Source organism: Halichoerus grypus, chromosome 15 (assembly GCF_964656455.1).
Source record: "Halichoerus grypus chromosome 15, mHalGry1.hap1.1, whole genome shotgun sequence".
NCBI lineage: Eukaryota > Metazoa > Chordata > Mammalia > Carnivora > Phocidae > Halichoerus > Halichoerus grypus.
In genome coordinates, this window is record NC_135726.1 from 4106945 (window position 1) to 4245886 (window position 138942).

General features: G+C 47.4%; 2 protein-coding genes and 1 non-coding gene across 5 annotated transcripts; 1 reads left to right on the forward strand and 2 right to left on the reverse strand.

The window, feature by feature from the left end:
• Positions 1-1105: 1105 nt before the first annotated feature.
• Positions 1106-76252, reverse strand: USP10 (ubiquitin specific peptidase 10). Of its 2 annotated transcripts, XM_036104871.2 has the most exons (15): positions 76082-76252; positions 52187-52279; positions 41445-41513; positions 34427-34487; positions 29020-30060; positions 18410-18501; positions 17767-17876; positions 17295-17350; positions 16960-17063; positions 14462-14561; positions 13110-13287; positions 10323-10488; positions 7270-7414; positions 5413-5478; positions 1106-2135 (listed from the first exon to the last, which is right to left on the reverse strand). In XM_036104871.2, the coding sequence occupies exons 1-15, from the start codon at positions 76100-76102 to the stop codon at positions 1948-1950; spliced, it is 2490 nt and encodes an 829-aa protein (XP_035960764.1). In that variant the 5' UTR covers positions 76103-76252; the 3' UTR covers positions 1106-1947. The 2 variants fall into 2 exon arrangements, with proteins under 2 accessions (XP_035960764.1, XP_035960765.1); XM_036104872.2 differs by lacking the exon at positions 52187-52279.
• Positions 76253-96268: 20016 nt separating this feature from the next.
• On the reverse strand, positions 96269-114465 carry KLHL36 (kelch like family member 36). 2 transcript variants are annotated; one of them, XM_078062952.1, is made up of 6 exons: positions 114303-114465; positions 111579-111657; positions 105777-106850; positions 103832-103989; positions 101315-101628; positions 96269-100196 (listed from the first exon to the last, which is right to left on the reverse strand). In XM_078062952.1, the coding sequence occupies exons 2-6, from the start codon at positions 111639-111641 to the stop codon at positions 100174-100176; spliced, it is 1632 nt and encodes a 543-aa protein (XP_077919078.1). In that variant the 5' UTR covers positions 111642-111657; positions 114303-114465; the 3' UTR covers positions 96269-100173. The 2 variants fall into 2 exon arrangements, with proteins under 2 accessions (XP_077919078.1, XP_035960762.1); XM_036104869.2 differs by having other exon boundaries at positions 96269-101628.
• Positions 107296-107368, forward strand: TRNAR-CCU (transfer RNA arginine (anticodon CCU)). The gene has a single exon. It is a non-coding gene; the product is annotated as a tRNA-Arg (tRNA).
• Positions 114466-138942: the final 24477 nt, after the last annotated feature.

Sequence of the window (138942 nt, forward strand, 5' to 3'; positions counted from 1 at the left end):
TCCGTAGAAACCCATCAATGGTACTTGAGGGGACATTCTCTCATCTAGACACATAGGATGTGTTCTGAGACTTGGAAGCAGGTATCAACAAGGATGTTCTTTCACCTCCTGTTCCAGATTCCTGTGAAAAGGCATTCTCAGATCAGAGGGCCTTGTTCTTGAGAGGGCACCCAGTCTGACTTACAGGGGACAGTCCAGCGACAGAGCCACTGACCCTGCTAGAGGTGAAGGACCAGCACGGGTTAGAGGCTAGGTGTGTACTGGGACAGGTAAGCCATTCGCACAGCGAGGACACGACCTGGATCACAGTATCACCACCCAGAGCTCAACGAAGTGCTCCAAGATAGAGCTCAATGTCATCTTTGGCTGAGTTACTGCTGGTAGGGGGTTGCTTCCCCCAAAGTGAATCTGGACGCCACGCACCATGTGTTCCTAAGAGCCGTACGTTATTTTAATGAGAACCTAACTATAACTTATAAGTCAGCCAAACAGATTAGGGTGACAACAGGTGAGTGGGCTAAGTGGACAGTGTTAGGACTGTGATTTTAAGAGTAAGCTATGAATGCGGGTGGCACAAGGCAATGATTAAGAACACCTGCTGCTGAAAGAGGAGCTTGGGGAAAAGGCTTGTCTGCGGATCCCAGTACATTACCATGAATTGTCTGCATGGGCTGGAAGCGGGGGCCCCCCAGGCCCGAGAGCCACTAGGGGTGGCCTGACCGCACGTGGCCCCTCTCCTCCCCATCTCTTCTGTCTGGAAAGGCTTCCTTTCCACAACCCAAGGGTAGTGCCGAGTCGCTGCGAAGATGCCTGAGCAGCATGATGTCCAGCTGTGATCTGAGGCCACCACTCTGGTGATGCTGACCGCGGTGGGGGCCAGGAACAGCGCAGGGACACTTCACCTCCCCTGTCCTGCTACTGGAAGATTCAAAAACTCCATCTCCCCAAATCACTAGTTACTAACATTGGAGATATTAAGCGAGCACAACCCGAGTCTCGGTTCATCTGGTTGGAGGGCTCGCTGTAATTCTGGGGGTGGCCTCGCGCCCCCCGGAACTCCAGCGACAGAAGAGGCATCTGCAGTCAAAGAAACACCACACACAGCTTTAAACCAACTTTGTGATTTTTATTGATGGGCGACAACTTCTGTACTCCTAGAGATCACTAAACTGTGTACAATTAGAGACGCAGCGTTATAGAAGAGCAGACAGCAGAATTAAACAGAGCGACTTAGGGAAGTATCAATCTTCATTATTTTGCCCATTGTTCATTACGTGTACACAGAAGCATGAATGCAATTTGAAATCTTTTAATAGCAATAAAGTTTACAATCACCCATCTATGTGGACTAACATCTTAACTCCAAATATCTGATCTGCATTGTGTACGTAAGCAGCTTCTCATCGCACAATTATTAAAATGTATTTTTCCCGTTAGGAACCAGCAACTTATTTTTTGTATTTACGTTTCTTTTGAAGTAAGAACTATTTCTTCTCTGATAACTGGCTCATTTTTATCGTTTATCAAAAACTAAAGGGTGGGAAGGAAAGTGTGATGGATTAAAAAATTTATTTTTTTAAGGAAAGATAAAATTCATTTTCACAAATTTACAAGTGTTGCTGGTGCAGGATTTATTCTACTAAGCAATTAGACTGGGAATCAAATGCAAGTCCCCCTTCTTACTCAGGAATCAGCATTATTTCAGAAACATGGGTTTTGTGTATTTTCTTAAATCAAGCGACAGTCTGTCTGAACCGAATGATTTTGATTTGGAAGGTAGACGTCAACGCGAACTCTTGCGCACAAACCCCGAGGCGTCTGCTTTCCATTCTAGCCCATTTCTGCAAAGGAGAAAGAGTTTCTCTCTAGAGAGCCGCTAAAGAGAGGGAGGAAGTCAGAGGGAGTCGGTGTCTGCAAGCGGGCGTCGGGCACACAGCGCGCAGGCGGCTACAGCAGGTCCACACGGCGGTAATACAGGAGGTAGGCTGTGCGCTCCGCAGTGGGCTTCACCACCTGGTACTGGTTGATCACCTTGACCGCCTGGTCATCGATGCGCAGCCAGCCGTTGAGGCCGATCTGGAAGACATCCGTGGTGTAGTGGCCGCCCGTCGCACTGCTGCCGTGGTGGTAGACCACTGCAAGAGAGGCCCGCGGGCGCCCCGGTGAGAGAACCGCACCCCAGCAGCCGAGGGCGCCCGCCTGACCCCCCCCCAAGGCCACTGCATGTGACACCCCTCACCGAGGCAGGCGGGACACAGAGACGTCACTACACAAAGCTATGTCACATAATCAAAAACTCCGCACGATTTACAAGATAAAGTCACACGCGTGTATCTCAATGACGTTTTAAAAATGTTTAATGCCTCACAAACACAAGAGACGCCGGCTTGGTGGGGCTGTCCCACATGCCAGCCCCTCGGGTGAGGACTGCCCACCATTTCGTGTCCACTGCTGATGAGAGCACACAGGGACAGAGCGCGAAAGACCCCCCAGCCCCCACCGAGCCGCCAGCACCACACACCGACCAACCCCCAGAAACGCCACCCAGAGACCCAAAACGCTCGTGCCCTCGATCTAGCCAATCCTACTTCTGGACGGCTCTAAAGAGAGCATCTGAATCTCGGACAAAGAGGTCATAATGGTGAAAAAACAGAAAAACCTAAATACTTGCACTAGAAGGAATAATTAGCAGACTTTATCACAATAAGATGGACAGAGAGAGGGACTGGGGACATAGGAGTATGCCTGTGGAAAAAAACAATGAAAAACCGAGAACCCCAGTATTTCTGTGACTGTCGTCACGGTGAGTGGACCGCACCGTCTCGGGAGGGACAGCAGGGCTGTGACGTGGGCAGCCCCACCGACACGGCACTAGTCATCACCCTTTTTCCTTTTAAAAAACGTTCTAATTTTCTCTGTCTTAACAAATAATGCCAAAATAATAACAAAAAATACCACCTTTTATCTACTTAAAAAAAAATTCTGTAATTCAATCAAGAAGCTTTAGTCAAAGGCCTAACACACAGACAACCACTGGAAGCTGCAGTCGAGTCACCTAAAGACACCAAAGGCTGCATCCTCCCCTCCATGAGGAGGGGCGCCGAGGGGCCCGGGCAGCAGTCAGGAGCCTGGGTGAGGGAAACATCCGGGGGGCCAGCAATGTGGCCGGGCGAGCTGGGTGCCAGCACCAGGGGCAAAAAGGACAGGCATGTGGAGAGGCACAGTACTTAGGTGGTGGGAACATCACTGGGCTCTGGTGGCCGTGGTCACTCCTCAGGAGGACCCAGCCAGCTCCGGGCCTGTGGCCACCGCTGGTGGGAGGACAGCCCCTCTGGCAAAGCAGCCTCTGGGGGCTCAGAGGACGCCACGGCTCTAGCCCTGGGCATCCCCATGACAAACACGACTGGCCACCCGAGGGCGGAAGACCGCAGGCCAACCAGGCAGGAAACCAGCAGCAGGACCAGCACAGGCGCTGCTGGTCACAGTGATCAAACGGCCATCAAGGGCGTGGAGGAGGCTCGAGACGAGCAGTCCCCCTGACCCCAAATCTGCTGTAGGGCTTTCGTTCTGAATTTTCCCAAGACCTACGTGACTTGGGCAAGAGTTATATAAAGTGACCGATCAGTGGAATTTAAAGGACCTGGGGTTTAACTCATCTGTATTTCCTTCCAGACACTTCCATTCGAAAACCTCCAGAGCAGGCACAGCACACGGCTGGAGTCTCGGAAAGGCAGCCCAGTGACCAGGAAGGTGCACCAGGACTGCAGGTGAGCCCCTGACTGAACGGGCCTGGGCAGCACCGCACTCATTTGCTCTCTCGTTCCCGCAATCAAAATCATTTGCACCAAGTGCTTCCTTACCCACATTTTACAGAAAATTCCAACCAATCGAATCCAGTGCCCTTATTTCTGAGATCAGAAGCTGTGAGAGGAGGAATCAGGAATGCAAGTGACAGCCCCAGTTCAGATGGTGGGCCACGGCCGGCAGGCGGAACAGGACCACACTGGGGCTCCTTGAGCAGGAGACGGGGGATTCCTGCACCTCGCCCTGGATCATCAGCCTTCCCTGGCAATGGCCTCGAGGGGTAGAGCAGCAGGGAGGCAGCAAAGCAGCACTTCATTTCCCCCTGGGACCTCGGTGCCAAGCTCCCTGAGTGGGCCAGACCCTAGGGCTCCTCCAGCCCCAGAGGCAGTCTGCAGAGCCTGAGCGCCAGCCAACGTGGCACGGCTTCCATGACAAGGCAGGGCAAGGGAAGGGCTGGAGACACCGCAGTAGTGCGTGGCCACCCTGTCAGGGGAGGACCCATGATCAGCTGCCTTGGCGGAGAAGACAAAGTCAAGGGCAGAGCTGCAGGAAGAAAGACCCGACTGGGCCAAACCCCTCCCAGTGCAGCACAGGCACGTGACCCACTGATCAGAGCCCAAACCAACTTTCTAAACACGCAGGAGGGACCGGCGGTTGCAGGGTGAAGCCCGGCCATGCCACCGTGGATCAGAGTGGAGAGTGTGTCTCTCAGAATTTGGGTTTCTTGTTTTGGAAGATGGGGACACCACCACACATCTCTCAGGATAGCTGCGAGGAATAAATGAGATACTACAAAAAAAGGTACCTAGTAGCAGAAAGGTTCAATAAAAGTGTGAGGGTCAATGAACGGTCATGTTATTTTAAATTACAAACAGGCTCACCAAAGGCAGCACAAAAGGAAGGATAACAAAGCAGTTAGAAAATTCTAATAAAAAAGGCCGGAAAGCACACGCAGTTGTTGCAAACGGTGACTACCAAAAGAGACATAAAGCCTCAAAGGCCCAGAAGACTCAGGCTATAAAAGAGGAAGGAGGGCAGAAGGAAGGACACAAGGTGCCACAGGAAGCACTGGGCCAGAAGGTAAGAGGTGTCAGGGTCCCCAGTTCTGGGGCTGGGGTTACCATCGCCCCCCTCGGAGAGCTCTGCGCCAGTGTGGCAGCCCAGGAGCCCGGGCGAGCCAGCGCAGTGCGGGAGATCATCCGGCGGAGCATCCGTGTGGGACCCGCTCTCCTCACCTAACCAGGCCGCTCCACGGTACCGCCCCGACAGGCAGCACCCCCCACAGGCACCGCGACTGCCGCGGCAAAGGTCACACCCTCAAACTGCCAGCCCGGTGGCCTCACACTTGCCCCTCTGATTCAAAGACAGATACGATGCTAAACGAGGACTGGATTCACTTAGAGCCAAAAGGATATTCTGTCGAATTTCAAGCACCGGATGTCAGGACAAACACACATTTTCAAAAGATGTATGGACTTAGCGAGCCCCATGGGGACAGCAGTAGAGAAGTCTATTCTCTGTGTTAGGTGGTATTATAGCAAAACTGTGCCTGGGCATAAGCCCTTTTATCACTGCTTTAGTAAGGAAATAAGAGACAAATTTACTTACCTGCAAACAGCCTATAGGTTCTGTGGCATTTAAAATTCTTATTTTTAACCCCTGGAGAAAGCAGTTCTGAAAAACAAAATACCAACAGCTGCAGTCTATAAAAGCACTTAAAGAAAGGCTCAGAGTGACAGAAGCAGAGGTGACAACAGTCCCCACTCACATGCATCACCTGGCAGACCAGGAAAACAAAACCCACGGCCTCCCCTCGTGTACGCAGGCCCTGCCCTTGGGGGGCCAGCTGGGCAGTGCAGCCACGCACGTCCCCAGCAACCAGTGGGGAAGAAAGAGAAGAAATACACTGAGCCCACTGAGCTCATGCTAGAAGCCCCTTAGAAGCAGATATTCTCAACTGGAAAAGAAGAACGCTGCCCACTTTGCAACAAAACAAAATAGCCCCAGGAAACCTAAGAACTGAAACATTTTATACGTGAGTCAAACCACAAAACTTCCACTGTGTGAAAGTCAGATGGTCTCTCCAAAGAGGCACTAGTCCACCAGCTGGGCAGGTGGGCAGCCCTGTCCTTGGGGCCCCGGGGCCCCCTGAAGGAGTAGTGCACCTGCAGACAGACCCCTGTCACCGCCGTTACCATCGGCCCCTCTCATCCCCCACCCACAACCCACACCAGGGCCTCTCCTTCTCCCTCAGCTCATTTCTCTTTCTAGAAAGCATTTAAAGTGGCAGCTGATATAAAAACACATATAACCAGCAAGAACAGATCTGTAAGTAAAATCCGTGTAGTCAGTCCAAACAGTTAATCTGGGCATGAGGGAAGATGCAAGAGCGTGGGGCACAGGATGCCCGCTGGGCTGGGTGAGTGCTCCCCATTCCCTGACAGACAAGGCACAACAGCACAGACGACTCAGTGTGTGGCTCTCAGCTGGCATTGCTTCCCCTTCCTGGTTCTCAAATGGGATCAGGAAAACACGCTGCCTATGAACGAAGCAGCTCCACGAGTGAAGGTAGGAGGGACAGTAGCCCGGCCCAGGGGGGTTGGAGCCGCCAGCTGCAGACCGGCTGCGGAAATGCAGCGTCCCTGCCTGGGCTCAGGTGAGGCCTGCTACCCCCAGTTCTAGAGTCACTGGGCCCGGGAAGGAGTGGAGCGTGGTCGTGCTGTGTGGTGGGGATGGGAGGGGTGGGGAAGGCGACAGCTTCGTTCCTCTGCAAAACCCAGGGATGATGTCCCACAACCTCTTTCCCATTTTCCACACCCCTCGCTATTTTGAGATCTGCCTCCAGCTTGTTCCCGATCAAGCCCAGGACTGCACGGCACCTTTTTCACAAATCCCGAAGCTTTCAAGGAAAGTTTTCCTTCAAGCTGCGCTTTTACCAAGACAATCTGAACTTGGTGCTCTGGTCAAAAGGCGTCGAGGCTGCTGAGCCCCGGTTACCTGCAGACTTGTGGCTGACAGAATGCCACAGACCTGACCCCGTGTCACTGCAATGAGAGGTTGGGAGGAACCCCCAGGGGCCTATGGGCAACATTCTCTCACTTCACTGAAAAAGCTGATTTCACCAGGCTTGGCGGGAGGTGTTAACACTTAGTATAAAGAAAATGATTTTGTACCACTAATCCATAAAACGTTTCTAAAAAATGATGCTCATTTTGATGGACAAAATCTCTACTTTTCTAATCTAGTAAGATTATATGGCTTATTCATTTTTGCCTTTATTTTTCAAGAGCTACTTTGGTGCCAATTTTAATACAGAGGTCTGTTATAAACCAAGAAACGTAAAACCAGAAAGCCCTAAAAGAGAACTTCCTTACTCTCGACATTATACAGGAACACTAAGTGCCAAGTTCACGGATTCCCGGGACAACTGTCACCATGAATGCTTTCACCTTGCATGTCTGTTACCTTTACTGATTTCCAAGTCCACAGGATATTCAATATTTTTGATGAGCTTCTGGCATCCACCAGTCTTCTCGTAAACAAACCGTTTGAGGTGCAGCACCAGAACAGGGGGCAGCTTCTCCAGAGTCACTCTGCGACTTATCTCCACCTGAGGCACAAAGCAGAGCAGGACCCACGGTGCCTTACTTCACGCAGCAGCAGACGCATGTCCGTCACACAAGGACCCTCTCTGAGAGCACTGCTCAATCCTTGCTGGGTCGAGGGAGCTCCTGAAAATCTAACATTTTGCTAAGAGGCCTTCTGAGAGCTACTAACATTCCTCTTAGAAAAAGGCAAACATCCCTCTGAACACAACTGCAGATGACCCCATGGATCCCTGAGCCCGTGTGTGAACTCCACATTAAGAAACCTTTGCTCAAAAAAAGAACCTTTACTCTGTGACATTCATGACGAATTGGCACAAAAATTAAAAAGCTAAGTTAGCAGCAGTACTTTACATTATGTATGTATTAACACGCTTTTTAGTAAGTCCCGTAGCATTAATCAAACTGAGGCCAGAGTGTTTCTCAACTTAAGTGTTCTAAATAACCCAAAAGCCATCTCTTCTAACCATTAATTTTACAAGTTTCAGTTTTATCAATTTATATGCTCCTTATATGCTTTCACAGGTCTAACAAATGCTGCTTTTCATTAAAACGCATCCTCACAAACAATTCTTATTCCCTTAATTTACTGTTCTTTGTACTTATAAACCCTTTGATGTTTCCTGTATTTACAGGAAGAATACTTTTGATAGAAATAGTTGTTTGAGTCACAATCCAAAAGATAACAGCATAGATAAGAAACCAAGAAAGCCTTCAGAAAACCACATACCCATCTGGCTGGAGGTGTCTCAATGGGCACCTGGCTTCCCACCCAGACTCTGATCCCAGGTGTGGGACCCAACACGCCTCCAGAGCCCCATCCTGCGTCTGTACCCTGGTGTCTCCACACCCAACAAGAACGTGTGAACGATGGAAACGTGTGGCTACAGCTCAACAGTTAAAAACCAGGATTCTGACAAGTGGACTCCAGCTTCCTCATTTGTGAATCGAGAGTTGGACGAATGTGTCTCTGGGATGCTTCTCAGTGTTGGCAACCCAGGATTCTGACCTCAAGCTTTCAGGCAACTCATTAAGTGGCTAATCTGAAATTCTTCCATGTGTTTTGGGTTTCCAGACAAACTGACACACACTATTCTTCGCCCAACAAAACCAGACCTTTTCTACACAGCAAGTATTTTGTATAATCATATTTTCCCATGGACCTTCATCGTGTGTTCCCACAGCAAAAAATCTTACGACCTTAAAATATAAATATATTAAACTGGGTATTTTAAAAAGTAAATTTAAAGAAATCACATTCCAGAAAATGTGATACTTGCTCTTTCCAGATATCCCCACCCCATACGAACTGTCCAAAATCTTCCTTTCTCAAACATCTGCTTTTCTGAGTGTTCTTGCTCTTGATCTGGTAACACACCACCACCACGGAGCTGGGACAGTCCATTTTCTTCCTCAAGGCTCCACTGAAATGCCTCTTCTTTCCTGCATCCTTCCTCCACCTGCCACCTAGAATAAGCCACCTTTTCCTCACGCTCTCCACCTCTATCTCATCTGCACCCTCCCCGACGTCCACAGCTAACTGCAGCAAGAGTGAGAGGAAAACCGCCACGTGAGGGGGCTTTGCTGGCAGCCCGGGAAAGGCAGAAAGCCGCCTGCGGGAGGAGCGCCCACCGCCCCCCACCCCACCCCCCCCGGGAGTCCACAGGAGAGCAAGCGAGAAGAGAGGCACGGGGGCCAGGACAGCGACACCACCTCTGGGGCCACAGCTGCCACGGAATGAGCCACGTACACAACTCAGCCACATGAACCAACCTCCCTGAAAACAAATACCCACTCTCTCTCTGATTAAGTTCCACCACCAGACTCAGCTTATTCACTTAAGCCAAGTGCCAAGATTCTGTCTCTCGCTCCTACCACTTTTATCTTTTAAACAAAAGCGCCCGTGGGAAGCAAGTCAGAAAACATGGTGGAGGATTAGGCATAACTATGTGTGGATCTCCCAAAAGGCTGGCTTGATCAGTCCAAGCAGGAGGCCCCAGAGGGACCGCAGGGTCTCCACGCCCTCCTCCGCTCTGCTCTCCCAGTGTGAGCCACCCGGCCACGGGAGGCCCACTGAGCTCCGTAAGGTGCTGGCAGCAACCACTCTTCGTGCACCTTCAGCTGCCACACAGTGTCCTTACACCAAGCTCTCTAGGGACACGAGGGACTGTTCACACAAGCGCTGCCCCTAGCTAGCCTGCAGTGCCCTCCCAGTACGTTTTTCTGCATTCACCAGCACCATCTCAGCAGAGAAGACCCCCCCAGACCACAGAGTGGTACATCTGGACCCCAGGAGCCAGTAACCTCTCCAAGAGCAGAATATTCTCCCCGTCTCCTGACTCGGCTGACAAGTACACCCCATGAGGCTATCTGCTTCCCTTGACTGCTGAACACCTTTTAGTGTTTGAGTCTTTTAACTCAGACTTTTATCCTTTTCAGATCAAATGAAAGACTAACAGGCATGAAAACAGCTACTTTCTATTTGTTGATGTCCCTGAAGACCTACCATCAAATGCAAAATAGCTATGTTTGGAATCCCTTTTCTCTCCTAACTAATCTCGGGAAACTGCGCTCTACGACATCAGGGATGTAAAGAAGCTATTTGGCCTCGTTAGAGGTAGTACTGACTTTTTCCACATCATGATTAGACTACCAGAAAATTAAATGTAGCTCAGGATGAATAATCCCAGCGACCACTACCTTGGGTTACATGGTTTAGGGGTAAAGGAGGTCCAAGGAGCATCTCTTTCAACCATTTCACTCTAAAAATGTGTAAACTTTCAGTCCAAAACAGTTAAGCAATGGGGTTAAGAGGCAGAATGCAAAAGCACTTCTCCTCGCTCTTACTTCTGCGCTCTTTCCACCACGCCAGAGTGCCTCAGCACAAACGTTCAACATCAACTATTAGTATACCTCTTGTTTGGTTTTTGTGGTATAACCCTGGACAGATTCTCTCGCGACCAAGCTCTCCAATGCATCCTGGACCGTCCGGATCCTGTCAGACTGGATGTCCAGCTGCAAGGTGAAGAATGGCTGCAAAGTGGCCGACTCCTTTGAACTCTGCTGGTAAACCACAGACCTAAGAGGCAGAGACAAAAACAGAACACTGTTAAGAGACCACTCCTTCCCATTCTCCGTTAAGATGAGCCAGCAGGAGAAGAGGCATTAACTGAAAACGAGATTGCTCAGAATCATTTTCAGAAAACCAGAGAGAACAGAAAAGACAAAAATATACTCAATTTAAAAATAATCCTGCTAAATACCACCTCCTAAGTGTTTCTAGCAACTCTCCACCAGCTGATCATTCTCCCAGCACAAGCACGCTGGAAGAAAACATAGTTCATCTTCCCAATTCCTTCACCTCCACTCCACTTTATTTCACACACCAGTCAGTAAATGCGCCTATCCTGCCGTGGCCTCGAAATGCTGACACACTCCATTTTCTCAAAGTATCATAGCCCGTTCTAATAAAATAGAGGAAACCCCAAGGTAAACAGAGTATTTTTAATGGCACTTTTCCCCTACAAAAATGACTTACAAAAGAAGAGAAGTAGGGTGTGTATAATAAAAAATAAGTTAACATTCCAGGAAACAAGGCTACCTACCACCCTCAAGAAGAAGGGTGCCAATTCAACCTTGTTTTTCTTAGCTGGTTTTTCATTTCACTTTTCTTTTTCTAAGTTTTTCTGAGTAAAACTTGTGTGCTCGGCCCATCTCTCATTTAGCCCCAGCAAGGAAACATTCCAGGAGCTCAACAAGGAATTCCATTTCTGCAGTCTGAGTGACCTAGTTTACGAACAGAATCAAATGGGTGTGCGTGGGTATTGAGGCTTTATGGAGCAGATGCCGTGAAGAGCAAGCTGAAGGGCATCCCGTTCACACGCTGCTCTCCTAAAGCGCGGTGTTAGGATGCACCGTGACGCGCCCTCCCTTCGAGTGTCCGGACGTGGGAGCAACGGCCACTCCGCTGGTTCCAAGAGCAGCAGTGGGAGCAGAAGGCACTAAAACTGGTGAAGGAATCAAGAGGCGGTCCTCTTGACTCCAATGGCCTGGACTTTTATTCTGTGGCTGGGGGAAAGGTGAAGAAAGGTGCTGGTTTTTCTGGGGGAAGTGAAAACCCACCCAAAGAGGGTGAATTTTAAAAGAAAAACCTTCGGCTGTCTGAACAAGGAAGCGCTTCATGATGGCTACTGCACACAGAAGTTTCCTAAATTATAAAAAATAATTCCTACTTTTGCTTTATCGTTTCTCAAAAATATCAACAATCAATTTCAACATAAAAAGACCACTGAGGCTAGAGGCCTGGCAGAGCCATGCAGGCCAAGCTAGAAATTTCTCCAAAGTGGATTCTGGTTTTTCCCACGGGTTATTTTCAAACACGTGTAGGCTCTTCGGGAATGCTGGCCTCAGTGGCCTTGCCATTTTGATACCCTACCTATGCGTGGGTCTGGCGCTGCTATTCTACCCACCAGGCTGTTCCTTCAGCCTCTCTCCCGTCCCTAAGGGACCAGCCCACGAATGCTACCATCAGAGGTCTAACGCAGAGCTAAGGGCACAGGACAGCCTCCTCTCACTGCTGTTGCCTGATCTGGATCCCTGCTTCCCTTCCCAAAACAGCCCAGCCCAAGGAATCGCATCTGGCAAAAGCAAGTTACAGCGGGAGCGGTCAGGGGCTGGGCGTTTCCCCGGAGCACACCTGACCACAAGGCTGACGTGGAGAGTCCAGGACAGAAAGGGGCCCGCAGGCTCTAGCGCACACTGAAGAGCACAGAAATGACTCGTTCAGGGTGACAAGGCGGCATAGCTGGCTTCTGAATCCCGTCCGACACAGCAGCACTGACTGGCCTGTGAAGGAGCCAGTGGACACGCTGAGGTTTTATTAGCCTATTGAAAGGGGCTCAACCTAAGTTGTATCAGAGCAGAGAGAGACCGAACTAACTTTCCATGCCTCGGAAAGGGTGTTACTTCTTTTGGATACAAAGCATTTGGGACAAGCGAAGACTGAGTCTCACTAAAAAACCACCCTTGTAGGATACAATGCGAGGCCTTCCGAGAGGAAATCCTGCCCTAACAAGGCCCTCTGGGACTTGGGATGACTGAACCGCCTTGGAGACGGCCCCCACGCTCCTGAGTCCCACATCACGGTGGTCCTGAACGGCTCTAATGCAATCAAATAAAAGCCTTTTAGAAGGATGTCATGAGAGAGCAAGGAGCAGCTGGTTTACGGGAACTGGGACAGAGGAAGGGCCCAGGCACTCCAGGAGGTCCCATGTGCCCCTTTATGTAGAACTATCTCCCTCCACACTCCCTTACCTTTCTAGCTCCCTTGGTTCTGGCGCCTAATATTCCTCCAGTCAGACACAAAACATGTATTTCAACTTAACAAGTCCTTCTCTTCCTACCTAGCGGTGAGCAGCTGGCCTGAGGGAATGTAGGGCTGACTGAGTGAGGGAGCAGGGGTGACGGCGGCCGCCAAGCCCTGGGGGCCAGCGCCCTGTGCCGAGGTGCCGTGCGGGGTGGGAGCAGGGAAAGCACTAGGCAGGAGAAGCACAGGGAAGTCCAGGGACAGAGCAGGCACGGAGGCGTAAAGGCAAGCCATCGAGTCCAAAATTTCTTAGACACGTCTTATACCTTCCCCCTTCAGTAAACGGCCAAACCCTGAAAAAGGCAAGCACTAAAGTATTCCAGAAAAGCATAAACCTGATGTGTCCACCAAAAATGCCAGTGATTGGGGTCTGAACAAACTCCGCATGGCGAGTGACTGAAGTCTTATTTCTGGGGCCCACTTGCTCCCATTCGTCCTCACTTCCTTCGCCTGGTTCTTCCTGCTCGTCTTCATTCACTAAGTGGCTTTTGGGTCCATTGGAAATGGTGAGTTCTGAAAAGGAGACAGTTCGCTTAAGCTACCATCAGCAACAGTAACAGCAAAAAAACGTTTTTTTTTTTTTTTTTTTTTTTAAAGATTTTTTATTTATTTATTTGAGACAGAGAGAATGAGAGAGAGAGAGCACATGAGAGGGGAGAGGGTCAGAGGGAGAAGCAGGCTCCTTGCTGAGCAGGGAGCCCGATGTGGGACTCGATCCAGGGACTCCAGGATCATGACCTGAGCCGAAGGCAGTCGCTTAACCAACTGAGCCACCCAGGCGCCCCCAGCAAAAAAACGTTTTAAAGAAAGGTCTACATAAACCACCTGCAGAGAGTTGGCTTTGAAAGTGCAATCAGGGTGTGTCCTACATTCAGAACAAACGCAGCACGTACATCCGCTGGACCCCTGGTTGCATGAACCACCAGACAGTGTGCTTAGAACTGAGAAATCTGAAGGTGCACTGGAAAGTAGGCGTTACTGTGTAATCAAAGCCAGTTTTCCTAATTCGGTAAGGGGCTTTGGTCATGCGGGACAGCATCCTCATCCTCAGGAAATGCATGCTTTGGCATTTAGGGGCAAACTGGTATCTGCAACTTAATTTGTGTCACTCAGGAAACTGTGTGTGGTGACAGAGAGACAGACAAAGCACGACATGTCAGCAGACGCAGAACCCAGCGCTCATACAGGTATTCACCAACTATTCTCCCAGCTTTTCTGGATGTTTCATCATTTTCCTAATTAAGAGCTGAAGGGAAAAAAGCAAAGGTTCTGGATATATTTTAATTTATCCAAGCAGAACATTCACGGTGGCCTATAAAGTAAGCAATGTAAAGATACCAGACTTGCCCTAGTGAGAAGGTGACTCAAAGGGTCAATGGCCGGGGTGGGGGGAAAGTAACTACTACATGAGCAGGTGACATCTGTTCAAAAGGAAGTTTTTTTTTTTTTGAAAGATTTTATTTATTTGACAGAGACAGACACAGCGAGAGAGAGAGAACACCAGCAGGGGCAGTGGGAGAGGGAGAAGCAGGCCTCCCGCCGAGCAGGGAGCCTGATCCCAGGAGCCTGGGACCATGACCTGAGCCGAAGGCAGACATCCAACAACTGAGCCACCCAGGCGCCCCCCAAAAGGAATTCTTAAAGAAAGGTCCTCACACAGTTTTGTGGCAAATAGACCACAACCTACTTTCATTATTTGGTGACAGGAGTTTCTTTAGGTTCAGCATTTCCTCATGAAGTCCATTTAGAATGAAGCCTAAGTACTCCTCAGCATCTTCTTGTCGACCCTGAAAAGGCCAGATGTGAGCACGTTAATTTTAACTGATCACCATGCAAGGACTGCAGGGAATATTATACCTGCATATTCAGACTAGGTCTCCTCTTAAATTTTCAACAAGATTTAATGTAAAGTGTTTCCCAAAATCATATGAGCTCTCCTTTGGACCACTGAAATGGGTAGGCTGAGAGGAATGAGGATGGGGGCGGGGGAGGGGGGACAAGTACACCTTTATGTCTGAGTACAGAATGAGTAGGGATTTTTATTGGGGTTTTTTTTGTATTTTTGAAATTTTCTACAATAAATATACATTACCTATCTGATAAAAAAAAGTTATTTAACAGTTGCTCTCTTGTTGATATGAAATAGAAGAACAGGAACTAGAGGTCTAGGGCCACCTCACTGCACAACCCCAGGGGCTAACGGTCACACTAGGAGTTGTGAATAGCAGCCCTGTGTGTCTCCTTCTATTTTTGATGATGGGCAACTATAGGGGAAAGGACCCAAATTATATGTGAAAAGCTCTATTGATTCAAAGATTTAACTAACAGTTGTATACACACACACACACACACACACCAGCAAAATCATTTATAGATGAGTCATGCAACAGTCACATATTTGTCTTATAATCTTGGGATTAGTTCCCATTTCATTCTTTGGAGAATAACCACATGTTCCAAGGATTTTCAAAGTCGTCTTCTTGCGGTCTCCAGGTATATTTGTTTGTTCCACCTAGAACTAAAGCTCTAAACAGACAGCAGATGTTCAGAGTTGAGTACGCCCCGCGTGTGTGGAAAAGGGCAGAAACTGGCTAGCTCAAGAAGCAGAAAGAGTTGACCCAGCAGGCACGAGGCTACGGTTCTCGGAAAGGCCTGCTTGCTGGGCTGGTCCCTGGTTGGCATCTGGGAAGTTGGATTTGGGGAGGGATCCCCCCCCCCCATTCCAAGAAGTGAAAAGGGACTATGCCGAAATGGCACAGTGTGGTTTATGGTGCACACCTGTTTTCCCTCTGCAAGTGTGGAATTTTGGTTTGCGCTGGGCAGAGGATGCCTACGTGACCAGCCCTTGGTAAAACCCCTGGGAGTCTCCCATGCGCTTCCACAGCAGACATTTTCACATGTGCTGTCACACACTGATGCTGAGAAATTAAGTGCATTCTCTTGCTGCACCGGGAGAGGAGTTTCAAGGTTTCCCATGGACATCTGATCTTGCTTTAGTGTCCCTGCGCTAAATCCTGTGAGAACAACAGCTTCTGAGTCCTGTGAGTCCTTCCATCGAAGCACTAAATCGGAGGGTGGTGTGGGGGACCCAAGAGAGCCAATATTCATGTAACTCTGAAAGACACCTCTCTCCATGAACGTAACTTCGGAGCAGGATCTCGGTGGGGCTTGACCACAGGATGCCCCCTAAAATTCACTGCTTTACCTCCGCCTCCACCTGAGCTGGACGGCCCTCCTCTGGCTTCTAAAGCATCGGTGTCTGCATCTATTTTAGTACTTCTCTTGTGGGTCTGTTTTCTTGGATGATAGATCTAATTCCCCTATTGGACAGGTGAGGTCTTTGAGGGCAGAGGGCACAGTTTAATCCATTTCTGCATTGCTAACATTCTGTACCTTTCTCACTACCTGGGAAACGTAAATTTCGAGCTAAGCACCAACAGCTATGACAGGAGCAGTAAAGCATCCCCGGTGGTACCCCGCTGCACTGTCCTGGCCATTCACCCTTCCTCAGAACAAGGAGCTTCAGTATTGCTTTACTCAGCTTTAACGCAATTGTTTTGATGATTTTTCTCTCTGAATAATTTCCCTAGACATCATTTCAAATGCTTATACTGACTCATCACAATCTCTACGCAGACCTCCTTGGCCCTCGGTCCCATGCCTTCAGGAGCAAAGTGTATGACCACAGATGTAGATGAAAGAGGCAAGGAGCTACTAGAAACGTGTGAGTATGATGAAGCCCTAGCTCTCCTGAAGGCTGCCACGATTCCAGGCCCAATGACCAAGCTCTCAGAGGCAGCGCAGTGCTTAAGGAGCTGACTGTAACGCCAGGCTCTGCACTTAGGAGCTGTGTGACCTTGGACAAGGATCTCACTTTCCTCAAATGTAACAAGGAGACAACCATACTTTACTCACAGGGTTAAGTGAGCTAACATATGGAAAGAACTTCCAAGAGTACTTGGTGCACAGTAAATGACGCATGAGCTGGCCCTGATATTTTTAATATTCATTCAAGCAACTGACTCCATGAACAGGCCCAGATTTACCGAGGACCCACCCAACCCCAGCACGGACAGTGCAGAACGAGCACGGACAGTGCAGAACGAGCACTGAACAGGCAACAGCGCGGCACAAACTGAAGCAAGAGGCCGCCTTTCTAGGGGCTACATGAGAGCAATGCCAGACCTTTTCAGACAGGCTCGACTTGATGACTGTCAGAAGTCTGTAAATATACGTAGGTTCGAAAGCAGCTCCCGGGCGGATATCTCTCACGATTTTATCCCCAAGAGCTGCAGTGGAAACAGGACACAGATTTTCATGATGAAAACCAAGTCAAAATGATGAAAAGCAGCATAACCAGAACTGCCCTCCACCGCACGCAGTGCTGAGAAGAGCACAGGTGTAACATCTCGCATTTTAAAGACATTTTCTTTCCAACAAGACCGAACTTAGGACAGTCAGTCATCTGCGCTCCTCACAGTCCACACTAACGGGCACCGGAAGACCTCGTTCTCACTCACCTTGTCTGGGTTTCGGAGGTACCGGCATGTTGGTAAACTCGTTCATGAGCCGAACACTAAACACGGGGGAGACAACAGTTCAGTACCTCTCTTTAAAAAAGACACACTTTTACTAAAGAGCCTCGATGGCTAAGTAGAATATTTTAGCATGAAGATGGCAAATTTTAAGTAACCAATGCTATAACAGCTAGTGAGTTCTTCAACCTTTTCTCTGTAAGGTTTTGGTACATTTTATGTAACATACACACACTAGTAAACACTACACTTATAACTGAATCTAAAGAACACAAACAATGCTGCGATTCCATTTCTGGTTAACTTCCACATAAAAACATCAACAGTACATTTTTAAAAAAATAAAATTATAGGACTCATTTGCAAGAAATTAAGAACCTTGCTAAACCATTTGAATTCAAATTATCAGAGGCGAAAACACCCAGCCCCGTAACACATTTGTAAGCACCTTACTTACAAGCTATCTATCATGGGTGTCGACGTACAAGGCCTTTGCACTTTTGAATAGAGAGGAATGAACTTCATCAGGTGATACATCGGAGGGCAAGCAACCAGTGCTTGCAGTGTCTAAGTATTGGCAGTAAGGAAGTGTAAAGGAAATGAAACAGACACTCCAAATTTCTGAAAGGTACAGTAAACCCAAAGCATATAAAACTAAGTAAGCCAATGACACTGAAAGACTTACATATGTAAACATAAAAAGGAATAAACCAAATAACCATGAGGATAACCGCCCTGTGATTTCCACGTAAGGGTTTACTCTGCAATCAGCATTTACGTACAAAAACTTGATTCGACCTAGATAAATCAATTAAAACAACATTTCCAATTGTAAGTGGACACGCTGCCCCATTCATCAGGGCCAGGCTAATGAAAATAAAAGTCGCCTGATTCTGTCACTCACCAGTCAACAATCATCTTTTTTTGCGGTCAGGAATTAAGTCTGTTTATAAGCAAGGTAGGCAGACTAAGCAAGGAACCAAGTTCTTGGACTCAAACTTGAGGGGAGAGGCCCCTCTGCAGCTGCACGAAGTCAAAGGCACAGGAGGAAGAGAGAAGTGCAGCCAGCCGGCCGTGGGGACAGCACTTGAGAAGGATACAGCGTTAATGTAGCACCAGTTTCCTTTATTGATCAGCCCACGGGGTTGCAATGACACTGGTTTATGTATTAGGGTTACATTCTCCAGTAACTCTGAAAGAGTGAAGAAGCATATTTAAAGAAGTTAATGACATCTAGTGAATAACATGGAAGTAAATTCTTATACTCTGGCGGAGTGATAAAAACCCCTTCGAGAGACCACATATCCAAAGAGGAGGCACACTGTGTGGAAGCTGCGTGCTATCCAACACCACGTACGATACTTAAGGATTAAAAATTTTTAAAAGTATCTCCCCCCCCCCCCAATAAACACCAACATTTATTTATCTTTCTGTGGGAATGTAACTGGGGAACACAACAACTATTTTAACAAGCAGCAGAAAAGGCTGAGATACATGGCTAACAGAGGTGACAGAGATCTAAGAGACACAGGCTTCTCCCGGGCACGATGAGGGCAAGGCGGGCCTTGCTAACAGTGCAGACCCTCAGACACCAGTTACGGAGGAGTCCACGGGCAGAACCCGAGCCTCAGCCGGTGGGAACCCCCAGCACCTACTAGGGCACCCAACGCACCACAGCGGGCGATCAACCACTGTTCAGTGAAGGACAATACTCCTTTTCGGGACAACTGTCTCATACTAAATAAATTGTATTTTTCAATAGAATTCCAATTTATGGAATGTTTTGGATGCCGGAATGCCCTTACTCCATTTAGAAACACACTTATCCTCAGATTCGTCCTCTGACATCCCTCTTTTCTACAGCCTTCAGACAGATGTGAATGCCATGTTCATATAATGCTTTAATACTTTAATTAAATGCTTTAAATATTTTTTTCAGAAATGCTTTAAAACAAGACAAAGTCTCCCCATGTCCCATTATGAATCTTGTACCAGTGACAGCTACAAGTTATGGACACCTTCTACACTCAACAAGTGCTTTACAACTTACGCTTGGTAACTGGCTGCACTTAATCCTTAGTAATCCAGGAGAACCACCACTATCCCCCTTTCCCCAGTAAGGAAACGGGAGTCCCTGAAACGTTAACTAGCTTGCCTATGATCACTCAGGAGCTATGTAGTGCAGCCAGGGCCTAAAATCCATGATCTGTGGCCATTCCACACTGCCTCCGTTTACTTTTAAACTGTGTACCAGAAAAGGAAAAGTAAGTACGTGTACATGGGATGCCAGCATCCATCCAAGGCATCACTCCAACAAAAGTAGCCTTTCCATTCCAAAACACAGTTGGACTGGGAGGTCTCAGACTTAAGCATTAGCAGAAGAAGTTAATTTGCAGAATTCTAATGTCTGCATGCACGCACATATACACCCTCCCTCCCTCCCTCCTCTGAGAGTAAATGCCCTCTTTCCTCTAACTGAGGAAGCACAGAGAATAATTTCCCCATTTATAAAAAGTAAAGCATTACAGGCTCAAAAAAACCCAATGGGATCTATTCAATTAGTCTGGGCTTATAAAGCTCTTCTCATCTCTCTCCTACCATGGGGCACAGTACCGGGCTTCAGTGAGGACCACATCAGTTAGAACTCAACTACAAGCTCCACGTGAGAGCCCCCAGCACAGACAGGACCAGGCATGTGGTGAACACTGTGCCGGGGGCCTCATCCACACTGTTCATAATCATCCTCACGACGCTATCAAGGAGACACAGTTATCCTCCTCGCTTTACAGGTGAGAACACAGAGGTCCAGAGGCTTAGGGAACCGGTAAAGGCTGTGTACCTGAGCAGACACGGGGCCCAGGTCTGCACTCCCTCTCACAAGGTAACGGGCTCCGCTCTACAACCCCTCCACTCAAAGGTTTCCGTACTAACTTGCCTCGCGGGCTTGGGACCTCCCACTTACAACGGAGCTGTCCACTTGTCTCTGACGCGTGTTGCCACGACAGTCCACACTCTCCAGTGTGTGCCAAAGACCGGCAATTATTTAATATAATTACTCCGTAAAAAAAATCTGTGCATTTTCAAATAAGCATCAATCCCAAATGAATACTCTAGCATGGCCCTGTGAATCTTTGCCATAGCACTTTTATATCTACAGTCATATTAAGTTTTTACATAACCATAAGACTCAAAATCAACTGCCCTCCTACCACAAGGACCTCTTGTTAAATGACCTGCTATCATTCGCCGAGCCCGGCCTGGGCACCGGGTCCTGGAAGCACAGAGGTGACTAAAAGGCGGCCCTGCGGCAGGAGAGCTTGTGGCCCAGTGAAGAAGGGAAAACCCAGTGCAGGCTAAGCTGAAGGAGGATCCGTGGAGGGGATGCTCAGCCCAATCCACAGACTGGAGAAACCGTGAGGCGGCCAGGGGCCAATGACAGCAAACAGCAGCTGACACCACAAGGGCCCTGGCTGGGGTGATGGTGCCTTCCACCCGGAAGAGTAGGTTTCTTTTTGTTTTGTACAGTGATGAGATCACAAGTTTAGTTTCAGAGGCGCTGATAAGAGGTACCCAGATTACACCAGTCAACAGTGTACTTACACCCACAGAGCAGCAAGTAACAGATCTACACACACACACACACACACACACACACACAAAGCTTGGGGCTGGCACTGTACATCCTGACGACACATACGTCAAGAGGAGTGATGTGTCAGGAGTGGAGTCCTAAGTACCAGCCATGTCTAAGGGACAGGCCAAGAAGAACCTGTACCATCTAGAAGGACAAGGCAGTTTGAATTCGTAGTGGAGGTGGAAGCAGGTTCTAGGGCTCCAAAGAGGGAAGCGCAGAGTGGAGCCGCCGGAAGCAGGCCCGAGTGAGACAGGATGGGGTCACTAAGAGGCTCACAGGACTGTGGGAGGGAGGGAGCCGGGAAGGGCAGACTCACCACAGTTTATGGTGGGGAAGACAGGAAACAGCAACCTCAATTTCTTCTGATGATAGGGAAAGAGCAACAGCTTCTAGGGTAGGGGTAGGGGCAAAAACGTGGGGAGGGGGTAGTTTAGGGACAGTAATCCCTGTTTAGTACAGACACTGAAGGAAAATGGAAAGAAAATAACCAGGAACTGAAATATAAGGTCTGAAACTTCCCTCCCATGTTAACTGTCTCAACAGATTCAAATACATGTTTATAGCTGGTCAAAAGTACTTTGAATTAGTATCTTATGAAATAATAAAAAAAATAACTTATGACAAGGCCAACACCACTCTCAAGAGGGAAAGAGGTGCAAAAATAGGAAGAACTAACTGCCCTAAGCTCCACAGGAAAACGCATCTCCTCTTAGGTTTGTTCCTGAGCTACATGCCCACAATGACGTGCACACCTGCAGGGTGAAACCCTCAGGCCTATGCAATCAGAGAATATATCCCATTTAAAACTAACCAGTAGCTGACTTCTTTCCATCATTTATCTGGGAAGCAGCGTGTACTGGTTGGACAGAAACCTTTAGTTTCTACATCAACCCTTCCCTTGAAGCAATACCAGCTCCTGGCCATTGTTTTGGGTTCACTTATTTTAAGAAACAGGCAGGAAAAAAGCAGTTTCACTGTTTGGCTTCTACAATCTTAAACTCAAGTCTCTGAGCATCACCTAGTGGTTTGCTCAATAACTGCAAGTAGCAAAACATTCCAAATAGCCATCTATCCACAAAATGAACAAGGTCAAAAGTCAGACACATAATGTGGAGCAAAATGACACTCGGGACATTTATCAGAGAATGTACTGAACTAGCTTCAAGTCTTTAACATTCTTTAAAAGAGCCTCTGGTACAGGGGTGCCTGGTGGGTCAGTTAAGCGTCTGCCTTTGGCTCAGGTCATGATTCTGGAGTCCCAGGACTGAGTCCTGCAGCGGACTCCCCACTCAGAACGGAGTCTGCTTCTCCCTCTGACCCTCCCCCCTCTCATGCTCTCTCACTCTCTCTCAAATAAATATTTTTAAAATAAAATAAAATAAATAAACAAAAGAGCCTCTGGTACAGGGACGCCTGGCGGCTCAGTCGGTTGAGCGGCCAACTCTTGATTTCACTTCTGGTCGTGATCTCGGGGTCCCGGGGATCGAACCCCGCTTTGGGCTCTCTGCGCTCAGTGAGGAGTCTGCTTGAGATTTTCTTTCTCCCTCTGGTCCTCCCCCTGTTCACTCACTCTCTCAGTGCTCTCGCTCTAAAATAAATCTTTTAAAAAAGAGCCTCTGGTGTAATAGTCGTAAGTTTGTAGATTAATATCTTTAAAGACTCAGAACATGCAGAGAAGAAACACTGAACAATCTAGATTTTCCTTAATCATAATGCTGCTATTCTAGAAAAACCTTCTCTACACGGGCAAGTCTTACATAAGCTACAACAGAGTACCACTGTCGGGAGTGTCTTCCAGCTAGCCTAAACACCACTCTCAAAGTAGGACGGACGGACCAGAACGGAAGCAGCCTTCCCTGAAGGCACCTAGAGCTGGACGCGGCCTTCCTCCCCGGCAGCAGGCACCATGCACTCCACCTTGTACCAGAGGTGCGCAGCTCCTTCCAGACAACTCCCTCACACTGCTCATGCTCTGCTGAGTCCTCCCTGGCCAGGTAACAGAACTTCCAGGCCTTCTTTGTCCCAGCCTCATCCTGCCGTCCCAAGGTTCCAGCAGATCTCCTACTGGCCCCTGGACCCCAAAGCCCTCTGCAAAGATTACTGCTCTTTCTGCTACTAAGAGCAGACATCTGTGCCTGCCCTATCTTATTCTTTAGACGACACTCATGACAAGGCCGATTATTACTCACTGACCGAGATAGTGGGTGGCCTACACAAAGTACTTATTAAGAGTGCGGGGGGTGCATTAAACATCTGGAGACTAAAGTTGTTGGTTATGGTAAATGACTCCATTCGAGCTTATTAGAAATGACCCAGTGGACTTTGAAAGTCATTCTATCACATTGTTCACAAAGCCTCCAGGTACCCCATGAAGGAGACAAGAGCCCAGGAAGACAAACCAGACAACCAGAGTTCAAAGCCTGGCTCTGCCACTTCATTTTGCAACCTGGAACGGAAGACCTCTCTCCTCCCTTACAACAGAGCCAGCAAACCACACCATGCCCGGCTGCAGTGAAGACATGAAATAATGTAATAGGTGTGTAGAACACCTAGCAGGACGGCCAGCTCATCACTGGCACTGATAATCCTTATTAGAAAATGAAGAACTGGGGCACGAGGGTGGCTCAGTTGGTTAAGCATCCAGCTCTTGATTTTCAGCTCAGGTCATGATCTCAGGGTCCTGGGATCGAGCCCCATATTGAACCCCACGTCAGGCTCCGCACTCAGGGTGGAGTCAGCTTGAGGATTTCTCCCCTGCTCCCTCTGCCCCTCCCCGCCACTCACTCTCACGGGCTCCCCCCCCCAACAATAAATCAATCAGGGGCGCCTGGGTGGCTCAGTCGTTAAGCATCTGCCTTCGGCTCAGGTCATGATCTCAGGTTCCTGGGATCAAGCCCCGCATCGGGCTCCCTGCTCAGCAGAAAGCCTGCTTCTCCCTCTCCCACTCCCCCTGCTTGTGGAGTTCCCTCTCTCGCTGTGTCTCTGTCTGTCAAATAAATAAAATCTTTAAAAATCAATCAATCAATCAATCTAGGGGAAAAAACCGATGTAGATGGGAAGAGAAAGAGAAAGAAAACTTATGGGAAACTTTAAGTGAACCAACCGTTTTCAGTACTCTAATAAGTTAAATTACTTAAAATTAAGTGTTGAACATTTTGTGAATATATATAGTTCTATTTCAAAAGACATAAAAGCTTGTAAAAAACACCTTGTCTAGGATTTTCTCTTAAGAAACAAATACCGAAACAATGTCAAGTTTTGGTTTTGTAACATAGCGTATATTGGGCCTTTCCCCCTCAAGAATTTCAGTAACCATAAACTGAGCCAGACACCAACGTTTGACAAAGTATGTCAGTGTACTCCCTCCTCTTCTCCCGCCTAGTGAAACACACACGCGCGCACGCGCATGTACTGATAATCCTTATTCTTGTCCACAGTCACCTGTCATTATTACCGAATCCTACTGCTGTAATTCAAGTCAATTACTCTGGACTTGCAGACAAGCCAGTAGGATAACTGCTTTTAATGTTTTGGTGTAACTCTTGGCTCCAGTTCCATTTACTATTGTATTCCTATCCTGAAGTCCAACAAGCACTGTAATTACTGAGGTCAAAAGCATCAAGGCCAGGCAGGGCGCTGCCAAAGGACAGAAGGCAGGGCACTTCCTGAGCTTGAGGCTCGAAGACTGACGGGTGCTGCGAAGTAATCACTGCTGGTTCTCTATCTCACCTTCTTCTGGGACAAAAAATCAGAGGTTGACTGTAATAACAAACTTCTCCAGAGGCCTTTCCAATTCATTACTGTCCATGTAACTTCCTACTTAGATCCACTGAGACGGCAACCTCAGGGAGGACGGCCTCCTGAACCCACCCTCTCACAGGGCTGGTGGGGCTGCCCAAAACAGTATAACCAGAGTGGCACAGAAGGCCAGAACGACTCCATAGCACATGAAAGGTACAAAACTGAAACTGGTGTCTTCACTTCTGTAACAGTTTAAACATTAGATGGCTGGATTAAAATTCAACTTTCTTATGAAATCTGCCGACGGACAGAAGACCTTGAGTGGTTAAACAGCCTTTCTTATAGTTCAAGACATACACAGTAGCTCACGTATGTTGCCACAAATCATTCCCATGAAATGATTTACAAACTCAGTGGCAACACTTGCACTGTGAACTTTTAAGTCAATATAAGGCAGGATTATTTTTACACGTACTTTACGCATCAAATTTTGTTTTCCTAAAATTGGATGTAGAGGTCACATTACCATTTAAGTTCTATGAAAATACAAGGTAAGAACTCTCCTTGATTCTTAAGGCCAAGTAAGTGGCCTGTAGTCAACATCCTGATGCTGCTGACCTGCTTTTCTGTCCCCTTCCTCAACTACCCAGAACACCCTGCAAGTGTTTCTGTTTTCCTCGTTACATCACTTGGGAAGAACACGTGCTAGCTAGCTTGGTTACCTAATCAGGTGGAGGACAGCAAAGTAACCAATAAGTACCGCTGTCTATTGGCTATAAATCAACGTATGCTTTATAAGTGGAGGGGCCTCAATTCAGTTCTAGAAGACAGAGACATCATAAATACCAGCAAGAATATATACACACTGAATCAGATAGGGACTGAACTCTCCACCCACAGGCATGGATTCCTACAAACAGGTCCTATACCTTTTCAGCTTAGGGTATGCTACATTATCACTACTTTTGCTATTTTGGACAATTTGAAAAGGAAATGAAAAATATTTAAGAATACATTTACCAAAGAAGACGTTAAGTATAAATATAAGCCACCAAAGATGATCAATCACAAGGTATGTATTTGTTTACATTTAAAATAAATATGGACACAGGAATTCATTTTTCTGAGCAGATCCAACTTGTAATGATTTTGTTGCTCTCTAGGAACAAATCTTAAGATATAAAACCGTGCAAAATCATATATTAAATAGGTTTTGACTAAAACTCGTAATAAATGGTATGACTAGGTGTTTCAATTTCCTCACAGAAAAGATTTTTTTAGAGCTGTCAAAGACCTCAGTTTACTTCATTCTCTTTCCACTGAAATTGTAACTCGTTTTATGTGGGCCTTCAACCTAGTCCTTCTCCTTGCCCACCATTATTTCCACTCCTTTAAAACAAAATACATGGATGCAAGATTTTAAAAGCAAAACATAAAATACAAAATAGCTCTATTTGTGATTGGAAAGCATTTGATACAATTTAGGTTTGGGATATGACAAATGTTTCTTAGTAAAAACCCAGGAAAAGGTAAACGTTCATCACAAAGACATGTGTGCTTCATCGCAAGGTCACATGCGTTGCCCCGGCTCTGGGCGCCGGCAATCCCTGTGCTACTTGCGTTCGTCACACTTACTCTCGAACATGGACAAATCTAATATTTTGCAACCACTTTCAAATACAAACTACTAAGATTTTCAAGTTTCTTGTTCTCACCTCCTGGTTCAGTTGTTCCTACTGAAAAGTGGAAAATGCTCCCTCTCAGAATGCCAATAACCACTCGCTGAAACAAGGACCCCTCTGCAAGCCCATGCAGGCTTGTGTCGGTTCCCACTTCCTGCGGGGCTGGGGAAGGCACTCAGCACCTCAGGACAAGTGCTCTTCCCTTCCAACTCCTTAAATCAGAGTTTACACTTAAGAAGAAACAGCCAATGGAGCAAAACGGTGACAGTCTAAACCAAGAAAGTAAAAGCAGAACCCGCTAAAGTAATGGATAAACAGTTACAAGTAATCACGAGCTGGCTGTATTTCCGTTCAAAATGCCTTATATGGTGTTCTTATTCTTTGTTTACAGTTGGTGTGTCCTATTTTGTATTTCACTGGTAGTTATACAAAAATTAGTTGGCATTTATGAAGCACAGACTTAATGATAGGGCAGAGAACGCAGAAATGTGGACATCCAAAATAAATGAATGTGGGCTTAAAAAAAAAAATCAACTGTGGATATTGATATTATTCTAAGAATTCAAAAAAAAGTAAACTTGATGTCTGAAATGCTCCCTCCCTCTTTTCCCCATAGTTAATAAATATAATAACAACCATAAAAATTACTCTCTTAATAGAACCAGTTAGATGCTTATGCTAATTCTAGGATAACCAACATCAATCAAGAGATCTTTTAATGGAACTAGCATCTCACACAGTTAAGTGCTGTTTAAAACAAGTGAGTCTACACTTAAAAGCATGCTCATTCAAGGGAAGTTTGTGGTAGTGGATCTTATAACAAACTGAATATAGTTCATCATTTTTATAAAGTAAACCTCTACGTAGGAGAATATGACAAAGGGGAAAACTTCCAAGCAGCACCATTTTACCTAAGCTGTGTGTAATCCCAAGAGTCATTTAGTGTCGGCGCCGCTGCTGCGTGGTTTTATAGGAAGCAGCACTCAAAACCGTCAGCAGCTACGTTCCAGATTTCTAAGGCTCCGTAAAAAGGCTCAAAAGAATGAAGTATTTTAAAAAGAACTACAGTTTTGCTCAGATAAGTAAAACATCTTCTTAACTGGACTAATCACAGGATTAAGGAAATAAACCTGCTGGGGAGGCCCTGCCTCAACTCACAAATACTTGGACTGTGCCCAGCAATGCTCTCCCCCGCCCCCATACAAGTAGCTAAGAGCCTCCACAGCAGGTTACCTGCAAGTTAACAGCAGATGTGAGCAGGTGAGATTTTAACAAACGTACAACACAGCAAACTATGTATCAAACTACATTTAAAGTCATAGGATTAAAATGTTTCGAAACATTTAAAATGAAGTTTTTCTTATTTTAAATAAAGATTGAGAAAATTTCCTAGAAATGGGAGGTTTTTAGGAACAGAAGTATAACGCTTTCATAACTTTGAACTTAGAAAGCACATTTTTAAAAACATCCCACTAATGCATTTCTCATATAGAGTTTAAAAATAAAACTTTTAACATACCGATCTATACGAAGGTTTACACTGTCTTATCCTGACTGTGACAGCTTTCTCTTGCAATGAATACATTCCAGAAGTTATAATAAAGAAACCACCTAACTTTAAAATATATAAATATAAAGCCCAAAATGACTGGCCTACCAATTATCTTCTCATTTCAAGAGAACTCGAGACACCAAGATTATTCAAAAGGATGTGTTGATGGAACTGTGACCATTCATAAAAGGGTGTGTATTGTGCAGCTTGCTACTGGAACTGATCCTCATCCTGGGAACAGATGCTGTCAGGTGCTCCAAATGTTAAATCAGTACGTTTCACATAAAGCCTAAATGAGACAGCTTATTTTAAGTCAGCTAATGAGGCGAGAATCTGAGGAGCTTGCTGCTGAACTTCCTGGTATGGGGAAACCTGAAGAAATACTCTGGTTTCCGAGACATGCATACAGGTACACAGTCCCTGCGTTTCTGACTTCCTAGTTTAACTCAGAAACAACTGCAGATTATGCAGCTGTTTTTACTGAAATCTGCCCTCCTCCTGAGCCTGAGCACTCGAAACAAAGCATAAACTTTGGCTTAAATTGTTGCAGTTTTTCTTTTCCTGTCAACAGCTAACCTTGGTGTTCTACAACTGAGTAAAATCCATTTACTCAATCCAAAACAGGCAATAATAAGAAAAAAACCCAAATGCCTTCTTACATCCTCAGAAATACAGAACAGAAACAGCGCCAAGTGAGTCCAACTCAAGGATTACAAAGCAAAGGTGAACAACAGCTGTGACACGGATAGGACAAGGGCATTCAGCCCCTCGCTGGAGCAGAATTACTGGATCAAAAAGCAAGCACGTGGAAATGCACTCTGTCAACAGAGAAGAACTGGTAATAGACATGGAGTGTTCACTTAACATAAAGGTATGAGCCCCCCAACCCACCCGCATTGTGCGGAAGTATCATTTTACTTCTAGACAGAAAGCATTTAAGGCATAGACGGTCTTGAGAAATCCCTATGAGCACACAGGTCACCTACCACTGCTCTGGGTAACAATCCAGCACACAGTTTTATCAGCCCAGACAGCCTCAAACTTACTCAACAGGAGCAGAGATCTGCTCCCACCTGCACTTTCAACTCTTCTGAACTATACCTGCAATCTTTATGGCTACAGGATCCTCTGAAACTGGAACAAGCCCTTCTTTGACTTCAATCTGCTTTTCAGAGACCAGGGGAGATGTGGCAGGAGGGGAATACTTAGTTTCCACAGAAGCCACGGGCAAGGAGGAAGAGGGCTTAGAATCATGAAAAAGACTGGCCCATGACTTAGGCTGGCTAGCAGGAGCGGTGCCCGCCGCAGAGGCCGGGGCGTCGGCAGCAAGGGAAGCGCTCTCGGCTTTAGCTGGGTCCGAGTCCGTGCTTTCCACAGTGTGCAACTCGACTCCATTGGCAGCTGAGCCCTCACCAGAGGATTCAAGTATTTGTCCATTAGCAACTCCAAGGTTTTCAGTAGTATGAGTTCCCATGTAAGGCTGAGCCACCGCTGTCCTCAACAGGCTGTCCCTGCCAGTCTCTGCAGGGAGGCAGGACTGTTCCAGGTCAGCCCCGTGGCAGCCCTCGGGCTGCCCTGCAGTCCTCGCATCGCCGTCGAGGACTCCGGGGAAACGCCCACCAGGCACAGCGTCACTGACGAAGTCCATGGAATCCTGAAGGCTGTTAAAAGTCCTGCGTGTCCCCGACAGGGGCACATCGCCCACTAACTCTGCATCCTCTGAGCCTACGCTGTTTGGGACTGCTGGATTGGCATGGCCATTGACCAGGGCTTCTGTGGGAATACCACCCTCACCACCATCCTTCAAGTAACTGTAATATCCTGGGGGACGTTTTTTCTTCTTTTTACGCTCCCTTTGTCCAAGACCACCCGCGACACCATCACTTTCTAAAACTTCCACCTCTGCGCTCGAACTGCCATCCAGGGCAAGAGCAGAGCCTGGGTACTGGCAGTCAACAGAGCTGTAGGTCACTTCTTTATCTAGGTCATCAGGGGTCTTTTTGGAAGTTGTGCAACTGAGAATAAATTCAGGGGCCTGAGGATTCAATGTGCTTGAAATACTGTAGTTCGGAGTTCTCGGCAAAGTGTCATTGGGTTCAATTACTTCATTAACGCCAAATTCAATTCTCTGATATTCTTGTCCTGTTTAGAAAGAAAATGATCAGTAAATATGGCATTAGTTAAGAACACAGCTACACAAACTATAAGAGTCTCAATAATTATTTTCTTTTTGAAGCTAAAACCTTAAAGTCTTCTAATTAACACAGCTATGCCATTTCATTTCTGTGACAAATAATTTGCCAAAAATAAGTAATGACTATAAAACCGTATTTAATGTTAGAGCTATGAAAACCAGAAACCGGTATTCATTTTCCACTCTCAGGGTAGCTTAGGGAGACTTTCAGAAGGTAGAAATTTAAATTAAATTATAATAAAAAGCAAATAATATTTTGCCTAAAAACACCCCTCAATGAAATCTGACTTTATTGGCTTACTTTCTGAGACTAGGGTATAGGTATTTTGGACAACTTAAAAAGAAAATCATGACGACTAACTTAGGGATTTAAAGTCACTGCTATATTTATGGCTTCCCTAATTAGTGTAATTTAGTAATTCAGAAAGTATGCACTATGCCAAGAGTTCATCCTCTCTATAAAAGTGCTCTTCAGAGGCATGCTCTCAAATTCTCCATCTCCCGACCTCCTCCACTGACAACCTTATCTGCAGTCTGCAGACAGCCTTGCATGAATGCACGTAAATGTGCCCTAAATGAACTCATAGTGGATCAACTCCAAGGCTGGTGACAATACTTCTAAAAATACCAAAGGACAATTAGGACTGCAAACTTTTAAAAATTTCTTTGGAACCCTCCGATACTTCCTGTCAACTGGCTGGCAGGAGTATAGACCATCTATACATTCTACCCATCCCAAAATGTACATTTTTTTCATAGCTCACATTTCTGAAATTAGGTTAAGTTGTAGAATCAGCTGCATCTTTCAACAGACGTCAAGCATCAGTGTCATCTTATATCTGATGAAACAGTTATAAACTCTGAAGTTAAGGAAAGGACACATGCCTTTTCATTTATCCGTAATGCATAATTGAAGATCTCTCCGAATCTAGCACAAGAGGCCAACTTCTTCTCAAGGCAAGTATTTAAAAAAAAAAAAAAAAAAAAGCGTACTACCACAAGGACTGTGCTCTACTACAAGTAACTTAATATTTTTCACCTTGGAAGTTTTTCAACAAGCAGCCCCTAAGAGAGGCCCGTTATATGCAAGTTAGTTGGGGACAGGGACGCCACCAGTCTCCTAACTCTTCATCTGCTTTGTGATCACACCTGGGAGGCGGGGGGTACACCTTCCCAACAACAAAAAGTTCCTGAAAAAGAAATACTAATGATGGCTATACCTCACAGCACATTTTCGTATAAAGTCACCAATATAAGCATTTGAATCCTTTGGCCTCTGAGCACTGGTCTTTTTTTCCTTATTTTGAAAACAATCACCAAAGAGAAATTAATTTCTCTATTATCACACCTAAGAGTAAACTGTCCACTTTGACTTGAGGCATCGCCTACTCCGTGACACCTCGAGGCTGCAATGCTACTACACGGACTGACACGGATGCACGTGAGGAAATGAACGCTCCACGGGGGGAGGCTCCCCTTCGGAGACTGTAGTGCGCAATGTGAAATCAAAACGGACGTGCGCTGTGGCCTGCAGCCTGTGCAAGAGTTTAATTATTTCCAACAGACACAGTGCCTTCCACATTTCAATCCTTACTCTTATCATATCACAGAATATTCTAGAACGTGATAGGACATTACGGAACCATTTCAATATACTAAGTTTATTACCAAAACATTCACCCCGTAGCGGGTCTGACTGTACCACTGAAGGGCAGAGAGTCCTACCCAGAACAATTCCTCTTCTTATCCACAACACGTCTCACGGACACACGTGCACCCTGCACTGCACAGAGGAGGAGTCAGCACGGAGCCCAGTCTGTGGGCTGAAGGAGTGGTGAAGCCTGCAAACCCAGGCTTGAAACAACACAGTCGATGCATCGAGTGAATGGGGCCTCCGTGCTCAGGCCACGCAGACAGTGGGTTGTTGGGAGAAGGAAAACTAGCTCAAATAAAACAATGCCATCCCAACACAGCACTCTGCCAAGCGTGCTCCTGCAGCGCCCAGGGTGCTGGACAGGCCCCACAGTCTGCAATGCTCGGGGGCCCCCAGAGACTGTCATGCCCTCCATATCTGAGAACTGCTGCTTAAGTGGCCTCCTCAGCTGATTTCTCCAATTAAGAGAGCACCTAGCGCACCTAGCTGTGTGCAAAGTGCTTATTATCACAGAGGGCACAAAGATTAGTATGGCAAAGTCCCTGCCTCACGGAGTGACAGTGACTAGTAGAAAAACACCTCAGACTGAAGCTGACAGTGCAGAGGAAGGGCAAGATAAGGCCTCAACAGCTTTACAGAAAGAATGCTTCCAGATACAGAAAAGAACGACCAATTTCAGTCAGAAGCTACAGAGAAGTCAGTGGAACTGGCAGGACTGCCGGCGGGGGGGAATAGAGGCTATTTCCAGCTCTAGGATCAGACTAAAAAAAAGCAGAGGTACAGAAGGCACGCCATGATGAGGAGCCCCTGCAAAGAGCTTGCTGTAGCTGCCTATGGTGGGAGGTAGAACAAACCATCCTAAATCATTCATCCAGAAACACACTGAAGGTCTACAACATTCCAGATACTATAGTGCACAGCTGCTGAGCACACAGAAATGGATGATTATGATCCCTGCCACCCACAGCCGAACTCTGTCCAAAGAGGGAGGCAGATTCATTACTGGACGGCAGGACAGGCACTGTAAAAGAAAGAAACGTCATAGAAGCACAAGAGAACAGAAAAGGCCCCAGAGAAATGGGCCTTTAAGCTGGCCTGTCACTACCAGTGTGAGCAGGTGGCAAGATCCCAGCTGTGTTTTGGCAGATTAAAAGATGGACTTGAGAGGAGAGACAATGGAGAGAAGGAGCCACAAAGCAGGAACTAAGCAGACAGGACAGCCTAGGAGGAGTGGTGCGGTGTGAGGAAGGGAAGGAGAGGAGCTGGAGGAGCATCCAATCTGCAGCCCGGGCCCCGGGGAGGATGGTGAGGCCATGAACCGAACAAGAAAGAAAGGAGTAACACGAAAGGGGAAAGAACAAAACATTTTAAAGCACTGAGCAGACATCCGTAGCATGCTTACTATGTGCAAAGTACTTGGGAGAGAGAAATCCGACAGACTCAGAACCCAGCTGCTCTGAAGGATGGGCAGCCAGGCAGGGCGTCTGGACCCCTCCAGCTCACTCCATTTCACTCTTGTCCTGAGCCACCATTAGAACTGCTCTTTCTTTTTCTTTTAAAGATTATTTATCTATTTGACAGAGAGAGAGAGTGCGAGCACACAAGCAGGGGGAGCGGCAGGCAAAGGGAGAGGGAGAAGTAGGCTTCCCCACTGATCAGGGAGCCCGATGTGGGACTCGATCCCAGGACCCCAGGATCATGACCTGAGCCGAAAGCAGATGCTTAACTGACCGAGCCACCCAGGTGCCCCTAGAACTGCTCTTTCCCTCAGGCTCCCAGATCACGGTTTCCCACAAACTGCTAAGAATGTTAGATACTATCAGCTCTCTAATTATACTGTACGTAAGAAGTCTGGACACGTTCTTCAAGGTTTATGTTTAAATTATAAAGAAAACCCCAATCACAGGTCTGACCATGCTAATGAAACAGGGAACCAGGCCCCTGGCTCTCAAAGCAAAGGGTTAGCATCTGCTTCTCCAAGGCCAGCAAGGGCCTTTAATGATCCAAACCGTACACTGGGCCACAGAGATCGGACCTGCGCCCCGGCAACCTGCAGTAACCAAACAACCCGCCATTACTCAACCATGCAAAATCACTGCATCTCAGTAAGCACTGTCCCCAGTAATGAGCTCTATGTCTGTGACAGAGACCAAAAGTAACAGACTGGGAAGTGAAAAGGTCCTCTGACTTCCCGAGAGCATTAAGTGACAGACTATGACATAAATGTAAACTGCAGAACAGATCTGAGCTGTCGCTGAGCCGTGCAAAGAACACATTCTCAGAGAATCACCAGCTCTGGGCCCAGGAGCCTCGACAACCAGAAGAAAGGCCACTGGAGAACTTTTACAAAAAGCACTGGCTACAAAAGACACACGGGTGCCATTGAGAATGGTCAAGAAAAAACAGGATCAAACAACTATTTCCTTAACTAAACCTTGAACATCTGACACTCCGAAGCACAGAATATACTTCATTAATCAAAATGGTTCAGAGATTAAACATGCTATAGTTTATAGCAAAAACCTCAAGCAGTAAGAGAGTGTTTATTCGACAGGTATGAACCAGCAGAAAAACATGATTTCCAAAGAGCCCCCCCCCGCCCCCGCCCGCACACATGGTCCGACAGCACGTCAGGGAGATGGAGGAGAGAAGCAGCTTACCGTCGGGTAGTTCGCCTGGAGCTTGTGTGCCGCACAGAACTGCTCCACTGTATGGAGGGAGCTGCACAGGGAAGTGGGAAACAAATTTTAATTCAACAAAATGTTAGAACCCAACCCATTCTTTTTCATTAAAACTCTTTATCCAACTTTTCTCATGACATTTTTTAAACAAAATAACATACATTGAGACAGTAAAATTAAATCACCTTCATTTAAGATAAAAATACCACAGGAATTGTTTTAAATACTGTCATTAAGATCCAAAAATGAGGCAAAAAATAAAAATAAAAAAGATTCCAATAGACATGTAAGTCAACTACAATAAAATGCCACGATAAACCCTTAGTTTCGTAGGACGTGAGAGACTGCCCACAGAGACCACAGCCACTGCTCTGGGCCACTAACAGAGGTCTTAGTGACCGCATGCATGTCACCCTCGCAGCACTGCATGTCCGCACAGCAGGGCAGGCCAGGACCAGGCCCCCGGGAAGAGTGCAGAGAGCCCACAGAGAAGTCTGGGAACCACGGCTCCCTTTTTACCACAGTGCCTTATGTAAATGAATTAATGGCTGAAATCACATTCCTTGTTTGGAAGAGAGAAAGCAAAATGGCAAGTATCTGACCTCTTTGTAAAAACCAGGAAGGTATTATGAATATCCCAAATTTTTCTTCTTCCTAGCCATCCCGTAATATTTAAGAACTGGAAATGTTTCAAACGGACACATTGGGGATGAGAAAGTTCAGGATGGAAGAGATAAGGTAAGCGGACTTAAAAGAGAGAACAAAAGAACAAAGCAATGACATCCTAACACAGCACTTCTCCAAGTGTGCCCCCCGCAACACCCGGGGTTCCCAAATGGGCCCCGCAGGGTGCAACGCTCAAGGGCCCCGGCAATTCTCAGGCCGGCCACTGCCTGAGAACTGCTGCGGAAAGGGCCTCCTCAGCTGATTGCTCCAATTAACTCTTAGCAAGTTGATTCAATGATCACAGTAAGGAAGTTCTCTCCCCCACGGAATGAATGACAAGTAAGAACCTAAGGAAACAAAGGGCAGTTCAAAACGAACTGAAGGCTTGCAGGACCTGAGAGCTGCACGTTTGTCCACTGGGGGGTGCCCAGGGATCATCACGCTGACACAAAAGAAGCCATTCTGAGTGCTGGCCAAGGGCTACACCGGGCCTTGCACCTGCAGCACAAAGATCAGTCAAACGCGCGCACACGGTGCTCCAGCATTTACCGCTGGCACAGACACATGGAGCAAAGAAGGTGCATCTGAGAACCAATCAGGTTCATGTCCCCCTGCAGTCACAAAAGAAGTTTAGCAAACTCCCAGATACAGAATACCTTTTCTTTTTCTATCAGTGACATCAGGGTGCCCCCTGGTGATGGAAATCTATACATAAACTGTGAGGCACTAAAAGTGCTTGTTTTTCTAATCATGCTGTAGTTACACAAAATGTGGTTCAGTGGTAGAGACAGGACCTGAAAACAGACACCCCACCCCAGTAGACCCCACGGCAACACTGCATTTTCTGTTCGTGTTTACAACACTTATTCAGAGTTACTAAGCTGGTAAGAAGGTAACCGTGGGAATTAGTGCTATGATGAGTTCAGGTACAAAAGGGTGTGTGTGTATCTTTTTTACTCTATAGGCACATGGCACCTTTAATTCAACAAACCTCTGTCATTTATGAGATACCCCCTAGTCTGTGGTAAATGTGTATTTATTACAGACAGCAGGATGAAATTGTAAGAATTGCTCAAAGTTCTCTCCTTAACTATATGGCTACTTAAAAGAACATTAAATTATAAAATCAAAGCAAAAAAAAAAATCTCACACATGAATTCAAGGTGAGCAATGTAAAAAACTGAAATCTAGTTATATTAGATACAAAGTCAAATCAACTTGGTCTAAAAACAGTGTTACCATCTTGTGAAGTCAGTACTCAGGCCCTTTGATTATGAAGGTAATATTTTAAACAAACACTGTATGATATCCCTATCTTTGGAATCTAACAAAAAACAAAACACAAAAACTCAAATCAAAAAAACAAAGAGTGCATGGCACCAGCAAAGGCTCAGGAAGGGGGCGGGGGAGCCGCAGGGTCAGGACTGACACTTGCAACCAGCAGATAAACACGTCCCGGGGCTCTAATACACAGTACGGGGATTACAGACAGCACACCTTATTATAAACTTCAAGCATGCTGAGAAGCCAGACTTTAATTGTTCCCACCACTAAATGAAATGGCAGCTAATGCTACAACAGCAATCTTGCAATAGAAACGTATCAAATCAGTACGGCGTACACCTTAAATTTACAGGATTTTATATGTCAATTATATTTCATAAAATAAAATGAAACGTTTTAAAGTCTTTTTGGCACCGCCACTATTTGTTCTACTGTCTAAAAGACCCTCATGAACCTTAAATCTCTCCTTTGAAATCCCACGAAGAGGGGCGCCTGGGTGGCTCAGTTGTTAAGCATCTGCCTTTGGCTCAGGTCATGATCCCGGGGTCCTGTGGGGCTCCCTGCTCCGCGGGAAGCCTGCTTCTCCCTCTCCCACTCCCCCTGCTTGTGTTCCCTCTCTCCTGTCTCTCTCTGTCAAATAAATAAATAAAATCCTAAAAAAAAAAAAAAAAAGAAAAGAAAAGAAAGAAAAGAAATCCCACGAAGACACCAAAACACCAAGAATAACAGCGCACCCGCAGCTGAACCATGCTATCCTGGGCTTGTGTGTTCAGTAACACATTAAAGTGTGCATGTGTTGTCTCAAATGTTGAGTTCTGGAAGTCTCAAGAACAATGAGCATTCTTTCTTTATTTCTGAACACTAATGACATGATTATGACTGGGGTTCAAAACATGCTTATTCAATAAACTGACTATTTTTTCCATTTGGAGAAATTCACCTTTAAATCACAATGGCTTATAAACTACAGCACAGCTTTAGAAAAGATATGTTACCTTCAAATTTATACTAACATTTAGGATCACACACAGAAATCAGCTGAGGTTGTTTCTTCTGATTCTGTCAAACTGCTGACCTATCTGGCCTGTGGCAAGCTTTCAAACAGGCAAACTAAAACAGAGTCCAAAACTCAGCTGAGAGGATCAGTGCTTTAGCTGAAAGGTAGAATGTTTTTACATTTTAACACCTGCTGTTTCTCAAACTTTGTTTTATCAGTTCTGAGCCCCAAGTAGAGAAAAAATGTTGTATCAAGTTCCTAGCAGCCAAAGAAGTATATGGACACCAGGGAGGGGTTCTGGTTCGTGCCAGGGGCACAGGGCAGGGGAGCGCTGGTTGGGGCTGCAGTCATTTTCAGTGCAAGATAAAAGGCGCAGCCACATGTTGCAGTTCGGGGCAGAGAACATCACGCTCACACCCACTGATCCAGCCACACATCACCCCATGAAACAGTCTGTGTCCCATGTGATTATATTATTAGATACTCCAGACTCCTAAATTATAATAATTACAATACTGAGAAAGATAGCTTGGCCCAGTCACGTTAATTTGCCTGCATTTCCCTTTTGCAGGTTACTGGACCGACCATATGTGTTTTTGATAGACAACATCTGTCAATGCATTCTCAAAAGCAAAAATACAGAAGACCCCAAAATAAGCAAGACTTAGATTTCTGGCTATAATTCATTCTGATAAGACAGAGCCATTATTTCTGCAATAAAAAGTTTGACATAACTTTACCACCAACACCCGTATCTGCTACATTTGTTACCCACTAGGTATTCCACCATACCCTAATGATTTCCCAACATTTCTGTGAGGTAAGTAAACATTCTCCATGTTCTCATTTAAGAAAGCACAATGCAATGGAGGAACTGCCCAAGACTGCCCAGCCTGCTTATGTAGCAGAGTGAGGAAGGAGCCCAGCTTCTTCAGACTTAAATATGGTACCTTTTCCACTTTCACATCACAGGAAAACCCAAGGTTTAATTCTGACACTTACTTTCAAACAAGCACTTACAAACCCACACAAATGCACACACTTGAGAAAAGTTTTTGTAAAACACACAAGTTGGGCTTTATCATTTTTTAAAACCATAACTGCAAAGAGCACAGTCTATCCTCTTCCTGGCAGGTGCCTCTGTATCTTACCATGATTCGAAGACAGAAATGATTTAAAATTCAAACCATAGAAGAGTATATAGAGTAGAACTTCAGTTAACACTAATGCTTGGGAAATACGGGATCTGGTTATGCTTTGCCTAATTAACTATTGTTGTTTTTTTGTTTTTGTTTTTGTTTTTTTTGGTCAGGAAACACTAAACTTCAAGCCTTATTCTACAGAATCTAAAATGCACAGATAACATTTTATTGCCTTAGGAAATACATCATACAATTTCGCTTCATGGTTTCCTGGCTCCTATCTTTATATTCCTTAAAATCCTAACTGTTACCATCAATGAACGCAAAACAGACAGAGATGGCATGGAACTCGATTTACTAGTTTTTTAAAATAAAACCTGATACAAGCTTTGTCTTCTTTGATTTCCTCCCTTTTCCTAAAATGAAAGAGGAGAAACCAAAAAATCTCTCTCTCGTCTGTGCAGCTGAAGTAACGCTTTCAACACGCTGTCATTTAATCCTTCCTCCACAGCTCCAGAAAGAGTTTAGAGTTCCAGAAGCCAAGGTAAAGCAGGAAGGACCGGCCAAGGCCACATGCAACGCTGGCCCTGTGGCTCCAAATCTAAGGAGTCAGCCTCTCCTGCTCCTCTCCTGAGAAATAAAAGAACTCCGTGCAAAAACACTTCACATGCGTGCAAACCTACCGTGGACATTAAGGGATCTAAGTGGCTGGTTAGGTCTCATTAAAGTTAAGTTCGGTTTTACTTGATTCGCACCTACTCCCGAGCCCCCCGCCCTTTCTCCTCTTCAATGCAATTTCAACAGTTTTCACATTTACAATACGAATATGAACAAATGTTCCAGGTAAGCTTTTATTAAACTAAAACAGATACCATTACTCACATAGAGAGTGGACATAAAAGAAGACCTGAATGGAAAAATACACCAAAATCATGTTTAGGAAAACTAGCATAGAGATTCTAATTCTCCTATAAATTAACCCATACTTTTAACACAATTCCAACTGAAATTTCAATAGGATTTTTCATGAAACTTGACATGCTGCTCATAAATTCCCAAGGAAGAGCTGAGGATGAAGGAGAATCAAAATACTTCTGAATAAGTATAAGAGGGTATGTGCCCTCCCAGAAGATGGATTATAGAGTTGCAGCTATTAAAACAAGTGCTAACGATAGATAAAAGCAGGGGGCCACAGCCACAGGGCACTGCGACTAATGGCCCAGCGCTCAGCGGCACACTGGGACCACTCACTCCTGCCCTGAGAGAACACAAGTCAGAGCCCCACCCCACAGACAGCAGAGTCCATTCCAACTGCATACCCACTACAGTGAAAACAAAACCTTAAAGCTTTTAGAAGAAAACCAGTGTCTTTATTACCTCAGAGAAAGGAAATATTTCTTAAAGACATTTACAAACCATGAGGAAAAAAGCCAATACATTTGGCATTAAAGTTAAAAACGTACTTCCCTTATGCAGCGAAAGAAATAAAAGTGCATCATATATGAAGTTTAAAAGCCCTCATGCTAGAAAAAGATACCTGTAACATGCAAAACCAAAGATTATTAATTATATAAGCAGTAAGAAAAAGATAAGCCACTTAATAAAAAAATGTGGATGGGGAGATAGGGTTAATTCACAGAAGTGGAAATCTGTATCGTCAGCAGGCACATGCAATGAAACAGTTCTCAAGTCTGTCACCCGGGAATTGTAAATTAAAACAATGAGAATCCATTCATACCCATCAGACTAACAAAAATTTTAAGTAAGCCTATACTGAGAATAAGCAACAATTTTTTTCTTCAAATGAGATGATGAGAACACTCATGCACTGCTCATGGAGATGCAGACTGCTAAACCGCTTCGAAGGCAGATCAGCAGTCTCCAGTAAAACTACAGATGCTTACTCCTTGCAGGCTGACCAGTTCCATTCCTAGGGCCATATCCTGGAGAAACCCATAGAGGCACGTAAAATATGTTTATTGCAACATTTTTTAACAGTGTACAAACTAAAGACCTAAATGGTCCTCGAGAGGAAAAAAGCCAAATGAGCTGTGACAGCTGTTGATAGCTGTTCTATCAGCAGTACTTAGCAATTAAAATTGAGGAACAAAAAACAAAACATAAGAGCATAGATAAATGTAAAGAATATGTTAGTATGAAATAAACAAACTTCAAAATGATGAATATACAGTTGACCCTTGAACAACATGGGTTTCAACTGTGCAGGTCCACTTCACAGGCAGATTTATTTCTATAAATACAGTACAGTACTATAAATGTATTTTCTCTTCCTTATTATTTTCCTAATATTTTCTTTTCTCTAGATTACTTTATTCTAAGAATAACTACGTAATACTTTTAACACACAAAATGTGCTAATCAACTGTTCATATTATCAGTAAGGCTTCTGGTCATCAGTAGGCTATTAGTAGTTAAGTTTTGGGGGAATCAAAAATTATACACAGATTTTCAAATGAACTGGAGCTGGCGCTCCTAACCCCTGCGTTGTTCAAGAGTCAACTTCAGTATGAAACCATTTATCATTTAAACCACATAAAACATGATGTTACTATCTGCTGATAACCATGTATGTAGTAAAAGGTGAAAACCATAGTCAGTAAACAATACCAATTCAGCAGAGTTGTTACTTCTGCGGAGGGAGAGGAATGAGATGGAAGAGGGGTACAAAGGAGGCTTCAACTGTATCTGTGATGTTTTGCTATTTATAAATATAGCAAAATGTTAGTATCAGTCAAATCTCGTTGGTGGGTTTGGGCATTTCTCCTGTTAGTCCCTGTACTTTTCTGTACATTGGATTTATCAAAAAAGCATAAATTTAAAAAATCAAAACTAAAATATAGCCATTAATTATATCTACACATATACTCAATAAAATGTTCTGTCTTACCTCAACTGAAGAGCGAGGAGTCACAAAGAACTGATTGAATTCATCAGGGCTAAAATCTCCAAAAATATACTGGAAAAGAAAAAAAAAAAGTCACTGATCACATAAAATATACAATTTATATACTTTCAGGGAAAATGCCACATATTACGCCAATCCTATGAAATATGTAGGCCAGAAGCCCCACGACCCTTTCTTAATTAAACAAATCAAGGGTCTGCAAAATGGAGATTTCCAATTACAAACAAGAAAATACTACTTAGCCTTTTCCATAAATTGTCAGAGAACACTGAAATCGATAAAGCTTATTTTGAAACTGGCCAACTGTGTACACCAAATGTGTACGCAGAGTCCTGCCTGAAGAACTTTCTGGCGCACAGACACCGCGAGGTGTCCCATTTCCCGTTCCGCTGACTCATTCACTACCTCCATCTCAGTGCTCTCGGCCCCACGCACTACTGGAAAGCAGAAAACGTGCTGCACATGGGAAGATAGAGTAATCCAAAAAGAGAAAAATGTTAATGATCCTGATGAACGATCTTTAAGATATGTATGTACCTTTTTATCCCGAAATTTCATTTAAACATGATGTATAGATAAACATATTATTGAACAGACAAAGTCTAGTTGTAAACCCTCACTTCCCAGAATTCTGAATATTGACTTTCTGGAAAAACAACTGGTTCAACTGCATGGAAGCAAGTTTGGCAAGTGCCTAGCAGTTCATATTCTCCCTGGAGCTTTAAAAACTAAGTCATTGACAAGAATCAGTATGACTAGATTTCTACAGCAAAGAACCGCTCACTAAATTATTCATTCATCTAATCAATAATTATTTAGAGCCTACTAATGCCATGCACCATGATCAGTACTGGGGATAAAAATGGAAAGCAGAGTTGTGGCTCCTCTGCTCAAATGGGACTGAGTAACCTGCAGGGAAATGTACAAGCATGTGATTCAAAAATAACCAGTAACTACATATTACATATTTGGATAATGCCTATTATTATCGTAAATGTGAATAAATGACAACTCTCACAGCCTATTAGTAAGATTGCACCAGGGACTGCCTGGGTGGTACAGTCAGTTATGTGGCCGACTCCTGATTTCAGCTCAGGTCATGATCTCAGGGTCCTAGGATCGAGCCCCAGGTTGGGCTCCCAGCTCAGCGGGGAGTCACTTGGGATTCTCCCTCTCCCCCTCTGTGTGCACACTCTCTCTCTCTCTCAAATAAATCTTTAAAAAAAAAAAATTCACTGATATTTCTTTTAAGTTTTTTTTATTTACTTATTAATTTTATAGAGAGTGTGCAAGTGTGAGCAGGGGGAGGAGCAGAAGGGGAGGGGAGAGAGGGGAGAGAATCTCAAGCAGACTCCCCGATGAACACAGAGCCCTACGGGGGTTTGATCTCAGGACCCTGAGATCATAACCTAAGCCTAAACCAAGAGTCAGACACTCAATGACTCAGCTGCCCAGGTGCCCCAACACACGAATATTTCAAGGGAAAATACTGCTGGAGGGCTCTTTGGCAATAGCTAGCAACACTGCAAATATGTATTAAAAACAGGAACACCATCACATAATACTCATATATACTCGTAAAAATCCACAAGGAAACTGTCCATTGATAGTAACGGTGAAAATAAGCAGAGTCCCAAAACAATTTAGAAATCGTATGCAATACTTTCACTGTGAACTCAGACCCTCTTATCATTTCCAACACCAGGGAACAAAGCCTGTATTAAGTGTGGTCAGTGTAATAGCAAGCTACGGAAGGGACGGTATCCTTCAGTGAAAGGGAAGCGGAAGGAAGGGTGGGGTGAAGAAACGACATGGCTGACCCGCCTTCCTTTACAGCCCCGCTGCAGAGATCTCGAAGTCTACATACACAACTTCAAAATTCACTCAGCAGGAAAGGAAAAGACAAGCCATAAACTGGGAGAAAATATTCCCAACAATACCAAATGCTGACGAGGATAAGGAAGGACGGAAACTTTCTGCATGGCTGACACAGATGCAGAACGGTACAGCCGCTTTGGGAAAGAGTTTGGCAGTTTACTACCAAGTTATCCCACACCCACTCACTCACCCAAGAGAAAGAAAGACCTATGTCCATGAAAAAACCTGTATGCTGATGTTTACAGCAGCTCTATTCATAATCACTAAAAACAACCCAAATGTCCATCAAGAGGTGAATGTGGTACATCTATAAAAAGAAATGCTACTCAACGGCTCTCAAAAGCGTCACGCTAAGGGAAAGAAGTCCGACTATAAAAAGCTACATGTGGTATAGTTACATTTATGTAACATTCTATAGCAAAACCATAAGGACAGAAAACAGATCAGTGGCTGTCAAAGGCTGGGGAAGGGCTGATCAAAAAGAGGCACAAGAAAACTTTTCAGGGTGATGAAATATTCACAGGGGAAGCCTGTTGGAAAAACAGTAACCATCTTAATTGCCAAGGAAACACACAACCCGCTAAAACACTAATGATTTCAGTCCCCATACAGGAATGGACATGGGAGGACAATGAATGAAGAGAATTACTCTTAAAAATGAGTCAACGCAGCAAAGACAGGAAAAAGAAGAGAAAGCAAAGAAATTCTAATCTGTATCCTTCCAGAAATTCTGGCCGATGAAATAAACCCAGATAGCCATGACAAAGGAGCTAGGAGGGGCACCTGGCTGGCTCAGTCGGAAGAGCATGCTACTCTTGATCTCAGGGTTGTGAGTTTGAGCTGTGTTGGGCATAGAGCCTACTTATTTAAAAAAGGGTGGGGGAGAGTGTTATCAGAGAACAAGGAAGTGTTCGTGCACATCAGAAAGTTATTCAATTTAAATTACTAAATTTAAAAACTCAGCAGAAGGTCTTAACAGCAGACTCAACAAAACTATAAAGCAATGAAGCAATGTTTTTAAATTTCCAAGAAAAAAAAAGGTATTACCTCTGTAGAATTCTTACGCATTTTGTTTGTTTTCATAGAACTCTATTCTACAGTTAAGATTACTCCTCAAATACAAAAGAGAAATAATTCTCTGACATCCACACACCTTTCTGTTGGGGGATGGGTGCTTAAGAATTCCAGAAAATGAATTCAAGAGATACAAGAGTTGTAAACAAAGAAGCAGGACCCAAGAAACTGCTGATACTGCAGCTGTGAAGTCCAATGCAGATAGTAAGAGTCATGAAACTGGATTCCTGGTGCTTAACTTAATATAAATAGTAAAAACATCCATTTTATCTTCTCTTACAAAGAAGGACCCCTATTTTATTTCAGAATGTGAAGAAGACATATAAGGATGAGAACTGGAAGGTTCGACAGGATCATTAGGGTATTTTCTTGAGGCATATTTTCTTCCTGGGTCTGAAAATAAAAACAAAACGCTCAATTAAATGACACTTCTAAGTACACATTCTTATTTCGGTTCACATACAATCTAAAGTCTTAAAAATAGAAATATGGGTAGCGCAGTAAGAGAACTAAAATTCTGGACTATTTAATAATACCGTGTCAATAAAGAGGACGCGCAACTCCCAGTATGACCTGTGAGCGCCATGTCCCCGCACCAGGCGGCTGGGAGCAGCCTCACCGCCAACCACGGCAATGCTCAGAAAGGTTCCAAGGAAAAACGTTCTGTTACTTTCAGTCTTACTGTTTTTACTGCTTTATTCATTATTTATTTATTTTAGGAGAGGGAGAGAGAGACAGAGACAGAGAGACAGAGAGAGAGAGAGAGAGACAGAGAGAGACAGAGACAGAGACAGAGAGAGAGAGAGTCCCAAGCAGGCTCCATGCCCACCGCAGAGCCCAATACAGGGCTCGATCTCATGACCCCAAGATCATGACCTGAGCTGAAATCAGGAGTTAGATGCTCAACCAACTGAGCCACCCAGTGGCTTTCTTTATTTTTAAAGTATTATTTGAGGATGCCGGCACTTGGGTGGCTCAGAGGGTGAAGCATCTGCCTTCGGCTGGGGTCATGGCCTCAGGGTCCTAGGACAGAGACCCTGCATCGGGCTCCCTGCTCTGTGGGGAGTCTGCTTCTCCCTCTCTCTCTCTGCTTGCTCTCTCTCTTTCGTTCTCTCGAGTAAATAAATACAATCTTTAAAAAAAATTTTTTTAAATAAAGTATTATTTGAATAATTTTCAGGCTGCCCGTGTGGCTCAGTCGGTTAAGCATCTGCCTTAGGCTCAGGTCATGATCCCAAGGTCCTGGGATCGTGAGTTCCGAGTCAGGCTCCTTGCTCAGCAGGGAAGCCTGCTTCTCCCTCTGCCTGTCACACCCCCTGCTCTCTCTCTGACAAATGGATAAATAAAATCTTCAGGAAAAAAAAAAAGAAAGAAAACTTTCCCATAGATTTTAAATGTGTTTTTATTTTTTTAAGATGTATTTTATATAGAGTGCAGGAGGAGGGGAAGAGAGAATCCTCAAGCAGACACCCCACTGAGCAAGAAAAGCCCATCGCAGGGCTCGATCCTAGGACCCTGAGATCATGACCTGAGCTGAAATCAAGAGTCAGATGCTCAACCAACGGAGCCACCCAGACGCCCCCTAAATGTGTTTTTATTACAACTTCATGCCAATCATTTCTCTACCAGATGCATGCCCTCAATCTGATCACAAATCTAACCGGAGAAAAATGTGGAAGAGCTTGCTGTACAGGTGGGGAGAAAATCTCCGAAGAGAACACTGCGGCTATAAAAGGGAAGAAAAGCCGGAGCCCGAGGGAAAGCCAAGTGGAGGCAGTGCAACCATACCAGATTCCTAGTGTGTCTCTCGTCAGAAGTCTTACTTCTGAACCATATAAATAACCTACCTATTCAAAAAATTACTTCAGAAATCACTATACCACTATTTAAAGATACCCATTTTGCAGAGAAATTACAAGCCAGCACCTCAATTTGGGCCTGTGTTCGTTTCAAGACCTCACTGACAACAGATTAGGACTTGATGAAAACATTTAATCTAAAAAAGCCGTCGTAAGCAACTGCTAACTATCAACTATGCAACACTAAAATATCACTTAGCACTCAACAAATGGCTAGCTGGGCCTGCGGTTACCGCAATGGGATCTCCTGAACGCCAGCTCGCACGCGTCAACAAACAAGGCCATCAAAGGACCCGTGAATCACATCCTCCAGCCACAATCAGACCGATTTTCAACCCTTCAAATGCACGAGTCTTTGAAAGTGAGCGGCTACACCTCCACAGTATCAGTGGTCGTTTCAGCTGTGTGACCAAGATGACGGAGGGGACTGCTGGGAAGTCGGCGCCAAAGGACGGCGGGGCTTGTGCAAGGTGCTCACCTCCCCGGGGAGCTCGGTTAGGATTTGCTTCCTACAGAATGAGCATTCCCCTTATGTTCATGGCAGAGAAACGACCCAGATCTTCTTCCTATGTGTCTGTACGTACATACTGCTTATGCAAATGCAATGGAGGAACAGTGCAGGAGGGAGCTCAGTCTCACAGATCAGCACAGCTCAAGCCCCTGGGCTCTCAGGCAAGGGAAAGCTTCCTGAAAGCCAATTCCCACCCTCCGCAGTGCATGCAACAAAACAGACAATTCTTTCTTTCTAGGCACGGTAACGAATGCCTCTTTGGTAACCATTCAAATGTTCACTTGGAACGATTTAACAAAATATCCCATAAAAATTCTGAGGCTATGACATCATTTCAGTGTTTAAAAAAATCATCTACATCATTCAAAACCGACTACAGGAAGCATTACCACAAATAAGCATTTATTATCCACACTGTTCCAGAAAGGCAAATAGGAGAGTTGCTTATAAAATAAAAGTTCAAATTAAAAAAACATAAATTCAATGGGAGAGAAAAAAATGTATATTTTTAATATCCTGGGGCTCCTGGGTGGCTCAGTCATTAGGCGTCTGCCTTCGGCTCAGGTCATGATCCCGGGGTCCTGGGATCGAGCCCCGCACTGGGGTCCTGGGATCGAGCCCCGCATCGGGCTCCCTGCTCCGCAGGAAGCCTGCTTCTCCCTCTCCCACTCCCCCTGCTTGTGTTCCCTCTCTCGCTGTCTCTGTCAAATAAATAAATAAAATCTTTAAAAAAAATTTTTTTTTTAAATATCCTGATAAAAACTACAAAGACAAAGGCCAAATATTTATTCAAGAGCAAATCCCAGTGCATGGACATAGAATATGCTGCCCTGCATCCTGCTGACAAGTATTTAGCTAAATATGCTTTACTTTATTTACGATAAAGTAAAATAAAGGTCAATGCTTGCATAAAAAGTATAATTTCACCAAAGGCTGAAGCCACACAGTGTTATGACACTGAAGCGTCTGTCACAGAAGTTCAGGACAGCCAATTGCCACTACGCATTTAGGTTCTACCACCTTCTTCTCCAAAAGCCTGCTTAATTTTCACTCGCAAATTATTCTAGGTGTTTGGCAAAATGAAGAATGTGACCAAACAGAGAGGGGCAGGATTATGTTCTTCAAAAAAGTCAGTTACGAAAGACTGTAGAAACGTCCCGGATGACAAGCTAAAGAGACACGACAAGTAAACGCAGCGCCTGACCCCAGACTGGATCCCGTCCTGGAGGGAAATGCTATATAGGAGATTATTAGGTCAATTGACAAAATTAGAATATGGACAGTAGGTTATAAAAAGTACTGCACCAGTGTAGATTTACGAAAGTGGTAACTGACTTACTGTGGTTATGTAAGAGAATATTCCTATTCTTAGGAAATACATTCAAGCATATGGGGGTAAAAGATCATGGTGCACAATCTCTCAAATCTTAGAGGGTGGAGGAAAAAGTATGTGTCCACGTGTGTGTGCAAAGTTTGGGAATATGTGTGTATGCAAAGAGAGAACTCAAGCATACACCAATGATTAAGCAAAGGGGGTTAAATCTTAACTGGTCAATCTGGGTAAAGGAGTAAATGGGGGTTCTTCATACTATTTTTATTTTTGCAAATTCTGTAAATTTGAAATGAAGAAATGTTGGGACACCTGGGTGGTTCAGATGGTTAAGCATCTGCCTTCGGCTCAGGTCATGATCCCAGGGTACTGGGATCAAGCCCCACATCAGGCTCTGTGCTCCGCAGGGAGCCCGCTTCTCCCTCTCCCTCTGCCTGCCTGCCTGCCTACTTGTGATCTCTCTCTCTGTCAAATAAATAAATAAAATCTTTAAAAAATAAAAATAAAAAGAAATGAAGAAATGTATTTTTTTTAAAAGCCAAAGCAGAAAATACTCAGTTGTGAGCAAAACCCTTACCCTCTCTTTATGTGAGTGTGAGACATTCTCCTTCCTCTGGAGGATTATTAATAAATGTATTTTAAAGTCTTTTTAGGGAAAAAATACTATAGGAGTCTGGGTTTAAAAAGATAAAAATGATTCTGCCTGATTTCACAGGATTTATAATTTAGTGGGGAAGAAAATGCCAGTGACCTCATGAATTAGTTTTGTCCTATAAGAGCACAGAAAGATAAAACAGGACAACTGAGTCTGCGTGGGAGAAGAAACAGTAGGAACAAGTGCATTCTTTCTTGCATTTCCAAAGCCCGGTGCAGGGCCCAGCACAGACAGATGCTCACTCAGTCCACGAGTTCAGTGAGGATAAAAGAAGGTGCCTAGAGTCCCTCTGTCGGTCCAACTGCATTACAAAAATGTTTATATTGTCCTTTATAGTTTCACTCTTCTAATAGTTGTAGCAAATACTGTCTAAGGCAAAGCTGGAAACTCCCTCTAGGTTTTAAGCAACCCCCACCAGAGTTGGCTGAATAACGGAGTCACGAGGAGAAACAAGAAAGCAAAATGGAATTCTCCCTTCCCAGCAGCCATGATGCCCAGAGGAAAGGCATGAGGTCAGGGGGCATGCCCCAAGGGCTTTCAGCCTCTCCATACCCCTCTTAGGGAGGCAAGCCAGTGAGGTGCAGAGGCTCTTGCCCACCACCAGGGACACAGCTGACTTCCCCTCACTTCCAACTACCTTCAGCTCAGGCTTTCAGAACTCCCAATGTTTGCATGTTTGATTATTTTCTGATCCTAGAGAGGATATGATAAAAATAGATCTAAGAAGTGCTTCAGGAAAAGGGGGCGAGCCCACAACACAGGACGGAGACAAGACACCGTTCTGGAACGCAGCCCCTGGACGTGGCTGCTCTGGATCTCGTTTTCCGGAGACCCGAGGCCACGGCCCTTTAGAGGGTCTGGCTTTGTAAACCCCAGGGAAGGGGCTGGGCAAACATGGAAATACCGCGTTCGTGCTATAGGAAAAGCCATGGTGCCATCTCCACGCAGGGAAGGTTCCCCGCCGCACGGCCAGCTCTGCACAGATCTGTGGCAGCGCAGACGGGAGAAACGGGGCGCATGCACTCCAGCGCAGCGCTAGGGGGCGCGGGAGCACAGCACACCGTGCCTCCAGTCCAACTTTGTAAACCTCCCCTCTAAAAGCACCAATACATATGCAGGGCACCACCAAAGCTTGTTCTCTGCCTTCAAAAGGACTAGTGGAAATAGGGGATCAGCGTCTGTGGGAAAAAATGAAGATACAAGGCAGTGCTCCATGAACGCGCGGCTGCATGCCCACTGTCCCTCAGCCTCCCCAAGCAGGCAGGCAACCTCCGGCGTCCAGGCCTAAGTCAAGCCTCGCAGGATGGAAGGACAGAAGCAGGCACCACCAACAAGACGCAGAGAGGCACAAAGTCTCCTTCTCCCTCATTTCCCAACCCAAGAAAGCTGAATTTGGGAGAGAAGATGAAACTAACAAACTGTTCCGAGGGAGAGGTTAAGTCTTAATTTCATCTCTAACATGAAGGTGTGCTGCACTAGGTGGCCTCCAGAGCTCTCCCAAGTATCTCCTGGCTCCAAAAGTATCTCCTGGATCTAACAAGGACAAAGAAGCAGGGGTCTGTAAATGTCCTCAGGCGAATCCATGCTACCACATGGATGAAGCCTGAAAACATCACACTGATTAAAATAAGTCACACATGACAGGACCACAAGTTGTAGCATTCCATTCATATGAAATGTCTAGCAGAGGCAAATTTCTAGAGACAGAAAGTAAACTGTGGTTGTCGGGGGTTCACGGAAAGGGGAAATGGGAAGTCACTGCTAATGGATATGGGGTTTCTTTTTGGAGTGACGAAATGTTCTAAAATTGACTGTGGTGGTGGTTACACAACTCTGTGAACACACTAAAAACCACTAAAATGTATTCTTTTTTTTTTTTTTTTTTTTAAGATTTTTTATTTATTTATTTGAGAGAGAGAGAATGAGAGTCAGAGGGCGAAGCAGACTCCCTGCCGAGCAGGGAGCCCGATGCGGGACTCGATCCAGGGACTCCAGGATCATGACCTGAGCCGAAGGCAGTCGCCCAACCAACTGAGCCACCCAGGTGCCCTAAAATGTATTCTTATTAAAATGGATGAATTCTATGGTATGTGAACTATATCTCAATAAAGTAAAATAAAGGTCAATGCTTGCATAAAAAGTATAATTTCTTTACTAAACTTTTTTTAAAGTTTTTCATTTATTTATTTGAGAGAGAGAGAGAGAGCACTCGCACAAGTAGGAAGAGGAGCAGAGGAAGAGAGAGAAGCAGGTTCCCCGTTGAGCAGGGAGCCTGACGTGGGGCTCGATCCCAGGACCCCGGGACCATGACCTGAACTGAAGGCAGACACTTAACCAACTGAGCCACCCAGGTGCCCCTTTACTAAACTTTACTGATCATGCCTCCTCCTTGATGAATGCTAACTGACATCTACTGAGCACACTTTCAACTCTACAAAGTGGTGTGGGTGGTTTGGGGATACGTGGAGATGACACTGGGCAGTCGATGCACAGCAGGAATTTCATTGATTTAACCATATGTACTGAGCACCGACTATCCACACTGAGCTGTGCTAGATTATAAGAAGAAACTGAATAAAACAGACACAGGGCTCAGGACACCACGACATTAACAGTTTTGTCACAGCGCGAGCGGACTGCAAGTTGCGGTGCGTGTTACAAGGGGCAAAAGCAGACAAAGAGGGAGGCAGAGGAATGCTTGATCCTTAATGGACCGGGTTGGAGCAGAAGGGTCCCGAGAAGGGGACAGAATGGACAAACTGTGTTACAAAGCCACTCCTCCAGGCAGTACCCTCTTCTTACATTTCAAGCATCAAAAGAGCACAATGCAGTGTCAGTTTCATGTGGTTTGTGTATTTTATGTGACTACTAAAGTCCTATCAGAAGATCGTCTCTCACCTTCCGAAGCGGGATCTGTAATGGGTTGGCTGTATACCCTCTGAGTGCTTTCATGGAGATTCTGAGCTAAAACTTGTCCCCACCAAATGCATTTCCAAATTAGAAAACATGATGCATCTAACAGAAATCCATTTTTTACCAACTTTCCAGTCCTATGTCTACATCAGAGTTAGTTACTTCACATAAAGGCAGTTAAATTTTAACTTGCTTTGCTCTAAACTAATACAAATAGCAAGATAAAGAGTCCACATTATACAATAACTTGCTATCTAGAATTTTTATCACATGGAAAAGACCTGATAAATTATTAGGGAGTGAATTTAGTGCATGTTATCTAGGATAGCTCTGGCAGAAGTTTAAGATTCCACCTACTTTAATTTTCATTACAATCACCTAGGTGCTAATCTAAGAAGGAAGGTATGGAAGAGAGGCAGGAAGGAGGGAAGGAAAAAAAAAAAGAGAAGATAAGGGGAAACAGGCAGAACACCAATAAACGAGAAACTTTAGCAGTAGTTGTACCTTTGCTCGGGCCCAGGGTGAATGAGAAGACAGGCTGCAGGGGGTACAAGGGGAAGTTCTGGGAGCCAGAGAAAGGGCTGACCGGTATCTTACCTGTGGAGGTAATTACACAAATGTGTGCATTTGTTAAGATTCATCATATATACTTTAAAAGGGTGAAATTCACTGCAGATATATTATGTCCCCATAAAGGTTTGTGGTTTTGTTTTTTTTTTTAAGAACAGGAACCCAGTTAAATTCATCTTTGTATCGCCAGCAGTTAATGCAACACTGGGCATATAGTAGGTGCTCAAAAAAGCCTTGCTGAACAAGTGAATTCAGGAAGAGGAAGATGGAGAGAAAACCCTACGGCAAATTTAAGTTCTAGGGATAAGGAATAACAGCCTCCCCATTCTCCACATCAGGAAACTTCCCACAAGTCAGTGCCATCCAATCACCTGGACTGCTCTGACTGGTTTTTGTTCTCCTGTTTTTAAGATCAGAGATGTTCCAGCCAGAAGAACAATTTTCACTTTTAAATATAATCTTTAAATATAACCAAGACATAATCTTTAATATTTAAATATAACATTTAAACATAATCAAGACAATCTGAATTAAGCTTTACAGAAAACTTATTAAGACCATGTATTCTGACCCAGAGGAAAATCATTCACAATTACCATGTGGTCTCCCAAACTAAAGAAAAATCAACTTTCACATTTTAAATCCAGAAGGGAAAAAAAGGGTAAAACAAACCATAGATGTGATCAAAAAGTATCAGGGCAGGTCAACCTTTTAAAAATCCAGTTTCAGGGGTGCCTGGGTGGCTCAGTCAGTTAAGTGACTGCCTTCAGCTTGGGTCATGGTCCCAGGGTCCTGGGATCGAGCCCCACATCGGGCTCCCTGCTCCACGGGAGGCCTGCTTCTCCCTCTCCCTCTGTCCCCTGCTTGTGTTCCTTCCCTCTCTCGCTGTGTCTCTCTCTGTCAAATAAATAAAAATCTTTAAATAAAAAATAAATAAAAAATAAAAATCCAGTTTCATTCCCTAGCCCTACTATCCTTGCCTACCAATAAGCCCCCTGTGTCCAGACTCCCCCAGTCTTTACTGCCCCTCTCTTTTTGGCTCAAACTTTTTTTAAAAAACATATTTCGGGGCGCCTGGGTGGCTCAGTTGTTAAGCGTCTGCCTTCGGCTCAGGTCATGATCCCAGGGTCCTGGGATCCAGCCCCACATCGGGCTCCCTGCTCGGCAGGAAGCCTGCTTCTCCCTCTCCCACTCCCCCTGCTTGTGTTCCCTCTCTCGCTGTGTCTCTCTCTGTCAAATAAATAAATAAAATCTTTAAAAAAAAAAAAAAAAAAACATTTTCACTAAGAACCACCTATCTGCACTCAGATTCACTTTTCTGTAATCAACGTGGATTCTTGTTCTCGTGGACAAAAAAATTCTTCCCTTTTGAACTGATGCACAATAACATTCCCAAGACTGACAGTACCAAGTGCAGGGGAGGATACAGAAGAAGGGGGATTTTCAGGACTGCTGGTGCAGGTGTCAAACAACACAGACACTTTGGAGAAACTCGGCAGCTTCCTATAAAATAAAACGCACACTTACCACGTGACCCAACAATTCCCCTTCCAGGTACTTTACCCACAAGAAGTGAAAACCTACGTCCACTGAAGACTTGCACATGAATGCAGACCACAGCTGCAATCATAACAAACACCAGAACAAGAAATGTGCATCAAGAGGTGAAGAAAGAAACTGTGGTACAGCCATGTGATGAAATACTACCCCACACTGAAAGGGAGAGAATTCTTACAGTATGGACGAATCTCAAAATGTTATGCAGAGTGAGAGAAGTCAGAGAGAAGAGTGCACGCCATATAATTCCACCTCCACAGAATTCTAGAAAAGGGGAACAGCCTCGAATGACAGCAGATCAGGATCTGCCTGGTTACAGGGTAGAGATTCATGGCAAAGGGGCAGGAGGGAACTTTTGGGGCAACAGACTGATTGTGGGAGTAGTTACCCTGGCATGTATTGATCAAAGCTCAAACTGAAACCTTAAAATTTTGCGTACACTTATTGTATTAAATTATACCTCAAAATGGTTGATTTTTTAAAATCGATGCACTATCAGTGCACACCTACAAATAAGGTGGTTGGGGCAGCTGTATTATCAAAGCAGCTCTTGAAGACCAAAGACCACAGCATTAATCTTTCATTTACATAAGGAGTATTCTTAAATACTCTGTCTGTAAACATCCATGCACTGGGATTTTCTTTAAAGATTTCACGTTCCTCGGTCCAAAGACTCTTACTGGTAGCATTCAGCAGCACCCACGATACTGTGCATGATACCTCTATTTTGCTGCCCGTTGTCACCGTAAGGGTGCCCACTCCTGTGGTTCCCCAATCACTACACCTCAGATTGTTCTGGCCCGGCTCGGCTTTTCTAAGTGCCTAGATCCCCAACCACCTACTTAAACCCCACACGACACACAGACAATGACTGCCAATAACACTGAGTCAAACCTCAAGTGTTTCATTAAACAGAGTGCTACATGGGAAGAAACTTGTAAGTGCATCTGTTCTACAGGATTTTTCACTTAATGAAATATGCTGGAACTTTGGTTCCAGCCCAACAGAAGCTGGGCTACCAAAGGCCACCTGCCAGAAAGGAAAGTGCATCACTAAACCAGAGCTTCAAGTTTAAACACATCTGGAAAAAAGCAGTGTTACTACATAATGACTTTCTTCAATTTGCTGGCCATTGCCAATGGTTTCTTAATACCTTGCAAGATCTAGAGCTGCCAAACTTAGACCCCTGTATCCCATACCTCCAGAGGAAGGAAGATACCTTCAACCCTTTCTATAGCTCCCAAAACTTCCCCATGTTGCCCTAAATGAGTCACTTTGTTTGTTAATGAAGACCAAAGTTACTTAGAAGAAGAGCTGGTCCAAGCAGTAAAAGCTGCTAAATTACAATATGCTGAAAATAAAAGAACACAAATACGGTGCTGACAGCTAAGGCCAGCCGAGCCCACTGAGGAAGCCGTCCACTTGCCTTTTCAGCTTTACTTCCACCTAATGATCTGCTGAAAACGAAGATTGCAACTATGCAGAAATAGTTTACTTTACCAGCCAAAACAACAGGCTGAACTTCATTCCTGAATTATGTATTTAAGTTCACTGTTATGATTAAAAATCTTTTAAGATTTATTTATTTTAGAGAAAGAGTGAGCAAGCACACACGAGTGGGAGAGGGAGAGAGAACCTCAAGCAGACTCTGCGCTGAGCATGGAGCCGGACATTGGGCTTGACCTCACAACCCTGAGATCATGACCTGAGCCAAAACCAAGAGTCAAGGACGCTCAACTGACTATGCCACCCAGGGGCCCCTAAAAATCTTTTATTAGAGAAAACGAAACCTGAGACTTCAGAAAGTCCCCCTTATGGTAAATATGTGCAGCTCGAAACTTGAGTATCCTGTAAAAGAGGTATTTCACCCAATTAGCTCACAATACTGTTTCCCATACAGAAGTAGAAAACCAACCTGGGGGAGGGGGGGGCTCACCTAGCAGGGAAGCGGAGTCAGCTATGCAGGTCAAAGGCCTATGGCAGTGATGTTCAGCCCAGGCTACCCCCTAGAATCACCTGAGGATCCTCAGGTCATAGCTGCAAAAATTCAGAGTTCAGTGGGGGTAAGGGCGCGCCCCAGGCTTCACTCAACATTTTAAACACCTTCTGTGTAATTCTGATGTGCAGTTAGGGTTCAGAATCACTGTACAGGGGTGTTCCCGTAACCTAAGAAAAAGCTCTACCACTATAGGCAATTGAGGGGCGGGAGAAATTAAGCAGACAACAGGAAGGAAGGTGAGCAGAGCTACTCTGCCACTCAGTTATACCCCCAAACCAGACAGAAGCAACTATGAAACCATTTGAAATGATTATTCACTTTATAAGAGGACCTACTGCTTGATGAACAACAACCAGGGCAGATGTTTTTAAAATGGGAACTCTTGGGGCGCCTGGGTGGCTCAGTCGTTAAGCGTCTGCCTTCAGCTCAGGTCATGATCTCAGGGTCCTGGGATCGAGCCCCACATCCGGCTCCCTGCTCGGCGGGAAGCCTGCTTCTCCCTCTCCCACTCCCCTTGCTTGTGTTCCCTCTCTCGCTGTGCCTCTGTCAAATAAATAAATAAAATCTTTAAAAAAAAAAAAAAGGGAACTCCTGGGGCACCTGGGTAGTTCAATTCATTGTCTGCCTTTGGCTCGGGTTATGATCCCAGGGTCCTGGGATCAAGCCCCGCATCAGGCTCCCTGCTCAGCGGAGAGTCTGCTTCTCCCTCTTCCTCTGCCCCTCTCCACACTCAAGCTCACATACACGTGCTCTCATAAATAAAGAAAATCTTAAAATAAAAAATAACAAAATAAAATGGGAACTCTTAGTGCTTTTAAGGGTTTACTGATCACTAACAACTTAAAGGCAACAAAGCTAAATGTCAATCAGAAGAAAAACTATCATGCAACTGGAAATAATTTAATAAAAAAAATTCCACTCCCATGCAACTTTTTAAAAATTTTATTTATTTGAGAGAGAGTGCGTTTGAGCAAAGGGAGGGAGAGGGAGGGGGAAAGAATCTCAAGCAGATTCCTTGCTGAGTGCAGAGCCCTATGTGGGTGGGGCTCGATCTCATAAACCCAAATGAGATCGCAACCTGAGCCGCAACCAAGAGTCAGATGCTCAACCCACTAAGCCAGCCAGGTGCCCCCCATGCAACTTTTTAGACACGTCTTTTCCATGAAGACAATTCTTTCTTTTTCTTTTTTTTTTTTAAGATGTTATTTATTTATTTGTTAGAGAGAGAGAGTACAAGCAAGGGGAAGGGCAGGCAGAGGGAGAAGCAGGCTCCTGGCTGAGCAGGGAGCCCCATGTGGGACTCAATCCCAGGACCCCAGGATCATGACCTGAGCCAAAGGCAGATGCTCAACTGACTGAGCCACCCAAGCATCCCAAAGACAATTCTTTTATAACTGAGCTCATTTCCATTTGCTCTTAACTAAATGAAATCTAACACTCACCTCCAATACTCTGCTTTTTCAGAAATAACCTCCCATCCAATCCAGCATCCTCTTACACTCTCCAGCTAGCCCGCCTCTCCGTCAAGCATCAATCTGTTAACATCAAGAGCTCTCTCTCACACATATACTCTGCCAGTGGCTCCCACACCCTGCAAGACTGGACTCTGCCTCCCACCACTCCCTCCTCTCCTTTCGGCTGGCCCCTCAATATCCCCCACAAGAAGTTCTCCTGCTCTCCCAGCTTCAACTGTGTTGGTGAAGTCCAAATTCACATCTTCCATGTGGACTGCTCAATCATATTGCAGTTCCATTTTCCAGGCTGTCAGCCCCACAGCACTTCACTTTTATGTTCTTGTTTAACCTTAAATTCAAAAGGCCCATTATTTTCTCAAAACCAGCTTCTACACTTATGCCAATGGCATACTTCATTGTTCTGCCAACCTCCTAGATGAGAAACTTTGAAGATTATCTTAAGTCAGGTACCCTTTCCATCTCAAATTTCTGGGACAATGAACAAAGTATCAAAATGTTCAGAAAGCTCTACTTGGCAAAAACAAGCAACTACATGAAGTGAAAGCAGCATTCTAATTGATGCCTACCAACATCCCACACCACGGAGACCAAGAGAACAGTATCTCAATGAATCAAAGGCAGGAGTAGCACCTTTTTGAACATACATTACACCTCAACAGTAAGATTATAAAAATATGATTCATCTCTTCAATCCTGCTGTTTCTGTTACTATCCAACCCAAGCCCTGATGACCCTCCCTCCACGCCTGGCTACCTGCAAGATCAAACGGCAGCCTCTCAACACCTAGTAAAATAGCTGACACACAAGGGACCCTCAAATGCCATCAGGACGGCTAATGCTCCTAAAAGAGTTTGTCACCAAACTAAACAGTTTTTTGTTGGGCACTAATAGTACAGAAGATAATAAAAAGTTATTTTAAATGTTTAAGCAGTGTTTCCTGCCTCGAAGAACGTGGCCGTGGGAGGAGGAGAGGGAGGGAAGGCAGACAGATACCTAATGCTTCTGGATTACTCTCATGAGCTAGGCACTGCCTTAAAGGCATTTAATGTACAGATGTCATTTCATCATTACATTATTTCTAAAAGGCACTGATTTCTAACTGTTTTGGGGTGGTAGCAGAGCCCCTGAAAATCTGATGTAAGCAAATTAGGCCCACTCCCTGAAGAATGCACACACCCACATTTTTGCATATGATTCCAGGGACTTTAGAGACCCTCTGACACTCCTAATGTCCCATCCTACCCTGCTACTCAAAGGGTGGTCCCCAGGCCAGTAACAAGGGCATCACTCAAGAGCTTATGCAGCTCTGGGGCCCCAACTCACACCTACTGCAGCCAAATGTTCCATCAAAAAGATCCCCAGCTGATTCTTTCTGTAGTTTAGGTTTGAGAAGTACTGCTGTACTTCATTTAGTCCCAGGATCCTACTCTAAGGTAAGCCCTGCGTCCTGTGTACCACCATCACGTAGCTCTGAACTCCTACTTTAAGTCAGGCAACCATTTATCATCCAAACTGGAGGCACAGTTCAGCGTCAAAGAATTACACTAATTATCCTGGAACAACAGGTGTAAGCCAGGATGTATGGTCAACTCCTAACTGTACAGTATACAGAGATGGAATCTAAACTCTTTAGCTTGGTATAAGGGCCATCCCCGCCTGAACAATCCAGCCTCACCTCGTTGTGCAGCGAAGACCCCAGCTATTCTCCTGCCCTGAAGCCTTCATGCAAGCAGCTCACTCATCCCTCGCTGCTGTGACCACTGCTTGCCTGTCAAGGGTCAACACAGGCATCACCTCCTCAGGGAAGTCTTCCCAACTCCTTATTTCTGCCAAAGCAATGTCACATCTCATGGTAATTTCTCATTTACCTGTATGTCTCTGTAAATGAATTGTGATCTTGTGTCTTTCAGTTCTGGATCCCAACCACTTAAGTGCTTAAGTACAATACTTAGAATCTAGTAAGTATCTGTTGACTCTGTTAAGATGAAAAAACTTCAAGTTCAGAGAACTAACTGCCCAAGATCCCAGGAACAGAAGATGGGGAAGCCAGGATTAGAACCTGGGGCTTGGGGCTACGCCAAAAAGAATACATGAATAGTTAAGGTACAATAAAATTTAATGAAGACTAAAATACAATAGGATGCCATCAGACTGTGCAGGATGACTTGCCAAGAAAAAGGACAGAGTCTTTAGTCAGAGGAGTCCAGAAGGAGAAGGAACTGACAAACCTGGAAATGGAGAGTGGGAAGGAATGGTCCTCCCAGATGGGACAGTAATGGACTTTGCAGCCATCCTCTGAAAGTTCATTTTCCTCCTCCCCTGCTGGTGAGTGGTCACCTAGCTCAGAAGGCTGACACACATCCACTCCCAGCTCTAGATGGGAGCCTGACCTGGCATGCCACCCTCCCTTGCCCACAGTGCTTGGTTCAAGGGGGACCCAAAGGGCACAAACCCCAGGACACAGTCAAGAACTCTGGAACACACATGCACTCTCTTGCTCTGGTTGATGTGGTGTAGGCTGGACACAACTGTGAAGCCGGCATCTGCTGTGATCATGGTGTCATTTGAAGGAGAACTAGCCTTAGGAAAATGCTGACACACCAGAAGTGAGAAGAAACCAGGTCCTCAAAGACACCGCTGGACTCACTCAGCAGACCAACCCTGAAGCCTGGCCTCCCTCTGAGATTTCTAGTTCCATGAGCCACTGTGTCTCTAATGTATGGTGCAAGCCAGTTAGAGCTGGCCTTTCTTTTACTTGTTATCAAAAGCATCCTAACTAAAACAGGAATGAAGTGAGCAATGAAGAAGATAAAAGGCTTATTCCAAGTTCAGTGGCAGCAACCAGGGGATGCATAGAAAGTAAGATCACTCCAAAAGCTAAAATCAGGTTAATTTGAAATCTAAGCCCTACTCATTCTGTTTCCCCACACAGAATGCCCTCCTCCTTCCTCTCCATTCGCCAAAATCCCCTTTCACTGTCAAGGCTACTTGTCACTCATCTCCTTCACTCTCTGAATTACTGCTGCAGAACTTAACACGTGCACCGCACAAGCACTCGGCACTTAACTACACATCTCACAACATGCCCCGGCTGTTCCCGATGCCTCAAACACGTGCTTAGTCACCCACTGCCCACACAGGGTAAGAGCACTTCAATTACCCTCCTGAATAGCTCTAGCAGCAGCTAAAATAGTTGGCCTTCACCATACATTAACCAGCTTATTGACATATACTTTATGAAAAGATCTTTCTCAATCTTTTTCAAGTATTTCATATGTATAACTTGCCTATGATCAAATCAGTATGTAGTTCTAAAATCCAAACATTTAGGGGCACCTGGGTGGCTCAGGCAGTTAAATGTCTGCTCAGGGGCGCCTGGGTGGCTCAGTTGGTTAAGCGACTTTGTCTTCAGCTCAGGTCATGATCCTGGAGTCCCAGGAAGTCCCGCATCGGGCTCCCTGCTCAGCAGGGAGTCTGCTTCTCCCTCTGACCCTCCCCCCTCTCATGCTCTATCTCATTCTCTCTCTCAAATAAATAAATAAAATCTTAAAAAAAAAAAAATGTCTGCTCAGGTCGTGATCCCAAGTGATCCCGGAGTCCTGGGACGGAGCCCTGCCTCCGGCTCTCTGCTCAGCTGCAAGTCAGCTTCTCCCTCTCCCTCTGCCCCTCCCCCCTGCTCATGTGCTCACTCTCTCTCTCAAATAAATAAAATCTTTTAAAATTTTTTAAAAATTAAAAAATAAAAAAATAAAATCCAAACATTAAAAAAATTTCATGTTTTCGGGGCACCTGAGTGGATCCGTCAGTAGAGCATGAGACTCTTGATCTCAGGATTGTGACTGTGAGCCCAATTGGGTGTAGAGATTACTTAAAAATAAAATCTTAAAAAAAAACTTCGGGGTGCCTGGGTGGCTCAGTTGGTTAAGCCTTCGGCTTGGGTCATGGTCCTGAAGTCCTGGGATCGAGTCCAGCATCGGGCTCCCTGCTCAGTGGGGAGTCTGCTTCTCCCTCTGACCCTCCGCCCTCTCATGCTCTTTCTCTCTCTCTCAAATAAATAAATAAAAATCTTTAAAAAAAACTTCGTTTTGGGGCACCTGGATGGTTCAGTCGGTTAAGCGTCTGCCTTCAGCTCAGGTCATGATCCCAGAGACCTGGGATCGAGCCCCGCATCGGGCTCCCTGCTCAGCAGGGAGTCTGCTTCTCCTCTGCCCTCCCCCCGTTCATGCTCTGGCTCTCTTACTCTCTCTCAGATAAATAAATTAAAATCTTTTAAAAAAACAAAAAACTTCGTTTTAAATTACCACTAATTACTTAATATTACTTAGCAAAATATATCCACCCCACCCCCAAGATAATCAATGATTTAAATTCACCTTTCCATTTACGTCAATGCTTTAATCAGTTGTGGGAAACAAGATAATTTACAATCAGAAACAACTAAAAAATGTATCCAAAAAATGCCCATCACTGTTTTTTGTTGTTGTTGTTTTTTAAAGATTTTATTTGTCCGAGAGAGAGCGCACAGGCAGGGGGAGCAGCAGAGGCAGACGGAGAAGAGGGCTCCCCGCTGAGCAAGGAGCCTGATGTGGGACTTGATCCCAGGACCCTGGGATCATGACCTGATCAGAAGGCAAACACTTAACCGAGTGAGCCCCCCAGGCGTCCCCCATTACTATTGTTAGCATGTATAAAACATAACTTGTGAATGCACCACAGTACTTAAAAATACTACTTAAGAAAAAGTTTAGTAATGGAGAATATTCACAATGTAAGTGGGAAAAAAGCACTTCACTAAACAACAAACAGGATTTCATTAAAGAAGAAAATGCATTATTAAAATACATTACAGTGAAGCTGCCTGGCTCCCTCTGCATCCCATTTCAACTGGTCATCCAAAGCCTCATTTCCCCTCCCCACCCCTTTAGTGCTTCTCAGCAGGCCAGCCCTCCCTACCTTCAGGCTCAACCTCCACCCTCCAAACCACAGGCAGCCGCCACAGCACTTTCTCTAAAATGGGAATGTGATTTTGGTCCCTAGGAACAGCCTGCCACAACTCTTCAGGAGAAAAGCCTCCAGCAGAGCATACAAGCGCTCAGGGTTTGGCACTCACCTACCTAGCCAGACCCATCAGCAAGTTCCCCCCACAGCTGGTGCCGCAGCTCTCTCTGCTCACTTCCACGCCGCTGTGCACACTGGAGTCTCTTGCACCAGGGGCCTTCTCTCTGGCCTCGAGGACTTCTCACACCATAGAACTTCGTCACTTCCAGAGTCTCAGCTATACCAACTATTTTCCCAACAAACCTGCAGAGTTACTCACTCTAGATTTTAAGTTGATTAGTCTCTCCCACACTCAACTGTGAACTTCCTCAATATATGGACTGTGCTGTATCTTTCACCAATTTGTTCATCAATACATACTTATTGAGCACTGATATGTTCGAGGCCCTGGAGATGTATCAGTGAACAAATCAAAGAAATCCCTGCTCTGGTTAAACATGCTCATCTCTGACATACAATTAGGCTCTCTACCTGGAAGGGTGACAGCTCTGTGGCTCTTGAATTGCAGGAATTAATGGCATCTGCTCTGATCGGGTCAACAAAGGATGACTGCCATGGTCCACTAACAGGGCATGGGGGGGGGGGGGGGCTGAAAGCACTGTATTGGCATCAGTAACTATCCTCTGATCTCAGGATTACATTTACTGAGAGACAACCCAGAAAATGAAACAAAATACCAGATTATCTGATACAGAAGTCAGTCACCTGGATTCAAGAAACTATACAACAGAGATAAAGAGAACCATAAAAAACCTTAAAAGATGCTTAGAGATCACCCATGCATTCTTTTTTTTTTTTTATAGTAAACACTACACCCAATGTGGGGCTTGAACTCACGACCCTGAGATCAAGAGTCACATGCTCTGCCAACTAAGCCAGCCAGGTGCTCCACCCACTCATTCTTTTCTTAAGATTCTATTTATTTATTTGACAGAGAGAGAGAGAAAGAGAGCGTGCGCACACACACACACAAGCAGGGGGCGCAACAGAGGGAGAGGGAGAAGCAAGCTCCCTGCTGAGCAGGACCCCAGGATCACGATGTGAGCCAAAGGCAGACGATATTCAACCGACTGAGCCACCCAGGCACCCACCACCCACTCATTCTTAATGCAGACATTATAATCAATCTGAATACTTCATCAGCAGTCTATCCTTCTTATTCAGGTGTCATTACTAAAAGGTATTTCTACAGAGGACCAATCTGTCCCTCACGGTTCTGCACACTGTGGTCCTAATCTTCATTTCCAGAATGAGAAGCACCAAAACAAACCCATATGCAGTCCTGAACAAACTGAATGACAACCAGGTGTTCTCTTTATTTCCTCCAACTGGTTCCTCTGTCAAGTAACTTACCACTGCACACACAGCAGGGGCAAGACACTGTGCTGACAGTGGAGGCGCTGGAGGAGACCCAGACCTCAAGAAAGCCTTCCTGCGCCACCAGGTCACTCCCAGGGTCCTTATTCAGAGCACCTGCCAAGGCTCTAGTTAGACAACCACGTGTGTGGTGTTCCCCTCCACCAGGCAGGGCCCTCTCTGGGCACAGTGCCCACACAGGGCCCAGGAGGCTGCAGGCCTCCATGAACGGCTGACTGACTCACAGAGGAAAGATAGGGCATCTACAAAATCAAAGTTCACAGGGGCCTCAAAGCTCACTGTGCACATTACATACATGGCATTCCTTTCCTTTTTCATAGGACAGTGAAGGACTAATTAACAAAGCTAATTCAAATCTATCTTTCAACCCAAAAAGAAATCAATGTCAAAGAAACAAAATGACAGGGGCGCCCAGGTGGCTCAGTCGTTAAGCGTCTGTCTTCAGCTCAGGTCATGATCCCAAGGTCCCAGGATCGAGCCCCGCAGGATCCAGCCCCGCATCAGGCTCCCTGCCCGTCGGGAAGCCTGCTTCTCCCTCGAAGCCTGCTTCTCCCTCCCCCACTCCCCCTGCTTGTGTTCCCTCTCTGGCTGTGTCTCTCTCTGTCAAATAAATAAATTAAAAGAATCTTTACAAAAAAAAAAAAAAAGAAACAAAATGACAATGTACTTTACTTTCTGTCCACCCTAGAAAGAAAAGCCTATTTGTTCAACATGTGCCCTGGGATAAGAGGTAGTAAACTCTTTGCAAACTCAGCTGTGGTAATTCTGTGTCCAAGACCAGTCACTAGGATATTGCTACAGTGTCATCCTGTGTGAAGTTCAAGTTATAGTCAGCTAAGCTTCCAGCCAAAACTGTAGAGAATGCCTCTCAGATTAAAAAAAAAAAAAGAAAACTCTCTTAACTCTTTCTCATTGAACACTAGTCAAGTTAAATTTTAAAATTTAAAATTTGTGTTCCTCGCACTTATAATACATTTGTGGCAGGAAAAGCCAAGAGTTCAATAAGAAGATGGAACTAAGGGGCGCCTGGGTGGCTCAGTCGTTAACCGTCTGCCTTCGGCTCAAGTCATGGTCCCATTGTCCTGGGATCGAGCCCCGCATCGGGCTCCCTGCTCAGCGGGAAGCCTGCTTCTCCCTCTCCTACTCCCGCTGCTTGTGTTCCCTCTCTGGCTGGCTGTCTCTCTCAAATAAATAAATAAAATCTTTAAAAAAAAAAAAAAAAGATGGAACCAAGAGTAATTAGTTTAGGGACATCTGGGTGGCTCAGTCGGTTGAGCATCTGACTCTTGATTTCGGCTCAGGTCATGATCTTGGGGTCGTGGGATGGAGCCCCAAGCTGGGCTCCAAGCTCCGCATGTAGTCTGCATGAGACTGTCTCCCTCGCCCTCTGCCCCTCCCCCCCCACTCTCTCTCGATCTCTCTCCCTCTATCGCCCTCTCTCTAAAATAAGTGAATTAATAAAATCTTTTAAAAAAATTATTTTAGCACGTTTGTTTAGAATTGGAGGCAAGAATTTCCCAAACTGACAAATCCATGACCGGCAACAAAAAAGGGTAACAAGAATTTCTGAAAACAAATTGGCTTAATACTGTACATACAACCTCAGAGAAATTTGGCTACGACCAGACTTCAGGATGAATCAAAAAGCTCACCCCAGCTCTCTGGGACATCAGATGGTCACAGTTCGAATGAGCCGTGCGGCAGTCTGGGCTGTTCCCACACCGTCCACACTGGGTCCCACCCACAACGCAGAGCAGCTCTACGGCTCTGGGGAATGGATCTGTACTTAGATACTTTTGTCCCGTACAAACCTCAACACAGGCGCTAGCACACAGCAAGAGCTGGATAAATGTTGCTGAAAAGGAATTAGTCAGAAATTCCCATCTGAAGTCCCAATGTGACAGATCTTCAAAGGGGCAAAATTTTCAGGTGTTTCACGCTAGTTCTGTTCCAACGATTCATTCCACTCAGTGCTACAATTACATAGTATCACCTCTCACAGCGGGTACATGTATTTTTGTTGTTGTTCACACCTAACCTAGACCGAATAAGTTAAAAAATTTTATCCAAAATATGATTTAGTTAATCTTATGGTAAAACGTTCAACAAGTTAAGTGAAACAAGCTGGAAACAAAGCCATATGGAGGCTCTGAAACCTGAGCGTGGCTGCAATATCCGGGGGGAACTGCCTAAAACCCAGATCTGGGGGCCTGCCCACAAGAAGCCCTGCCCAGGAGGTCTGGCTGGCCATCAAGTTGCCAGATGATTCCCAAAGGAGAAGACTATGACCAAGAGTCACAACATAAGAAATACTATCACATAAGATGATTCCAAATTTCCAACATCTACTATAAAAAGGACTGAAGGGAAGCATTTCAAATTATTAACCTCATTAAGTCACCTCAGGGTTGTGGGACACTAAGGGTGACATGTGTTTCTTGTACTTTCTTTATTTCCAAGGATCATAAGGAAGGAACAAATGCTTGTTTTTATAAAGATGCTCCCCCCCGCAAAATAAAGTGAATAATGTCCCCAAATGGCCTTCCCTAACAAATCCATCCAATTCTATCACTGAGGACAGTCAAGAGCTATTTGCCTAGGGGCACCTGGGTGGCTCAGTCGTTAAGCGTCTGCCTTCAGCTCGGGTCATGATCCCAGGGTCCTGGGATCGAGCCCCGCATCGGGCTCCCTGCTCGGCAGGAAGCTTGCATCTCCCTCTCCTACTCCCACTGCTTGTGTTCCCTCTCTCGCTGTCTGTCAAATAAATAAATAAAATCTTAAAAAAAAAAAAAAAAGAGCTATTTGCCTTGCATTAATCCGCCTCGGATGTCCCCAAAAGAATGCCCTACCTTTTTCCCCTCAAAGTTCTGGGGTTTAACATGCTTGGGGTGCTGAAGTGAGCAGAAGTGCTGAATATTCCCAGATCTGGAGGACAGCCAAAAGATTGAAACCTCTGACAGCCCATGAAGTACCTCAACTAACCCCCTGGAAACCATCTCCACCAGCAATGCTAACAGAGTGGTACTACCACTTTTTAAAACCTGTGCTTTTATTACAAAAACTGTGGGTTCCCACAGACCCCCACCTGCTTACAAGATCAAAGGCAGTCTTTGGCTTGGACTCTCTCGAGGTCCTTCAGCTCTCCTCTGACTCCTGCCCCATCACTTCACCCTAAACATCATTTCAGCCAAAAACCTCTCCCGGGTCCCTAGACAAGCCTCAGGTTTTGGGACTTGGTTCCTCTGCATACTCTCTCCCATATGCCCTTGTCCTCTTGTTTCTCTGCCCAAATGTCACCTTTTTAGAAGAGACATCTTCCCAGCTCTCCCAGACACTCAGTCACTCTCTTCCTGTTCAATCCACCTTCCACCTCAACATCTCTTGAGCCATGCCACCTCTCTCCACTGCACTCTCCCTATTTTTTTAAAAGATTTTATTTATTTCCAGAGAAAGCGTGAAAGAGAGGGAGTGAGAGTACAAACAGAGGGAGCGGCAGGCAGAGGAAGAAGCAGGCTCCCCACTTGAGCAAGGAGCCCGATGATGCAGGGCTCGATCCCAGGACACTGGGATCATGACCTGAGCTGAAGGCAGACGCTTAACTGACTGAGCCATTCAGATGTCCCCACTGCACTCTCTCTAAACAAAAACCCAGAAACCCTCCTACCTGATCTTCCGATGGCCACTGCGACCCCATTATACCGAGTCTATTCTACACAGGGCTGTCAAAGAGAGTGAGCCCACACTGCAACATGACTATGTGGTTCCATGCTATATAAGCCCCTCCTTCCAGGTTTTTCTCAGGATAAAGTCATTAACACCTAAGAAAGCCTACAAGGTTGGACAGAGCCTGGTCGCCTCTCCTCTTGGACACTGAGCTCTGCATACACAGGGTTTCTCTGAGTCCTCTTATGTGCTCTCAATGCCCTCCAGCCACAGGGCCTATGCACAGGCAGTCCGCACTGTCTCACACAGTGCATCTCCCCTAAGGAGCCACTGCCAGGGAAACACTTCCCTGACTTCCCCAGGCCGTGCCAACACGCTGTGTCCCCTTCCTTTGGGACACACTTCTCAGCTTGGAATGACACATGCATTACTGTGATTATCTGATCAGCAACTGTGTCCCTCACCAGACAGTAAACTCCCTGGTAGGAGGGACAATGTTTTTGCTTGTCACCGAATCCTCAGTGCCTGGTACACAGTAGCCCCTCAATAACTATTTGCTGAATGAATGAATGAATGAAAATTCTTGACAATGTTCTTCACACTTCCGTTACAGGAATTACCACCCGAAACCAGGATTCACCAATTAGCCTGTTTCTCTCCCCTCTGCTACCCTGTGAACTTTTTCTGAAGCACACGAACTCTCTTCAGCTCTATATTCCTAATGCCTAGGCGCCAGAAATTTTTGTTTGAACAATCACAAAAGATACAAAGTCCTTTATATGTGGTTCTGAATAAAAGTGTCTGATAGCCTACAAATTAATTCCAAATCAAACAGAATGCTACCCTTGGAAGACCTGATTTTGCATTTTATTAGAGTCAGAAGTAGCTGAATGCTGTTGCCTCTGGGGAGAGGGACCTGAGGTGGGCAATGGGAAAGTGTTTTATTTTCTGCCATTGTAGCACTTTGATTAAAACAAGGGGGGGAGAAGAAAACCTGATTTTAATAAAAGACGGGAAAACCCAGGCTAACTACCAATTCCCCCACTATTCACTCGAGCTGGTAACCTACCAATCTCTCCAACTAAGGAAAGGTTCATCCTCTCAATAACCTCTAATGAAGAGGGGGAACCAAGAGACAAGAATCTGAATTTGATTCAGATCTCTTTTTACTATACAAAAACTGGATGGCACGGCTGCTGTAACTGAGGGGTTGAATTCTTCAAAATACCATTTCTTAAAAAAAAAAAAGTGTTTGGACATTTTATTACTCAGAAATTTCTAGAACACTTCCACAGTTCTCAGTATACTTTAACCTCCAGAATATCTGCTCCATTCCCTGGCAAAAATCAGGTGAAAAGAAGAAAATTACTATGCTTGAAGAGATGCCTTCTAAAATTTTAAAACCAAGATTTGCTCCCAACAGTTCAGCTCAGTGACCGTCTGGCTAAACAGACCATACAATGGAACAACAACAAAAACGCCCAGCAGAAAAAAGCATGGAAAACATATATCACCTCTGGAGTTTGTGTTTAAAAAAAATCAATACTGGGGCGCCTGGGTGGCTCAGTCATTAAGCATCTGCCTTCAGGGGCGCCTGGGTGGCTCAGTCAGTTGAGCATCTGCCTTAAGCTCAGGTCATGATCCCAGGGACCTGGGATCGAGTCCTGCATCGGGCTCCCTGCTCAGCGGGGAGTCTGCTTCTGCCTCCCTCTCTCACTCTCTGTTTCTCTATCTCAAGTAAATAAATAAAATCTTAAAAAAAAAAAAAAAAAAAAGCATCTGCCTTCAGCTCAGGTCATGATCCCAGGGTCCTGGGATCCAGCCCTGCATCAGGTTCCCTGCTACGCGGGAAGCCTGCTTCTCCCTCTCCCACTCCCCCTGCTTGTGTTCCCTCTCTCGCTGTGTCTGTCAAATGAATAAATAAAATCTTTAAAAAAAAACAAAATCAATACAGACACACCCCACACAAAATTTAGTAATGAATAACGTATTAGCAACTCTTAGTAAGATTACTATCTTTAACGTTTCAATTTGGAAGGGGGGGGAACCTGGGTGGCTCAGTCGGTTGAGCATCCAACTCTTGATTTGGGGTCAGGTCATGATCTCAGGGTCCTGGGATGGAGCCCCACGTCGGACTCCGTGCTCAGCGGAGAGTCTGTTTCTCCCTCTACCCCTCCCCCTGCTCATGTGTGCACTCTCTCTCTCAAATTAATAAATAAAACCTTTAAACATTTCAGGGGCGCCTGGGTGGCTCAGTCGGTTATGTCTGCCTTCGGCTCGGGTCATGATCCCAGGGTCCTGGGATCAAGCCCCTCATCGGGCTCCCTGCTCCGTGGGAAGTCTGTTCTCCCTCTCCCACTCCCCCTGCTTGTGTTCCCTCTCTCGCCTTGTCTCTGTCAAAAAACAATTTTTTTTTAATCTTAAAAAAAAAAATCTTTAAACATTTCAATTTTTATTTCATGCATTCACCCATTCCATAAACTTTCATTGAGGAAGTGCTATGGCAAAGTCACCATGTGAAGCACTATGTCTTTACCAGTCTCTTGTAGAAAAGCAGTCTGGCAAAGCAGAAAAAACAAAGAATTCAGAAGTCCAAAGGCCTGCTTGCAAGGCCCTGATCACACATTCAACAGCCATGGGACTTCAAGTCACAAGCCATCAGGGTCTCACTTCATTCATCTGTAAAATGGTGATGACAACACAGTGGCCATAAGGATCAAACAAGGTACAGCACTTTATAAACTATGAAGCTTACACACTGCACAACATTCCTCAAATGTTGACTACTGCAACATTTAGTGTTTTATTATTAATATGTTCTTCCTTGTCCAATTATGGGATCTACTCAGAAGACCTACTTCAGGTCTCAAATAAATATACACATCTTGGCAGCCATCTAAGTGGAATTACTACTTAAAATATCAAGAGACATACTTTATAACACCGGGCAAGACTCTCAAAAAACTCCAGAATAGGGGCACCTGGGTGGCTCAGTCAGTTAAGCTTCTGCCTTCAGCCCAGGTCATGACCCCACCATTTTGGAATCTTCTTGGGATCACACGGAGGTGGGCTCCCTGCTCAGCAGGGAGCCTGCTTCTCCCTCCCCCTGCACTTGCACTCTCCCTCTCGCGCACTCTCTTTCTCTAACTCTCAAATAAATAAAACCTTAAAGAAAAAAACACTCTAGAATTATTTTTCACTGTCAAATTCTCTTCCATTTCCCCTAAAGCTTCAACACGTCATATCAGAAGGAAAAAAAATTAAGATTTTCAGAAAGAAGAGGGAGAGTATTTCAATGACATAAGATGAAAGTCTCTCAAGAGAGGCACTGCTTCTCTAGAGTTATAAGATGTCTAAAATAGGAGAAACCCAAAAAAACACTAAAATCCTCTTAACAGTTATCAGAATACCAAATAAATTCATAAGTTAATTAGTCCTAACTAAATTTAAATGAATATAATAAAATTTAAAATGCACTCCTTTTATCCAGGGCAAAGGATGTCATCATGTTTCTGTGAGACCAAGTAAACAATGCAGACTATAACCTGTTACACCAAAATGCAAATCAAAATTTTCTACACAGAATCATCTTAAATGTTCTTGAGCAGTTCCATTTCACGAGGTCTGTGGCTTGCAAATGTAACTTATACAGACATCTAGCTTTATTCAATACATTTTACAACACAAGTATTTGTGACATGTACTCATAATAATGCAAAACCACCATTTTTGTGGACAGTGCGAGACCCAAGTGGTGAAAATAGTCTGGAAAGCTGTCCCCACCACTTCTAGCACAACCAGCAGGTCTCATCTCAGAACAACAGCTCCGGGGGGGGGCGCACCATTCACGGCACTCTGCCCTTCCCACCCCAGCCAGCAAGCTGTCTGCATACAGTACAGAGAAATGAAACAATTTTCTTTTTTTAAAGATTTATTTATTTATTTTAGAGAGAGAGAGAGAAAGCACAAGCAGGAGGGGGGAGAGAGAGAATCTCAAGCAGACTCCATGCTGAGCACAGAGCCCGACGCAGGGCTTGATCTCACAACCTTGAGAAATGACCTGAGCTGAAACCAAGAGCCAGACGCATAATTGACTGCGCCACCCAGGATCCCCGAAAAAATTTACCTCATAAAACAAGAACAAATGGGGTAAGAAAATCTGCCACCATCATATATGATGAAAAGGGAGCAAAGAAAGAGGGAGGAAAGGAAAAAGGCAACTAGATGTAAAAATCAAGTACTGAAGGTACAAGAGTGGGGATCCCAGCCTTTCTACTGGGAGCTACTTTCACTTGTAGCGCACCAGTTATGACACTCTTGAATCAGACAGTGTAGGCTTAGGAGACGTCCCTCAAGCCGATACCAAAAACATAAATTAAGAATTAATCTGAAGAATGACAACCAATAAAGCTGCAGACAAAGCCCAAAAGGGAGGGGTCTGAGAATCACAAGAGTAGCACGTGGACACACGGCGGCAGGCACCGGGGTTAACACTCCACGCACATTACCATCTAACAATTCTCCAGTAAGCCTGAAAAGGAAACTCCAGGAACATATGCTCTAATCCTCTCTGCACTACCTTACTCTCCCAGTCCTAAGCCACACCTCTAGCGACTCTATACCTCACCCACTCTATGCCCAGAAGAGGGCACCCAGAGAACCGTATGTGTCAAGACAAGAGGGCAGAATGGAGTTATTGGCCAACAGATTCTGGTCTCTCAGGTCTTCTGCTGGAATGGGGTCACAGATGAGGAGCTTTCAAATAGTCAGAAAAGAGCCAGCTCATGGAAAGTCTACATTTTGAAGATCCTCATCCAGGTTTATGATCAATTCTATGATGTCTGATCCTTGAAACAAATACTGAACATACCCCAGGGGCTACCTTTATGTCACCTACAGTAGTCCTTAATCCAGCCTGTAGTGACAAAAATGGTCACAAACAGACCTCTGGGGGGGGAGGGATCACTTCAATAAACGGGCAAACTGCAATCCAAGCACACGTAAGTCTTTGGAAATGAACATCTACACTGCTGAAGTAGCACTAAAGGGACAAATGACAGTAATCCAATGGCCTAAGGCCAATAAATTCCACTTCAAACAGATTTATCTGTTTTGTGCCACTGTGATACTTGCATGGGAGGCAGTAAATAGAAATGTAACAGCCTAATTACAAATCCAAAAGCGAGCTCTTCCTACAATTTATCATGCTTTAGTATATTATCAGTAAGAAGTGTCCTCAGCAACCACCTTTAATAATCCACTTGAAAAACCAGATCCATTAACAGCAAATACTCACATGTCTGCAATCAGTAAAAACACAAAGACAAAAAAAGAACCCTGATGTAACTAATAATTGAAGTAGAGATGATACAACTTTTCTCAATTACCTGAATATTACACTCCGAACATGGCACAAAGTAAATGTGCCACTAGGTTTGTCATTAAATAATCATTAAACCTTGTAATCCTTTCCTCCTTTCAGTTTTCCTATGTGAACCACTATTTAAATCATGCGGGTTCCACATAAAAGTGCACTGTAATGTATGTCCTAACTTTTGCTCTAGAGACGAATTTGGAATGAGGCAGATCCGCTTAGCATTCACTGTAATTTCAATAAACAGTGGTCCCAACATGATGGCTCAAGAGCATGAGGTCAGGGCCCTGGACACACCTCACCTGCACTGCTGCTCTGTAAACCACAGCAGCAACCATCAACTCACAAACTTTAAATGGCATATCTAGTCTTAGGACATGTCTGGGTATTTTGCTGTCACTGTGCAAAGGAAAATCAGGATCTCCAAATATCCTGCATTTCAGATAATTCTATTTAATTCAGCTGCTATGTGAGACTCTGATAAAAATGTATCTTTTGAGAATTACTAATAGAGCTGTCAGTTATAAACAGATATTCAATGACACAGTAACACTCTGCCATATGCTGTAAATTGGATCCAAGAAATTCCATAGTATAAAATGTGGGGGATCCGCTACTGTGAGGTAATGAAGACTGGAGTGAGCCCGCTTCAGAGGACCAGGACAGAAGCAGCCCCCGTGATATTCAAACAGGGGGTAGGAGGCGCTGTTGAGGGAATCTCACTACAAACAACTTCAATGACCACAAAAATCTCTTCTGGTTTAAGGAAGAACTGGTCAGTTCAAACTAATTATGCCAAATCATTTCATCAGACAACAAATATTCATAAATGAGAGATGTACTTACACTTCAACTGTAAAGTTCATCCTTTGTATTTGTTAAAATGTTGAAAGCTACTGGCATTAGAAATGTTTCCAAGTTCTGCACTGGTTCACTTCAATCCAGGGAACACGATTCAATCAGTAATAGGGAAACAGGATATAATCTATATAAATTTTCAAAACTGTACCCGTAACAATTCAATTTTAATATAAAACCCTTACTATTAATTTGTGGTTTTCATTCCCAATTGTAAACAAGTAATACACTAACACCATGCTTAGCACATGGTAAGTGATCACTATTTGTTGAATGAATGAATGGATGACCACTGACGCTGCAGGATCCTCAGGACCAAAGGTAACTGAATGAAAACAAATTTCTTAAAATGCTCAGCCTGACTCAAGCAGGATACAATCATGAAAGCCTGTCACATGATTTCATTACTTGTTTTCACTACTATTCTTTTAAAAAGAAAATTAAGAGAAATCAAACTAATCCTCTGCCACTTTCTCCATGCTAGAACTTACCAGCATTTAGATCACTCTTAAAAATAAACCCAACGGAGGCGCCTGGGTGGCTCAGTTGGTTAAGCGACTGCCTTCGGCTCAGGTCATGATCCTGGAGTCCCAGGATCGAGTCTGCTTCTCCCTCTGACCCTCCCCCTCTCATGCTCTCTCTCTCTCTCTCTCTCTCATTCTCTCTCTCAAATAAAATCTTTAAAAAAAAAATAAACCCAACAAAAGAATAAACTCAGAGTTACTAATATTTATGTTCAGCTGACTTCAGCCACTGCAATTTTCTACAGATGTGTATAAGCAATATTGTAGTATAAAACATAAATACTAGAACAATGAACGCAAACGAAATTACAATTAAGTTTACATACTGTCACAGCTAATTATCATTTCAATCAATTTGCATTGTAATGGATGCTTATAATAATGGACTGAATTAGGGGCACCTGGCTGGCTCAGTAGGTGGTGTGTGCAACTCTTGATCTCGGGGTTGTGAGTTCGAGCCCCACAGTGGGTGTAGAGGCTACTTACAAAAATAAAATCTTGAAAAAAAACAATGGACTGAATTATCCCTAAACATGTTTTCTTCGTTTCCCAAAATCACTATGCATATTACATTACACATCAGCCCACAATCAATCTTGTACCTGTTCTTACTAATTTTAATGAGCTATGCACATTAATATTTAAGTTGAGAAAGCGGCAAATACCAAATCTCTTAAGAAAATCTTTCAAGTATACATGTGTAAAAATTATTCAAACACTAAACCCCTTTTTGTGTGTTCAAAGAACCATACTAAATACTCACAAAAGTAGATGTACAAGCGAACAAAAAGTTAAAGGGGAAAACTTCTACTGCAAACTACAGTACTAAAAATGTGACAGAATTCCAGCCTCCTGTAAGATCTCATTAAAAAAAAAAAAAGGTTCTCGCGTTTTAAATTTCACGACACACATTAATTACAATAGCTACTAAAATCGACTTCATTTCCTAAAGAGCGAGAAAAACCAATTTACAGAGGGTTAGTATTTACCGGCCACCAGTTTTCCCAATAGCTACTTTCACTTTCCCATACTTAACTTGAAAGCACCCTGGGATGGTATAAAGTGCAGTAATTTCTAGGGATTAGATGTCAAAAAACCAGGGGTCTAAAGCAAACTTGAAAGATAACACCACATGAGTAACTGTAATACCACAAAAGTAATTGTAATGGGGGGCGGGGGCTCGACTCTATACGTCCGTACATCTCCCTAGAAGAGAAAGGTGCGTTCTACCCTTCTTCCCACTACGGCATTATAATAAACGGCCCCTAAACTTTAGATACAGCTGAGACATGGCGCGTTAGTGTCAGCCAGGCTGGGATGGATTCGTGCAAAAGATGTCACTCTGATGCAAGTAAAAGTACGGTCCTGGCGACTCAATTTCCAGTTCTCTTTGCAACAGTAACCTAAGGCTGCTCCTCGGTGACTCGAGTCCATAAACCAGAAAAGCAGCAAACCCCCCGCGGTCAATCAAGCTGAGGAAGCAACCTTCGGGGACATGTGGGCAGCGAGGCACCCCCACGCCCTGGGGTCCCGCTCGGCGCGGAGCAGCGAGCCAAGCGCCTGGAGGGCCCTTGCCGCTGCGGGGCCTCCCGAGGCACCCCCCCCCCGGCTGCCTCTCCGGGGCGCCCAGGGCCCCCTCCGCACCCCCAGCTCCCCCGCGGTCCACCCGGAGATTAACCCCTTCGCGCCCCCGTGCCCTCCGCAGGCGCCCGGCACCCCTCCCCGCCGCTCCCCCGCGGCAAGGCCCTGAGGGCTCCGCGCGGGGCGGCGGCGGGAGGCCGGGGCGCGGCGGCGGCGGGAGGCCGGGGCCTAGTCCGGGGCAGCGTGTCCCAGCGCCCTCCCCCACTCCCACACGCTCGCTCCGGGCAGGGTGCGCCCGCCCGCCCCGGCGCCGCCCGCCGCGGCGTGGGGCCGCTCCTGCCCAGGACGCGGGCCGCCGGCTACCTGCGGGTTGCGGAGGGCCATGGCGGCCCGTTTCAATGGGCCTCGGCGCTCGTCCGACTCCTCACGCTGCTTCCCCCGCCGCCGCCATCTTCTCGCCCGCACATACACACTCGCATCGGCCGCCGCGCCTGCGCACTGGCTGCGCGCCGCGGGGCGCGGGGAGGCCGGGCGCGCCGGGCGCGTGCTGCGCCTGCGCGGCCGACAGGTGGGCGTGCGCGGCGGGAGCCGGCCTGATGGCCTGTGAGCCCGCGCCCCTCAGCGTTGCCTGTCCCCGGGCGGCGCACTGGGGGTCCCGGGCCCCGGCACTGGTGCTAGAAAGGGAAAGGACGGGGGACGGAGGTGATAACGCCAAATCGCCCAGCCGGTCCGGGCTTCTCACCTGCTAGGAGGCCACCCGGGTGCTGGGCGAGACTCGGGACAGTCCGGAGCCTGAGGTCGGCCCGGGCCCCGGAGCCGCAAAGTCTCCCTAGGCCGGGGTCTCCCAAGTGAGCGCCGGAGGTCCCGGAGGAGTCCCCCTGTTGATGGCGATAACACTTCCGTCCATTCATTCATTTATTCACTCTTCATTCCACAAACATTGTCTGCGCGCCCACTCTGTGCCACGCCTATTGCCAGGCAGTGGAGAAAATTCAAATAAAACGCACGCGTAGAGCGCTCAGCATTGGGGCCTGGCAAATAGTAAGCACTCAGGAAGTGCTACCTATTACACACATACTTGCACGTATGCAGACAGATCCAACTTTTGGGTCACTGAACCCAGAAACAGTGAGCCCCCTACCCGACCACGCAGTTTACCATCTGATTTGGCCCCCTTTCTGGGTGTGTGACTGCAGACATGTTACTTCTTTCTTCAGCTTTGTTTTCCTCACCTACGAATGAGACCAATGCAATTTCTTACCTCAAAGGATTTCGGTGAGGATCGTATTAGATGAGCGTGAACAAACTGGCCAAGAGAGCCAGCCCTCAAAAAAAAAAAAAAAAAAAGTAGCTACTGTGATTATTATCCACACTCCTTATCATTGGTTTCACTTGTTCAACAAACGTACACAGAGAGCCTGCTATTGCCAGACCCCGAGCTAAGAAGCAGAGATCAACAGTAAGATCCATTGCTACATTCTGTTAAGACAGAGGGCCTGGTCTTTTCAAAAATGGGACACCATGAAAAATATCAGGGGGAGGGAGGATATTGCTCTAAAATAAAAGAGCTAAAAATATAACCAAATACAATGGGTGAATCGGGATCCTGGTGTGTTTTTTAAGTGAGTAGATATCTTTTGACAATCAGAGAAATTTGAGTATGGCTTCTTATTGGTATTTGTAATGGTATACTAATGATATTGTGCAAGTGTGAGAGAATGTTCTTATTGTTAGAATATGCCTCTGAAGAATTTCGGGATGAATGTCATAATGCCTGTGTTCTTTTTTTTTTTTTTAATATTTTATTTATTTATTTGACAGAGAGCGAGAGCAAGAACACAAGCAGGGGGAGTGGGAGAGGGAGAAGCAGGCTTCCCGCTGAGCAGGGAGCCCGATGTGGGGCTCGATCCCAGGACCCTGGCATCATGACCTGAGCTGAAGGCAGACGCTTAACGACTGAGCCACCCAGGTGCCCCTGTGAGTTCTTTTTTAATAGTTCACCAAAAAACAGTGTATAAAGACAGGCAACTATACATAGAAAGCAAATGAGGAAAATGTGAACAATTGGATCAAAGTGGTACTATCAACTTTTCTGTATGTTTGAAAAAGTATATAACAAAAAGCTGGGGGAACAATATAATATTGTATCCATGCTTTGGTTACAAGAGAAAAATTATATCTGCATGTGGATAAAGACAAAGGGATACAAAAACCCAGTGGTGTGTTATGGTGGTTGATGTCTGATTTTTATCATAATCGTGTATAAAAATTAAATGGGACCTAATTCTAATTTTCAAATCACCCACAGAGATATTAACACATGGTTTCAATACAAGGATGTAGATGGTAAAGAGAAAATATCAACAGTTACCCTGGGCCCCCCAATGCTGAGTAGGCCCTGGTATTTGCAACCAGTTTAGGGGCATTGGAGGAACCCAGAGTCAACATAGGCCTGAATTAAAATCCGGACTCCTTCACTCACTGGTTGTGTGAACGTCAGCAGGTTACTTAACCTTTCTGTAAATCTTTTGTAAAAAGAGGTATGGTAGGGAAAATAATACCAGCCCCCTTCCCAACCCAAAAATATCTACGTCCTAATCCCCAGAATCTATGAATACATGACTTCACATGACAAAAAGAACTTTACAGATGTGATTATATCAAAGACCTTAAAATGAAGAGATCATTCTGGATTATCTGGGTGGGCCCAGGTAAGCACAAGGATCCGTATAAGGGAAAGAAGGAGGAGGCTGGAGAGTCAATCAGACAAGGAAATGTGGCAACAGAAGCAGAGTGGGGGGAGAGAGAGAGAGATTGATCTGAAGATGCTGTGCTGCTAGCTTTGAAGGTGGAGGAAGGGGCCGGGAGACAAGGAATGCAGGCAGCCTCTACAAGTTGGAAAACACAAAGAAACAGATTTCTTCCTAGTTCTTCCAGAAGGAACATAGCCTTGCCCACACCTGGATTTTAGTAAATCTTCTGACCTACAAAATTGTAAAATAATCATTTGTAAAGCAGTAAATTTGCAGTCATTCCTTACAGCAACAATAGGAAATCAACACAGGGAATAATATCCCCTAACACAGGGAATAATATCCCCTACTTTGCAAACATGTTGCCAGGAGGACATGAAGTGATGGCTCAGCACATGGAATATGGTGCCTGGCAGTTTTTAACTACTGTTCAACAAATAGAAGGGACTTTTTGTTATATCTAGGGACGGTGTAAGTGTTCTCCAAAGAGGTAACACTTGAGCAAAGTCTTGAGGAATATGTCTTGAGAAGGGATCCGTATTTCCCCATCTAAACCAGCAGATAGGGGCACCTGAGTGGCTCAGCCGTTACGTGTCTGCCTTCGGCCCAGGTCATGATCCCGGGGGGTCCTGGGATCTAGCCCAGCATCAGGCTCCCTGCTCAGCGGGGAGTCTGCTTCTCCCTATGCCTCTGCTCCTCACCCCCACTCATGCTCTCTCTCTCAAATAAATAAATAAAATCTTTAAAAATAAATAAATAAATAAACCAGTGGATACATGGTCTGACAAGCAGGAGTTAATTCTTGGATTCCCAGAAGACAGGCTATTTTTTTTTTTTTAAGATTTTATTTATTTATTTGACACAGAGAGAGGGAACACAAGAAAGGGGAGTGGGAGAGGGAGAAGCAGGCCCCCACTGAGCAGGGAGCCCGATGTGGGGCTCGATCCCAGGACCCTGGGATCATGACCTGAGCCGAAGGCAGACGCTTAACAACTGAGCCACCCAGGCACCCCATGACAGGCTATTTCTATTAGGCCTTTCCTACCTGGAAAATTCTTTTCTGGAATTCTGAGGGTACAGAGGAATACCACTAGCTCTATGACCTTGGGCAAGTACATAACCTTTCTGGATCTCAGTTTCCTCATCTGAAAAATGGGAGAAACAATACCTGGCAGAGGTGTAGTGAAAATGAATATAGCAACAAGATAACTTATGTAAATTGCTTGGTAAAATATCCAGCAAACAGCAAGAGCTCAGTAAATAGTGGAAATTATCATTATCCCCAGACTCCTTGGAAAAGAACGTGATGTTTGCACAGGAAGGATGTAGTGCATTTGATGGAATTTATTGCTGATAATGAAATTCAAGCTTTTAAAACAAAAATTGGAATTTTGGAAAACATATCCACCATTGTGAGCTGGGCAGCTTCCCAATACTTAAAGACTTTTCTGGTGGGATTAGTGGTGATAGTAACAAACATGATTTTTTTTTTAATAATGAATAATGGAGGGGCCCCTGGGTGGCTCAGTCGTTGAGCGTCTGCCTTCGGCTCAGGTCGTGGTCCCGGCGTCCTGGGATCGAGCCCCGCATCGGGCTCCCTGCTTGGCGGGAGGCCTGCTTCTCCCTCTCCCACTCTCCCTGCTTGTGTTCCCTCTCTCACTGCATCTCTATCAAATAAATAAAAAATCTTTAAAAATAAAAAAATAATGAATAATGGAATGTTTCAGCATTTGGAAGATCTGCATAACTCAGTGAATCAATATTTTCCAAAAGACCCATGTGGGATATTATAAAACCACGCATGAGTGAAAGATCCATTCAAAGTACAAGACAGACCAATGGATATTAATCTAACAGAGTACAAAAAGTTCATTGATATGATTTCACATTCCACTTTGCAGTTTTTCTTTAAGAAATCTGTCTGCTTTTGGCAGTGATGAAGAAAAATATCCACAATTATCTAAAAACATCACTCTTAAAAAATAAATAATAAAATAAAATAGATTAAAAATTAAAAACATCGCTCCTTTTGAGGAATATACTTTTTAGGAAAATACCCCTCCCTCTCTTTCCTCACCACATTCTCTGTGTGAGGCTGAATTTTCTTCATTCACCTCAATCAAAGCAACATATTGCTACAGACTGAATTCAGCAGCAGATATGAGAACCCAGCTGTTTTCCTCTAAGCCAGACATTAAAGAACTTTACAAAAATCCACCATCTGGGGTCCCTGGGTGGCTCAGTTAGTTAAGCAATACTCTTGATCTAAGCCCAGGTCTTGATCTCAGGGTCGGGAGTTCAAGCCCTGCAGGTTCCACATTGGGCGTGGAGTCTACTTAAAAAAAGAAAAATCTACCATCATGCCATTCTTCTCACCCAAATTATTTGCTTCGGAAAATAGTTATTTTTCATTTTTAAAAAATGTTATGGGGTGCTTGGGTGGCTCAGTCAGTTGAGCATCTGACTTCAGCTCGGGTCATGATCTCAAGGTCCTGGGATGGAGCCCAAGTTGGGTTCCCTGCCTAGCGGAGAGTCTGCTTGTCCCTCTGCCCCTCCCACTACTCATGCTCTCTCTCTCTCTCTCTCAAATAAATAAAATCATTTAAAAATATATTATTTTTATGTTGACGTACAATGTGTTTATGATTAATACATTACTATACTTATTTTTAAATGTCTCAGTTTTCATTCCTAAATGGTAAAAAACAGTAGACATAACTTACAAAAACAAAGGCTTTCTGAGGTCAGCAATAATTCTGAAGAATGTAAGGAGGTTTGAGAATGACAGCTCCCAAGTACCAGGCAGGCTGCCTCTTTGCTTTGCTCATCTGCCCAGAACTTTCTTTCCCCTCACTCACTCAGCTCTCTGATGGCCACCATCTCTGAAAGGTCTCTGGCCACTCTGACCCTAATGGCCACCTCTCCACCTTCCCACCTGTTATCCTGCTTTTTTTTTTCTCCAAAACACTTACCACTAGCTGCCAGTCTGTGGAGTCTTTACTTCATGTGTGGATCATCTGTCTCCTCCCCTAGGGCCCTAAGCTCCAGGAAGCCCGGGGCTTGGTCCTATTCCCTGATATTTTCCCAGCATCTACAATAGCTTCAGACATATGCCAGCCACTCAATAAATATCTGTTGAATGAATGAATGAATGGATGGCCTCATTTAATTCTCACAAGACCCAGTGAGGTGGACGTTATTGGCTTCCCCGTTTTAGGGCTGGGGAAACCGAAAGAAGTCAAGCAACCTGCCTAAACCTGTACCTCTAATAAGTGGGGCAGATTGAGATGAAAAACATGGGTGTGTCAAATGCAGAATTGGGATCTTATTTGGAAATTGAGTCAAGCCAAGTACCATACAAAGACGTTTTTGAGACAACGTGGGAGTATAAGCGAAGCGTAGAGGAGACCATGGAATTACTTATCAATAAATGTGTTAGGTGTCCTAGCGGCATGGAGTCTATGTTCAAAAATACCCCTTCTGGTTTTAGGAGATGTATGCTCAAGACGTAGAGGTGAAAGATGTGATGCATGATGCTTTAAAATATTTGAGGAAAGCACAGAAAGAAGAAAGGAGAGGATGAGGCAAACATGGCAGACTGTTGGTAGCTGGGGATCATGGGATGTAGGGGCGTCTGTTCAGGTCTTCTGAGAAGCCAGAGTGAAGATATGCCAAAGGGAACCTCCTGCGGGGCGAACGGGAGGGAGCTGGCCGAGGCGGGAGCCTGCAGACTGGGCTGTGGGGCTGTCCCCTGGGAGCAGAGGGGGACCAAGAAGGCCTGGGTAGGAGTCGCCTTCGGCTACAGCTCGATCTTTAAAATGTTTCCGTGGGGCCGTCGAGGAGCCCCTGAGCCACATTTCCCATCAGGGGGTCCCATGTGTCTCAGGAAAGAACCTGCCTAGTGTGAGTATCCTAGGGCTGCTGTAACAAAGTATCACAGACCAGGGGCTTACCCCACGGGGAATTTGTCCTCTCACAGCTGTGGAGGCCAGAAGTCTGGAATCAATGTGTGGGCAGCAGGTGTGGACTCCTTCTGGAAGCTCTGGGGAGAATCTGCCCCAGGCTTCCCTCCAGCCTCTGGGGTTGGCACGCCTCGGCTTGTGGCTGCGTGGCTCCCATCTCTGCCTCTGTGGTCACCTGGCCTTCTACTGTGGGACTCTGTCTCTGTGTCCCTTAATAAAACCAACACGGAGGACGTCATCCCGAACCCAATGGAACCTCAGGTGGTGCGCTTGAGCCCCTGATTGCAGCTTACTCCACAGGACACATTATGTGAAACCTGTTTAGCACTAAACATCAAGGCCACACTCGGCCAGGCTGCCCTGGGAGCACACGGGGACCCAGCCCGTGCACTGGCCCTGGCGTCCCGAGCACATCCGCCCACCTTTTGATTTCTTCTCATTCTCTGTTCTCCCTTTCGTTTTCAGTGGCAGAACTCATAGAGTTGAAGTGTCTTAAGTATCCATACAACGCAGCTCCTCACTCACAGATCATCTTTATGTCCTCGTCCCTGCCCTCCCCCAGGTCTGGCATAGCCCCAGACAAGGACGCCTCCACGGCCAGGGGAGACCCTGCTAAAGAAGCACAGTGAAGACAAGGTGAGAAGAACCGCTGGTCTGGATTGCATCTTCAATGCTGAGGGCAAGCCATCAGGAGACCGTGGCAGAACCACTGATTTTCCGGAGCTCGGGTTCCAGGTAATGGGGGGAAGTCCTCCCACCTCAGAGGTTGGATTCCGGGATCAGTTGAGACACGAATGTGACATGACTCCAGTCTCGTAAAATGAGCCATTAGCCACGGTGGGTGCACTCACATTAGTAATGAGTTCAAGTGGCGACATTGCAATTTGATGCCTTTCATTTGTCTCAGTCCAGTCCCCCTTACAAGCCTTCCCTTTTCTTTCCGACCCAGCCAAGAATTGCTTGTTTTTCATTGACTTTCAGCTACCTTAGGTTTTTCTTGTCTGCCAGACAGCTCAGAGGGAAAACACACACACACACACATGCACACACACACACGCTCTTCCAATCTCCTGTAGCCTACAAAAATAACTATCTTTTCTACTCTAAAGGCAAGATTAATTTTTATGACAAAATCAAGAAATAAAAAAAATAATCCATGACCCCAGCACTCTGGCACAAACACTATGACGTCTGGATTTTTTTTCTCCCTAAGCCTGTGGTTAACACAGATGGGATGGGATTCTCCAGAGCAGACTTGGAGTCCACCAGTCTGAGCTCAGCTCCCAGCTACCCACTCAGCAGCGGGGTAACTGTGGGCAAGCTGGCTGCTGAAAGCTTCCATTTCCCTTCTCACATGGTCAACAGGATTAAATGAACTCATATATATCGGCTAGAGGGCCGTAACCTAGAGATCGGAGAGGGGAGTCAGCCAAGACACCCCAAGCAGCCGATACCAAATGACCCTGTAAGGGATGTGGTGGGGCATGAGCTGGCGGGGAGAGGAGCTCCGTCCAGGAAAAACTAGAGGAGTCCCCGCAGTACCTGGAAAATAGGGCTGGACTGTCTGAGAGTCTTGGCAGAGAGAATATCGGAGAAACAGGCAGGGGGCAGGTCATATAATGACACCTACTGTGTATTGAGGGTTGTGTGTTAGGCACTTGGATTACATTTTTTTATATTATCAGTCCATCATTTATTCATGTATTTATTCGTTTAACAAAAGGGCATTGAGCTGCTACCATTTGCAAGTATTAATTTAGATGCTGGAGATGGGAGGGAAAGTGACAGAGAATGTATCCATTTACCATATAGAGATACACACATGTTCTGAGCTCATGCTGTCCATGCAGGTTGTCCCCAGCACTTCACCATCACTGAGAACACTGCCATGAAATGTGGGGTTCTTAACACATCTCCTTCCACCTTTATTTTTTATTATGAATTGAATAAGCAATCACTTGGTGGCTGGGGAACACATTTCAGCTGGGGGATCACCCTAGCGTTTCCCGACAGGTGTGACTCCCCATAAGGGAGGCCACTTACTGCTGACAACACTGAGCAGGAGACTGCTTGTCTTTGTCCCATCGAGTGCTGGTCAGTCAAAGCCACGAGGTTCCCCCGTTCTGCCCCAATAATTATGATTTTGCTCTGTGGAGACAAGGTCTGCACACGCCTTGCTTTCCATTAGAGACTCAACCCTAGGCATAATCCCTGACATGTGGTGAGTGTTACACTGATACTTGATGAATGAATGAACAGCTGGGGCCCTGAGAATATTCCAACCATACCTCGAGTCTCCAGACACGGAGGCAACAGCTTTGAGCCTTCAAAGCCCACCCTCACGTTTTCTCCGAAGTAGAGATTCTCTTTCTTCTGATCCATGACAAACTAGGTCTTCGAAACATGACAAGGTGATCCGGCTAGTTAAAAACAGGAAAATCAGTGCCTCGCACCTTGCCTGGACTATAACAATACCCTACTAATGCAATATCCTCCCACTCTACCCTGCCGCTTCTGTCTACTGTCCACGCAGTGGCCAGAGAGCCTGTTAAAACTCACACTTGATCCTGTCCCTCTTCTGCTCAAGACCCTCCACTGGCCCCCATCACTGAGTACAAGTCCATACAGTGACCTACAAGCCCCCCCCCACCTTCTCCTCCTCTCCTTAACACCCTCTCCGCTCTAGCACACTGGACTCCCTGCTGTTCCTCCTACCCCAGGACATTAGCACTTGCTCGTCCATCTGCCTGGAATGTCCTCCCCACATGCCCGTGGCTACTCCCTCACTCTCTCATGAGGGCTTCTCTGGTTGCCCTTGATAATGTGGAACCGCCCCAAACTGCTTATCCTCTTCTTTGTTTCTTTTTTCTCCTTAGGACATACCCCTCACATGCCTATATTTAATCCATTTTCTTTAATGTATGTCTTGCCCCCTAAAATTGAAGCTCCAGGAAAGCAGAGATGTGTTTTGTTCACTGTAATATCCTTAGAGCCTAGGACAGCACCTGTCACATAAGTGTCCCATAAATATGTGCTGATTTAATTAAGTGCTTGGTGAATGAACTCAAATGGGGTCTCCTGAGAGCCAAGACAAGTCACTTTCTTTATCTGGGGTCTTCTCTAGGGACATTTGGAGGATGTCCCCAAATCTCTAGATCTCTTTCACCTCTGACAACCATTACCTCCAAACAAACATCAAGATTTTGACTACTCATCTAGACTTTTTTTTTTTCCTTTGAAATGTGCTCTAAAGCATGCTGGACTTTAGCTCCACCACACTCAAAGTCACCCTGGGGATTTCTTCCTGCGTTAACAGCCACAGAGCCATCTGTGTGGAAGGTTACAGGCGGCTGCCAGTTCTTTGACACTCTGCACTGAGAGATGGAGTCTGCTTCCCTCCCCTTGAATTGCTGGCCCCAGGACTTGCTTTGACCAACAGAATGTAATGTAAGCAACATTGTCTGAGTTCCGTTCATGGCACCCAGCCCCTGTGGTGTAAGAAGCCCGAGTGACACGGAGGGGCCACAGGGGGGAGAATGAGGTGTTCCTGCCCTCCCCCTCTGCTGGGCTCCCAGCCAAAGGCCACACCCACTGGCAGCCACGTGTGGGAGCCGCCTGGGATGCCCCAACCCAGTTGAGACCCCAGATGATGGCAGCCCCAGCTCTTGCCACAGAGAGAAAAGAATGGCCCAGCTGAGCCCACGACATCGTGAGAGGTAAGTCATGGTAGTTGTGTTAAGCCACTATATTTCGGGTGACCTGTTACGCACTCAAAAACAATCAAATGCCCTGGTCTGTTGGGGCTGCTATACCAGAATACCGTAATTTCATAATTCTGGATGGCTTAAACAGTAGAAATACATTTCTCACAGTGCTGGAGTCTGCAAAGTCCAAGATTAAGACACTGACGGGTTCAGTGTCCGAGGAGGATCTGCTCCCCGGTTCATAGATGGCATCTTTACTCTGTGTCTTCACAGATGGAGAGGGGAGGGAGCTCTCGGGGGTCTCCCTGATAAGGGCACTAATCCCATCCAGCAGGCTCCACCCTCGAGACCTAATCACCTCCCAAAGGTCCCACCTCATAATACCATCACAATGGGGGGTTAGGATTTCAACATATGGGTTTGGGGTGGGGAGTGTAGACCAACATTCAGTCTATAGCATCAAACAATCTCTAAAACACATACAAAAACATATTCCTGGGGGATGATGATAAATAAACAAAACCTCCTGAGGAGTTTTTGCCTTTTGTTTTTACTTAAATTTTTAAAACACTGATGCCAGACCCAATCCTAGACCAGTTAGTCAAAGTCTCCGGGTGTGGGCCGGGGCACAGGTGGGGGGGGGGTGGGGAGCTTCATAAAACACCTGGCTGGCCGGCCACTAGAGGCAACATGGTCTCTCACAGTTCCGTCGCTTAGCAGTGCCCTTCCCTCTGTCTAAAACACCCTTCCCTAATGCTCCAGGCTAGCAAACTCCCACTGACTCATCGTGTGCATCCCAGCCCCAGCATTGCTGGAAACCACACAAGCTTTGGATTCAGGTAGACATGGGTCACAGTCCTGCCACCGATTCGCTATGTGAACTTGGGTGAAGTACTTTGCGTTTCCAAACCTCAGTGTCTTCATCCACGAAATGGAGCTAATTCCAGGGGGGATTATGTGGGGCTATTTGTGCCAGGCATCCGGCACAGTGCTGGGTCCTTAGCATGAACTCGATCAACACAAGAGAGTAGTAGTGGCAGGGAGGAGTCCTTGTCATTGCAGTAGACAGAGTAGTGACACGAGTAATAGTCCGTAGCAGCAGAAGAAATGTGCTGGTCTGCCCTGCACCCTATCCCCTTCCTAGAATAATCTTGCTCCTTCCAGCAGGTGGCTTCCAATGGCACAGGCCCCAGCTAATCAGAGAATGATTCTCATCAGCTGGGCTCAGTGCTTGGTGCATGGAAGCCCCTGGCCCAAGCCAGTCAGTCAAACTCCTCCCAGGATATACCAGAGCTACCAAGAGAGATGAGCAGTGTCATGGGCCCACACACTCAACGCCAAGGCTTCTAGTATGCTCGTGTGAGGTGCCTGCTTCAGAAGAAGCCAAGTGGATGTCAGCAGGGGCAAAAGATAAGATAGGGAGAGAGAGAGAGAGAGGCAGAAGGGAGGGAGGGAGGGAAGGAGATAAAGTGAGGAGAGGAGGGAGGCAGGGGGAGAGACAGAGGGCGGGAGACAAAGACAGAGGCAGAGAGAGGCCTGATGATGTTACTCCAGCCCCCTGGGACCACCAGCCTGAAACTAGAGGCACCTCAACTGAGACCCTCCCACCCCTCCCCCATCTTTAAACTTTTGCTACTTTGGACTGGGACCTTGTCACCTGCCACCAAATGAGGGCCATAAATATGTTGTTACTATTGTTGCACAAGGATCATTTTCGGAAAGTTAAAGCCACGACCTCATGCAAATATATGGCGAGCCATGTTGGGGGCTGACTTAACTCAGGAGCGAGGGAAGCGGCAGGATGGGAAGTGGGTTCAGGGGAGGACACAGGAGACTGAAGTTGATAAGGTTAATGAAAGGAAGAAAAACTGTTGAGGCCGACACGAAAGGGTTACTGCCCTATAAGGCAGTAAGATGCTCACATTTGGGGCCACATTTTCTTCCAGATGTAAATCATTCTCATCTCTATGGGACAAAAGTCATTGGTAACTTACTAATACTCTACAAGTTAACATCTCGCCCGAAGAGTCTAGGCCCTAATAGTAAATAGCAAGTCAAACACAACGACCTTTCTCTAGAGCAGTAAACTGCTATGGCCTATATGGGCCGAATACACCCCTGCTTGTTTATATAAATAAGAGTTTTATTAGAACACGGTCATGCCCATGTGTTTACATGTTATCTGTGGCTGATGTCCTGCTGGAACAGCAGAACTGAGTAGCTGCAACAGAGACCCTCCGACCCACAAAGTTTAAAATCATTACTATCACATCTTTTCCAGGAAAGTTTCCTGAACTTTGGCCTAGAACTGTGGTTCTCAAAGTGTGGTCCCCGAACCATGAGCAACAGCAGTGGGGCATTGTTAGAAATGTAAATACTTGAGCTCCCTCCAGATTCAGACCCACTGAATCAAAAACTCCAAAAGCAGGCTCTCTAGGGTTCTAATGCCTTTAAGAGTCAGGTGACCTTTGGGCAGATTTGAGGACGTTGCTAGTAGCCTGATGTGACATCTGAAGGGCATTCAGTGTTCCGAGTTCAGAATAATTTTTCCTTTTTTTTTCCCTGAGATTGATTTATTTATTTTAGAGAGAGAGAGAGAGAATGTGAGCAGTGGAAGGGGCAGAGGGAGAGGGAGAGAGAATCTCAAGCAGACTCTGTGCTAAGCACAGAGCCCGAGGTGGGGCTTGATCCCAGGACCCTGAGATCATGACCTGAGCTGAAACCAGGAATCAGACCCTTAACCAACTGCACCACCCAGGCACCCCTAGAATAATTTTTCTTTAAAAAAGCATATGGGGAAAAATGGTGGGAGGTAAGATTGGGGAGCTAGGCAGATGACAGATCGTGCTAAGGCAGGAAGTTAAACTATTGTCCTGCACTGAAGGCTTTGGCACAGGAATGGTGATCAGATTTTCATTTTAGAAAGGTACTTCAGGCATCGGCGTGTAAACCAGTGGGGGTAGGGGCGGGAAGGTAGTGAGGCTAGAGGAACACAAAAAGATGGGAGGACTTGTAGCTAGTTAAGAGCCTATAAACAAATCCCAGGCTGGAGATACTTTGTGAACTCCTGGATACAGCCATACCTGAAGCCAGAGAAAATTCATAGACTTCCCAATTAGGCCATCCTGAATAGGATGCTGGAGAGAAGCTGGGTAACAGGGAGAACTGGAAGATACTGAAGTGATGAAGTCCAACCACTGATGTGCAAGATGAGAGATAGGCAATGTTATCCTAATGCCATATTTTTGATTTGTTGGCATGGGTATACGGCGCAGCCCAGGAGGAGGTGTTTAACTGCATGTAGAACCTCTCTGGTTGCTTTCAGAATGACGGGAGAGAGAAACATAAGCCAAGGGAATGACGGTGTTCCTCTCGAGGCACAGTATACATGTCTTGTCTTACTCTTTATTTCCACCAACACACCCTTGTGAACACCGTAGCACAAGTTAAGAACACCCCTCTACTGGCAATAGCCTGGTGGCTGAGGGCGCCTCGCTTCTGAGTTCAATGCTCCTAGGCTTCAATTCTAGCTCCGCCTCCACAACAAGCAATTTCATCTGACTCAGTCCTTGCTTCTTCATCTGTAATTTTGTGACAGCAAGATGAAACTCCAGCACAGCGGTGAAGAACACATATTGAGAGGTTGAATGCAAACTGCTTTGCAAAGTGCGCCTGGTATGCGTTAAGTGTCCTGTCAGAGGTGGGTGTTAGGATGATCGTTCTGGGAATTCCAAACAGACAAACATTTTTTGACTAACTGCTTGTGACATGGGTTGTTTCTTTCCAATTTAAGATGCTTTTTTTTAAAAAAATGGAAGTTTAAAAAATAATAAAAGCCTAATTACCACTTAGTAGGTAATTACTGTGCTCTGCTTGCTCTAGGATTAAATAAAAGTGATTTGTATATAAGATAATATTGCTCCTGTTAGCATTACTGATATTAGTTATACAATAATTTTGACTTTAACTTCATGAGTAGATTCTGGGGATGGTGGCCACCCAGGAGAGGGAGAGGGGTGCCCCACCACCTGCCATTGCTGTCCCTGCTAATGCTGTGACCTCAGATTAATGGGAAGAAGAATCAGAGGCAGGAGACTGAGGCTCCATCCTGCTTTTAAAAATCCAGTTTGTTCTAATTCTTTCCAATCATAAAGGTAATTCAAGCTCAATGTGGTAAACAGGGTAAGCAAAGTAGAAAGAAGAAAAACCTCATTTCTCTTCAAAAACAAACGCTGTTTGCTTTTTGGTATATAACCTCCAAACCTTTTTTAAAATATATATTTTTTAACATAATAAAATTTCATTGAGTTCAATGATGCATAGAAAACATCCAAGACAGTGCCTGGCACTTAGCTACTGCTCAGGAAATAAGTGTTAACATTATTATTATTAGATATCTGATTTTGTATCCTGGCTGTTTCCATGCAACTATTTTTCCATTTCATTAAAAAGAAAAAAAAAAACACCTCGTGAACATTATTTTAAGCGCTTGTACAATATTCTGTTCTGTGCACATTTCCTGTATTTAAATTGCATTACTCCTTCATTCCTCTGAATATTAATAAGCATCTTTCATGCTTAAGGTGGTCTCTACATTTCAAGTTATCACATTGTATTAGTCAGGGTTTTCCAGAGAAAAAGAGCCAATAGGGTGTGTATATACAGAGACAGAAATTTTTTTTTTCTTTTTTCTTTTCTCTTCCACGCCCCAAGATAGACATTTATTTTAAGGAATTGGTTCATGTGATTGTGGAGGCTGGAAGTCCAAAAATCTGCAGGATAGCCTGGCAGGCTGGGGACCCTGGGGAGGGGCTGATGTTGCAGTTCAAGCCTGAAGACAATCTACCGGAGAATTCCCTCGTGCTCTAGGAAGTTTTGTCTTTGTTCCAGTAAAGGCCTTCACTTGATTGGATGAGCCCCATGCACACGATGGAGGGTGATCTGCTTTACTCCACTGTCAGCCAATTTACATGTTAATCTCACCAAAAAACACTTCCACAGAAACAGAGTAATGTTTGACCAAATACCTGGACACTGCGGCTCAGCCAAGTTTACACATAAAAATTAACCCACACAGATGCATTAACTAAATCAAGATTCTAGACCTGCAAAATTCAAAGCCAGACCTTGCAACATAGTAATCACATCAAACCACTGTCCTGGGTGGGGGTGGGGGGGTGGGGGGAATATATCTTACAAAGTCAGCTGACCACCTTCTTTGCTATTTCGTGGCATCTTTCCATGTAGGTGACGAGAAAATCACTCGATCATTGATTGTCAGAGTTGATGGGACACAGAAATCTTTCAGGCTTCCATTTCCCAAGGGGTAATGTGCTGACACACAGTCTCTGTTATTAGTAGAGCACAAAGGGGGAGAGGGCCAGGGGCAAACAAGCTTAGAAGATACTGGTTTAAGCAAAATTAGATGGGTATCTGATGGGCCTTTTGGAGGCTGTGATATACAAATGTGTAGCCTGGTGTGAATCTCCAAGAGGTGGGTATTGTCTCCAGGATTTCCCAAACCTTTCCTGACCAGAACTCCTTTATTAAAAAAGAAAAAAACAAAAAACAACAACTTTCAAAACCCGTGAGTGACTTTAGTCACTGACATAGATCTGACCTTCTCGTGGAGTGTCAGCAAAATTCGAGTGTGCAAACAGAGTTCCTTTAGGTAGCTGCTTAGGGGACAAGGGTTCTGCAGGTCACACCGAGGGACACGAGTCTCCTCCAGCCATCTCCTCTTACGGCCCCAGAAGATTTGAGATGAGGTGCCTCGCCCAGGGGGGATGTGACTGAGCCAAAGCTAAAATCTGCCTTCCTGACTCACAGCCCACGCTCTGTGGACATCACAGGGATGAGATCTGTCCCATTCTACAAACAGGAGATACCGAGCGAAGCCTTGCTCCAGGCTCCCTCATTAGGAACACTGGATTGGGATCCAGATCTCTTGACCCTCAGCCTGGAACAAAAAAAGGCCTACGGCTTAGAAGTTTAGAGCTGCCTATGGGACTTATGTATTTTTAGCGCCTTTCGATGACTGAAGGAGTGGGACTGCGGCCCCTGGGGAAGATGAGTCACTTCTGTGGCGTGCCTGGTCAAATGATTCTGCGGAGCCAGAAGAGGCTGGAGATCATTCAAAGGGCTGGGCCACACCAGAGCTTCCTGCCCACGTCAGCAGGAAGCCCACAGACGAGGTTCACTTTCTCCAGGAGGCAGCAGGTGCGTGGCCCGGCCGAAGTTTGCTCCAAGACATTTTCCAGCCTTTGAAGCTGGAAGCTGCAGCTACCCCTAGCCTGGGTTGTGTGCTTAACCGGAGAGAAGCCCCGGGGTTCAGGTTTTGGCCAGGGCAAACTGGCACAAGTGTCATTGAATCGGCAGAGAATCGCAGCCTGGGAAGGCCTGTGGCTGGAGACAGGAGACAGACACCTCTAGAGAGAGTGGTCCTCAACCGAGCACGCATTACACTCACCAAGGAGGGTTTGTGAAAACACGAATTGCCAGGTCCAACCCCAGGAAGGGCTGACTCAGCAGATCTGGCGTGTTCCCTGTGATGGTGATGCTGCTGGTCCAGGGGACCACGGTTTGAGGAGCACTGCTCTAGGGTGCTCTTGGGAGGATGCCGAGGCACCACCCCCCCAGAGTTGCCGCCCCACAGGCCTAGAATGAATGCTGCCTCTACTCTCATCATTTTGTCCCCAGTTTTAGAACCCAAGCAGGGAGCTTTGTCTCCCAGCTCTCAACCTGGAACTATCTGGGACACCAAGCTCGGAACTCAGACAACGGGCTGAATTATTGCTCTGATACTTCCACCAGCTCTATCGAGACAGAAGCCCATCACACAGAATTCGCCCCGTTGAAGTGTACAATTCAATGATTTTTTTGTGGGCGCAGATACGTGCAGCCAGAACCACAATCGATTATAGGACATTTTCATCACTGCGAGGAGGAAGCCGGTACCCATGAGCTATCGCTCCCTACCCCAGCCCTGAGCAACCCTTAACCTACCTCCTGGCTCTCTAAATTTGCCCATTCTGGCCCTTGTATTGTAGCCTGGATCAGAGCTTCATTCCTGTTCATGGCTGAGTAATATTTCGTTGTATGGTTAGAGCCCATTTTGTTTCTCCGTTTGTCCAGTGCTGGGCTTTAGTTTCTGTGGTAAATAATCAATTGGCCTTTCGTTAAAATTCATGGAACTGTACACACTGAGTACATTTTCCTGTATGTTAATTTTTAGGAAAAGGACATAGGCACTTTCCACTTCCTGTCTCGGAACAGGGTTGGGCTGAGCCGCCAGGTGGGAAAGGCCAGGTGGGTGGTGGGCAGGGCCAGTGGGGGCCAGCCTCCCCTCCCGAGCCGGTGTGGAGTGGGGCCGTGCCCCTAAGAGACCCTGGCCAAGCCACCATGGGGAGCAGTAGAACCTCCTAGATGGGCCCCGGCCGCCCTCCTGGCCCACGGAGCTCTGAGCTACAACAAAGATGTCCTCGTGAGCCCCCAAGTCTGTGTGTCATTTGTTTCAGGGAGTTAGGTGATGGGGCAGCTGCGGCCCCTCCCTGTGGGGGGTCTGGCAGGGAATTCTCCCTGGCCAGCACTGTCCACACGCAGACAGCCGGCTCCCTCCTCTTACCCTTGCCCCACGTCCCTGCTCTCCACCATGACCCAGGCTTTGCTTCGAAAACAGGGGACGGGTCACTTCCCTCCTCTGTCCAAGCCCTCAGTGACTTGCCCCAGCTCCCAAACCTCACCACTTCCTACCTCTCTCAGTGCCTTGGTCTCCCTCGCCCGCCACGCATACTCCCCATGCGGAGCTTTAAAAATAAGCAGCTTTGGGTGCCTGGGTGGCTCAGTTGGTGAAGCATCTGCCTCCGGCTCAGGTCGTGATCCCAAGGGCCTAGGATCAAGCCCTGCGTCGGGCTCCCTGCTCAGTGGGAAGCCTGATTCTCCCTCTCCCTCTCCCACTCCCCCTGCTTGTGTTCCCTCTCTCTGTCAAATAAATAAACTTTTAAGGAAAAAAAATGAACAGCTTTCTTGAAATAGAACTCGTATCTCAAAAAACTGACCCCTTTAAAGAGTAGAGTTCAGTGGGTTTTAGTGCATTCGGATCAGTGTGTCTGTGTCAGATCAAGCTGACCTGTGTTTGTTGGTCTTTGTCTTCCCACTGGGAGGTAAGGCCTTGGGGCTTGATGGCCTCCGTGTCCCCAGCCCCCCGCAGCGGTGCCTGGCGGGCACGGTGCGGAAGCCAAGTTGTTCGGGTGCACGGAGAAGGTGATCTCAAGGATGAGAACAGGTCCTTGAGATGACGGCCGGGCCTCGGCTGACCTGTGGGGAGGACCTTGGCCGTGTGGGGCTCCAAAGAGATGGGCCTGTGCCCCCAGTCTGCCTTCCACCCAGCCCCACACAGACTTCCCTGTCTCTCGCCCACCTCTCGCCCACGGCCACCTCTGAGGCCGGAGACAGCTAAGAGCCTCCCTGCTTAGCCCCTGAGGTCACATATCTGCATCCTAGGGGGATCCTGGGGGGACACAATACCTCACCTGCAGACTCCGGATGGTGGTCATTCTCAAGTAGTTGAAGGAGTAGCAGCAAGAGCCCGGGCTGGCCGAGCTGGGGGACGGTCCAGCTGCAGCCGTGGCAGGTGCCTCCGGCGGTGAGCCACGCCCGCCACCCTCCCCCGAGTCTACCCCTGCCCGCAAGGTCCCCCAGACACGGAAGCGGCGGCTCAGGCTGCTCGGCGCAGCGCGCATGCCCGGCGCAAAGGCCTCTGGGAGCCGCCCTGGCCGACGAGGCGAAGGCCGGTGGGCGCTCCCGCTCTCCTTCCCGGGGCAGACGTGCACGAACGCATCCGCCGCCCCAACTCCCCGACACTCTTCCAGCAACGGCGCCCGCTCGGCTTCGCAGCCCCGACCTCGGGCGGCGCGGCCCGTGTGTGCGGACGTCCCGGGGCGGCGCTCCAGGCTGTTAGGAGGCCGCTCGCCGCACTGGGGACGCTGGCTCTGGGCGCCTTTGGCTGCCACGGGAGAGAACCGGGTAAGGTCCCCGTGTGGAGGAACCAGAGGGACAGCAAAGGGGCGGGAGGAGCAGGGGGCGCTGGGGGAGGGGTGCAGGGGGCCCCGCTCGTACGGGAGCCCAGGGCAGGTGCCCAGCGGACCCCAGGCAACCCCCGATGTGTCCGCCAGGTAAATGCTCATTCTTGCTCGCAGCCCCTGCTTGCAGTGGTTTCTTCCTCAGCTGTGGGTAAAGCTCCTCCTCCTCAGCCTTTCCTCCTTCCTGTGTCACTCCAGCTTCTTGGGGACCACCTCCCCATATAACTCACCTGCCTGGTCTCACGTTCTGGGTTCGAGAGAACCCAAGGCAAGATAAGCCCTGAGCAGCGGGGCAGGTAAGGTCATTCAACTTAGGGAAGATACTGTAACCCGAGCCTTGGATTCCTCACCCGGAAAATGGGAAGAGTGCCAATTCCAACCGAAGATGCTCCTGAGGTTGAAACAAAGAATCCCGGTGAATTTAGCATCTGGTGGCCAGGGGCCTGTTTGGGGCAGCTCATCGGCTCAGAGGCAAATCCTGGTCCAGGTTCCAGGGGCAATGGGTGCGCCAGGGACCTCCCTCCGTCCTTCCAATGATGAACTGCCAAAGGTGCGGGGAAGAGGTGTCCCAACTGTGACTGGGCTTGTCCGCTGGGGGGCGGGGGGGGGGCTTGTGAACCCCCTGGGGGGCAGTGGGGCCACACTTTCTTCTTGGGCCCCATGGGACAGAGAGCCAACTCTGTTCTTATAGAAATGTTATGCTATTTTCCTGATAAAGATAATAAACTGCTTGTCATAAGCTAGGTTTCCCCCTGGTTTCTGTTTTTCTTCTCTAATCAAATTACCCCAACTGACACAAATTTAAGCAAATAGCTTCATTTCAGGTCACAGGACCTCATCCTGCAATCAAGGATTTGAATGAAATTCCTGGCAAAATATAGTAATTACAAACACCATGAAAGCTGCCTCGAAACGTCCCAGCCTCCCGCACTAAAAGGCAGTCTGGTTAATTTCCAAATTATATTTGGGCTTAACATGCAAAGGGCTCTTTTTCATTCGGGCAGAGAAAACAGGCCTGAGGATCATTACAATAACCACACAAGACTAGGAATGTAATTATAAAATGAACCATACCCTAGCAGGCAAATCATTTTAATGTGTTTTGAGAATTGAATATTCTGTATGGAATTAAAAACAAAGAAAAAAAATCAACGTGCAGAAAATTAATTAAAAATAGGTAAGACACAGAAAACCTTCGAGTGTCATAAAATTACAAATACGAAAGCAACAAATTAAAACACACGCACACACAATTACAGATTTTGGTAACATTAGTAGCCAGAACATACCCAATGAATTGCTTGATCGTCAAATATCCTACTAATTTTGAAAGGAGGGGGTGGGGGCTGGTGGTGATGACTGACTTCAGTTGACCCCAAAGGATTCGAGTCTTCCTTCCACTGCAAGCAAACCACTTTGAGAAGTGGAGCGCCTTTTCTCAAAGAAAACGGACACAGAAGGTTGATCCCCTCTGCCCCGTTCCACCATCACATTTGTACATTCATTGACCTCTTTTAACTAAGGCAACTGAAAGACAGTTTCTTGAGACCCCAACACACCCTCAGAAGGACAGAACATAAATTCTACTCCTGTTACAAAAGAGCGGAACTCACTTCCAAGCTGAGGGCAGTCATTCTGTAAAGTGCAGGATGGTTCGCTGTTAGAGACTTCGTGTTGAAGACGTCTTTAGGCGGGGTGGACGGGAGCGATGGGGACCCGGGCAAGCCCTGGGTTGAGCAATGACCCGTATGAGAAAGGTGACACGTGGGTCAGTCCTCAGGGATGGTTTCACCTCTGTGCACACCACTGAGGTAGGAGCTTCGGGAGAAATGCAGAATATCTTAAGGGAATGAGAATGTCTTCTTGGCAAATCAGTGCCCTCTTGCTCAGTTGGGGGCCTAAGGCGGTCATAGTCACAGGCCGGGCAGGGCCAGGTGGGCCACGCAGGACCTTACAGAATTCAAGAGTTGTATCAGATCGCAGCCACAGAGGAGAGCAAGATCCAAGACAAAGCCACTGGAGGTGGGCGAGGTCCCAGTGCTGACCCCGGGGCACCTGCTGTCTAGTGCAAGCTCAAGGGGGTGGCGACGGGGGTGGGGCAGGGAGTGGGGGCGACGTGAAGTGGAAAACCCCGGCAGCAACCTACAAAACGGTTATTAGCAAATGGTATCAAAAAGTATCAAAACATTTCAAAAAACTTTAAAAACTGCCAGGCTTGGCAGACGCACAGGGCAGGATCTCCGAGGGCCTGTGGAGCTGCCCTACACTCCAGAGGTTTATTCTGGGGGCCAGGACACGGCCCCCTCCCCGCCCCTCTGAAGACACTCGGAATCCATGGAGAGGCCAAGGATGGAACTGCCCCTCCAGGGGCAGGGCCAGTGGTCTGAGATTCCAGCCGAAAGCTCTGAGAGACAGAAGGCCCGGGAGGTACTCCTTCGGCAGGTGCTGGACTAAGCCACATGCCATGGAGGACCAGGGTAAAGATGAAGCCTGACAACTCTACCAGGGGCTGGGGGTGGGGTTGGGGGATCTTTCACTTTCCACATTGCTGCAAACCACTGAAAGGTCACCTGGCTGAGGGGCCAGGTATTTGGAACCGCAGGTTAACTCACCTGAGCTCACCGAGTGGGATCTTGGAGCTCAGAGGAGGGACTGGGACCCCACTCCCTTTGGCATTTCGGTCTCCACCCAAAACTGAACACCCCTTAGGGTTGGCTTCTGGGGTTTCTACTAAGTCACCATGAGGTCACCTTATCATTAAAGAGCAAGGGGAGGGGCATTCAGAATATAGTTCACACACGAGGTTTTCTGCTCAGATCAAGATCTGAAAGTCCTACCGGGCAGTCTTTCTAAAATGCTAAAACGTTAACACTTAACATCGAAAACGTTAAAAATACCGATTAAGCCGTACGAACACACAAGCTGCTAAGACAACCTCTGCGTATTTAAACAGCAGGAAGACCTCTAAGTAACCAGGACTCTTCCGCCTTCTATCCTCCTCCCTTCGAGCATGACAGTCATGTCTTAAGCAAACAAGGTTCCAACTTGGGTGAGGATCAAACTCAAAACATACACCTGACATGAAGTGAAAACTCTAGTTCTTTAAAAGTGAGAAAAAAACCCAAAAAACCTGAATGAAAGCCCACTATGCTTATCTTGAAAGATCGAAAGAAACGATTCTGGTGTTCTCCAAGTGCTCATGGGCAGCAGGGGTGCTGCTGCCTCTCAAGATGGCGGCCCACAAGAGCCCAACCTTTGTCCCTGCGGTTGGAAACCACACCACTGTGATTCTGCCGCTCAGATGGCCACCTGCAGGAGTGCATCCCCAAGCTGACCGCCCATCTGGGTTAAACAGCATCTTCTCCCATTCTCCGTTGGACGGCACAGCAGGGTGACTGCCATCTTAAAAACATCGGACAGCAGCTACCTGTCATGGGTCCCACCACCGTGCTGCCCGGCGTCTGGGCAGATGCTGCCCACTGGTCGTTGACGCTCCTTTCCCTTGACACCGATAGGCTCAACAACCTTTCTTCACACAGGGAAACCACCACCAATCATGTGAAGCCAGTCCATGAGAAGAAACTGATCAACCTTACCTTTGAAAGAACACTCCCAACCCTAACAATATTGGAATCTTTTAAACCCCGTAAATGAAAAGCCTGCCTTCAGAGTGGCAGGAGTGACACCACGAAGTATGAGGTGCAGGACACTGTACGGACCCACAAGGCACAAGAGAGTTGAGTAGCGACCAGCACTGCACCGTTATCCAGGGACACGTCATGGTAGTCAAAAATAAGAGAGCTGGCTTAAGCTAAAAATTGACGTCTCTCCTCTTCCCAAGGTCAAAGCCATCCTGCTCCCCAAAGCACACATGGAATCTACGTGATCTTCCCCACCTTCCCCTGGACTCTGGTTGAACAACCACCTCTTTATTACTGAGCACAGACCACATGTTCCATGCCTTCCAAAGGGTCCTCTAATAGTAATATCTTCCCTGGAATAGGAAGGGGGTTAGCTATCCCAAAGTTGGCAGAAGTTCTGCAAAACATTTTGTGGAGAGCTGGACAAGGTATGAGACAAAAAAAGGGTTTTGGGCTCAGTGAAGTTTGGAAACACTAGATTGATGGAAAGTTAACAGTTAATGTGGGACTTCCCAGAGACTTTAATACACTGAAGTACTGTGGAGCTCCATGAAGAGTGTACAGTTTTTGGTTTGATTGTTTGCATGCCTTGCAGAACCTCTCAACAGTTTGGAAGCCTCTAGGGACTTCCACATGCACGGAACTAGCCAAGTCAGCAGACCCCTTGCCCCACTAACGACAGAGGGCACCGATTTATGTACTGAAGCTTTCAACGCCCAAGCCACTCAAAATCACAGTAATCCTTTAAGGGAAAGGAAAGGAAGTACAGTAAAGAGATCTTTTTTTTTTTTTTTAAGGAAATAAGTTAACAGAGATTCATAGTCTAATACCAAGGTTAACAATAAATCTTGAGGTGTTCTCATGTCTGCAATCTGATCTTTGTCAAGGCAAAGATCGTGAACGCCTCCCTCGGCAAGCACGCTTCTCTTCCCGTATCCTTGTGTCCACGGCAGCTGGGGCAGGGGTCCCCAGCTCACCTCCGAGGGCACACCGTTAGTGATACCTGCAGGAATCAGCGCGGGGCGGTCACACATCGCAAGAGGAGGTGCTGAACACACATTAATAGCTTATACAGACTGAAGGCACCGAGCCCTGGGAGGCAGTGATTTTGACCCACCGCGCGACGAATGAGGGAACAGCTAGGACTTGTTAAAGAATTTGCCCAGCAGCACAAAACGACTTCGCAGTGGACGGCTGAGTTGGGGAGGGGGTGGGTACCTGACGTCCTCCTTAGGGAGCAAGATGTGCTCGGCTCACTCATGGAGGGGCTGTCGAGGGCTTCTTGGAGCCAAGCCAGAGAAAACAATGGCAAATTCTAGGATGGCCACTTTTTCTTTCCTGAGAAATGAACAGATTTTGGGGGCTCAGTATGTCAGTAACATAAGAAAACAGTGGGTTCAGGAAAAAAAAAGCACACATTACAGAAAAATGTTTGTTAAGAGTTTCATGCCTTTTTTTTTTTTTAAGTTTCTTGATTACCTGGACCCTTTTAGAATTCAGGAAGATTACCCATCAGGAAAACGGGACTACTCAGAAACAACAGTCACCAGATCAGGAAATCCTGGTGGGAACATCTCCCTGATGAGAAGTCCCAGGTCTTGCCCTGTGGGGGGGCTCGGAGTCCCCACTCATAAACATGAACGCACTTGACGTTGCCCATGATGGCCAAATGTGGACAGTGCTCAGTCATTCCGGAAATTGGTTAGTTTCCAGGCACCCCCCTCTGCCCCTACATGGATAATTCTGAGGTGGGGCCCAGGAATCCAAGAGCTCAGCCAAGCTGAGAGAGGCATGGACTGGGGGATCCCAACTGTCCCCACCACGGCCCCTAGTTTCGCTCACAAAAATTTCTGCATAAGCCCTGCCCTAGGTACTTGAGGGGGGGCAGTGAGGTGGCATCCTCGGGGAGACTCAGAACAAGGGAAGAAGCCCTGCACAGAGATGAGGGGCTATTTTCTGCCTGGACCCGGGTTTAATTATTCAAGCAAAATAATATGTAAAATTATATAGAATATTTAATCGGTTACTGTGATATCATAGAAATACCAAGAATCATAAAAGTAAAAAAAGCTGCTAAGAAGTATATCATGGTTCCAGGATGCTACGAAGTTGTTGCTGGTCTAGACGCTCTGGCAGGTGGTGGCGGGGACCTGGTCCCCGCCAGGCGCAGGCAGGGGGGGTGAGGGTGGGGGTGGGGAGGGGGGTGTGGGGGCGTCACTGGCCCCGGTCCTGGTGCCTCTTGCCCTTGCCCTTCTTCTTCTTGTCCTCCAGCCGCGGCTTCAGGGCGCACACGCAGGCGGACACGCCGGCGATGGCCTTGGGCAGGTCGGGGCCCTTGCTCCACTTGTCCTTGTCGCGGTCGTACACCTGCACCGTCTTGGAGAAGGCCGTGCTCTCCCAGCTGTAGCCGCCCAGGATGTAGATGCGGCCCTCCCACACGGCCACCCCCGACTCACTGTTGGCGTGCAGCAGGGGCGCCACGCGGGTCCACTGGTTGCACTGCGGGCTGTAGGCCTCGACGCCCAGCACGTCGAAGCGCTCCATGGACTCGATGCTGTCGTCGCTGCCGCCGATGCAGTAGATGCTGTCCCCCAGGCTACACATGCTGTGCCAGCCGCGCGCCGTGCTCATGGGCCGCCGCTCCTCCCACACGTCCGTCCGGTGGTCGTAGCACAGCAGGTTCTTGCGGTAGGGGCCGATCTGGTAGTCGTGGCCCCCCGAGATGTACACGAAATCTTTGTAGATGGTGCCCGCGTGGCCGTAGGTGAACCTGCGGGGAGACGGGGTGGGGACAGACAGAGGCAGAGAGGAGGCTCAGGGCCGTGCCCGGGGTGGGACCTCCTGGCGCCGGGCCTGCGCTCTCTTCCTCTGAGTAAGGGGGGGGGGCAACCCGCTCTCTGGGAAGACGGGGGGCAGTGGGGACCTGAGGGGACTATGCAGGGAGCAGGCACGCCACGCACGCTTTGCAGACACTGGACAAGGTCACGGGACAAGACGTGCCAGAGCCGGACGGGGAAACAGACGTGCGGCTCGGCATCATGCCACCTGGGCTCTGCCCCGCGCTCCGTTTCCCCCGCTCGGGAGTGGGGACAGTTACGAGGCTGACCCTTCCTGGAGGAGCTGAAAACAACGAGGCTGTGCAATCGAGGCACAGAGAGGCAGCTGATCAAACTATACCGCAAACGGGAACCAAACTAAGTACAATTCAACTCTGCGACATTCTGGAAAAGACCAGAGGGACAGTGAAATATCCGAGGGGCTCGCGGTAAGGGTGGGACGAATGGGTGGCGCACAAGAGAGCCTCAGGGTCGTGAACCTCCTCTGTGCGACGCTGGGGACACGCGTCCCCGCACTTTTGTCCCGAGCCACAGAACATACAACACAGACAGCGAGCCCTCACTCGGGGCGACCCCCCTTCAGGTGCTGCAGCCACTTGGGCTGTTAACAGGTCGCTGCTCGCGACTTCAAGAGGTTACCAACGGGGAAAGATGCTCTGCGGGGAAGGTCTATGGAACAATCTGGACCTTCTGCTCAGTTTTTAATTTTCTCTAAAAAGTGCAGTGGACATAAAAACGAGGAGAAAAGAACAGAACCCAAGTGCAAACACAGGTGACAGGAGAAGGGGAGGTGATTCAGGGGAGTGGCTGCACAGGGCAGGCCGGGGGCGGCGGGAGGGGAGCGTCTGGGAGGGCAGCCCGGGGCGGCTCTCGGGCTGGGCTGCGGGTTCATGGAGGTCCCGTTACACGCACACACCAATGACCACAGCGTCATGGGCTATGTTGACTCCAACCCCGTGCAGCTCAGGCCCATTTAGAAAGAAAAAACCAGGGTTGTTGTAGCGTTGAGGTACGTAAGTCACCCCAGCTGGCCCAGAGAAAGTGACGGCAGCAGATGCCCTTAGGACTACCGCGAAGCCTCACTTCTCCATCTGTGAAGTGGGATGGTGAAACAACAGTACCTAAACCTAGGGAGACCAGAGGTCTTGGTTTACCTACGACACCGTCGGTATTTACACTGTTAACCTCCCCAGTTCACTGCCATCCTGGTTTGGATGACAAATTATGTGGGCTCCTACCTCCACCCCACCAGGTCACTGTGGGGCTCAGGGGACTCGTCACTTAAAGCACCTGGCCCAAGAGATGGCATGTGCTAATCAGGAGCCACTATCCCAATTGTCTGAGGTGTTACTCCATCGCCTTTTTGGAACCTCTACACGAAGGTGGTAGCAACTAGAGACTGCAGGACTGGGATTCACAACCTGCGTCTTATGCCACGCGTGCTTCTAGCTCCCGGGGAGCCGTGCAAGACAGCTGCCCATGCCCCACGGCAAGACTGTTCACAAAGCGTGCTTGCAGGTTCAACTCTAAGGAGCTGGTAAAATCGGTGGCAAATACCTTCTGCTAGATCTGCGATGATGACCAGTGCTCCTAAGTGCAGACCTCGATGCGGAGCGCCTGAGGAGGAGCGAGGGCCCCGGGCGCTCCCCGGGTACGGGATGCTGTGTGTTGGGGGGTGGGGCCTCTAAGGAACATCTCGCCCTGACAGCCCTATGGGGCAGGTGTTATCACGGCCACTGGGTCCACCTTCCCTTCCCTTACAGATGGAGTGAGAGCGGGGTGAAGACTCTGGCTCTTGTCACAGATCTGTCACCTCTTGGAACAACCCAAGCCCACACTCAGGGACATTCCTAGGGAAAGCTCTTGCTATCTGAACTTAATACTCTCTCCCTGAAACTCCGAACAGACTCGGAAACTGAGGGAGATCTGCCTGATTGGCAGAGCTGACACGTGCACCCAGACAGTCTGAAACCAGAGCCCTGACTGGTCACCACCACGCCCTCTGCCCCCATGGTCTGCCCACGGTTATTTACAAGCCAGGAGATTTTTTTCCTGGAATTGAAGGTCAAAATATCTAGAAAATAAGGTGGACAAAGCCATCACGTTTGCGGAGTCCGCCACAGAGCCCCCCATCACCTTGGCAAGCCGGCCACGTAGGACCAGGAGTCGGTCTTGGGGCTGTAAGTCTCCACCGAGGAAAGAGCTCCATTCTCGTTCCGGCCGCCGACGGCCACCAGCATGTCTTCAATGGAGGCCAGGTAGAAATCCACGCGGCGCTGGTTCATGGAGGCTACCTGTGGAGGCGGGACACCTGTACCTTCCCTTGCCCACACCTGGACCACGTCAACATCGAGCACTGAGTTCCCGAATGGGTTCTATGGAACACATAGCCCAGGAAGGTCAAGTGGGGGCCAAGCGTGTTTGGGAGAAGGAAGTCGAACTTGAAGAAAAGGGGGCTCTTGAGAGGGACTTCTCAGAGCTCCCAGGACCCTGGAGGCAAGTCCCCGAGAAGGGGATGGAGAACACAGCTCCCCTAACTTGTTTGGCCATGTGGCTGACCTCGTGGGCTCGAGTTCCACAGAACATACAGTTCAGAAACCGGTTTCGTGGTGTCCCGGAATAAAAATTCATCTTTCCTTTTGCTCCTCCCCACATGAGATACTTTTAAAATTAATGCTGATTGTTATGTGCTAAGAGCAATCAACAGGAAACTTAAAGCAAAAGACCGCAATTTTTTTTGTTTGTTTAAATAATTCAGGTAGAACAGAGAAACGAACACAGTCCCGGAGGAGACCACACCTTCAGGCTGCCACCACTACAATGCTTTTGAGGATGGGCTCCAAAGCTGGGAGCCACTTTCTAGTGGCAGGACATAGACTTTGGAGGAGAGTTTTTAGGGTTTTTTTTGTTTTTTGGTTTTTTTTTTCAGAATAAAACAGAAAGGTCATTGGAGTCCATTCTGTTTTGTGCCCAGGAAAAAACCCCATCAAGTTAAGTAAAAACACTGAGGTGTGAGGTGGCGCCTGGGTGGCTCAGTCGTTAAGCGTCTGCCTTCGGCTCAGGTCATGATCCCAGGGTCCTGGGATCGAGCCCCGCATCGGGCTCCCTGCTCAGCAGGAAGCCTGCTTCTCCCTCTCCCACTCCCCCTGCTTGTGTTCTCTCTCTTGCTGTTTATCTCTGTCAAATAAATAAACAAAATCTTTAAAAAAAAAAACAAAAAACACTGAGGTGTGAGTATAAAGACAGGCTGATTTTCTAGGGTGGTGGCCTGGGGAGGTGTTCACGAGAGAAGGGTCCACCTTCCCTGTGCCAGGCGTTTGCCAACCGCCCTGAGCAACATACAGCCTCTGATCGTAGAATGACAATGCCCTCCCACCCCGTTTCCAGAGGCAGAAGCTGAAATTCGGAGGGCAAGGCCCAGTCTGAAATCCACAGCTATGACTTAGCCAACTTGGGGTGTGAACTCAGGTCTGATGCCAAGACCCACACCTGCCAGAATTCACCACACCTGCCAGCAGGTGTGAGGCTCGGTGGCCTCCCTCCACGAGCTCCAAACCCTTCCCAAAGAGGGAGCTGCAGGGAGACTCTGAGACAGGGGAACGGGGTTTGAACTCTGGGTCCAATCTCGAGACCGGCACTATCCAGCACAGCAGCCTCTAGCCTCCCGTGGGCCTTTCTGCTTAGACGTAAATCAGTTAAAATAAAATAAAATAGAGAATTCAGTGTTTCAGTCCCACTGGCCACATTTTGAGGGCTCAATCGCCACGTGTGGCCGGTGCCTCGGGTATCGGCCAGCACGGGTGTGGAGCGTTTGTAGCGCCGCAGAACGTTCTACCAGCGAGCAAGCACCGCTCCGGACAATGACCTGGCCTGCACACGGAGGCCAGTCGGCCCTCACGCGCCCCGTGCAGGGTGCGGGCGCCGGGGAGCGTGGGAATCACGGGGCTCGTCACTTTATCGTCACGCCTCGTTCAGAAGCGGGACGGTGGCCAAGGCCCGAGAGGAGGGGGGGGCAGTCAAGGCTAGGTTAAGCGACCAAAAAGCCGTCAAGAGTAAAGAAATAATCTGGCTTTAATCTCACCTTGATCCACTGTTTACAGCGGGGGTCATACCTATAAAGAAGATTGGACGCCGCATCCCCTCCATTGTCCCGGGAGAAGCTGCCGCCGGCGATGAAGATGAACCCCCCCAGCACGGCGACACAGTGGTGGCTCCGCCGGGCCGGCAGGGGCGTCTCCTTGACCCACTGCTCGCTCTTGGCGTCCAGGTAGCAGGTGTCGTCGCTGAGCTCCAGACACCGCTCGGAGACCTCGCCGCCCACGAAGAGCAGGCGCTCCTCGTTGGTGCGGAGCGCCGTGCGCTTCGTCTGCATGACCGGCTGGGCCGCCAGGTTGTTGTGGTAGCGCACCGCCTCCTCGATGAAGCCCTCGCAGTTGGCCTCCCGCGGCAGCAGCGAGCACACGGCCGGCTTGACGCGGTGCAGCAGGTCGTTCTTGGGGATGAGCGGGAAGTGGATGTTCTCCAGCACCTGGTAGGCGTGGGCCTCGCGCTCGGGCTGCTGCGTGAGCCACTGCAGGGCGGCCTGCAGCAGGTCGTGCTCGCACTCCCGCTGCACCTCGCTGCTGCTCAGGTAGACGCACAGCTTCTGCATGGACACGTTCTGCAGGAAGTCGGGCGTGAAGGACAGCGTGCCGAAGCGGCTCAGGATGAAGCCGTCGATGAAGGCGTCGAGCCGCTTGAGGCTGTAGATGGAGGCCAGCTCCTGCAGGTACAAGTAGTTGTCCTCGCTCACCTCCTGCTCCAGGTACTCACAGCAGAAGTCCACCGCCGTCCAGATCTGCAGCAGGTGGGCCGTCTCCAGGATGTAGTCGATGTTGCCGCCGTCCAGGGCCAGCTCCCCGCCGTACAGGAAGTCCACCACGGCCTTGAGCCCGACAGAGGAGGCGCCGACCAGCTCCACCTCCTTCTGGAAGGCCTCGCGCATGCCGATGGTGAACATGGAGTTGAAGTAGTCGCTGCACACGGCCAGCAGGTTGCGGTGGGCCGGCACGCGCTGCTCGTCCGCCACCAGGACGACATCGCAGAAGAGCCCGCGCAGACGCTGCTCGTTCAGCCGCTGCAGCACCGTGCTCGAGTGGTCGGCCCAGCGGTACACCTGCGGCGGCAGAGAGCTCGGCTCAGGGGTCGGCTCCCAGGGGGAGCACGCCAAGCCCCTCCCCGCCCCGCTCCCTGCTGCAGGGCCCTGGGGTCAGTTTTCCTCATCTGGGAAATGGGCATGATAACCACATTCTGTCTCCTGAACTCCCCATGCCTCATCCTAAACGCCCTCATCCTCACTCGTGAGACCAGGAAAAGCGGGCTGAGAGGCAGCTTGTGGCTTTCCTGAGATCACACAGCTAGTGAGCAGCAGAGCTGGAATTCAAACCCAGATTCTGTCCGAGTGTTGACACGGCCAGCACTTACAGTACAATGAAAGAGAAGGGGGAACAGGAGATCAGAGAGTCTGCAGGAAGTAAGGGTGTTTCTGTGTGTGTGTGGGGGGGTGTGTGTGTGTCTTGTAGCTTTCCTTCTTCCTTTTTAAATGCAAGTCCTAAAGGGGCGCCTAGCTGGCTCAGTTGGAAGAGCAGGAGACTCCTGATCTCAGGGTTGTGAGTTCGAACCCCACGTTGGGTGTAGATTACTTAAAAATAAAATCTTAAAAAAAAAAAAAGTGACGGGGCGCCTGGGTGGCTCAGTCGTTAAGCGTCTGCCTTCGGCTCAGGTCATGATCTCAGGGTCCTGGGATTGAGCCCCGCATCGGGCTCCCTGCTCAGCGGGAAGCCTGCTTCTCCCTCTCCCACTCCCCCTGCTTGTGTTCCCTCTCTCACTGTGTCTCTGTCAAATAAATAAATAAAATCTTAAAAAAAAAAAAAGTGATACATCAATCGCAGTTTCTAAAAACTAACTTAGCATTTTCCCTTCCTTCCTATTTTCTTTCTTTATATATACAATTCTTAAAATCTTACTTTTTCTTTCTCTCTCTTGTCCTTCCTCTCTTCTTTCTAAATAGAATTCCTGGAACTTTTCTTTCTTCTCTCCCTGCCCCTTCTTTCTTTCTTCCTGTGGGTCATGAGCAAATAGCTCTAAAAACTGCTGTCCTTTAAGGAGAGCATAATAACGTAATGAACACTGGGTATTATATAAGACTCTGAAACCAATAATACATGTTAATTAAAAAAAAGAAGAAGAAGGAGAAGAAGAAGAAACCTGCTGTCCTATTAGGACGGTGAAGTTGCTCAAATGTAGCCTAGTCAACACTCGGACAGAATCTGGGTTTGAATTCCAGCTCTGCTGCTCACTAGCTGTGTGATCTCAGGAAAGCCACAAGCCGCCTCTCAGCCCCCTTTGCCTGGTCTCACGAGTGAGGATGAGGGCGTTTAGGATGAGGCATGGGGAATTCAGGAGACAGAACGTAGTTATCATGCCCATTTCCCAGATGAGGAAAACTGAGGTTTGGAGAGACGAGGAAACTTGCCCAAAGTCCCACAGTGACTGAGTGGCAGGGCTGGGATTTGAAGCTAGGTCTGATTCCAGAGCCCAAACTTTTCATCGCCATACAGCATCGCAATTAACAAAATAATGAAAAAATATGAACAGTTAAAATGGATTAATTCAATCAATTCAGGTTGGGAGACACTGACTGAGTGCTGTAGGCCTGCCATGTGCTTTGGAGGATACAAAGATCTGTCAGACCAAGACAGCAGCTCTTCCATCCTTAGAAGACCGATTAGGCTCCAGGCATTCAGGATCTGCATGCTGCTTGATTTGTTTACCTCGGAAACACCACAAAATTCAGCACAGGGAGACGGAGGCTGTCCAAACACATCTGCGAGGCTGCTGGCCTATTTGAGGGTGTTTGAGGAAAGGGGCTAGCTAGGCTCTAAGGCTGCAAGGGGAAGTGGTGGGGCGAGGGGTGACGGGCTGAGGTCACCTCTCAAGCCATGCCCTACTGCATGGGTCTCATCTCCTTCTCCGCTTCCTGCCTCCAACGCATTTGTGATTGTGGTACTTTACTTCCCTCCGGTCCCTCCTGGTCCAGACACTTCCCACATCAATCACCCCATCTAGACCACAGGTGCAGGCCACGTTCTCACACTCCGCTGAGGACACCAGACAGATATTGCCCAAAGCTTCCAAGTGTGCCAAGCGCCAGGCTCTGCGGCTGTCACGGTACCGGACGGTTCCTCCGAGGTCCCGTACACCGTCTCTCGGTCTATTCTGGTTACTGGCAGAGAGAGCCAGGCTGGCCTGGTATGGGCTTCTAATGAAGCAGAAATGGCCGGGGCTCCAACGCACCCTGGCTTGGGGCCCCTCTTGGGCGTGGACTACAGGAAGGAAGTATAAAAGCACCAGGGCAGTGCAGGCTATCTCGTGACAGCAAAGGCTCAGAATCCTGAGAAGTGAGGGGCATCGAGTGGGCAGGCTGCCCAACCTGGCCCCCCATTTGTCTCTAAGCTGGTGGGGATGTGGCACCACCACACTTAAATGGGTGTATACAGGACCCCCATCTGCAGTGCAAGAAGAGAAAGAGCCCTCCAGGGGGCGGGGTGGGGAGGGAGGGACAGCCCCAGATGACAGCTGCTGAGGGGACCATCTGCTCCAGTGAGCTGGGGCAGGGAGAAGAGCAGCCACTCTTTCTAAAACTGGGTCTCCGTGCTAAGTAGGCACGTTTCATTCTTCACCTGGGTCTCAACTACAACCCCCTGTTTCTGGTTATTTTCGTGTAGCTGCAGAGATGAACACTTTCAAAAAACAAAAAAAAAATCCAGAACAACGTGACTTCCCAATTTTAAAGGGACATGAGTAACAGTCTCAAGGCATTTCCTATAATTTGGAAGGCCCAACCCCTACATTCTTTGATGGTATTAACCCTATTCATTCCTTTATTTCCTTGCCTTCATCAGAGGCAAGGCAAGGTGGGTGAAGGAACACAGCCACTCAGCAGCTAACCTAGCCAGAATGCAGCAGGTATAGGGTATTTCATATTAAAAAAAAAAAAAAAAATCACCATCGAAACGGATGAAGACATTTCAGAGCAGATAAATGAACAGTGGCCGTCACACTAGGTAAGACTCTAGCGCACTGGGAAGGAACCACCTCCCACTACACAGCAACCAGGATGAACCTCAGAAGCATACTAACCCGTGAAAGGAGCCAGGCACACGGGTGTACCTACCCCCTGGTCCCATTCACAGTAAGTTCAAGGGCAGACAAAATGCCAGTCCTGGAAGCTGGAGACTGGGACGGGAGGGTCTGCTAACATTCTTTTGTAATCCGGGTGCTGGCTACAGAGATGTGTTTAATATCTAGAAAACTGAAGATACACTTACCATTTGGGTTCTTTCTTTAATACAAAAAATTAGAAACATAAACAATCTAACCAAGGGATAGGTTCAGACAGAAACAAACTCAGGATGTGGCTTTAAGGGACAAAGATTTCTAGCACTATCACACTGAGAAAGCTACACTGTCTCTGCAGCCAGGGTCCGAAACAAAGCCTCTTTGAGACAGCCGCGAGACCTCTCTGGGTTTTCACAGCAGATAAAGCCAGGCTTGGCAAGCGCCTTCTCGGGAACTCAGATGGAAACAGGAGCCCGTTTCTCTGGAGAACCAACCTCTCCTGAAAATTACACCCCATTTTCCTATCATGCACATCTGCAGAACCTCTGTCCCTCTTTTTTCCCTTCAAATCTACAGGCTGCTCACAACTCCCTTTATCTAAAGTGCTATTCCTTAATCTTTTTTTTTCAATCTTCTTGTAAGATATTTTTTTCCTAACAGTTCCCGTGAAATTTTAAGACCACACATATTCTGCATTATCTGAGCACAAACCATATGTATAGCTGTGCTCTAATCACAAAAAAAAAAAACAAACCAGTAGAATTCTTTCTGCATCCCCAAGAACCAATTCTGCCCCCTTGGGAGTAATATTGGTTCCGTTGAAAATGCATGATCTAGGGGCGCCTGGGTGGCTCAGCTGGTTAAGCAATGTCTTCAGCTTAGGTCATGATCCCAAGGTCCTGGGATCGAGCCCCGCATTGGGCTCCCTGCTCAGTGGGAACCTGCTTCTCCCTCTCCTGCTCCCCTGCTTGTGCTCTCTCTCTGTACCAAATAAATAAATAAAATCTTTAAAAAAAAAAAAAAAGAAAAAAAGAAAATGCATGATCTAAGGTAATCATAAAATTTATTAATCTCTAAAAGAGCCACTTTTAAAGAAAAGAGGGTGTTATTAATATTTATAGAGGAACAGGTGTAAAGAGAGACTGCTCTGCAAATCGGTCCCCCAATCCTTATTTCTCCAGTAGCTTGGGGGACAGGGGCTGCTCCAAGTCCTCTGAAGAGTCTGCTAAAGGTATAGATTCCCAGGTCCTGCTCTCAGATTTTAATTTAGCCCCTCTGGGGTGGGGCAGGGCATATGCGTTTCTAATTAGGTACCTTCGCCTGGGGTAATGCTGATGTGACACAGTTTGGTAGCCTGGCCCTGGGGAACCCACTCTCACTTGCTCCTAGGGTCCCAGTAAGTCACGACTCGGGGGAGAGTCTGGGTCCTTAACAGCCAGGGATGCAAAATCCCATGGCTTTTCTTTCGCCTCATCTACCCCTTCAGGTTGAGGCGAAGAACAAATGGGTCGAGGTGTATCTCTGATGTCTCCCCCCGCCCCCCACTCCTCTGAGTTTAGGACGTTTTCCATCCCCTGCGCGTGCTACCTCTCTATTCATCATTAAGGAGATTACCCCCACCACCAAGAACAGAAAGTCAGTCTGCACATTAGGAAGGAACCCATCAGAAAAACACCACCCCTCTGAGGCAACCTGCACAGCTGGCGAGCGACTACTCACAGACCTTTGAGGATTCGCTGATCTTGTACGGCCGTGACACTCGCGTCTGCCGGCTTCCCTCCATCATAAAAGAGACCGCAGCCCTAGAACGAGAACAGGACCTCTGAGCTGCGATACTAAACCCTAGGCCGTCTCTCTCTGCCAAATAAATAAAATCTTTAAAAAAATACACCCTAGGCCGTTGATTAATCGCAGCTCTGCCGGCAGACATTGATGACAACCGGGGTCCAGTCACACGGAGGAAAGAGGGAGAGAAGACCGTATGTTATCAAGAACGCTCGTACGCGGAGATGAAAAAAATCAGGTTAGAATCCAAATCAGATGGGACATCTAACGTTGTTCATTTATTCACTAAAACCTGACACCGTGTGTTTTAGGCCACCTCCTACAAATATCTACCTTTTGATGCTTGATCCCAAGGAGGGCTTCTCCTTCTTTGAAGGCTTTGGCTGGATCAAAATTATAATGACAACAGTTATCATTTCAAAGCCCAGACTGTGACCCAGGAACCAGGCTAAGGGATGTACGCATGCAATCTCATTTGAGCCCAACTACTCAGCCGGGCTGTCACATCCCGTTTTACAGATGAGGACACTGGGCTCCAGGTCATAAAGCTCGTAAACGGCTGGGACTCAAACCTAAGCCTGTCCAGCTTCAAAGTGGGCAGTCATGGACCCTTCACCAGGAAGCTCTGCTGAATGTGGCCCAGTGTTTGAGAGTATCTTACTTTAAAAATATCATGATGAGGGCGCCTGGGTGGCTCAGTTGGTTAAGCGACTGCCTTCGGCTCAGGTCATGATCCTGGAGTCCCTGGATTGAGTCCCGCATCGGGCTCCCTGCTCGGGGGGGAGCCTGCTTCTCCCTCTGACCCTCCCCCCTCTCATGTGCTCTCTCTCTCTCGTTCTCTCTGTCTCAAATAAATAAAATCTTTAAAAAATAAAAAATAAAAAAATACCATGCTGAAGGCCAGGATGTGATGCAGTGACGATAGACACATATGAAATACAGTCACATTCTAGACACAAGTGCTTTCCTTCAAGTGTGTTCCTAGGTCTTCACTGATTTAATCCCCAGAAAACCCCCAGAGGCCAGCACTATTATTCTCCTCAATTTATGGAGGAGAAAGCTGATAGTGATATGGTCACTTGCCCAGTGTCACACGGTCAGGAAGGAGCGACAGATGTGGGAATGCAACCCAGGGAGGCTTCCTTGCTCTCAACCCCTAAGCTACCCTGCCTGGCTATTTAAAAAAAAAAAAAAAAGCCTACAAGCAGAGTGCCCTGCCTAAATCATCCAGTATAAAACTGAACATTTATGTTCACCTCTCTAGACCTCATCATCACCCCTATGGGATGCGCTGGTGTATCAGACAATGTGAAAGTTTCTTCCAGCTTTGAAATGCCAACTACCTCACTAATAGCAGCACAGAGCCAGGCTTTGGGGGGTTTGGGGGGATAGGAGCACAAAGGAAGGACTACCCTAGCTACATGGGCACAAGTCACATACTGGGTTTAAGGAGGAATTTTTTCCTCTGCTCTCTGAGTTGAGGAGTCCATTTGTTACCTACTGAACAAACAGCCCAGGCTAATAACAAACAATGTCACAAGAAGCAAGCACTGTGTCAAGATAATGGGGGTCACACCGAGGGAGGGGGTCCAGCATTCCCACGGGAGTAACTTGGGGCACAATCCATCCTGTCCAGCTCCCTGGGGAAAGGAAAGGACAACTAGATTTTTGACAAACTAGCAACTTTGTGACAAAGGCCAGCTGTACCCACCCCTGTCCCTTCTGACTGCCTGGGGGCCGCTAGAGGGTTCAAGAGGGAAAGGTAGGAAACCAATATTCATGCAGTGCTTGCTGGCTGTTCTACCTTCACCCTGAGACAGGTGCCCGATCATCCCTGACGCCCAGGCTCAGGTGGTAGAGAGGCCTGCCCAAGGTCACAGCCCAGAAAGCAGCAGGTCCCGCTCTCTCTCCACCACCCCTGCCGCCAGCCTGGGCTCGGGTCTGCTCTCAGCGCTGAAAGCTTTCGTTTCTAGGCCAAGATTTCTTGAGAGAGTTTCCCCTGGTGGAGGCTCCCTTTTGTCTCGGGGCAAGTGGTCTGGGGCCAATGTGTGTGGGAGCGTTGGGTGTCAGCCGCCTCCTGGGCTTCCCGGAGGCAGATGAAGGGGTCAAGGCCATCCCCAGGGGCAGGGGCGATCCCCAGTTCCGCGTTAAAAGGTCTTTTAGTAAACATGGGAACAGAGGCGACGTCCGGACGGAGGGTCCCCAGGGAGCCTGCTCTCCGAGCTGCTTCCCGGTTTCTACCCTGAACCTGGCCGACCTCAGCGATCGGGAAATGGACTCGGACGCCCGCCGCAACTCACCAGCTCCGGGTCTCGCGGCCGCCGCGGTCGCTCGCCCGCACCCGCACCCCGCGGCCGAACTGCCGGCACAACGGCCGCCGGGCAGGCTCGAGCCGGCAGCGAGGAGGCGGAGGGAGGCGGAGTCGGATCGCGGCCGGGCCCGCGCCCGCGGCGGGACGCGAGGACACTCACCTGGGCCGCGCGCGCCAGGCCGCGCAGGCCGCACCTGTCTCACCTGCGGTTCTCCCTCCGCCGCGCCCCCCAGCACCCAGGGCCGCGGGGAGGGAAAGGGGGCGGCGCGGCCGGGGGTCACCGCTCGCTCGGGTGGGCGCCCCCCCTCCGCCCGGCCCCCCGACCCCCCGACGGCGCGCGCGGAGGCCCACCTGGAGGGCGCGCTACGGCAGCGGCGCGGGGACCCCCGGCGGTGGCGGGACCGGGCGGGCGCGGCGGCGGGGCCGGGTCGCCGGAGCCCCGGGTCCGTCCGGCTGCGCAGCCATGGCTCCGCCAGGAAGTGCGAAGCCGAGGGCGGAGGCGGCGCGCGCGGCCAATGGCGGCGGCCGCGAGGAGGTGGGCTCAGGCGGCGCCGAGGCGGGGCCTGCGCCCGGGAGGGGGGGCCTGCGCCCGGGGTGGGGGGCGGCGCGCAGGGGGAGGGGGCGGCGTGCGGGGCCGGGGGAGGGGGCGGCGCGAGGGGGAGGGGCAGTGCGTGGGGTCCTGCCGGGGAGGGGGTTGCGGCGCGCGGGGAGAAGGGGGAGCGCGCGGGGCCGAAGGAGGGGGTGGCGCGCGGGGCCGGGGGGAGGGGTGGTGCGTGGGGGCTGGGGGGACGGGGTCAGCGCGCGGGGTCGTGGGGGGGGCGCCCACGTCCGCCACAGACCCCCGTCGCCCAACTCTCCCGCGTGCGCGGGGGCCCCGGCCTCGCACCTGGAAACGCCCGCTGGGGTCCGCCACCGTCCCTGGCACAGCCCTTAGGTACCGACCCGAGTACTGCCAGGGGTCATCGCGGCAGCCTCCTGGCTCCCTCACTTCCTTCCAAGTCTTAGCTCATCAGTACGCTGCGCTCACCCTAAGGTGAGGCCTCCGCTGGCCCCTCTGGGTAAGGACAGCCCCCCACGCCCCCACCCCCCGCTCTGGCCACTTCCAGCTTTGCGCTTCACTTAGCTCTTAGCACCGTCGAATATTACAAATCACTTTCTTACTCATTTGGCTTATTGTCTCTCTTCCCCACTAGAAACAGTTCCAGGAAACAGTTTACTGTTGGTTTTATTCCTGGCTGGGCCCCCAGGACTAGTACACAGTAGGTGCTCAGTAATCAGTAAATATTTGTGGAACGAATGAATTTAAGCATCACCCACCAATCTATGAATTGTCAAACTTATGTCATGCTACAGCATGGATGAACCTGGAAAGCATTAGGCTCAGTGAAAGAAGTCAGACACAAAAAAGACACAGAAGGGGCGCCTGGGTGGCTCAGTTGTTAAGCATCTGCCTTCGGCTCAGGTCATGATCCCAGGGTCCTGGGATCGAGCCCCACCTCGGGCTCCCTGCTTGGCGGGAAGCCTGCTTCTCCCTCTCTCACTCCCACTGCTTGTGTTCCCTCTCTCGCTGTGCCTCTCTCTGTCAAATAAATAAATAAAATCTTTAAAAAAAAAAACAAAAAAAAAACAAAAAAGACACAGATGGTATGATTTTAGTTATATGAAGTGTCCAGAAAAGCCAAGTCCATAGAGACAAAGTAGGCTGGTGGTTGCCTAGGTCTGGGGAGTTGGGGGATATGGAGGTGACGGTTTTAAGTATAAGGGATTTCTTCTTGGGTGATACAAATGTTCTACAATTAGATGATAATGATGGTTGCACAACTTGAATATACCAAAACCCATTGAATTGTACAAGTTAAAAGGGCAAACTTACGATACGTGAATTGTATCTCAATAAAGCTGTTACAAAAACAAAATCAAACAAACAAACAAAAAACACCTCTCTCTCCTTGTTTTTCTACTCCCTGCCTTCCCCGGAAAGGATTCAGAGCATCATTCAGGGCTGCATAAAGCAAGGCTAGATCCAGCCACTGAAGGTGGGCCAGGACAGAAAAGAAAAATAGGGATGGGGAGTCAGCATGACCAGGCAAATACTCAAGGCTTGTCTTTGTTTTTTCTGTGCTAGACACAACACTCCACTCAGGCCCCTTCCATCAGATAATTCCCAGCGAGGAACCATGTGGTCCCTGAGCAGCCTGGGTCCAGGCCCTGTCCCACCCTCACCATGCACTTCTCCCCAGAAGCTGCCTGCCCCGGGGTGTGGGGGGAGGGGGAGGGGTGGCAAAATGCAAAGTAAAGGTGCAGCCGTGACAGCTTGACTGCAGGTCTCATGCCTACAGGAGGGGCAGATTGGCCTGTGTAAGCTCTCTCACTTTGTCCTGAGTGCATGTCACATCCTGAGCCTGTTTCCTCACCTGTGAATGGGGTCAACTGAGAGTAGAGCCAGCCTGCCCTTCCCTCCCTAGTTCAGCCCACTGCACATTCACACCCTGCTTCTTTCTGAAAAGCATTACATGTATGGGACTTGAAAAGAAATTACTTTTGATAATTGGGATTTGTATTAAATATCATTAATTTGGTTTTTTTTTTTTTTGAAGATTTTGTTTATTTGACAGAGAGAGACACAGCGAGAGAGGGAACACAAGCAGGGGGAGAGGGAGAGGGAGAAGCAGGCTTCCCACGGAGTGGGGAGCCCGATGTGGTGCTCGATGTGGGGCTTGATCCCAGGACCCTGGGATCATGACCTGAGCTGAAGGCAGACACTTAACAACTGAGCCACCCAGGTGCCCCAAATATCATTAATTTGTTGAGAAACAAAAGTATAGAAACTATCTTTTTAATTTAAAAGGAATTAGGGTAAAACGAACCCTGGAACCACCTAGAGGATCCTTTGAACGCTATTCTCACTGTTTCTTCACCTCTCTTCCCTTTTCTGTGGGGACAAGCACACAGTCACCTTTCAATAATTTACTGGGGCATCATCTTTACTCTAAGCCTTACTTGCTCATCTTTGGCCCTCCCTTGACCCATCTCCACCGTAAAACAGCTAATCCCACATCTCATTCTATGTCTGTATCTTGATGCATGAATCTATGCTATTACTTGAACGCATTCACTCATTCATTCATTCATTCAACAGACTTTTAGGGAACTTCTACTATGTGCCAGGCACTGTGGTACATGCCAGGGATAGAAAGAAGACATTTTCAGGGGCACCTGGGTGGCTCAGATGGTTAAGCGTCTGCCTTCGGCTCAGGTCATGATCCCAGAGTCCTGGGATCGAGCCCCACATCGGGCTCCCTGCTTGGCGGGGAGCCAGCTTCTCCCTCTCCCTCTACTGTTCCTCCTGCTTGTGCTCTCTCGCTCTCTACCAAATAAATAAATAAAATCTTTAAAAAAAAAAAGAAAGAAGACATTTTCAGGAATTTTAGGGAGGGAGGCAAACAAGTAAATGAGCAATTACTATATCCTGGTCAGTCTCATGTTAGGGTTATATTTGGGGGCTATGGGTGGGAAGTATTCTTTTTTATAACTGTAGTTAAAAATTCCCTCTCTCGGGGCGCCTGGGTGGCTCAGTCGTTAAGCGTCTGCCTTCGGCTCAGGTCATGATCCCAGGGTCCTGGGATCGAGCCCCACATCAGGCTACCTGCTCCGCGGGAGGCCTGCTTCTCCCTCTCCCACTCCCCCAGCTTGTGTTCCCTCTCTCGCTGTGTCTCTCTCTGTCAAAAAATAAATAAAATCTTTAAAAAAAAAAAAAAAAAAATTCCCTCTCTCTATATATACATATTATATACATAGTAGATAGATGGAGAGATATAATACAGGTAGTTAGATATATGTATCTAGAGATATAATACAGGTATCTAGAGATATATGTAGATATATCTAGATATATCTAGATATATCTAGAGATAAAGAGATATAATACAGGTAGTTAGATATATGTATGTACATGTATATGGATACATCTCTATCTGAGAGATTTAGCTATAGCTATTCATTGTGAGAGCCTATCATTTGGCATTGGCATCTGTCCACCAGCTGTTGGATCCTTTATGAATAAGAAGGTACACAACATGATGGGAGGTCTGGAATAAGGGCCTGGGACGAACTCCAGATTCCACTCGTGATCTTGGCCTGAAAAGCATGCAAATGTAGCTAACTTGAATTCATCCTGTTTTCCCCAACACTTAGCGCACGACCTTTTCACGTTTTTTTCTTTAATATTTTCTCTCAAGTTATAAAAGAAGTGCACGCTCAACTTGGGAAAGACAGACAAGTCCAAAAGGAAAAATAAACCACTCGCTTCTGCACCATCCAAAAATAATCACTGTTAATATTGTTGTGTCTCCAGGTTTTTCTTTTGTATAATTTCTTTACGATAATAACCACACTAGCTACAGCTTACTATGTGCTAGGCATTGCTCTAAGCTCCCTGCACTTATTTACTCGTCTCCCTGCCTCTTTGAGGGAGGTAGTATTACTTTCCCTGTTTACAGATGGGGAAACTGAGGCCCAGAGAAGTTAAATCGCTTGCCCAAGGTCACAGAGCTTGTAGGGAGCAGAGCTGGATTTTGAACCCAGGCAGGCGGGCTCCACGGTCCACAGGTCGAAACTAACCTTGCCCTCTGCACTATCATGCCTCTGTGCCATGGGAAAAGTGAGGAGCACTCTGTGCATGGAAGTTGGAAACACAGACACCCATGAACGGGGAAAAAAATCGCCCACCGCAGGAGAACAGCTCTCAGTACTTACGTGTAAATCAGCCCAGTACGTTCCCCATGCATAAATTCCCCACGCAGCTATGCAAATGAAGTCATGTGGTACAGGCCCTTTGCTAACTGCCTTTTTTCCTCTTTTGCAAATATCAGGAGTTTTTCTCATGCCGGTAAGTTCTCTTCTGTGATATGCTTCCGACAGTGGCATCCAAGTCCTCCATCTTCATTGTGCACTTGACCCTCCCTCCCTATGGGGCATCTGGCTGCTTGCGCTATTAGAAATAACGCCAGGTGAACATTCTTATACACACACCTTTGTGCACGTCCCTAATGATAAAGCGGAGTTGCTGGGCCACGGGAGTACGTGTTGGTAAGGCTCTAATCAACCCCCCCAAAGGCTGTCCTAGTGGGTACCCCCTGACAGCGGCTCAGCACCCTGACACTTCTGAGATTCGGGCACCAGGTGGAACCACGGCCAGCTCCATCATTTGCAGGGTCCAGGGCAAAATGAAAATGTGGGGCCCCTTGTTCAGAAAGCAGGAAAAACCTATTTCCTTTCTTTGCAGTCTCTGATCTGTCCTGGTGCTTTTTATTGGCTGTTTTGTGCCGTGTGCCCTGGGGGGGTACTTGTGGGGCACATGCAGACCCTCACAGCACCTGGGGCCATGTAATTTGGTGGGCAGGGCCCAGAGGCTTGGCTCTAAGCCTTCCTGCACCTGTGCCCAAGCCCCCACTGAGCGACAGCGATGTAAACCTGTGACCCAAGGCCACCCGCACGCGCTCCATTGTCCCACCCGGCCTCACTTACACAATCCAAACCCCAAAAATAGAATTATTAAGAATTTCCAGACAACCATCTCAGAGCGTTAAACCCCAAGTGCGGGGCCTGAGTGTGGAGCTCTTTGAGACTGCCGGCCAGATGGGGCAGATGGGACTGTCACCAAAGAGGGACACGTGAGGCTCGTGTTATTTCTATTCTCTCAATACTTCAGTTCAAAGACATGTCACAGCAGAGTGCCCCTGGTAAAGAACGTCATCTGGATCCACAGAAGGGCAAAAAAAGGGCAGGCGAGGGGCGTAGGCAAGGGAGGCCCAGGTGAAGGGCAGGTCACACACAGGCCCTGTGCCACACTCCCTCGGTGGCCCACGTCATCCTTGTGGCGGCCTTCAGGGTCTGTGCTAGTGTTCTCCCCACTTTACAGATGAGGAAGCAGAGGCTCTGCAGGACTGCGTAGCACATCGATCGAGCACCACGCAGACGGTAAGTGCAGGAACCAGGACAAGACCCCGCGCCATCGTGGGCCAGCGCCCAGACTTAACCAGCGCGTTAGAAGTTTCTCTGGAAGGGCTGCAAGCTGCTTTCCTTTGCGGCTCCCGAGTTGGTGCTGACCTTCTGGTGCCCAGGAGGTCACAGCCCATAAGAAGGGGAGGCAGGGAAGGGTGTCAGTGAGCTGCCAGCCAGGCTCCCAGAGAGCAGCTGGGCTTGGCGGGGGCAGACCGTGAGGACCGCTCCGTGCAGCCAGCCCCGCCCCCCCGCAGGGAGTTTGCAGGCTCCCCAGCCTCCTGGAGGAGGCGGGAGGGCAGAGGAGGTGGGCCTGTTCTCTAAACAGTCTGTTCTTCTCACCAAGGGTTTGTCCTTGGCCCAGCTTCCCTCCCAAAGGCTGAGTAATCTAGAAAAATTGCAGCCCGGCATAAAGGAGCAGGCCCAGGGGCCAACCAGGATCACGAAGTCAAGCGGAATTCTTGGCCTGCTCACTCTTGTAAGTTTGTAACCATTTAGACCCAGGACAAGAAGCAACAGATGCCTTTGGAGGATCAGGCCGGCGCGGTTAGAGCCTCAGCAGGAGACTGGCCCCAGTCCGTGGGTCCTCAGACCCTCATCTCAGATTAAAGAAAAAACGCCTCCCTGCGATTGGCACTTCCGCCTTCCTCCTTCCCTCTCATCCCCATTGCTTTTCTCCCCAGCTCTGCCTGGATCTGAGCCCTGGCCTGGCTTCTGCCCCCCAGCTGCGAACTGGACCAGCTACTTAGCTTCAGCGTGCCTCAGTTTCCCCATCTCCAAATGGGGTGGCACTTGTTAAATGACGTCATGCATGACCACCACTTCCCGTGGTGCCTGCCACATACAGCTGCATGCATATGAGCTTTTGCTGAGGATGCCTGACCCTCTGCGGGCCAGAGAGCAGTTCTTGGCTGAAGCCCCTGCTTCCCGTCAAAATACAAAGTGTCGGGAAGCAGACACTTCCTATTAGTCATGGACACCTTAGCGTTCATCAGCTTAGGGCGCCTTCTCAAGATCATGCTGTGACTAGAGGGGAAGAAAGATACCAGCCCCCGGACAGAGGTAGCGACAAGGCGGTGGGGGAAGCAGGTGTCCCAGAGAAGATGTCCAGGAAGCTCCCTGTGGGTCACGGTTTCACCTGGAGCCGGGCTCCGTCTTGGGTCTTGTCGCTTACCACGGAGGCCCCTAACTCAACTGGCCTTGCCCACAGCCTGACTCCTCCGTGGCCCGCCAGACGGACCATGTGCTTCTCTTCCTGCCAACGGTTAACATGAAATGCCTGGGACTTCAGGTTTGCGAACCTGGTTTGGGTCCAAGGCCAGCAGGTAACCCTGAGGGTGCCGTATCCTACTCTGGAATCTTCAGACTTCTCATGTGCAGAATTAGACAACACGGAAAAAAGCCTGCCCAGAATTGTTGCGGCCAGAAGAGCACGAATGCAGTTAGTTGCTCGTAGGTCCGCTCGTTGGTTACACCCCTGCCCTCCCTGGTGGAATGATCACGGAAAACGTCCCAGTGTATTCCTGCGTGTCTGCGGAGAACCTGGACCACATTCTGAATCCGGCATCGGGGATCGGTGTAGGGGAGGCAGGCAAGCCGTCAGGCTCTAGAACGGTGTTGTGCCCAAACCGTCACCAGCAGCCCCATGTGGGCATTTCAATTTCAATTAGCTAGGTTTACATAAAATTAAAAATTCAGTTTCTTAGCTGCTTGAGCCACAGTTCAAGTCCGTCACAGGCACACGCCCTAGTGGCTGTTGTCATGGGCAGCAGAGGTTACAGGACATTTCCGGCATCTCAGAAAGTTCTACAAGAGACGCAGTCCTAGCTGCATGACTTACTGGCTTCCTAGCACTTACTAGCTGCCTGACTTGGAGCTGCCCCATGGAACTGATCTTCTAAAGGGGGGCAAAACCAGCATTTATCTCTTGGAGTTGGTTTGAGAATCAAATGAAATAGAGCAGGAAAAGCACTTTACATGATTCCTGGAACATTCTAAGTGCTTAATAGGTGGTAGCTGCTATTACTGCTAGTAATCTGCTCAGCTCCCTTCTCCCACGGCCCTGCTAACTGGGATGGGTAAACACATAGCATTCAGACCTCCCCTTCTTATCCTATACCCAGTGCAGACATTGCTAATCAATCACAGCACACTTTCCACTGAACCCAGAAGTACCTATGGGATTCTAGGAATAGAGCATCAGGCAGCACTCTCAGAGACATTCTCTCAGAACTCACATCACCCTGTTCAAAATCACCTCTGCATTCTTCTACAAGCTGCCTGCCCCCCCAGTCCTGATGCGGGGACCCCTTAGGTCCTGTGGAAGCTCACACTCCAGGCCCAGGCCTGCCCCCACCTAGGAGAAAGAGCAAGTGTCTGGTCATTACCTTGTCAGCCAAGCAGCTGGTCCTGCTCTGATCTCCTGCCAGCAATGGGCTTCTTCCTTTTCTGCCTCCTGAAGTGGGGTCTGGCCTTATTTGCACAGGGCTCCTGGGGTCTCGAATCCTGTTCTTCTTTTTTGTTCGAGAAAAGTGGATTGTTTCTAAGCCAGGCAAATCAGTCCTGGACAAAAAGGTCTTGAGTGAAGCCCAGCCCGCATCTGAAGTGGGAGAGACAGACACGTGAACATGCAATTGCAATATGGATAAGATAAGGGGAGGGTGGAGGTGGCCCTGTGTTGCGGGGACCCAGGGGAGGGAGGAACGCTGGGTCCCTGGGAGTCTGCCTCACCGGGGGGGGGCAGGGAGGATGCACATTCTGGACTACAGCCTCCAGCCAGACCCTCTGAGCTGTCTGTCCTGGTCCCTTTGTCCTCCACTGCACAGACTGACCCGGATGGCCCTGCCTGACGCAGCAGGGCTGTCCTCTCTCTGGATCCTAGGTCGGTTTGGTTTTGCTGGTCCATTCAATCATTCATTCAGCACAGCGTGTAGTAATGATACCTGGTATAAGCCTCGGAGTTCAACTCTTGTGTCTACCATTTACCAGCTGTGTGACCTTGGGTGAATTACCAAGACTCTCTGTGCCTTGCTTTTCTCCTCTGTGAAATGGGGTTTACAACGGAGCCTACCAGTGAGGGTCTGGGTCTCAGGGAGGATTTAGCGAGATATTGCACGTAGAGGGCTTGGCACGGTGCCTGGGGCACGGTAGTTAAGTATGCAATACCAGCTCACTGCTATTGTCCGTCACACGTACATCTCAGGGTCTCCAGAGAGTTTTCTTTTTTGTTGGCATGGTACATTTCATGAACTATAAAAATTTTTTTTTCAAATACTAAACTTTCCTGGCACTCCTGAGATAAAGCTTACCTGCTCATGACACATAGCGATTGGGGATTGACATCTGAGCTATTTGCAAGGATAAGTGGGGGATCAGTCGGCAGGTGAAGGAGGAGGGGTATCCCACACAGAGGAAATGGCTGGTACAAAGGCTGGGGGGATGAGGCAGCAGGTGAGTCCAGCAAAAACCGGACCTGGCTGGAACAATGGGCACCTGACCTGCAGGGAACAGCAGGAAACAGGGTCTCCGCGAAAACAGAAACCCGTCAGCCCTGAGCTGGGTGTCTGGCACTGGGTGATTGAGGCAGCTTTATTTTAAATTCCACAAGTGCACCATGAACTTCGAGAAGGAAAAGCTCAGGTAACTTTTTTTTTTTTTTTTTTTTGGTCACACTCAGTATATATTTGTTGTCTGTGTCAGGTTTTAGCAGGTTTGAGCCTCCTTTTCGTCCAAGCTGCAAGTCATAAGTAGAAGATGCTGCCCAGCTGCCCCACCCCCACCCCAATCCTGCCCCTTGTGAATATCTGAGGCTCCTACCCTGGAATGCCTGGAGGCTTTCGGCCTCCTCCCCTTGAGGGCAGCCTGCAGCCAATGTCGATGGCTGACCAGTATCAGAGCATAAATATATGGCCCTCTTGCCTCAAAGTGGAGGGGACGATTTTGTGGTTCTAGTCAAGCCCTCGAATCCCAGAGCTCTTTCTGGGATTAAGCTGAGAGCACCCTTTGCTGGGCTTTCTCCTGCCCTGTCTTGCTTCCTCTGTTCCTTACAGGTTTCTCCTGAGAGCTCTCCCTTCATAAACCACTGTAGAGAGTTCAGGTCTCAAGATCTGCTTCTTAGACACCTGACCGAAGATGCTTCAGATGAACAAGTCTGTTGACACCTGTTGTTTTGTCCTTGTAAAGTGATAGCCCTGCCCTTACCAATCCTTTCCACCTTAGTCTGGCTTTCCCCAGACGCAGACCTTGAGGCTCGGATTCAAGTTCAAGTAGTGAATTTGGAAAGTGCAGAAACACTGATCAGGAGGAGGAAGCAAGACCGCAAAGGGAAGCCAGCTGCTTCCGAGGGTGGCGGGAGCTTTATACACAGGGAACTCTCGGAAATAGTGGAGACCACACCCTTTAGAGCTTTCCTACCTAAGGAGTGGGGCAGGCAGGGTACTTACACAACATTCCTGGCGTGTATTGGCTGACAGCTGCTCACGGGTCTCATCAGCCCGCACTACCAGCCTGCCGGGCGGAGGACACAACATCTCCCGCCGACCTAAGGCAAAGCCCTCAGACCCAGGGCTGCAGATACCACCAACCGGGGAAGTGAGGCCGGCGCAATATGGATGGACCAGCTTCCTTTAGGAAACTATTCCTGCCCAAAGTCCTTTCCAGAAGCTTCTATTGAAGTTGCCAGTCTGAGAACCGCCCCCCCCCAAGCGTGGGCATAGACCCATATTTAGCCAATCAGAGCCAACGATTCATTGGCTTCAGTGATTGGCTGAAAGGGTGGGCCTGTCCTCCAAGCAGGGCCAATCGTAATCGTTCCCTGGCATTTTTATACAGTTGCCAGGAGCGAGAAGTCCTCTCTCTTCTTTGTTGCTAACTGGGGGAGGATGTAAGCTCAAAGTTCTCTGCGTGAGATGGTTACACTGTGCCAATACATTCCCCATCTTTTTTTCTCCCCAAACTATTGGTTTAAGTCAGCGTGATATCTGGTTCTGTCACTTGCAACAACTGAGTCCTAACTAATATGGAGTCCATTCTGATTTCAATCCCTCAGACTCACGAGGGCCAGCATTTTGGGGGATATTTTTTGATGGGGAATCTTGGATTATGAGTCTGTGTACTCAAGGCCAGGCCGTTCCCATGTGGTTGGTTCCCGGAAGGCTGAGCTCAACTGGAAAGCTTCGTATTTTTCTCTTCCAAGTTACGTAATACATGTGATTCCAGGAAGTAGGAATGCAGGATGGGGGTGTGGAACAGGGAATCAGAGGGATATACCCTCAAGTTGGCCAACGCAGGGGTGACTGCGTGGTTGAGCCCATGGGGTCTCTGGGGAACCCATGTAATGAATTTCAGAACTGTCCACCCAGGAGACAAAAGGGGTAGCCCAGGGGTGTGAACCCCATCGCCAGCTACTGGGTGGTGCCTGTGTGAGTCTCCCAAGGGCTCTGCAGTGTTGCACGCCATGGTGTCTGAGAGGTCTGGGGGCCAAAGGCAAGATGTAGGTGGACTTGGCTGGGTGTCCCCATCATTTTGCTTTTACAAAGCTGGTGAGGTCTTTGGGGCTCAGAACTGCCAGGGGCATGAGTGAGAGGTCGGGGAGAGGATGTGAAGGGTGTGTACCTCCTCAAGTGACCATTTGTCATCTAGCAGATTGAGGGCCACAGTCACCCCTTGCTGGGATTTTCTTGAATGGGGATGAGAGCTTTGGAGTCACGTCTATCTGCCACACCTCTCATCTGCCTTCTTGACCTTCAATCTGGGGCAAAGTTCTTTTTCTGGTCACCTCCTGGGCATCCAGAGATTTGGCTGGCCGGGTCCCTGTCCCCTGCACACTCCCTCTGACCCCCGTGGTGGGCTGGCACCCGTACTGCCCTGGCTGCCATGTCCTCCTCCTGCCCCTGCCGCTTTCTCTTGTATTCATCTCAGAGATTTCTCAACATTGTAAGGGCAAAAAGAATTCTGACCCCATCAACTATGCCACCCATTGGCAAGCAGGGTGGGCTGGTTATTCCCTGTTTGCTCAGCCCCCAGCTCCATTCCCCAGGCTCTCCAGATCCCAGAAGTTTGACATTGGTGGACATCACCTGGGCTCCCTCCCCTAGGGCTTCTTGTTGGCTTCAGCCAATGGGAGGCGGGAGGGGACAGGTTGGGACATCTCTTCCCCTGCATGCTCCATGCTCTGGCTGAGGGTCCGTCCATGGCTACTCCCTTCCATGACCACAGCTCCTGCCAGGCCATCCTATCAAAAAGAAATCATTCTGACACTCGTTAAAGATGCAAGGTAGGCTTGTTTTAAGACTATGGCAACAGGAGGGGCGCCTGGGTGGCTCAGTCAGTTGAACGTCCAACTCCTGATTTCGGTCATGAGACTAGCCCTGCATCGGACTCCACGCTGGGCGTGAGAGTCTGCTTAGGATTCTCTCTCTCCCTCTTCCTCCACCCCTTCCCTGCTGCTCTCTCTCTCTCTATAAATAAATAAATATTTTTAAAAACCACAATTTTACCCAATGTTTAAAAAAAAAAAGGCGATGGCAATAGGAGAGACTCTGAGCTCACCTCCAAATATAGTAGAGACAGCTGGGGGTTTACAACTGGATGGGGGTGGTGGGTGGAAACCTGCTAGAAGAGCCATCAGAGTGGGAGGTTCTTGTTGAAGATGTCAAGGTGGGGGATGGGGAATTTGGTCAGATACCAAGGGTCGGGGGAATCTCCCTAAACTGACTTAGCAGGATTCTTTGCTAAAACTGGACTTGGCAGGCCAAAGACAGGATGGGAGCTGAGGTCAAGGAAGAGCCTGACTATTGTCTGGTCAAGGAGGACGCTTTGCAATGCCCACTCCTTGGCTCCAGCCCCCCAGGCCCTGGGGAATGCTCCTTCCTGCCCCGAGTCTCCAGGCTCGGGGCGGGGGGGGGGGGGGTGAGAGCTCCATTCTTGCTAGCTCCGGGTGCCTCAATAGCCCTTGCTAGTTCTAACTTGGTTCCCCCTTAATGAAATTCTCTTCAGAATTCCATCTGATATGCCTTCTGTTTGCTGTCAGCACTCTGGTTCCCTACCCTGGGAAAATTTGCCTTTCTGTCCAGTTGTCATTTTCCGAAGTGGCTTTAAGGGTTGTCTGTTTTCTGCCTCATACTGTCAACGTGGAGGATCTGAACTTGTGGTCGAAAGGGAAGACAAATCTGAACCCACAGCATTACATAGCAGGAAGCTCATGGGATCTGGGTTTGAAGCCTGGCACTTTTTACTGGCCACACAAGAGACGAAGGACAAATGGCTGAGTCCCAGTCTCCCCATCAATAACAAGGACACGGTAATACCGACCCTGCCAATCAGCCTGCGTTAGGCATTGTGTCTAGTATTATCAGGTCACAGAAGGAATATTTATTGAATGAAAAAAGGAATGGATGACCAAACAAAATGAGCTAATGCATAAAGGGCCCCTAACTTCTAATGTCTAATTAATTTTAATTTTTAAACACGTATCTTTTAAGATGCTCTCTGAGCCAGCTTCCACGTACTTGACTCACTAGGTTAGCAGACACGTCCCGTCTCGTGTATGGAACACATCAGCACCCTCAGCCCTGCCCCTATGCCCTCCTTCCCCCACCAACTGGCCTACACGCTCATCTAGGGTCTGCTGGGTTTGTGCCCAAACTTGTTCCTGGCGGTTGTGTTTATTACTGTCATTAATGGATTTAATTAAGTGTTACATACACTGTGGGAACATGAGGGTAACAAGAAGGAATGAACAGGGTCTCTATGAAATCTGGGAAGACTTGGAGTCTGGGGCCGGGTGACACTGAATTAGCTGTGGAACCCGGGAAGGCAAGGTGGGAGGGAGTGTGAGCCAGAGGGAAAGGGCACGATTGTCCAACAGGTTGCTCAGAAAGCATCCTTAGTTTCTCCAGCTGCGGCAAAGAACAGGAAATGGGAAACTGTAGCGGATGGGTAATAGTGTGATCTGTGCGGGAGAACGGGGAGATGACACAGGACTGTGTCACCAGCCCATGGCCCAGGAAAGAATGTCTGCTCAGACATCTCGGGTCGTGTGAAATCCACACGGAAGGGGTGCATTTAAGGGGGCTTCCTGAGACAGCTGACTTGTTAGCCCCATAATTAGCTGATTGACCGGAGTCCTGATTTACAGGATAAGAAAGCCTCCTTGTCTCTCTGAAGTTCTCTGTCTTCCCTTTTTCCCTGTTTTTCCTGTTTCCCTTTCTCTCTTCTCTGCTATTTTGTCTGCCTTTTCCTCTGTTTATTAAATGTCCAAAAAGGGAACTGGTTTTTTAAATGTATTTAATTGTAATTCTATTTAATATTTAATTTTTGACGTATTGTACTTCTTGAATTAAATGGAATATTCGCTGTTAAGTAACTCACACAGTGTTTTTACTGGCTGCAAGCTGCGGTTATGGGCTGCTTCGTGCCGAAGGGAGGCTCACTTTAACTGCATGCTGCAGACAATTGTGGCTTTTTATTTGCATGTTGTCCACATTAATTTCTTCCTCCCTGTGGGTCTCCCCGGTGTGATGATTTCCCTTCTCCAGCCCAAAATAAGTGGCTCAGAAAACAATCTTAGATGAACCTGAAAGTATTCAAAGTTCCAGGTAAAATTACTGCTTGAAAAACTTCTGTGGTAGATTTGTATAAAAATTTAACTGATGATACAAGAGCCTCTGCGTTACTGAAACTTCCTTGGCAAAAGTAGAAACCAGTCCAGAATAGCAACAATCACCGGATGCAGAATGAACTCTCAGGATTCTTTTCCTGTGATGGGGAACTTACTACCTCACCGAGGAGCCCATTCCATCTACATCAGAAAGAACTTCTTTTTTTTAACACTTTATTTTTTTTTTAAGATTTTATTTATTTATTCGAGGGAGAGAGTGAGAGAGAGCATGAGAGGAGAGAGGGTCAGAGGGAGAAGCAGACTCGAGCCAGATGTGGGACTCAATCCAGGGACTCCGGGATCATGACCTGAGCCGAAGGCAGTCGCTTAACCAACTGAACCACCCAGGTGCCCAGAAAGAACTTCCTTATACTGACTTCAACTCTGTCTTCCTGTAACTGACTTTGATTCGCTTTCAGGAGATTCATATAAGAAGACGATCATCTGCCAAATGGAGAGGCAGTTCTCACATGCTCCATGAGCCTGCTCTCCTGCAGGATAAAGCACATCTGTTGCTCCTCATCCCCTCTGTCCTGAGCACTGAGCACTGCCCTGTTTCAGCCGGGGTCCTCCTTTAGGCATGATCCCCAAATCAGAACACGATTCTCAAAGCGTGCTGTGACAGCTCACAGTAAAGCCCGGCCTTCTCTTCCCTGGGTCTGGGCATTGGCGCCGCTCCAGAACCAGGGTCTGCGCCTCCCCCATGCTCTGCCCTGCTCTGCGTCGCTCTGGGGGTGGGAGGAGAGCCTCCCCTGCAGGTTGCATTTCCCAGGCTCCCTGGTCAGTGGCTTCCCGCTGGGTCTGGCCAATGGGCGACATTGCTAGAGACTGGAGGGTAGGAGGCAAGAAAATGCTGGGTTATTTCTACTTCTCTCTGGAGCAAATCTCCAGCAGCTAAACCTCCTCCATGCTCCAGCTTTCCCTGGGTGACCCCAGCCCCAGGATTCTAGTATCCTTCCACCCCTCTCTGTCCCTCCAGCCCAGGGTTGGATGCCAGTCTCTGTGCCGTGCTTAATCTCTGGGGTGCTTCACCAACCTGCCTGGCTTCTCAGCTCTCTCACCCCTGGGGCAGCCAATACCCTGCATTCAATTCTTCCTGCTTATATACTTGACATTTATATGGAGAGAGAGAGAACACATATACACTTGACCCTTGAACAATGAGGGCTGCTGAACCCCTGCACAGTTGAAAATCTGCATATACCTTTTGACTCCTCTAAATCTTAAGTACTAATAGCCAACTGTTGACTGGATAATACTTACTGGTAAGATAAACAGTCAATTAACAAATATTTTGTGTGTTCTATGTATGATACATTGTATTCCTACAATAAAGTAAGCTAGAGAAAAGAAAATGTTATTAAGAAAATCACAAGCAGGGGCACCTGGGTGGCTCACTCATTAAGTGTCTGCCTTCGGCTCAGGCCATGATCCCAGGGTCCTGGGATTGAGCCCCACATCGAGCTCTCTGCTCCACTGGGAGTTTGCTTCTCCCTCTCCCTCTGCCCCTTGCCCCTGCTCATGCTCTCTCTTTCTCTCTCTCTCTCTCAAATAAATAAAATCTTAAAAAAAAAATCACAAGGAAGAGAAAATACATTTATAGGGTGCCTGGGTGGCTCAGTTGGTTAAGTGTCTGCTTTCAGCTCAGGTAATGAGCCTGGAGTCCCAGGATCCAGTCCTGCACTGGACTCCCTGCTCAGCAGAGAGTCTGCTTCTCCCTCTGACCCTCCCTCTTCTCGTGCTCTCTCTCTCAAATAAATAAATAAAATCTTAAAAAAAAAAGAAAAGAAAATACATTTATAGTACTGTACTGTAAAAAACCCACATGGCCTCGCATGGATTCAAACCCATGTTGTTCAAGGGTCAACTGTGTGTGTGTGTGTGTGTGTGTGTATAGTTTCTGTTTCCTTGTGGACTCTAGTGCAGGGTGCTACTTCTAGTAATGCAGTTTAAGATTGCAAACAGATGTGGGGGCTGGCACTTAAAATACCAGCTGCTGGGGTGCCTGGGTGGCTCAGTTGTTAAGCGTCTGCCTTCAGCTCAGGTCCTGATCTCAGGGTTCTGGGATCGAGCCTCGCATCGGGCTCCCTGCTCAGCTGGGAGCTTGCTTCTCCCTCTCCCACTCCCCCTGCTTGTGTCCCCCTCCCCAAATAAATAAATAAATTAAATATTTAAAAATAAAATAAAATAAGATACCAGCTGCTATTATATCTCTTTCCATGTATTTTCCTTTTTTTTTTTTTTTTTTTAAAGATTTTTTATTTATTTATTTGACAGAGAGAGACATAGCGAGAGAGGGAACACAAGCAGGGGGAGTGGGAGAGGGAGAAGCAGGCTTCCCCACGGAGCAGGGAGCCCGATGTGGGGCTCGATCCCAGGGTCCTGGGATCATGACCTGAGCCGAAGGCAGACGCTTAACGACTGAGCCACCCAGGCGCCCCTCTTTCCATGTATTTTCCACATGTGATGCTCAAACAACTCCTCTGTGTGGGAGGTACGCATTTTGTGCAAGAGGAAACAGGCTGAGGAGAGATTTGGTTGAGCCCAGATTTGGGTGAGTGGCTGTTCCAAACCCTTAACCATCAGACCAGTGTCCTACTCACCGGCAGCTAAGGTCACATTGCTTTTCCAGCATTTTCCTGCGGGATTTCTGGGACCTGAGTGGAGTTCTCTCTGAGGGACTCCTAGTTCCTGAAAAAGACCATTCAAGAGCTCCATTTTACACTCAGTCACTGGCTCAGCATCTTTATTTTTCAAACATTCCTGGGAACCTCTTTTCAGAGATTTGACAATGCGTGAGCTCAGCACCGATTCTATAAATATCATTTTCTATAAATATTCATTCCGTGAAGGCACCTGCTTCAGAATGACAACCACCTTGCTGAGAACAGCAAGTTTTGGGGTTATGGTTTATTCCCGTCTCTAATTACAGCTGACGTGGGATTTTTTTCTTTCTTTTCTTTTGTATTTGTAGCCCCAAGGAAAATGTGGAAGCCAGGATGCTGACCCTACAAAGTCTGTAAGGTTTTTGCAATGAAAGAAAGAAAACCCGTGCGAAAGTGATGGTCTTAAAAAGCCAGCACAGATTTTTCTAATTGTCTCAGCGCATGCATAGCTGAGCTACCCTGGGTCAATGTCAAGGTCTCCAAACTGCTTCTTGGTGGGGTGGCTCAGATCCCTGAGGTCAGACTGCCTGGGTTCAACTAGTATCTCTGCCATGTTCTAGCTGTGTAAACTTGGGGGGTGAATTCTGTTCCCTCGTCCATGTTGGGGACACACTGATATAGCTGGGGGGCTCACACACACTAATCTCTGTCCATTGCCCATTTCCAATAACAGATTAAAAAACTTATTTGTGAGGTCACCTGGGTGGCTCAGTTGGTTAAGCCTCTGCTCTGGGCTCAGGTCATGATCTGAGGGCCTTGATATCGAGCCCTGCATCGGGCTCCCTGCTCAGCAGTGAGTTGGCTTCTCCCCCTCCCTCTGTGATCTCTCTCGCTCTTACCCTGTCTCAAATAAATAAATAAAATCTTTAAAAAAACTTCCTTGTGTACTGTCTTAAATCCCCTCCTTCCTGGCTGACCTCCTTCTTCTCCCCTGCTTAATATTATAGGGATGCATCCTAGCTTGTCCAATGCTGGTCACCCCCCACCCCTTTCCTGAAATACCACCTTTCCTGGGCTTCTTTCTCACTCTGGAAAATTCTTCTCAGTCCACTTCACTGGCTCCTTTTCCCTTAAGTGCTAGTTATTTTGGAGGCTCTGCTATAGACCTTCTTCTTTTACCTAAGCATCCTCCCTGGGCCAACTCAAACACCCCTGGCCTGATTACCCCCTACCCAATAGACTCATAGCTTCCAGATCTGCACCTCTGACCCAGTCTCTGTCCTGTCTCAGACCTGTGGTTCTGCTGGACGTCTCCACTTTGATGTCCCATGAGCAACTCAAATGCCACCTGTCCCAAACTGGACTCATTTCCTCCACCTGCCCCACTATTCAGCCCCAAGCCCAAGAACATTCCTTCACTCCTTTTTTTTTTTTTAAAAGATTTATTTATTTATTTATTTGAGAGAGAATGAGAGACAGAGAGCATGAGAGGGGGGAGGGTCAGAGGGAGAAGCAGACTCCCTGCCGAGCAGGGAGCCCGATGCGGGACTCGATCCCGGGACTCCAGGATCATGACCTGAGCCGAAGGCAGTCGCTTAATCAACTGAGCCACCCAGGCGCCCCATTCCTTCACTCTTTTAAAAAACCTCATTAAACATTTTTTTAAGAGTACAATTCAGTGATTTTTCATATTCACAAATTGTGCAACCAAGAAGCAAAAATCTAAATATCCGTGAGCTCATTGATAGATACACAAAATGTGGTCTAACCATGCAATGAAATATTATTCAGCCGTTAAAAGGAATGAGTCACAGATTCGTTCTATAACATGGAGGAATCTTGAAAACATTATGCTAAATGAAAGAAGCCATAAAAGACCAAATGGTAGGATTCTATCTGTATGAAACATCCAGAATAGGCAAATCCATTAGAGACAGGAGGTAGATTTGTGACTGTGTGGGGCTGGGGAAGGTGGCAGGGAATAGAGAGTGACCGCTGGTGAAACTTCTGGAACATTAGCTATATGAATAATACTGCTGTGGACATTCACATGCAAGTTTTTATGTAGACGTAGGTTTTCATTTCTCTTGGGTATATTCCCAGGAGTGGAATTGCTGGGTCATATGTTTAACATTTTGAGGAACTGCCAAACTATTTTCCCAAGTAGCTACAGTATTTCACATTCCCACCAGCAGGGGATGAGGGTTCTAGTGTCCCCACATGGACACTTTTTAATTTTAGTTGTTTTAGTGAGTGTGGAGGGGTATCTCATTGCGGTTTTGATTTGCATTTCTGTAATGACTAATCTTACTCAGCATCTTTTCATGTGTTTATTAGTCATTTGTATATCTTCTTTAGAGAGATATGTATTCAAATCGTTTGACCATTTTTAGTATATGTGCTGCTGAAGGGAGCAATGCCTATTTTTAAATTGGGTTGGGGCTCCTGGGTGGCTCAGTCGGTTAAGTGTCTGACTCTTGATTTTGGTTCAGATCATGATCTCAGGGTCGTGAGATCAAGTCCTGCATCTAATCCTGTGTGGAGCCCTATGTTGAGCCCCCTGTCGAGCCCGGGGTCAGGCTCTGTGCTGTGCATGGAGCCAGCTTGGGATTCTCTCTCTCCTTTTCCCTCTGCTTCTTTCCCCACTTGGGCTCTCTCTCTCTAAAAAAAACAATAAAAATAAATTGGGTTACTTGTCTTTTTTTTTTGTAAGTGTTCTTTATATATCCTGGATCCTTATCAGATATATGATTTGCATGTACTTTCTCCCATTCTATGCATTGTCTTCTCACTTTCTTGATGGTGCCTCTGAATCACAAAATTTTTTATTTGGTGAGTCCAATTTATCTAATTTTTTCTTTTGTTGCTTCTGCTTTTTGCATCATAGCTAAGAAATAATTGCTTAATCCAAAGTCATGTTTCCTTCTAAGAGCAGTTCTTAGAAGATCCATTTTGAGGGGCGCCTGGGTGGCTCAGATGGTTGAGCATCTGCCTTCTGCTCAGGTCGTGATCTCAGGGTCCTGGGATCAAGCCCCGGGATGGGCTTCCGCTCAGTGGGGAACCTACTTCGTCCTCTCCCTCTGCCCCTCCTCCCACTCATGCTCACTCTCTCTCTCTCTCAAATGAATAAATAAAATCTTTTTTAAAAAAAGGAAGATCCATTTTGGGTCAATTTTTGTATATGGTGTGAGGTAGGGTCTGACTTCATTCTTTTGCATTTGCTATCCAGTCGTTCCAGCGCCATTGTTAAAAGGGCCATTCTTTCCCCATGGAATGATGTTGGCACCATTGTTGAAAATCAATCGACCAGGGGTGCCCAGGTGGCTCAATTGATTAAGCGGCAGACTCTTGATTTCGGCTCAGATCATGATCTCGGGGTCCTGGGATTGAGCCCCGCATCTGTGCTCAGCGGGGAGTCTGCTTGAAGATTCTCTCTCTCTCCCTCTGCCCCTCCCCCCTCTCTCAAATAAATAAATAAGTCTTAAAAAAAAGAAAAAGAAAAGCAATTGATCACAAATGTAAGAGTTTATTTCTGGACTCTCAATGGTATTCCCTTGATCTGTATGTTTATCCTTCTGCAAGTATCCCCTTCCTTGGCCTTTCCCTCTCCTTCATCCTCCATCCATCCACTCAATGGCAGTAAACTCTGCATCTGTCTGGGATTGGTGTTGTGTTTGGACATGGGCCTACAATGGTAAGCCAGGCAGACACTGTCCCTGCCATCACAGACTTGATATTCTTCTGAGAGCAGATGCACAATATGCAAGTAAAGAGATAAATGAAAAGGATTATTTCAGACAGTGATTACTGCCATGGAAACCAAAAGGAGGTTATGTGATAGAGAGTGACCAGTGGACATTACAGAGGGGGCTCTTTACATTGGGGTGCTGGGGAAAGCCTCTCCGAGGCTAACACCGGAGGTCTGGATGAGAGGTCAGCTCTGCAGTGCTTGGGGCGGGCTGTGCCAGGCAGAGGGGCAGAGTTTGCATGAAGCGGAAACTGATGCACAAGGAAGAAAACTTGAGCATCAGAAGCTCTGAGAAAGACAGAGGGGAAACCCTGATCATGACATGCCTGAAGCCCCCTTAGCTCTGGGCTTTTCAGTCTCTGAGCTATTCGTTGCCCTCCACTGTGGGAGCCTATTTGAATAGAATTTTCCGTTGTTAATAAGCAATAGTGTTCACACTGAAGGGACTGCTTGTTCTCCTACTAGACTGTAAGCCCCATTAGGGCCACGGGAGCGTTTGTCTAGCTCAAATTTGCACATAGGGAGCTCTTGTATGTAACATCTCTATTGCCAAAGTTTAAGAATCAAGAGTTTTCGTAAAGAGGTCCAGATGTTTTTCTTTTCTTTTCTTTTTTAAGATTTATTTATTTATTTGAGAGAGAGGGAAAACGAGCAGGCGGGGAGCAGCAGAGGGAGAGGGAGAGAGAGTGTCTTAAGCGGACTCCACACTGACCTTGGAGCCTGACTCGGGGCTCGATCCCACAACCCTGAGATCACGACCTGAGCTGAAACCAAGAGTCAGATGCCCAACTGACTGCGCCACCCAGATGCCCCTGGTTTGCTTTTCTTAGACAACTGGAGGGCTTGGCACCACCAAGCTAAGATTCCTTCATGGCAACGAGGGCAGAGCTGAAGACCAGTGGTTCCCTTTTAATGTCAGTTCTGAAGATGAAAATGACAGCCAGAGGAGGGCGGAATAGAGAGGATCACCTTCTCCAGAAAAATTTTCCTTACGGAGTGCATCTTAGATCATTTACATTACGTGCCTGCCCCCTGCAGGTAAGTGAGTTTGTGATCCCCTTGGACACATAATAGGCCCAGTGCCAGGAATGAATGAATGAACGAACGAATGAATGAATTTGTAACACTCCCTCAGTTCTTGACACTGTACATTACACAAAGTGTCAAAAATTTTTATTTGATTTCTAAAGAAACATGAATTAGATTGCTTTTCATATTGTGTGGATTTCAATTTAAACCAATATTGACAGGCATTTAGTTCCGGTGTGAAGTTTCTTTTTCTGCCTTAGCTGGGCAAGTTGACCTCAGGGCGCTCAGAATCACCTTCCCTTGAAAACCGACCCTCTACATTTTCCGTCCAGTAGGGGGCGACAGCAGCAACGAATAGAAGGAAAACAACGTTAAAGGCGAAATCCAGGCAAGGTGCTCTCTCCAGGGATGCTGAGCTGTGGAGTCATATTCAGGATGGGGGCCACCTTTGCGAGGGACTGGGGGAGGGCTTTACTTAATATATTCTGAATAGATAATGCATTCACATGGTTCAGGAATAGAATGGAATAAATAGGATGGCATTTGGTGAAATCTCCCTTCTAACCCCTTCCCCTTCTGCCTGATTTCCAACCTCACCTCTACCTCAGGTACGACGGTTACTTTTCTCTTGTGTGCTCTTCCAAAGGTTTCTATGCATGTATAAACAAATAGAAATATCTATCTACACCCCCAACTTTAACCAAAATGTGGCAACACCAAAAGGTATGCTGAACATATTGTTCTGTACCTTGCTTTGCGTGCTCATGATGTATCTGTAGACTGTTCCACATCAGTCCACAGAGGAAATCGCAGCCACCCCCCCCCCGTCCCCCATCTCTCTTTCACAGCTGCCTTGGTTCTCCCTGGCAGACCTGTGTCATTTCTATTTGTCCAGGCCCCCTACTGATGGGCCCTCAGGTTGCTCCTAACGTCCTGCTACTGGAAATAAAGCTCAGTGAATAACCTTGAAAAGAATTACACACATGTGAGCTTGAGTATAGCAGTGGCTGCCTCCCCTGTGTGCGTGAGAATCACGGAAGGGGCCTTTAAATATCCAGAACCTTAGATCAGTTACATCAGAATCTCTGAGTGTGGGACCCAGGGCATCACGGAAACCCCAGCGTGCAGCCAGCCCTGGGCACCCTGACCTCTAGGGGGGCTTGATGGGTCAAGAGCACAGAGACTCGCAAATTTGCTAGATACGGCCAAGGGGCCTCTGTTGGGGGTTATGTCCACATGTACTCCCACCGGCATGAAAGGGCCTGGGTCTTCCTAGCCTCACCGCAAAGCAGGCTTGTCGAACTTTGATCTTTGATGACCTGCTCATTTATTTATTTATTAAGATTTTATTTATTTATTTATTTGACAGAGAGAGAGAGCACGAGCAAGCAGGGCAGCAGGCAGAGGGAGAGGGAGAAACAGACTCCCCGTCGAGCAGGGACCCCCTCCCCCAAAGCGGGGCTCCATCCCAGGACCCCAGGATCATGACCCCAGCCGAAGGCAGCTGATCAACCAACTGAGCCCCCCAGGCTCCCCCCTGCTAATTTATTTTGAAGGTATCTCAGTCCCGCCTTAATTTGGGCTGAGAGTGAGCATATGTTTAAGAGCCATTAGGTCTGTCTGGGGGTGGCCTTTGCCCGTTCCGTTTTTGTTTTTGTTTAGATTGGCTTCTTTATATATATATGACAAGAGGAATTCTTTGTCATGTGGGTTGCAAATACGTATGCCCTGCTTAGTCTTTTGTTTTTACACATTGCATGAGACACTATGTTTTTTTTTTTTTCTTGAAGAAGACTTTTTATATATTTGAATGTATCCATCTTTTGTTCTAGCTTCTGGACTTGGCTGAAGGACCTTTCCCACTCCAGACTTGTGAATACAGCTTCCCATGCTTTTCTTCTGCAACTTCTGTGGTTTCCTTTATTCACATTTAAATCTTTGATGCTTTTAGATTTATCCTGATCAGTGGTGTGAGGTAGGAATCCATCGTTGTTTTTCTTTCCAGAGGCCACTTGTATCATTACCTTTATCAAGGAGTAAGATAGGAACTGCTTTGGGCTACTTCAAACTGGAATTTGTTTTTGTCTTTTTATTTACAACAACACCAGCTCCTATTTTTCTCAAAATGTCGTCCTATCCACTCACCCATTTACCCACACACTGATTGATTCATCTTGTTTGCCATTGAGAATTTTATTAACTGGACATCATCCCTGACTTTTTGGATTTCTATTTAGGATTTATCTTAATTACTTAATAACCAACAATGACCTTCTATTGAATATTTAATATATTTGTTTTTATGTATGTTTCCATTAAACCACAGACAAACCCATAATGTTAGTACTATTATTATCCCATTTGAGGAAGGTAGTCTCAGAGTGTTTGAGGCTTGCCCAAGGGCCCACAGTTAGAAAATGGCAGCACTGGATGTAATTCAAAAGCCTGGTTTCCAGGGTCCGACCTTTTTACCTGCCTCGACACTGTAACTGGTCTTTGTGGAATGGCAGGATGAGGAATGAATGAGTGAGTCAGTGAGGGAGTGAGGAAGACAGAATGAGTCAGCTCTTGCACTCAGAGGAACCCAAAGGGGGAGATTAGATGTGAATGCAAATAACCAGAATACAAAGTAAACAGTGATCCCACCAGCATTTTGGAAGCAATCCACTTTCTCTCCCCTCCTATTTGAAATGCTTAATTCTTTCCAATTCCTCCCCACCTAGGAACCAAAGAGCCAAACACTGGGGTGGGAGCAGACTCCTTCGGCTTGCTGCATTAAGTCACCCACTTGGAGGCTCCCTTTGGAGGCCTGGAGCTCTGCAGCCCTGCAGCCTGGGTGGTGGGGGGAGGGAGGAGGAGGAATAAGAGGAGGGGGAGGCAGGGAGTGGGAGGGAAGAGGAGGGGAAGAAAGGAGGGGGGAAGGAAGGAGGGGGGAAGGAAGGAGCGGGG

What these genes read in the sequence shown, in the direction of transcription:
- USP10 (XM_036104871.2), bottom strand. Translation starts at nt 76,102, where the DNA reads ATGGCCCTCCGCAACCCGCAG. An exon ending in ACACCCATGATAGATAGCTT is followed by an intron (nt 17,351 to 17,766) that starts GTAAGTAAGGTG and finishes CCCCGTGTTTAG; the next exon opens with TGTTCGGCTCATGAACGAGT. An exon ending in CCACAAAAACCAAACAAGAG is followed by an intron (nt 7,415 to 10,322) that starts GTATACTAATAG and finishes TTTGTGCCTCAG; the next exon opens with GTGGAGATAAGTCGCAGAGT.
- KLHL36 (XM_036104869.2), bottom strand. Translation starts at nt 111,641, where the DNA reads ATGATGGAGGGAAGCCGGCAGACGCGAGTGTCACGGCCGTACAAGATC. An exon ending in GCTGTAAACAGTGGATCAAG is followed by an intron (nt 103,990 to 105,776) that starts GTGAGATTAAAG and finishes CCGCCTCCACAG; the next exon opens with GTAGCCTCCATGAACCAGCG. An exon ending in TACGTGGCCGGCTTGCCAAG is followed by an intron (nt 101,629 to 103,831) that starts GTGATGGGGGGC and finishes GTCTCCCCGCAG; the next exon opens with GTTCACCTACGGCCACGCGG.